Source organism: Aplidium turbinatum, chromosome 13 (assembly GCF_918807975.1).
Source record: "Aplidium turbinatum chromosome 13, kaAplTurb1.1, whole genome shotgun sequence".
Lineage (NCBI taxonomy): Eukaryota > Metazoa > Chordata > Ascidiacea > Aplousobranchia > Polyclinidae > Aplidium > Aplidium turbinatum.
Window position 1 is genome coordinate 14,994,977 of NC_137484.1, and position 144,179 is coordinate 15,139,155.

Genomic DNA, 144,179 nt, shown 5'->3' on the forward strand with positions numbered 1-144,179 from the left:
GAAGTCGGGCCAGTTTACCCCCTAGTAAAAGATTGTAGAGGAAAAACGAGTAGTTTTTTGTTTTTGACTTTTTGAGGGGGGCCCATTTTTAGTACTAAAGTAAAAATGTACCAACTAAATAATCAACAAATTCTTAAATGAAGTGCGTAGTTCCAAGTGTTTCTCAATCATTGTAAATGTCACTCTCGATGCTTCTCATCAAGAACAAATTATTTTCGTGTTGAGATAGGCGATGTTGAACAGCTTCAAGACGTAAAATCTAAAGCTGAAATGATTTCTGTATCACTGAACGGTTTCGATTGTATTGATAGTTTCAACTTGAAAACTGGTGCTGTTTTAGCTAAGCGGAAACTATTTTTGCTTGACACCTGAACCTTAACTTCAAAATCTGCGTTCGCCAGGCATAGGATGTTGTATCCAACATAAGTTATCTGGGAAAGTTAAAGGTATCAGTCCAAGCACGATTAAAGAAAGTAAATCCTGTATATTTTTTGTTTATGGATCATCATCAGTCATCATCTTCGCCTGCAGCAGATTGCGCATCATCATGAGTTATTTGCTTCCAAGAGTGGCGATTTTGAGCCAGCTCTCCCATTGTCGCCAAGCAGTGGCTCCGAGAGGGGGGGAAGTCGGGCCAGTGTCCCCCCTAGCAAAACATTGTAAAGAAAAAACGAGTAGTTTTTTGTTTTTGCACTTGTGAGGGGACCCATTTTTAGTACTAAAGTCTAAATAATCAACAAGTTCTTAAATGAAGTGCGTAGTTCCAAGCATTTCTCAATCATTGTAAATGTCACTCTCGATGCTTCTCATCAAGAACAAATCATTTTCGTGTTAAGGTAGGCGATGTTGAACAGCTTCAAGACATAAAATCTGAAGCTGAAATGATTTCTGTATCACTGAACGGTTTCGATTGTATTGATAGTGTCAACTTGAAAAATGGTGCTGTTTTAGCTAAGCGGAAACTATTTTTGCGTGACAACTGAACCTTAACTTCAAAATCTGCGTTGGCCAGGCTGTTATATCCAACATAAGTTATCTGGGAAAGTTAAAGGCATCAGTCCAAGCACGATCAAAGAAAGTAAATCCTGTATATTTTTTGTTTATGGATCATCATCATCAGTCATCATCTCCGCCTGCTGCAGATTGCGCATCAACATGAGTTATTTGCTTCCAAGAGTGGCGATTTTGAGCCAACTCGCCCAGTGTTGTCAAGTTGAGTCCGGTCCATGATTGGATGTTGTCTGCCATCGTTTTGGTTGTCTGCCACGTTTTCTTTTTCCTTCTATGCACATTTTGGATGAGTTGGTACTTCTGACAGAAAGCCACACAGCAAACTTCAGTTGCAAACCAGAACGAACCACCCCATAATCTCTACACAAGGAATCATTGATTGCAACTTTCGAAATGTTTTTCCAAATAGTTTTGTTATGATTTTTTGTGTGTTCCGGTAGCTACCTCCAACGATTGCGCTTTGAGAACGTGGTTTTAGCAATTACTGAAATTTGTAAAGAATTGTTTGCGCTCCAGTAGGCCTATGACTCAAAACTGATTGAAAAGCCTAATTATACAAGTTGTGCATCAATTCAGACGTCGCAAAATTTTATGATTTGATGCTGTGATCCGTAACTTTGCATTGCAAAAAGTCCAGTAAGGGTTGAATTAAATCAGGGATGTTCAAAGTCCGGCCCGCGGGCCAACTCCGGCCCACGAGACGTTTTTGTATGGCCCGCGCCTGTTGTTGTAGGCCTACAATGTGTTATTTTTGGCCTGCAGACACACAAAAATCATATAAATTTAACATGCAGTCAGAGGCGCCGGAAGCGGGGGGGCAGGGGGGGCGAATGCCCCCCTGCCCTCAATTTTTTTGCAGATGGGGGGGCAGGGGGGGCAATGGTGCCCTTTTAAAGTCATGTAAGCTACTGCACATTCTGCAATATAACAATTTCTGCTATTCGCCTTAAAATTCGTTGTTTTCTCGGCAGCCATCGTGGCCTACCGGGAGTTCCTTCTCGGCGGCCAAATCTGCGTGCTTGGAGGTCAAAATACAAAATAAAAATAACGATAGCACAAGTAAATAGAATTAAACTTGCAACAATGCTAAAATCATCACTTAGCGTTGTTGAAGTCTGGGCCTGGGCGACGTCCTACAATAGAATCGTTGCACCACGCAATAACTGCTTTATCAGGATTGTAATCCAGTACTGATGCGGGACCATCTAACGACACTCGCACGAGTGTCTCCAATGTGGCGGATTTTAAAGAAGTACGCCACTCCTCTAGAATTCTTTTTAGCAACGTTCGACATGTGTTGACGATGACGGCAAGGTAATAAAATAAGTATTTCAATGATGTGAAGAACATTACTAAAAGAAGCATAATTTTTGCAAAATAGGATAATAAAATGTTTTCCCCTCGGATGTCAACTAACCTAGTTTTCCTTTTTAACAACGATTCAATGTCCGACAACATCGAATCGACATAAAAACGACAATATTACCAGTCGATGTAAATTAGCACTTCGGATTAAGACTTTGTTCAAATATACATCGGGAATTACAAACAATACCTACAGCGCTGGTGATCGGCTGATCGCAGATGGATATATTCCAGCAATAACAAATATTCCCGCACAATGCAACAGTGGCGATTATGACGCGCTGACCTAATTTTGCGTCACTCTTTGACACTACATATTTTCGACAGTTAATCCACGATCATTCTATTGCGAAATTAAATAATTGGCTAGAAGAGACTGGCGGCCAAACTTGGCCGATTGAGGAGGTAGCACCAGCGGTCATTCAAGCACTACTTAGCGGCCATGGCCGTAGGCTGCTTTAAGGCTTGACAGTAGGTTACATCATGGCCACCTAAAGATACGGCCTGATTTGTCACATTTTGCAGAAATTTTCAGGTTTTTCTAACTTTGGGCGAACGTTTAAATAAATTTTTCTAAAAATTAGATTTTTACGCTTTCTTTATTCTTTTCCCCAGATGACACAATAGGTTTTAACATCCTCACATGTTGAAAAACAAAGAAAATTAGATTTCGAAGATTTTAGTCAGACTGTTAATTTTCAATAACAGTCTGATTTTGCGTTTTTCAATTTACTTTTTCTCATTTGCTATTGCTTCCCCAAGGCAACAAAAAAGTTTTATGTCATTAGGAAACCGCAAAAAGTAAAAACATCTCAAAAAATGTCAGTCAAGCACTAGCAGTAGCTGTAATCAAAATCTGCAAAATGTGACAAATCAGGCCGCATCTCCAGGTGGCCATGGTTACATCATTATAACATAGGCTTGCCATTTTTAGAAATGCAAATCCGGGACGCATATAAAACTGCAAATAATCTTAATGTAGGCCTAATACAAAATAATTTAATGCAACGAATTATTTAATATGGGAAAATTACCAATATATTTAAGCCTATTTCTCCAACGAAAGCAAAGGAACTTAACAATATTTATGACATATGAGCACATGAATCAGGCCTAATAATATTTTTCAGTGCTAAGTACCTTTTTCAAAACTACAGTGTAAGATTTGTCTTTTCATAAAATTCACTACATGTCAAATCAACATTAATTTTGCAAGTGAGGAGAGCTTAGCATTTGGCCTCTGTCATCAGACCACATATTGTTCATAAATGAAAAAATTTGTTCAACTGGTGCTGATGTCCCAGGCAAACAAAACACAATCTCGACAAGGTTTTGAAAGTTTGGAATGGTTATGTTTTTGTTAAAAGTTTACTTTTGTTCGAGAGATGTCGTTGCATTTTGCCATGATTCTTTCCTCTCACTCTTAGACATCTATTTCTTTACCAAAACGTGCTCATCGAAAAAGAAGTCGATGTTGATCATTTGCTTCTGAAACATTTTGTTGATATTTTCCGCAGACCCACTTGAGAAAGAATTGTTTAAGATGACTAGCTCAAGAATTTTTTTTTGCAAATCTCAAATTAAAAACTCCGGGACAAATTGGTTAACCGGGCGAGATAACGGGACAAGGCCTTAAAATCGAGACTGTCCCGGCTAAACCGGGACGTATGGCAAGCCTATTATAACATAGCATAATGCCCTTCTTTGCATACCGGACACTTGTAGGCTATCATTACTCAACACATAGTGAGCTGATAGATTAGCATTATCGCTATATCTTATCTTAAAACTTGAAAAAAAAATTGGCCTTTCAGTAAACAAAAGTGCCCTTTTTTCGTAATCTTGCCCCCCCAGTCAAAAATCGTTCCGGCGCCCCTGCATGCAGTTTTCAGAAAAATTATTGTGGCTGTTGGCCCGCGAACACGTATTATCAAATCTGGCTCGCGTGGAAAAAAGTTTGGACTCCCCTGAATTAAATGCTTGGTTGAACTATTTTCGTTGCTTGTAGGCTTATTGTGTGTTTACAAAGCTTTCTAGACAAAATAGTTAGCTTCAATGGCATTTTTGCTGCAAGTGTAATCCAGTAATTATTATGATTTTTACATTGAACAAAGTTCTTGTCATGCTGAGGAAAGTAGGCTAATTTCAGCTTAACACGAACATGCAATGCAATATTTGCTAAAAAATATTATGGGGCCCATTTTTCGTATTGTTTCCCAACCAGTGCTGACTTCTCTCGGAGGCCCTGCCTAGGCCTATAGACAAAACTGGCCTGGCATTAAGGTTAATGATGAAACAACATAAAGGAGCGAGAAAGTTCCAATCCGTTGAAGCAAATAGTCTGCTGTGGATGTTTAAATGGGGTTTTAGCCTATTGAGTAGCCTATGTTTTAAAGGGAACCTATAGTTTTGACTTCTGACTTTGATTTAAAATAACCGCGACTCAATAGCTCGAACAGAGTAGGCTACATGAGATGCCTTTCATGAATGAATTTAATCCTAGAAAAGGCGAATTCACAAGCGTATCGTCTCAAAAATTTGTTATTTCTTCAGAGAACTTCTTTCTTGGTTAATTACATCTGATTTATGAGATTTTCAGCTAGACTCAGACATGAGGACAGTAGCCTAATCCGCAAAAATTTAAAGATCGAGGCCTACTATCGATAAGCTATCAATTTTTTTACAAAAAAGTTTTATTTCTGATTTGGCCATCATAAAAACAAACGTTAAATTCAAGTACAGATCTGTAGGCTACCAAGGATCTTTTTGTAGACAGTCATTGGCTCATCTCAAATTTTCAGTGTGCTTTGCAATTTTTGAATGTAGGCTACAGTAAGGCTACCACTGTTTTATCATAAAAATGAACACATTTTGATAATGTTACCCCACGGCTAATCCAAGCCACTTGTCCTGCATTATCTGTAGCAGGAGTCTGCATTTTTTTTCTAACTGCAAGCAAAAACCAAACTTTAGAAGGTCAGGCAGACTTAGGCTACTGTTGCAGATTCGTTATACGCTCTGACCAGGCTTCCTCGAATACGCCAACGTTCCACAACTAGGGAACAGAAAAAAGACCCCATGAAAAAGTGACCACGAATGTGACTTTTATTCACATCTGCTTCACAAATCACAACAATGTAGGCCTTCAAAGTCACATTCTACACCAACATCCATGAGAACATATTGATACAGGAGCATTTGAAATGAAAACGAAATTACTGCCACTCCATCAAGATAATGATAGCCTATACTAAATATAAATTATAGCTTACTCATAAACTAGAAATAAGCAAGTTATGTTCAAATTAAAATAACAAACCACTGGAAACTTCAAAACTTTCTTCACACATGTATCAGTATCAGCTAAACATTCGTGCAAGGAGGCATTCGTATATCACACCCGACGCTCAAGCTCAAATTCGCTTTATAGCCTACCGTAGCCGTAGCTTCTATAGCCTACCGTAGCCTACTCAACAGGCAAATAGGCCTACCTATAACTATTCCCAAAATCTTTAAAATGCATGAGAATCAAGTTATGGGACAATCTACCTCAAAATATGAAAAAACACATGAAAAAAGACTACAAATTGTTCAATAAAACTTGCAAAAAACACTTCTTCAAGAGCTAAGGAAGCGGCATCTACTACCAGACTCTATGTCCAATATCATTATTTTTTTTTGCATTTCTCGCGTCTGTATTTGTTTTTTTTGTTCTTCCTTCTTCTTTATTGTGTCAATTTGCTAGGGTTTGCTTTATCCGGCAATGCTTTTCACACAAAAAGTTATATTGAACAGAAAAATATATTGTTTTTTTAATGCTCTTGCGCGCATTTATTTGTTGTTAGTCAAGGTTTGCGTCGGCGAAAGCTTTATCAATAAATTATTCAAGTTTCCGAACATCACTGAGTTCACTTTTAGTTAAATAATAACTACAATAAATATCAGTAAAAAATATACCGTAGCCTATATTCAAGCGGGTGGTAGCTTGAGTGAAGAGTAACTTGGTTTTCCGTCAACTCAAAACCGCGACTAGGTTCAATGAGAGAGAGTGCAGACTCGACTACCTCCTACGCGTTTTTAGGGCTACGGTCTTTCGCACTCTCTCACTGGATGGACACTTTACGTTTTTGTTTTATATACGTTTTGTTTTGCATCCAAACAAAAATAAAGGACCATCCATCCAAAATCAATGCTCGGAAACGAGCTGGAATCGATAAACCTAGCAACCTTATTTGACTTTTTTGTAACATTAACATTTAAAAAATATTTTGGCAACTCTGAGTGTATAAACAATAGAAGAAAATTTATTAACCCAACTTGTCCAACTCCAAATTCCAACTGAAAAGGGTCAGACTAGCAAGTCAATCTAAGAACTGCTAATGGGCAGCACTACTGAAGAAACGTAAGGTACAAAGAATTTGATAATATGTAACCTAAAAAGTGTATTGAATGGTGCAAGCCGGATAGAAATTGTAGTGAACTATCTTGCTTGTGCAATTAGCTGAGGAATAACATATTTTGAATAATTTCTTGAAGCAGCCTTTGCTAAGAAGAACAAATTTTAGTATTATCAGGTTAGGCAAGATTAGCAGCTAAGAATTGATTGTAGGATTACAGCTGCAGTTTCTCGGTTGCAATCGATAGCTCTAACCTATGCATATTAGGGTGGCCCTTAAAATTGAAATTTTGAAAAGTCATACTCCAATCGTCTAATTCTTTTCCTATGCCTGAAAAAATGATTTTGTGAAAGTTTGAAGTGATTTGAACAAAGTTTAGAACTTGCACATCGACGTTGCAGTTTTAGGGGGGTATCGCAGCATGTCGCGAGGGGGCAAAAACGGTAAATCGGCCATATCGTTTCTTTTACACAGCCTAAAATCATGTTTGACCACTCAAAATTTGTAGAATGATTATGGTTATTCACTGGACTTACATAGAATAGCTTTTAATTTTGTTTAAAACCACAATTTTAGCAGAAAATGAAAAAAAACTAATTTTTTAGCACAGTTTTGCTTAAACGGTTGGATATTTCTGTTCATATGGGATATGATAATTAGGAATTTCTCAGAAGTGAATTACATGTGCTGAGAGCTTTTGAACATCTAATTGCAAACCTACTATAGTTGTTGTAATGTTTTTACTCCTCTTTCAAAACACTCTAAAATGTCTACTGTCTAGCTACAGTTAACTTGTTTCCTGAAAAGATTCACATTTTTTTCTATTTAATTGCGAGGTAAATGTATATAAGGTAAAAATTTACGCCAAACTGATTTATTTCTATACTTCTAACACATTTAATGTACTGATACCAGTAACGACAATACAGCAATACAAAAACAATCTTTAAAAAGACAAATGATTGAAAAAGAATGGCAAATTCAATGTGAGAAAGACGCTATTGCAACTTCCAGCAAAGTAGGATTGAAATTATCTTCTAGTGGCAGCGATACAGACTCACCATGTGATCATGATCAAGCCACAAGCGCTGTGCAAGAGGCAAGCTTTCCGAAACAACGCAGAGCAACCAAGAATGTTTTACCTCCGCAATTAGCTATGGCTCTCGACAGGATAAAAGTAACTGACAGATGTGCTGCTTACGTTTTGACCGAAACAGTTCGTTCAATTGGTCAAGACCCAACAGAATTCAACATTAATCGTACATTTCTATTCAACGATTACGCAAACGTCACCGGAAGTCAATTGCAGGATCTCTGAAAGTTGAATTTCATGCTGATTGTCCTTTAGTGGTTCACTGGGATGGTAAACTGCTTCGAGACTTGACAACCAGAAAGCATGTTGATTGTTGATCGCTTGCCAATTATTGTTACTGGCAATGGTGTGTCTCAACTGCTTGGAGTAGCAAAATTGCCAAATGGTACAGGATTACAACAAGCAAAAGCTGTAGTAAAAGGTCTTGATGATTGGGATCTAACAGATAAAGTTGCTGCTATATCTTTCGATACTACAGCTTCCAACACAGGAAGAAATCAAGGCGCATGTGTCTTGATCGAACAAGAGTTACAAAAAGATCTTCTGCATTTGGCGTGCCGCCACAACATTCTGGATTGCGCAAACAGCCTTCACCACAATTATGGGGAGCACTGCTGCACCTGAAGTGCTACTCTTCAAACGATTTCAGTCTCAGTGGGAATTTTTGGATAAGACATGGTTTACCTCGATAGTGACAGAAAATGAAGGCATAGCTAAAACAGTTATAGATTCGGATCTTATTGCTTGGGCTGAAAAATCATTGAGAGAAAGAAAAGATCTTCGTGACGATTATAGAGAATTTATTGAACTCTCATTAATTTTTATGGGAGTTACTCCACCAAGAGGTTTTCATTTCATGGCTCCTGGTCCAATGCATCATGCTAGGTGGATGTCTAAAGTTTTACACTCATTAAAGGTTTGGATTTTTCATCAACAGTTCAAACTTACAGTGAAAGAATGCAATGGGGTTCTGCAGATGTGCATTTTTGCTGTGAAGATCTATCTTAAAGCATGGATAGAAGCTCCTTTATCAGCTGCAGCCCCAAACAATGATATCAAGCTGTTCAAGTCTATTCAAGCATATGCTAGCCAGTGCTTCCACTTCTGACAATTGATAAATCCTTTTCAATTTCCTTTTTTGTCCTGAAAAATCTCTTTTTCCTCAGTCGGAAATCTTTCAAAATTTCCTTCATAGACGAGGTTATTTTTAACGTTATTTAGGTTAAAAAAGGTGCTAATACAACTTTAAAGTTATTATAATATAATCTCAGTTAAAGCTATTTTAATCTCGATTTTATTCAGTAGCACCGGTATGTCGAAGCAACGTTGTTTTATTAGAACAGTAGGCTGCACAAAAGCAGCCCATATTTTACAATAACATGGTTTACTTCCTTTGTTCACTGTCCAGCCAAAAAACTGCGGTGCTTGTCAGTTAGTCGGTTCTGGGACATTTACCACCTGGAGTCCTGGACATCATTTACCAATTACCACTCTCATCTTTCCTACCCGGACTCCTAACCTATCCCTAACAGCAAAAATGTACAGGTGGTAAATGTCCAGTTTCAACGAATTATCCATCCATTAACAAATTTATTTTTGTGTTTAGTTTCCTTGATGCGCTAATCCGCTAACTTAACACTATTGGCTAGGCTATCTCTTTTTTCTTCTTGTCAGTAACGCCTTCACAATCATTTGAGACTGACGAAAAACTCCAGGATACTAGGCCTATTCATGATACTGACTCAGTCTGACTGTGTACACTATCTATAGCCTACATGTTGTATAGGCTACATAGGCTACTACATATGTAGCCTCTATTATTATGACACCATCAGTTAGCATAGGCAAAAACTACCTTTTCTAAACATATCACTAGCACTAAAGATATCACTAGCCTAAGCTTATCATACCTAACTGTACGTCGAACCTCAGTGAACTTTGTTATTGCTACTCAACTTCAACTGTAAATCAACGGATTACCTAATTTTAACTCAAAGAATTGAGAACTAACTCTCTCACTACCGTCTGCAATCACGTCCAATTCCCAAAGTGGCGATAAAAGAAATCAAGCGATAGAAAGGCGAGGATGGGACAGGGAGTAAGAGGGGTTCCGGATGGCGAGTGACGATGGAAACCAGCTGATCATCGTTATTCCAGTCGTTTTTAGAACTTTTTAAAGAGAATATTAATAAAATTTTCTTCAAAATTGCTAAAAACAACAATTCCCTTTTTAAGACAAAAATTCCTTGTAAAATTATTAAAAATCCCTAAAAAATCCTTTTTTTCTTCAAATCTCTTTTTTATCCTTCGAAGCGTTGAAAAATCCCGATTTCGGGATAAAATCCTTCAAAGTGGAAGCACTGATGCTAGCATAGTGCAGTATCCAAAGCTGTATTGTCCAAGTTTTGTTCCCATCTGTGGCATCTATCCGAAGAACTTGTGGCCCTTGCCTTCTTCGATATATCTGTGCCTGCCAACACCAAGAGTCGAAGAAACTTATGGTTCAAGCTATCAAAGACCACAACGAGACAGAAGATGCCTCAAAACGACGAATGATTAATCCTTCAACAACTACTCCACTCGAGTTACCTCATCTTGTCACCAGAGGATCTTTATCGCTGTTACAAAAGCTTGGCATTTCAACTAAGTTCATGGAAGTTGATCCACAAACTTGGCCACTACGTGATGATTTTCATAAGGCATTACAAACGGTTCACACACTTACTGTCACAAATGATCATGCAGTGCGAGGAGTGGCACTCATTGAAGAGTACAATCGCATCCTCACTTATAGTGAAGAGCAGACGCAATATCTGCTACAGGTGGTTTCTGAACATCGGAAACAATTTCCAAACTGCAAAAAATCTACTCTCACTCAGTAACTAAGAACATGTTTGTGTAAACTCTATTTGTATTTATCTGCGACGGTTTGACAATGTTTTGCCTTGAATTTACAATTCTTAGAGCTCTCTGTTTTGTGATTTTGCTAATTTTCAACTTTAAAACTATCGAAAATATTAAACCAATTAAAATATTCTGCAAAACACTAAATTATGGCAATTTTTTTCACATTCTTATAAGTTAACGGTTTTGAACAAAATTAAAAGCTGTATTTTGTAACTCCAGTGAATAACCATAATCATTCTACAAATTTTGAGTGGTTAAACATGATTTTAGGCTGTGTAGAAGAAAAGATATGGCCGATTTACCGTTTTTGCCCCCTCGCGATATGTTGCGATACCCCCCTAAAATTTCAACGTCGATGTGCAAGTTCTAAACTTTGTTCAAATCACTTCAAACTTTCACAAAATCATTTTTTCAGGCATAGGATTAGAATTGGACAATTGGAGTTAAAAATTTTGCAAAAAAAAAATTTAGGTCCATATTAGGGCCACCCTAATGCATATGTATGCAAATTTTAGTCAAACAAATAATTTGTCAATGAAGGTGAAATGTTAATGACCAAAAAAGATGCTTATGAAATTTTGAAGCTTCCAAACGGTAAATAGTTCTATTATGTTTTGAAATAGCTTACTGGTTTATAGCTAATTTCAATAAATATTTATTGGTTAAGCGCCCAACTTATGAACAATTAAATAGCAAGATCATGCAATGCAGCGGTTTATCTCTTTAGGTATGCGTTTTAAGTAACGCAGTTGAAAAATGGTTCTCCATTCAGTGAGTCCAGGGTTGATCGGTTTAAACCGGGGCGGTTAAAACCGGTTAAAACCTGGTTTAAACCGGGCAGTTTTGACCACCTGTTGCTGGTCAAAACTGGTTAAAACCCCTTTAGTGTATGAATCAGGTTGCTTTTCAATTGAATTAAAAATATTACCCTCCATGTTTAGTAATGATGTTCAACTATATTTTGTTTTGATCAACAATAACCTAAATGCTGAATTTGGAACAAAAAATACTCAGTTTCTTCGCTTATCATATTTTTGATATTTCAATCAGTTGGTTATTGTAATTATTGAGAAAATTCAAATTCTAAAAATAAGTTTCTGATGAACCAAAAAATGCTTAGTAGAACGATGAACAATTTGCACAGCCAAGTGAAGTACAAGAATTTATTCCAACAAATTTAGAGGTTACAGTTACTTTAGAGAGCATTGCATTAAGAATAAATGCAGGACCAAGCAACGGTAAATTACGACCATTCACTACATAAAAATACTTTTCTGGGTTTTGACCGGCTTAAACCTAGTTTTCACCGGTTAAAACCAGGTTTAAATCGCTTAGTGGTCAAAACCAGTTTTGACCACTTAGAGATCAACCCTGTCAGTGACACCACAGAATGAAGTAATTTACAGGCAACACGCTTCAATAGCAAGCTGAAATTTTACTCTGTCTATCTCGGTGACCGCGCCTGTGTCAGTGGTTTAAAGCCTCTACAAGTACCGTAGGCGATGCAAAACTTCAAGATTAAAATTCTAAAGAAGTTTTCTCTATCCAGTGGTAAAGCTTCCCACATATCAATGTTGCATCTTTGATTGATTTTCTTGGAATATGAATTTAGCTAAAGCTGCAGTGTAATAGAACTGCAAAAATTTTTAAATTGTTTAAACAATCTGTAAGATTTATATTGAATGTGTGAATCAATTGTAAGTTTTGATAAGTGGATTATGATCCCAACAGTTTTTGCATGCCCACAGAAAGTGCCAACACCTCAATGTGTATGCTTGATAGATAACCTATATGGTAGCCTTTTAATATTGCCACACAAATTGTAATTAAAACTTAATTAATAAATTAAATTGTTAAATTTCAATTAAAACTAAATTGTCCAGCTCTTGTCAATAAATTTCAGCTCTTTTTGTAATCAAATTATAATTTCATCATTAACTGGATGGATTCATTGAATTCAAAAAGTAATTTTGATTTTATAGAGCCAGTTGGTCACAACGGTAAACCATAATCTCTTCGTGGGAAAATTGTAACATAAGATTCCCGGATCCGTTCGTCTGTATGCAATGACCGAAAGAAACACTCCCCTGAAAACGTCTATTCAAAAAGTGTATTTCTGTAAAAATAGCCCAAGGCTGTCGAAATTGGGGTGCAACGCGATACTAAACTTGTCACTACAATGCAAATTACTTGGATAAAGACGGAAATTTCATCCAGCTGGCAAGCACTAAGCAAAACAGTTAAATATGCGACCAACTCTCAAGTAACAATTTTAAGAATGACGAGAATACATTGCAATATCTCAAACGCACGTAGGCAGCTACTGTGATGTAATAATGATAACCAATGATAAGTTATTCAAGCACCTACGTTCAAGTTTGGCTTACACCTGTTTCAAGTTTGGCTTACACCTGTTCAAGTAATTAAAGATTTAATGATGATGTAATGTTATGCTGCAGCTGCAATGTTTTACAGGTCTTGCAAGCAATAATGCAATCTGCTCTTTTTTTAGGAATATTCCATTATGTAATACGCTAAGATTCAGTAGACCGGAACGCTTGAACGGTTTTACATGACGTTTGATTTGGTGAACAATTGTCTGGAACACCAGTTTAGTTCATAATAAAATTACTCAGCATTTGATTTTAAAGGTACTACTGGTAAAGGTCAAAATAAACTTTTATTTGCAGCATATCTGCATGACTCTTGTAGGAGCAAAAATATTCTTTGAACTGTTATAGGCTATATAATATGTAAACTTGCGCAGACTTGCAGTTGTGTAAACTTGTACAGATACTATTCTCTATTTCTATTTTACTTTAGGTGCTTCAAAAGAAGAAATTAAGCGAGTATACACTACAACTGCACTGAAAATACACCCTGATCAGCAGTCCAGCACACCAGAAACAACCCTTGTAAGTTTAGTCCCAGTTGTTGAAGTCAATCTATTGTGTTTATCATTATGAAATCTCAGTTTGCTCTTCACTTGTGAAGATGGCCAATTTCTCCATGCAGCTAATGTTTCCCTCTTCTATTTTACTCAATCCATTATTGTGAGCAAGTTGTAATAACACAATCTGAATATCGTAAATCCAAATGACGTGAGACCTGAATTAATTGCTTATTTGTATTATTTATAGTTGTGTTCTTAGGATGTAGGGCTGTAGGCCAATCCTGACTTGAGGTTGCTCTATTCATAGGTATCACTTAAATTGTGGGGATAGCAAAATTAAATTTCTAAGTCTTATTAAAATGAAGTGGAAGATGTCATTAACTTATTTTATATTTCTCATTTCTATTTCTATGGACATATATCGGAAGTATAATCTTATTCATAATCAGAACAGTCTGGCATAGGCTACTCCAAGTATAAGTGTGGCTTTTCACAGTAATCTTGCACTCTGCTACTTCATGAATGACACAGGAGTTTAGTGACGCCGTTGTGACATAGCCTAGGGTCATGCGGGGTCAAACGGGACACTTTTTCAGTTTTTTGAATGCCACATAAAACCGATTATGAAATTAAAAAAAAAAATATTTACAACAGAGCATTACACCTTTCAGCAATGAAATAAGACATTTTTCAGAAAAATTAAAAACTTGCAAAAACATAAAAAAATGTTCTAAGCTGGGGTAGGTGTGGCCCATTTGACCCCATCAGCTGTGGGGTCAAATGGGCCACAACTTTTATACGTCTAAATGGTAAGGAAAGAACTTCATTTTTGCTATTTTATCACAGACCTGTTGGGTGGCATGTATTTTGTTCAAGTGATGCTCAACAATTTTAGCAATAAAGGCCTTCTACGCCCTTTTCAGATAAAGGTAGAACACATAATTTGCACTGCTCTTTTTTGCAACTAAAATTGAACGATATGAATAAGGAAACATTTTACAAATGTTCAATTTTAAACTGGCAGTCATAAACAGAGTAGAAGGGGCCAAGTCAAACAGCAGGGTCTATAGTTGACAATTGAAATAGGATACTATACAATAGGGTGATTCATAAATTGGGGAAAACATTAATATTTTGAAATTCAAATCGGGCACCCTCTCGCATCATGTCAATACCTGAAAAATAATCCTGTCAAATTTTTGGGGCAACTGAAAACGTTTTTAAGGTTGCTACGTACTTTGAAAGCTTCACGGAATACACTAATAGCAACACGAGATTACATGATAGGAATATAATGGCAAAATTACTCAAAATTAATTAGTTCAGTGTTGACAGATGTCCAGAATGTTATTAGTTATAGTTATTGCATCAATGTAGACTTATTCCCATCTGGATACAGCTGTCTGAAGTTTTAAACTGTCATGACGAGGAACTACTTTTGCTCTTTGTCATTGGTGTGCAGAAAATTGTATTTGCTCATCACGCACAAATTTGTATTCGCCACACCACATTCAGTTATGTCATTCACAACTCTCATGCCAAGTAGAGTCGATTTTGTAGCGATGTAGGTGTCATTGGGTTCCTAAAGAGGTGGGTCTTGACTCAAAAAGTCAAAATGCAGTTCAGTAATTTTTTTAAATCGTGTGGTGTTTGCTGTGATGAAGTCCTGCAATTCTTTCCTATTGACAGTCATCAAGTCTACAATGGCACGTTTTGAAGGGTTCTCAAATCTTGGACTTTTCAAAGCTTTTACCACTTTCAGTTTTATGCTTTCTATTTTCTTTTTGCTCAAAGAGAAAAGGCATGTCTAGAGCTAATCATGCAACCAACAGCTATGTCTAATAGTAATAATAGGTCTGTTTACCTAAAAAATACCATATAAATTAAATAGAATTAAAAAAGTTATCCAAGTGAGCTAAAACTTGTCAAAAAGCCAATGTGGCCCATTAACCCCATTTTATTTAAACAGAAAAAATACAAAAAGTAAAAAAGTGGGACAATTAATATTTCCAGCATACCAATTCAGCATTCTGGGGTGTATGCTGTTGAGTAAATTTTCATTCCAGCTTAATTAGTTTTTGTGGTATACCAAAGTTTTTTTGGTAAATTTTCAAATTTTAATATTTTCACATTTTTTGGCCACTTTTTGCATCATCTGAAGAGTCCATAGCCGTATGAGCCAGGAGGGCAGGGGGGGCAGCCGCCCCCCCTGTTGTTTCAAAACGTCGCGAATCCGGGCAAAATCTTAAAATTATTAGGGCAAAAATTGCTATATAAAAAGCTACAAAATTGCATGAATTAAGAAAAACTATAAATCAATATCTTTTACCTATCAAACTAAGTACAGCCTCTTATTTGCACAAGAAATGTGCCGCAAAATTTTCATTTGGCACACCCGTACTGATGTATTGTATTGCATGGTGATCAAACTATAGTATGAAGTGCGGGTCATTCCATGTCAAGTGATCCAGAAAAATGGGATTTTGTAACCCACCCTCTCAGATTTTAATGAAAATTTACACACTGATAAAACTTTTCTTCCTGATTTCAAAAAACTAATTTTTTTTTAAATCGGTCAACTAAAACAAAAGTTACGGCCACTTAAAGTTGGCTGCTTTTTGTGATCGCTGAAGCGTAAAATCCATTTCGCTTTCACAAGTTTAACTGTAGGAAGATATTTCTCAGCTCGTAAGAAATTGTACTGATTGATATTTTCAGGTATTGTAGAACATATACTTCTTAAGCCATATCACTCAAAACTAAAGCTCTTGACCATCACCTTTGACCTTTAACCTCATGTTTATGCGTAGCCCCAATTGTGCTCAATCATGCGGAACATAATTTTTGATCATAAATAACTCATGGTGCTCACTAGTTACAATCACATGCAATGCATCATTTTGAAGGTATTTTCAAGGAGAATTGATATCAGAAATAAAATTAATGGCTTATTGAGTATTTCACCTCACAAAATGAAAACCAAAGCTTGTGTCTGAAAATCAGTACTATTTTTAATTGCAAGTGTGCTATGCCAAGTTCCCCTAATGGTGTTTTGTATATTTATAATTTAAAATAGGCTCATTAAATATTTAATTGATGAAGATTGTAGCAAACAATGCAAAACCACCCTATAGACAAATCCCACAAAAGCGACCAAGCTTGTGGCTGTGTGGGGGAGGCCATGGCTTGACCACTAAACAACTTGGAATAGCTCCTCCTCAATGACTTTGAGGGAGAGGAGCCAACAACAAGATTATGCCAAGAATTTATGTTTTTAAACTAATATGGGTCCTGCTACTTAAACATTTTAAGCTATAGATCCATCTGAGCAACAATGATAAATTCTAAATTCCAGAACAACATTTTGTCACTTCGGGTACATACTCTTTCTTGACCTATTTTTCCACAACAAAACTAACACATCAAAAATACCATACAACAATACACTGAATAATAACATAAGAGTTCACAAATGGCTATCTAAGGGTTGGAATCGGGTAATTGGACATTGAAATAACAATTAAATATATATACAGATTAAGAAATATGGAAAGAGACTCAGTCAGAACATCTAGCAATAATGCAGGCATTATATATGAAGACACATACTGCACATATGCATATAAGTTGCATGTGTGCATACTGCATACATACACTACCTGCCATTGATGGTCCGCTATATACGTACATATGATGTAACTGACTTGTTTGCTGAACTATACAGTATTTCGCTCTGATTATATCATTGAGCACTCTGAATCTACCGTATTGGCAATCATACCAGATATATATTATATAATACATACATCACAAAGTGAAACATATCACATTTTTAGATTCATATTTTATTAAGTTCTCTACTGTTGGTTTCACCCTTAGGGGCTCATCAGAAGAAATGCTAAAAAAAGGAGAACTTAATTATATAAATATGAATCTATAATGTGATCGGATCCACTTTGTGATATTATGCTCTGACTCTGGTCGTCGAGCACTCTCATATATTTGTTGAAGCAAGATTCACCATGGTATATATAATTATATAATTATATATATAATTATATATGTACAGCGGTGAATCTTGCTTAATATACACGTATGGATGGATGGATGGTCATTTTATTTTTGTTTGGATGCGAAACGCCGAAACACACATAAAACAAAAACTGACAGTGTGCATCCAATGAGAGAGTGCGAAAGACCGTAGCCCTGAAGGCATAGGAGGTCGTCGAGTCTGCACTCTCTCATTCAAATAGTTACACAAATGAAAGTATTGCGTTGTTAATATTGTTGCAAATTGTTCTGGAATTTAGTATATACTGACATACCACAAAATACCAAAGTACATATACCATAGTCTTATAGTCTACCCCACACATATAAATCAAACAATGAAAATTAACAGATTATTCAGACCTTGAAATATCCGGCGGTCATGACCTTCGGAATGACCTCGAATGTCTGCCGAAGCCGAATTGTTTGTTTTACGCGAACAAATACGGAGCTGAAACAATAATAGTACAGGCAATTGCTTTAAAGATCACATTAGAGTGGCGTGGTTAACGAGCTGATGGCAAAAGTATCCGTTTTTGCATCATTTCAATGCCTTGCAAATTGCAATGTTGCCTTGAAATAAAGTTGTCTGAACTTTTCGGCAGGATATGTATTCTAATTTTAACAATGAGGATTATTGCGTTACATTGATCGTTTGTTAAAAAGAATCGTCACAGAGAAGCAAATCTCAGCTGGGTTCCGCACGTGCTTAGGCGAATGTGGCGACCTCATTTACGCTTAACCTGCTCCAGTATACTTCAGGGTCGGTTAATTAAGCCATCAACCATTGCAGAGCTATTCTGTTGTAGAAATTCTTCTTCTACAAATACTGTAGTACGATTTTGTGCAAAATGTACATGCAAAAAATATGTCCGGTTGAGATATTAAATGTCCGCTGAAAGGGCCAGTCCGGTAGGACATGCTTGACCGCCGGAAAAAAGTACAAATTTCGAGGCCTGCACACTGTACAATGTACAACCGTTCCTCAAGGCACGCACATTGTTTTTTATCAAACAACACATCTTGCCTCAACAAATATATGAGAGTGCTCGATGACCAGAGTCAGAGCATAAGATCACATTATAGATTCATATTTATATAATTAAGTTCTCCTTCTTTTAGCATTTCTTCTGATGAGCCCCTAAGAGCGAAACCAACAGTAGAGAACTTAATAAAATATGAATCTATAATGTGATCTGTTTCACTTTGTGATGTATATATTATATAATATATATCTGGTATGATTGCCAATACGGTAGATTCAGAGTGCTCAATGATATAATCAAAGGAAAATACTGTATAGTTCAGCAAACAAGTCAGTTACATCATATGTATGTACATAGCGGACTATCAATGGCAGGTAGTGTATGTATGCAGTATGCACACATGCAACTTATATGCATATGTGCAGTATGTGTCTTCATATATAATGCCTGCATTATTGCTAGATGTTCTGACTGAGTCTCTTTCCATATTTCTTAATCTGTATATATATTTAATTGTTATTTCAATGTCCAATTACCCGATTCCAACCTTTAGATAGCCATTTGTGAACTCTTATGTTATTATTCAGTGTATTGTTGTATGGTATTTTTGATGTGTTAGTTTTGTTGTGGAAAAATAGGTCAAGAAAGAGTATGTACCCGAAGTGACAAAATGTTGTTCTGGAATTTAGAATTTATCATTGTTGCTCAGATGGATCTATAGCTTAAAATGTTTAAGTAGCAGGACCCATATTAGTTTAAAAACATAAATTTTTGGCACAATCTTGTTGTTGGCTCCTCTCCCTCAAAGTCATTGAGGAGGAGCTATTCCAAGTTGTTTAGTGGTCAAGCCATGGCTTCCCCCACACAGCCACAAGCTTGGTCGCTTTTGTGGGATTTGTCCATAGGGTGGTTGTGTCCAGGGAAGTTGGGAGCTTGGAGCATTCAAATGGGTGTCTTGGAGGTGTGGAGGGTGGTTTTGCATTGTTTGGTACAATCTTCTTTAATTAAATATTTAATGAGCCTATTTTAAATTATAAATATACAAAACATCATCAGGGGAACTTGGCATAGCACACTTGCAATTAAAAATAGTACTGATTTTCAGACACAAGCTTTGGTTTTCACTTTGTGAAGTGAAATACTCAATAAGCCATTAATTTTATTTCTGATATCAATTCTCCTTGAAAATACCTTTAAAATGATGCATTGCATGTGATTGTAACTAGTGAGCACCATGAGTTATTTATGATCAAAAATTATGTTCCGCATGATTGAGCACAATTGGGGCTACGCATAAACATGAGGTTAAAGGTCAAAGGTGATGGTCAAGAGCTTTAGTTTTGAGTGATATGGCTTAAGAAGTATATGTCCTACAATACCTGAAAATATCAATCAGTACAATTTCTTACGAGCTGAGAAATATCTTCCTACAGTTAAACTTTGTGAAAGCGAAATGGATTTTACGCTTCAGCGATCACAAAAAGCAGCCAACTTTAAGTGGCCGTAACTTTTGTTTTAGTTGACCGATTTAAAAAAAAATTAGGTTTTTGAAATCAGAAAGAAAAGTTTTATCAGTGTGTAAATTTTCATTAAAATCTGAGAGGGTGGGTTACATGGTCTGGATCACTTGACATGGAATGACCCACGCATTTAACCAACTGCATCATGCCAATTTGGCCAGCCACCAAAATATGTCTCTAATACTTTTGTGAAACTGCCCAAATCAAAACACAAAATTTGCTATATAGCTAATTTTATTAATTTTCACAAATGCATCGTGTTGATTTGGGCAGCTAAAAACATGAAATTATTTGATGAAACTGATTAGTCTGTCTGTTTATGCAACTGCCCAAATTAGCGTGAGGCAGTTTACCCAAAATGAACAAATTCATTAATTTTTCCCATTTACATAACTGTATCGTTTAGATTAAGGCAACAAAAAATATGAAATTATCTGATCATAGTCTATTTATAAAACTGCCCAAATTGGCATGATGCAGTTGCCTCGCATCAAAATGTACAAAGTCTTTAATTTTTTTTATAATATCCAAAAATGCATCATCTTGATTTGGGCAACTACAAAATATGAATTTATATAAATCTGGTGAATAGCCTACCGGTACTTTTACAAAACAATTCGGGTGGGGAGGTCACAGTACTTTTTCAACCATAAATGGACATAGCTAAGCAACACCACCACAACATTTAACAAAAACATGTTATACCTATTAAAAGTACTGTAATGTTAAGGTGTTGCTTAGCTTTGTTTGGTTACTTTTATAGCCTAAAAAGGTTCTGCTACTATTCGGCGAGTTCCCTATTCAGCCAGAGCCTTTTTCGGCGAGTTTCCTATTCGGCGATTTTTTAAAAATCCAACGACGCCTTCTGCAAATCCGATGATTGAATATTATTCAATATTCAGACATTGAATCAATGTAAATACGACCTGTTAGGCTAATTGGGTTCTTTGAGTCCTACGTCACCGTCTGTATGCAAACTTAGAATATATTAAACTTAGTTATTTTTGTCATCAAATTACCTAGCCTAACTATATTTTTAGAAGTAGTGCTGCCAGACCTTTTTATTTTTGTACTAAAATTTGTATCATCAAAACTACTTTAATTGATTGAACAAAGTTTATTTGAACAGAAGTAGTATGTCTGTGTTTTATCACATTTAATTATAATTTCTCTATTGTTGCAAAGAGCGAGTTTTGCCATTACCAAGCATTCAAATATCTCAGCCAGGAATTAGCAACAAGAAAACATAGAGAATTGTAGCTTTATTTCTGAAAAATACCGAAGAAAACATGATCTTATCCTTTTGCTATGCCACCGGACAGCATCATTTTACAGGAATATTCATAACCACATTTTTGTTGAAAATGCTCTCAGAATGCACCAAATTCAAAGTAATTTTTCAAAATTTTCTGGGGGAGGCCCCCCAGACCCTCCCACTGCTGGGTGTCGTCATAAGCGAAACACGCCCTCAACCCCCGCCCTTTCAAAATTACTGGCTACGCCACTGCTGGTGATCTTGTTATGTTACTTTTTCACTGTTATCATCAGGGATAGTTATCATACACCGCATACATTATATTTGGGCAATTTCTATAAAAGCGTGCACATTTGGGCAAATTTACTTTCTGCCCCCCCAAAATGCTTTGGTATCGTACGGCTATGTCTGAAGTATATTTTCCAAATGTAGATCTGTGTTTGTTTTGCATGATGCAAATCTATGGGAAAGCAGCTTTAAAATGAGCTATTAACTTCCTATTTTAGAAAAGAACAAGTAGGAAAAAACTGTGATAAGTAAACAGAGTAACAGAATGGCCTGTTTGCCCCCGCGTCCCATTTGACCCCGCTTGACCCTATACAACACAAGTGTAGTTTTCTGCAAAAATTCAACATAAAAATTCAAAGGCGTGCATTATGCTTAATTGCAGTAACAATGTATAATATTTCTCTTGTTTGGTTTGCCTGATTTCTGATCATTGAAGTACAAAATGTGCAAGCGGTAAATTTTAAACTTTGATGATATCATGTCGCCAACTAGCATACATTGATACAGTCATTTAAAAATGTTATTTTGTTATACCAGCACTTTATGTGATACCTCTCCGGCCTCTAAGCTGGTTTATTTTTCCGGCGACCAAGCATGACCTACCAGGGCTTATTCTTCGGTGGCTAAATTCTCCCTCCGGCAGCCAAAACACAAAATCCGTTAAAAATTGTGTGTTTAAAAATCCATTAATTGATATCGTGTTTTTGCGTTCAGTCAGATAAGAACGCAAACAAGGACCTGAAACATATTTGCAGTTGTATTTAAATGCACTGCATCTCAAGTACGTGTGGCTGGTCTTCGAGTTTTTATAGGTCGACAGCGATGTTCATATTTTGCCTTGTTTGTGAGAAAAGATTGCAAAAACAAGTGAAGAGAAAAACATTTTGCATATCAACGTAATGGAGAAATGAAGCCGGCGACCAAACATGGCCTATCGGCACATTAGTTTTGGAGGCCATTTAACGACTTCCCAGTGGCCATGGCCACCGGGAGCTTAGAGGCCTGCCTTTGAACAACCAACCCTATTACAAGACACGCGAAATATCCAAGTCTTACGTTATTGCAATCTACAGCATTTAGGTCTCATGTCATATGAGCATTAGGGTGTTTCATAATTTCCCAACTTCATAATCACAACTTGGCTCACCTAAATTCATACGTGGAATGGTATTACTAACTTCCATGCGAAATTTTAGCATCCTACAGCCTCATCTTCCACTCCCCCAGGTCAATATGCTAAAACTACCCTGCAGGGACCCCCTAACGAAGGGCAAAAATGGGGTTTGTAAGCATTAAAAAATTTCTTACATGTCAATTTACCCACTTTTATGCATATGTATTGGTTCTAAAACACTAATATAGGTAGTAGGCTACTGAATACCCCTTTAAACAAATTTCCACCAAAAGCTTGGATTTTTTTCCCTAAAATTTGTCTAAATTTTGCTGTTTTTTTAACAAAAATTCGCCAAAAATTTATGTAAATGGCACAAAAATCAAAAATGTTGTACATGTAAGTAAAATTAACAACAAGAATGCATGCACGATCAGTTGATGGAAGAAAAATTGTTTAAATCTTGCAGATTGATCATGCTTTTGATACGTTTGTCTGCATTTTCATCATGTTTGATTTGTCCTTTCTCTATAACATTCTTTATTTGTCCAACATATCTTTCGCAACTTCGATTACTGTTCATGGTGACATTCCAGAACACTTTGTCTGGAGCATTCTCTGTCAAGCATGGTGCTGTGGCAGCATCAGCTGTTACAAAACTAGAGAGTTTGTACCTTTTTGACCATAACATCTTCTTTCTATGCTTCCCATCATAACATGTTCTTATCCCCTTAATCAATGCTGGATTGCTGGTGTAATCGACTTTCTGTCAGAATATGCACATAATGAGACATTTTCAGGCCCAAGCCAGGATATAAACCATGAGGAATATAAATTTTCTGTAACTGCTTTATGGCTGCACTAGAAAACTTCGGAATGGCCCGTTTCGGTGAGTCCGATTCGGTGAGTCTGATTCGGTGAGTCCGATTCGGTGAGTCCGATCCCTTAACAGGGGATTTTTTCAATTTTTTTTTTAAATTATCGGGTACCGTAGCCTAATTATCATTGCCGTTTTAGGGTTAGGGGTTTGGGGTTGGGGTTAGGGGTTAGAGGTTAGGAACTCACCGAATCAGACTCACCGAATCGGACTCACCGAATCGGATTCACCGAATAGTAGCAGACCCAGAAAACTTGTACATAGCTGCTATGCATCCAACAAGTAATCCCGAATATCCAGCATCAGTTGTGGACCATCTGCTGTTGCTGGATTGCAGTAAGTCTTCAGCCAAGCAGGGGTGTAAACTGTAAACGTGTAAAATTTATATTCCTCATGGTTTATATCCTGGCTTGGGCCTGAAAATGTCTCATTATGTGCATATTCTGACAGAAATTCGATTACACCAGCATTGATTAAGAGCAGAGGCGGGCGACTTCTCCAGTCGGCGGGCCTGATATGGGAAAATGCAGTACTTGGCGGGCCGGATTCATGAATCTCTACATTAATCAGGTATTAATTTACCTGGACAAACCAACAACCAGAGAATAACCAACATTCACTCTTATTTGTATACGTTCCCTATTTAATTATTACACTAACCAGCCAAATTTCACTTAGATTTATTTTCCGGCTTGAAGCTGAAAAAGATTCTTACAAGAGACAAAGAAAAAGTAAAGAAGGGCCCGTTTATGACGGAACATAACATGGTTGTCACTTGACTAAAAACTGAAAACAAAGAACTAAAGAATAGCTAACAGTCATTATTATTTGACGTAATAAGCAAGCAGTGGGGTATTGCAGCAGAGTGTCGCTGCTGGCCACATTATCATGTAAAGACCGGAACCTGTCTGCGGGCCGCTAAAAATTCCGTTGCGGGCCAGCTCCGGCCCGCGGGCCGTATGTTGCCTGCCCCTGATTAAGGGGATAAGAACATGTTATGATGGAGAGCATAGAAAGAAGATGTTATGGTCAAAAAGGTACAAACTCTCTAGTTTTGTAACAGCTGATGCTGCCACAGCACCATGCTTGACAGAGAATGCTCCAGACAAAGTGTTCTGGAATGTCACCATGAACAGTAATCGAAGTTGCGAAAGATATGTTGGACAAATAAAGAATGTTATAGAGAAAGGACAAATCAAACATGATGAAAATGCAGACAAACGTATCAAAAGCATGATCAATCTGCAAGATTTAAACAATTTTTCTTCCATCAACTGATCGTGCATGCATTCTTGTTGTTAATTTTACTTACATGTACAACATTTTTGATTTTTGTGCCATTTTCATAATTTTTTGGCAAATTTTTGTTAAAAAACAGCAAAATTTAGACAAATTTTAGGAAAAAAATCCAAGTTTTTTGGTGGAAATTTGTTTAAAGGGGTATTCAGTAGCCTACTACCTATATCATATTAGTGTTTTAGAACCAATACATATGCATAAAAGTGGGTAAATTGACATGTAAGAAATTTTTTAATGCTTACAAACCCCATTTTTGCCCTTCGTTAGGGGTCCCTGCAGGATAGTTTTAGAATATTGACCTGGGGGAGTGGAAGATGAGGCTGTAGGATGCTAAAATTTTGCATGGAAGTTGGTAATACCATTCCACGTATGAATTTAGGTGAGCCAAGTTGTGATTATGAAGTTGGGAAATTATGAAACACCCTAATGAGCATGGTAGCATATGAATTCTCATTCTTTCTTGTTATTTCTCCATTCACTTTGGACATAATGTGTTACCTCTTTTTAACCACTTTTAAGTACACTACCTTTCTGACAAAATTTTCTTATCACTTGTCCATAGCTTAAGGGCCTGCCATACTATCTTATTTCATTTGCTTGGTCCACGGTCTCCCTCATCTTTTCTCCCTTCTTGTATTTACTCATGCATTGCCTTCACTTTTCGTTAATTTTGACCATTGATTTTCTCATGATTGCTAGTTTACTTTCTTGATACCTATTACCTACCTATATGTTGCCACCATACAGTATTGCAGAATGCAGATCACCCACAATTTCAATAGAATTTTCTTTGACTTTTCATCTGTGATGAAAATTTTCTGCAAACCTATGTTTATAAAATCGATACTTGAAAAATTTTGCATGCATCATGCATGTGCAAATGTTTTTCTGCTGTTCAACTGCAATATGGTATAGAAAATTTTCTTTTTACGTTTACACATTCCTTATTCATTCTTTACAGCGATTTAGAGAAATAAGTATGGCATACAAGCGCTTGCAGCAGAGACCAAATGATGATCGGGTTGAATTATCCAATTTAATGGAACAGTTCTCTTCAATTTTTCGATGTAAGTTATTGCATTGAATGGTATGAGTAGTTAAGTACGGTATATATAATATATTACTAAGGCTGTGGAGTCATCTAAAAAATACACAACTCCAACTCCTCTATTAAATTATTAATCATTAGAATAGGATGTGTGTGTAAGAAATTCAAGGTTGACTACATGCTGTGCTATTCATTGTACGGTACTATACAATACAGAATGTGTTATAATGTAAAGTTAAAAATTATCAAGGACTCGATTTGGTGGAAAACGTTGAAGCTAAGACGTGGATTCATCATTTAAAAATTAACATAAATCAACTCTTACCGATTGTGCTAGAACCGTGGGGCGAGAACCCAACTCCACAACCCTGTATTTTACTACCAAATTTGGAAATAAGTGCCAATCCAGTGTTAGAAAGGACTTCAGCAACTACAATAATCGCCGGTTGCCTGCTTCCAACTCACACTGATTTTCTGCCTGTACTATCAGGCATTACCCCTGCTAGACTCCGTAGGGAAAATCACGTACAAAGGCTGGTTTTACGGGTCTGCTACTATTCGGTGAGTCTGATTCGGTGAGAGCCTTTTTCGGTGAGAGCCCTATTCGGTGATTTTTTTGAATTTTTTTTTTTAAATTATCGGGTACCGTAGCCTAATTAAAACCCCTAACCCGAAACCCCCTAACCTCAAACCCAAAAACCAAAACCCCAAAAACCCAAACCCCCAAAAAACCCCAAAACCCCCAAAAAAACCCAAAACCCCCCAAAAAAACCAAAACCCAAAAATCCCAAAACCCCCAAAAACCCAAAACCCCAAAAACCCCAAAACCCCCAAAAACCCAAACCCCCAAAAACCCAACCCCCCAAAAACACAAAACCCCAAAAACCACAAAACCCCAAAAACCCAAACCCCCTAAAAACCCAAACCCCCAAAAAACCACAAAACCCCAAAAACCCCAAAACCCCAAAAACCCAAACCCCCAAAAACCCAAACCCCCCAAAAACCCAAACCCCCAAAAACCCCCAAACTCCCTAACCCCTATCCCCTAACCCCTATAACGGCAATGATAATTAGGCTACGGCGCGCAATAATTTAAAAAAACAACTCACCGAATAGGGCTCTCACCGAAAAAGGCTCTCACCGAATAGGGAACTCACCGAATCAGACTCACCGAATCGGGCCATTCCGGGTTTTACAAGCTATGACTTACACATTAGGGTGTACGGTTTCTAAACTTTTTTTCAAATTTTTCAACAAAACCAATTTTTTTTTGCCGGGAAATAAGTAGTTATGACCTTATGTGAAATATTTTTTCTCAACTCCATGGTTTCGAGGTCCCAACTGCCACTTTTCTACATTTAAACAAGTGTGTAACAAAAAAATAAACGCATCTCTTGATTTTCATTAACTGATATTTTTTTTGCTTCAGCTTCAAAGGCACCAAACCCAATATGTTAGCAAGTGCAACAATAACTTCTGTCCATTTTTTATTATTACAAGGACATGAGTACTGAGCACACAAAAAGGTAGATGCATTTTTAGTACACACTGTATGAAACCATCAACACTACTACAATGTCCAATGTACTCCTTTGATGCTTGTCTACACCAAAATTTTGAAATATCAGTCGGAAAACAAACATTTTAAGCCATCAAGCATTCAGCCATTAAGCATTCATGCAATAGCTCGGGAGCTGCAAATTTTTAAAAAATTGCTCCAGCGCCGGCTCCATTAAGTATGTTTATTGTTTATGGCATTTACCACAGTAGGACACAACGGTTTAGTAACCCATTCAAATAGCTTTATTTCATGAACCAATCAACATAGTTACAAAAACTAAACTGAAATGGAAAGCTGAGATGTTAACAATTCTGAAAAACAACATGCCTACAATGTAATACTACATCCACAGTAGTAATACAGCAGTTCATAAAACATGCTCCAGATGGCCACCGTTGCGCTGGAGGCATATTTGAGCATGGCGAGCGAAGTTGTCAATGACCCGAACACATTCTTCCTTTGGGATGGCCCTGATCTTTTGGGTGATGGCTTGTTTTAGTTCAGGGATGGTCTGAGGATTATCCTGGTACACATTGTCCTTCAGATAGCCCCATAGGCGCCGACTTTTATTTTTGCACGGGGTGGCGGATAGCACAATATGGCAACCTAAAAACTTTCAAACTGCATGTTTTTGTTTGATTTTTACTAAGCGTGTTTCGTAGATGCAATTGTCTTTTCACACCTGATTTGTAGCTCGATAATTTACAAAGCAACTTTAAAACAAAGCACAGGAGGTGTGTCGTGAATTTTATTGTCACGTTGCTGCTCTGACACTTAACATTTGGCAAAAGTATTTTTGCGAACAGCAGCTCTGTCAATCCAACTGTTAATCAACTGGTCAAGTTGTAACCGTGAAGCTTCAGCTTGATAAACATTTACAATTAGGACGTGGTTCAATCGCTGTTGCGTCATGGTAGATCGCAAGTAGGTTTTTAGGCTCCTGAGTGCACTAAACGATCGCCTCGCAGGTGGTGGAAGGCAACGATAAGTATATTTTCACAATGCAGACCACGTTTGGAAGCATTAATGAAATTGTTTCATTGCTTGCAAATAGATCAAGCAGTTGCGACATAGTTGCAAATCGGACAGAATGCTCTATCTTTGCATGTATCGTATTCTAGCCACGGGAAGTCGCTCTCCCACGATGTTTGATAGCTCCTCCCTTCAACAGCGATTATCCTGCTCGTGCTCGGTTCTTTCACCTCCCTGATAATGCTAACGGCCTTTTGGCAGTGGCACACTTTCGTTTCGTTCAGGCGTTTGGTCACTTTCATGCTGGCTGAAATCCTGACTAGACGGTAGACGCAACAAAAAATGACTCAATGGAGGGCTGCAATTTTGAACGCTTTTTCAGTGGCATCTTTAAGTTGAATAAAACTGGACTGTCGGCGAAAACTTTTACTGGACGACGTTTCGTAATTTTTTCTATGATGTATGAAAGGGATAAAAACAATTGCTGCGCGGAAACAATCGGCCACCCCCACTAGTGGGGAACAAACCGACGATGGATTATGATGATGATGATGTAACAAGCAACTCCTATGTCAGACCAATAAATTCCCGCCTCACAGTTTGTCACGCATTGACACGGTGACGCAATATTACTGCATGAAGTAGATAACAAAGTAGAAATTAAAGCATGAAGTAGATGACAGTACACTCCAATTGAAATCGGAAAATAATTCAAAATGCAAAATGTTGAGTAATTGAAAAAGGTTGCTTTTATTACATTGGAAATTGGCAGGGGGTGTAGCTTTCCTCGAATAGAATCATGTAAACGTGTAAATTTGCAGAACGTTAAAACTGCTACTTTACTAAGTGCACTTTTTAAATAAAACTCAAAAAGTTTCAAAAATTGCATTTTTTTAATGAAATTTGAAAATTGATATTCATTTAGGGGGTGGAGCTATCAATCATCGAGATAATTTTATTTCTAAGTATTTTATAGCTGGCATAATTTATAGCGATATTATGAGCAGTTTAAAAATTTTCAAAAAAGATTTTTGAGGGAGGCAAAGGAAAGATCGCATTTTATTGATTAATAAATCCCATTGTAAGCCTAACAAATGTAACAGTGACTTATGACAAGTAACAAATAAAACGATCGCAACAACAACAAGGAAAGAACTCGTAGCCACGTGTTGCGTAATCTTCACGTAGCCTGCTTGATGTTACGCGAGTATCATGCTTGTGACAAAAACAATCATTTTCTTCGCAATACTGTATTGGTTCACCTCTTGCTTTACGTTGACTTGAAGCGAAAACCAATGATCAAAAAAAGATTTAAACGTCCGTTCAAATTACATTTATTTGCAGTAAGTAATGTAACCAGGGAGTCGAACCGAACCCGAACCGGATTTTTGTAAACCGGTTTTGGTGCGATTTTGTCTGAACCTTAACCGGAACTGAACCGAAAATTTGAGTTAGCTTAAACCCTAACCGAACCCGAACCGGTTGAAAAAAGCGGTTCACTCCAGCATTACGTCATTGTTCGCATTGTGGTAAGTGAAGTTGTACGTAGCATGTTGTTATCTTGGAGGCCACATTGTACGGATGAATATAGCCTATTCTGTAACACACGATCCACTATCATCGATGCTTTGGAGAGGAATTTTTTGAGGTAAACAACTTCTGTTCTGTGACATCATAGACAATATAGTTTGATTGTAACTTACAAGTGCAACAAAGGCAAGTTAATTGAGCAAAGCAGTGTTGAGATCAGTGTTGCCAACCTTGCGGCTTTCACGCTCAATTGGGCTAGTTAGTAGTTGGGCAATAGTAGGCCTAGGCCTAATTTTATCGGACCCGAACCGGAACTTATAAAACCGGTTTTAAGTTTCTTCGAACCTGAACCGGAACTGAACCAAATTTTGAAACAATCTTTGAACCAGAACCGGACCCGAACCGGAAAAATCAAACGGTTCGACTCCCTGAATGTAACCTAAATGGGGTGGCTGCCACCCCGCCACAGCGGTTACGGGGTGGCGTGGCCACCCCGTAACCTCGTAAGTCGGCGCCAGTGGATAGCCCCACGGATAGAAGTCGGGGGTTGAGGTCTGGGGAATGGGGGACCACTCAGGGTCTCTGCGGTGGCTGATTAGGCGGTCTGGGAACTTCTCATCCAACCACGCCAGGGTGACATTAGCAGTGTGGGGGGTGGCACCATCTTGCTGGAACCATTGCTCTGCTCTTAGGAACGGGCTTCTTTCTCTGGCTCTGTTTCTACGCCCCAGAGCGGTCCAGAACTGCTGGAGGACCACAAGGTAACGCTCCTTGTTGACGGTGACTGCGTTCTCATTTTCATCTTCGAACCAGATTGGGCCAATGATGCCATGTTTTGAAATTGCAACCCAGGCAGTGCATCTGACTGAGTGCAGGGGCCTCTGTAGCACTTCAGCAGGAGGAGAGGTGCCCCAGAACACATTGTTTTTACTGTTGACATACCCATACAGGGTGAAATGAGCCTCGTCAGAGAACCAGAGGTTGTCAAGGAAGTCAGGGTCCTCTTGGACGATGTCCATGAACCACTGGCACATGATAACTCGCTTAGCCTTGTCTGCATCAGTAAGTTTATGCTTTATCTGGATCCTGTATGGATAGAGTTTCAAATCTTCCTCCAGAATCCTCTGTACAGAGGACCGGGTCAGACCAAGCATTTGGGCCCGTTTACGGATCGATTTCTTTGGACTTCTCCCAACAGAGTCCCTAACTGCAGCAATGTTCTCTGGAGTCCTAGCTGTCTTTTTTCTCCCATTTTTTGGTGTTGTAGGCATTGTCTGGTTGTTGTGAAGTGATCCAGTAGCTTGAAACTTTTTGACCCAATAAAAAACGAGTGGTTTTGATGGAAATTTGTTGAAGTCATACTTTTGCCTGAATTTTGACTGCACTTTTTTGTACGATTTTGACTCCAAATACAAAGTCACACAGAAAATTTTCTCTTCTTTGGTGTACTTCATCCTTGCAGATCTAAATTTGTTATGGGCTAATTTAGTTAAATCTGAAAAAGAATGAAAAAAGCATTAAAATTGACAAAGTTATGCAAGGTTATACGGGTTAAAAGTTTTGTGAGACACCCTGTATATAAAATTCTGTTTAAAGGGGCAAGCACACTAAAGTAGTAATTTTGCAGCTTCATGTCATCAGTTTATCAGTATGTATTACTACTTGATTTTAAGCTAATCAAGATTAGGCTACCCAACCCTGAAGCTGGAGCAGATAAAATTTTTGTAGCTCCGACTCCACAGACATTTAAAAAAAGGCTCCAGCTCCAGAAAAAATGCTTGGCTCCACAGCCCTGAATGTTGCTGCAATAAATTTCAATCTTGTTGTTCGTTTTTGATGTGATTATGTGCTTTTTGTGTTATGGTAGTGTTTAAAATGTTTGTTTTCTGACTGATATTTCAAAATGTTGGTGTAGACAAGCATCAAAGGAGTACATTGGACATTGTAGTAGTGTTGATGGTTTCATACAGTGTGTACCAAAAATGTATCTACCTTTTTGTGTGCTCAGTACTCATGTCCTTGTAATAATAAAAAATGGACAGAAGTTATTGTTGCACTTGTTAACATATTGGGTTTGGTTCCTTTGAAGCTGAAGCAAAAAAATATATCAGTTAATGAAAATCAAGAGATGCGTTTATTTTTTTGTTACACACTGTAGATAAGGTTTGTTTAAATGTAGAAAAGTGGCAGTTGGGACCTCGAAACCATGGAGTTGAGAAAAAAATTTCACATGTGGTCATAACTACTTATTTCCCGACAAAAAACAATGGTTTCACTATAGGTTGTAAAAAACCGTACACCCTATTACAGTTACACATCCCTTGACTTACACAATTACACATGCTTTAATGTTGAAAGTTTTACAAAGTAATGTATGTTGTCGCGTACATTGCTGGTTGAGGTTGTGCTGTTTAAAAATATGTCGTACATTGGTAAAAGCAAAATCAAATCTCCAACTCTTACAAAAGCATTAAGTTGAAACGGAGATTAATGCGGAATTCCATATCATAGCACTGCGCAACCTCGACAACTGACACAAGAAATAACTAAGTCTCGTGTCATTCAAATTTGCGGTGTTTGAGCCACGTCATAATGTCGTGGATCGCTCTGTGGATGCTGTAATTTGTTTTAATTTTTTTTTTTGGTTTAAATTGCAGAGCAGGAATAGATTGGGTACTTCTCTTCAGCTTTGTGTCATGTAGTACGGTTATTCATACATTTTCTTTTCTTTTTCAGTTCGTGTGAAAACAGATAATGGATATATGTATTTTATGTACAACCCCCTCACCGGCCAGTCTGACTACGAAGAGGAATTTTTTGATGATTCAAGTTACAAAAGATCTGGCAGTTATAATAATAAATGTAATGCATTTTTTTTCTTCATGCTGGTGTCATAACACTTACTTTTCATATCTGACCACAAAATTAACATACAACATACCGGTACCGTATTGTGTCTGTATTTTTGCTTTGCAATACTTTTTGAGAAAAATAACTTCTTACAGATATGTAATTTAATGTTGACTTTGCATTGAACTGATGCTTTTCAACTGAAAGTTGTATACTTTGTTACTTGATACTCGTATACTTTGTTTTCAGTGACTTACGGTAGCAAATGGGATGATGAAGCAAAAGTTGTCGAAATTAATCACAAGGAATTTAAAGAAATGCAAGCAGTAAGCGTTGCAGCTACTTGGATTCATGCGTGTACCACTTACAGTGCAAAACAAATCAAACTGACTTTACTTACTTCTGGCATAGAGTGTCGTCACTTTAATGGCTTAGGCTAAGCCAGAAAATGTTTGCATTTCTTCGTACGTTTGTTTGCATAGCCTGTAGGTTTTATTGTGTAATAACAGCTTTGCCTTAACAACCGTGTTGTGTTTTGAATGAAAAGTAGCAAGAAAACAGCAATGACTGATATACGTCTTGCAGTCATGATTTCCATTTTGCCTCTGATAGTAATGTAAAAAAAATATAGAATGTTTGTTATTGGTGTTCTTTTTGAAAGATAGAGTCTTAAAAATTATACGGATGTTTCTCATTTCGTCATTTTGGAAATGAATAGCTACTTATTTTAACCTGCATTTTGCTGCAACTCATAGTAGACGATCGTTTATGTTGCTTAACATCAATCATACGTGATTTAATAGTTTCAAAACAGGAACATCCACAGTTTTTTTTTCTAAAATCGGTGTTATCTTTGATAGAATGTCATGCTTTTCCTCTCATTTTTACTTTCAGTTCTAGTTCAATGGTAGGCCTGTTTATTTTGTGCCGTATAAAGTATGTGTAACTTTGCAATTAAAGCTGGTGAGATAATCACTTCACTTTTATAACATCATTTGACAATTTTTAAAAAAATGAAAGGAAAAAAGTGGGTAGGCCTAGTAATTTTGTGTAGAGTTTATGCTTGTTAGTCCTTCATTTTAGTTAGGAAGTTATGCAATTTCCTGCTACTCCAAAGTAAATACGATTCGAGTTCACTCAACTTTTCTTCTCAATTGTCCTTACCCAAACAACAAAATTCGTCATTTTTACATTGATTTAACATCTGCTGACGTTGAATTAATGTAAAAATGACGGGTTTTGCTGTCTGGATTGTACAAGAATGCAAACATCAGTTCCTGCTGAGTGCGTTCAATCTGTTACTATTTTTCAGAAGGCGAATAAAAATGCCGAAGAATTGATTAACGAAGAAGATAAAGCTAAAAGAAAAGCCCAAAAGAAAAGAGAGAAACGACTGGTAGGTTGAGGCAGGTCACAGCGGTTTTTTAACGACGATTAGACTTTGTGATAACTCATTAAAAAGAAAATATCGTGAGTGCTGGGACAACTGTCTAAGGTAGTGTTGTCTGCAGTGTGTTTCGGACAAGCTATAAACGCCAACGTCTTTTGCCTAGTTGTAGATGCAAAGCAATGTGAAAATTTTGCACCGTTTGAGCACCTACCAAACCCTCAAATACGTTCATTTTTTATTGGAATTCGTGAAGATCAGTGCTATTCAAATATGAGTATTTTTACATACCAATGCAAAAAGGTTTCACTTTCCAGCCAGCAAAATCCGTCATATTTGTAATGATTCAACGTCTGGGAGATGATCGTATCCGCAGTAAGTCCGACAATCACATTGCCTTTATTTTCAGCGCCAAAGAGAGAAAAAGAAACAAGCAAAGGATATATACGAAAGCGATAATAATTCAAATGAAGCAGATTCGGTCAAGTCGTCCAACCACCAGGAAGAGCTTTTGAAAACTCAATTGCTGTTAGATTCGGAAAATTCTCAAACTGGAAAGGTTGTTAGATTACATGTTTTTTAATTTCAAAGTCATTCATCGTTTTCCTGTGTCTATGTTTCAAATTGCTAAGAGAATAAAACTTTAATTCTGACATTTCATCAATCAAATGTCATTCTCTTTCTCAAATGGATGCTGCAAGGATGTATGGTGTGTAGACGATATAATTTATGAAGTTTTCTCCTTGCGTTAACTGCTTTGTCTAGTTATCATTTGCTTATCCATATATTTGAATATTTTGTATCAGGTATTTAATGTATGGTATTGGTAGTCTGATTTGCAATGAAGAAATTAGCTTCTTTTACAATTTACATGAGAAATTGCATTGTTCAAAATGTAATTCCAGCCGGAAATGTTGTATTCTTTACACTTTTTTTTTAGAAATCTGCAAATGCAAAGAAATTGATCGAAGAAAATAATAAAATAACTAAAGGAAAGTCTTTGAAAACCATGCACAGTGAAACCAACGGGGGTGGCACTCAGGGGGAACGTAATATCGTTCAAGCTCTAAAGAATGGAAATATTAAACAGAAGTCGAAAAAGAAAATCGCACATTCAACAACTAAAGCACCACAGCCTGGATATAATGAGTAAGCGGTTGATTAAGCTTATTTTGTTTTTACTTTAGTGCATGTTTAAGAATGCAACCAGTTAACATTCGATCATGCAGTCTATCAGCTTGAAAACCATTGACAAGCTCGCTTTGAGCACTTTTAAAAAGTTTGAAGACACCAGTAACATAAAATCGTCATAGATTTCTTAAAAAATTACGCAATCAAACACTAAGATGTGCCAACACTAAGATGTGCTATAACTTCAAGTTTAGAGACACAATTGTTGGGGTGTATTGTTCTGTATTGCGCAACTTGAATGGTTGTTGTCGTTTGTGACAACACGGTCACGTGACCTGTAAGCGAAACCCCTTTGCTTTGTGTGGTATCCATAACAAGCGTCTGAATGGATTCCAACAATGCCATATCACGTTGCTTACAAGGTTTTGAAAGTACAACTAAAAATTGCTGCGCAATGTGGTTAGGCTTCTGACGTTGAAATGAAGGGATTTGCGTTTGATTGATTGATTGAATCTTTATCCTCGGACTGGGAAAGCTTCTTGCAGAGCTTAATCCTAGCAGTTACGCATACTTGTAGAATGCAGAGGCTTTGAATCACTGACGCAGGCCTGGTCACCGAGATTGACAGAGTGAAGTTTCCGATTGTTGAAGTCTTATTGCCGGGGAATTATTCCATCCATTAGAAGCCGCTGAATGGAGAGCAGTCCTTAACGTGCGTTGCTCAAGCGCACACCCAGAGAGTCGAACCAGCGCCGCTTGATCTTCAAGCTTCTCTGTTCCAGAAGTCACGCGCTAACCAACTGAGTTAGCGTTTCCCGACCTTCCGCGCATTTTCAACGTCATTATGGTTGATTTCAAATGCTCAAAAAGTGCTTGCGACTTCAACTTAGTGATCAAAATCTGTCTTTGAATCAACGTCAAATAGACATGTTTTGCTAGCAGGGGAACGTTCAGTCTCAGACAGCAAAGCAACCGATTTTTACATTGATTGAATAAAAGTAAAAGGCGGTTGTTTTCCCGTCTGGGGTGCCGGTGTTGTCTTTCATGCAATCGTGTTAATAAAAACTCCTTTTTTTTTAGATCAGGAAAGGATGATGACTCGGATGTGAGTAGACGTTCACGGTTACTATTAAGTATTAATCTATCTTATCTTTTAACATTGTGTACCCAGACTTTGTGATGCTGGTGTTAAAAAATAAAAGACCTCTTGTCAGCTGATGTTTACTCGTTTCAAGAAAACGGCAGTTAGCTTTCGGCTTAAAGTCAACAAACCATCATGGTAATGTTCATTTCCATCTCGGTTTATTTGCTTTAATTATCTTTTAGCAGAAGCGATTGTATGCGCAGTTCAAATATCAGCTGCTATAGCCATCACTAAGTCAATGCTTGGCTTGCTAAATTGTATTGCAGAGGCTTCCGTCCCTTCATTCACAAAGCTACGAAGCTTCAGTTGCTTTCAGGTTGCTTTCTAAATGCAAGGAAGGAATAAATTGAATGAGATTCCTCACCAGGCATTTCGTTTAAAAACATAGTACGCTCTTCTGCGACACCTCGTGATAGTTAATTTCACATCGCATGAACGTAACGTGTTTTGAAGAAAAGAATATTGACCAAAATCAGACGTCCTTTACATTGATTCAACGTCTGCAGACGTTAAATCAATGTAAAAAACGACTGATTTTCTATCTGGAGAAATACGTTCGTGTCAACTTAGAGAAGTATCTTTTTTACGTTGTTTCAACGTCTGGCGACACCAATAGGACAACTTTTGCTAGCGGAGATATCTGGTGCACAGTAGTTTCCACTAAAGTTTTAAAAACTCTTCATTTTTTTACAGGAACCAGGCTGGGATGAGCAAAGTGCCTTCTTCTCCAAAGCGATAAAAAATTCTAAAACGAAAGCCAAGTCTCCGCTTAAAACTACGACGCATCAAAATAATGAATCTTCTTCGTCGAATAGTCATTCTGTAAGGGCTGTCAGTCTTCGGCCAGCAAATTAGTCATAATGTCTGTCAAAAAGTATGAGCACGTTGAATCAATGTAAAAACGGACTGGTTCATTGACTGGGTCTACCCACTTGAACAGCACATCAGTCGTTTTTTTACATTGATTTCACAACAGGCGTTGAAGTTAAATCATCAAGAATCAACGTTAAATTCGACTGATTTGCTGTGTTGGTGTGCCATGATAAGGGCTATCCCTCGTCTTCGAGGATGATGGTCTTCGCAATAAAACGCTAACGATGAGTTCTTATATGGTTCATTTCATGAGTCCAACTCTGGCTTTAAAAGTTTGGTTTCATTTGGGCCATTTAATTTTTTTTGGAAGAATCAATGTAAAAACGACTGGTTTGTTGTTTGGGCATGTTATAGTCTGCTGTTCCATATTCATTGCTGTGACTTACTTAATAGCACAATTGCAATTCAGTACAAGCAATCACAGTGCAAGTACTTTTTGTGTGTGATCACCAACCAGCCAATATAATAAAATCTCTTTACTTGCAGGTAACAGTAACCTCTGAACTGACCAAGACTCCAGACATCATAACGGTGTCTCGTCAATTGGCAGTACAAGGCAATCAGTTGGCTGGACGAGGAGAATATGTTGAGGCAGTGAAACTATTTACAAAAGCAATAGGTCTTTTGAATTCCGATTGCCGATATTTCGGGAATCGTTCATTTTGTTACGACAGATTAGAACAATACGAATGGTAAGTTATGCTGTATTTGATCTTTGTCATCACAGCCACTGCTGATTGTTTGTTTACACTTTGTATTAAAAATAACCTGATAACTTACGTAGTCTTACAATTTACATGTTACTAAATATAACAATATTTTGTCTTATTTCAAAAACCTGATGTTATAGAAGAAATCCGGGCTTAAATTCAAATTTAGCGAAACAAAATTACCCTAAATCAGTTCTCAAGTCCAAGCAGCATGAGAGAAGGCGTATTTTGTTGACATAGGTTTTCAATCATTTTATTCCAAACTGTAACCAAGCAAAAGTTTAAATGTTTGAATTCTTTGTGCAGGGCTTTAGAAGACGCCAACACAGCTATAAATTTGTCATCCGTTTGGGCCAAAGGTTACTTTCGCAAGGGAAGAGCACTGGCCGGTTTAAAGGTGCGTATGAGATGTTTTCTCACAGCCTAGTTCATCCGAGATCATTATTATTATTCATCTTTGTTGACGTTTCACAGTGCAGCTAATCAGATTTGTTGAAAATTTGCAATGTTCCATCTCGCAAATCAGTCCTTTTTTACATTGATTCAATGTCTACAGACGTCAACGTCTACAGAATATAAAAAAGGATTAATTCATGATTTGCTCTTTGGGCCTACACAACGACAGTCGACTTCAACGTTGTTTGTTTGTTTTTCTTTTGCCAAAACTTTTATTTACGTCGATTCTACGTTGCATCACTTTAGCGTATTGTTTGAATACCTGGCTTGTGTTGTTTGCAGCGATACGTAGAAGCTGAAAGTGCGTTTGAAGAAGTGCTGAAGCTTGATAAAAATTGTTTTGACGCCGAGCAAGAACTGCACTATGTTCAGATGAAGCACCTTATGGTAAGGTTCGCAACGTTCAAAGTTGTTAAAATGACGCCATGACGGCAACTTTTGTTAGTTACGTAAGATGTAAGCAACTCGTGGTTCACAAAGCCATTGTATTTTTGCGCTAAAGTGTACCCAGCCTGCGAATTAAACGTTTTTTTACATTGATTTAACGTCTACTCTACAGACGTTTAATCCATGTAACAAACGGTTGATGTGTTAATTATGTGCTTGTTGCTTTATGTTTAATTTAGCGTTACTCTTTGCAGGAATTAAATCAATCATCAAACTGCTTCAAAAATGGCATTTTTTGTTCAGTACCCAGACAGCAAATCACCCATTTTTACATGGAATCAACGTCTGCAGACGTTAACTCAACGTAAAAAAACACAGTTGATTTGCTGTCTGCGTAGTGACGTTTTTCAACCAACTCTTTATCTTTCAGGATATGGGTTTCTCTGAAGAATTGTGCGAAGTGGCGTTACGAAAGCAACAAACAATTCAACTTGCTCTCGATGAGTTATTGTCAGGGGTGCTGGCGCAAACAGAATTAAAGGTACCGACCGTACAATGTTAGTTTTGTAAAAAAAATTGTCCTTGTTTCGTAATAAATTCCAGTTGAAAGTGAATTAAAGGCTTCATTATTGGACGTCGTACGCATCGATATATTGAGGTCCCAGGGTCCGGCATTTCTTTGTAGGGTGGAGCTATTGTCGTTTGCAACGAGCGGAGCTCGCTTCTTCTGTCGCTGATATGTGTTAGTAGTTTTCAATTGTCAACACGGAAGGATATTCGTTTTTTACTCGGCCAGCAATAATTTCCTTGTTTTGTTATTATTGACCTGATCATACATCCACCACTGCTTGCAAATAAGGCTATTTTTATAAGGCTATAATTTAAGCAAATCAGGCTATATTTTATATAAGAAAATGAAATCACTAGAGTCGAAGTAACCTTAACAGCCTGTTTCACCCTTTGTGAGATCATCACAAGGTTTATATTCTCTATTTGTATGTTTAAAAATGTGATGGCATTTCGAATCGTTAAAATATGTTTTTCTTTTACGTGGCGTCCGTAGCTCCTCTTGCGGTCTCTCGGCTCCGCGTTCAAGTGGACGTATGCACACTTTGAACCAATATAAAAAGGACTTACTGGCCGGTTAAGGCAATGAATACAGTTCAGGCCTGACTTTGTGTCTTCTGTGTGTGCTTGTGATCCTTGTTTGATATACTTGCCTTGGTATATAAGCTGTTAAGCATGGTTTTGTTTCAGGATGTTTATGTTTCCGATGAAGAAGATACGAAACTTTTGGAAAAAGAATTAATAAAGAAACAATCGTCTCCTGGAAAAGATGACACGTTTTCAGAAATGTGAGGCCTGTGGTGAAATGATTGACAGTCTCATGTTATGATTTATAACTACCACGTTAGATGTTCATGAGGGTGTATGCAGTAAAAAATTGCCTTTTAAAGCATGCTTAATACTTATGTAACTAAAATACCAACATTTGAATTTTTGAATGGTTAAAGTTTGTATTTTTTATCAGACCTATTTACTTTTCTAGCATTGGCCGCTAATATTTATCCGCAGGACGTTGTCAAAAGTTCTTTGTCTACATTTTCCGGTCAATACTTTGTTCTTACTCCCACTAAATTCTAATGCTCACCATTGGCATTATAATTACCCACACAGCAAAACCCGTCATATTTGTGTTGATTCGACGCTTGTAAACGTTGAATTGATGTAAAAATGACGAATTTTGCTGTCTGGGTACACCTTTTGTGCAACGTTGTTGTGTGCTAGACTAGCTCTGAAAGTCATTTCTATCTTCAGAGACTACAATTCCTTGTGGGTTGGAAATCTTACGCCGTGCGTTACAGAAAAAGCTCTTGATGATTATTTCAGTCAATTCGGTCAGATTAATAGCGTTACTGCGATGTATGTCAGACGCTGTGCGTTTGTCAATTTTGCTACAACGGAAGCAGCAAAGATAGCTCTACTGGCTGGAGATGTAAGTGATTGAACACATTTTATCTGTTTTTACGTAATGTCAATTTACGTTTGCGCCTACACAACGCCTCATATCAGGTTTATGTCTCAACTCCAATGTCTTCGTAAGCAAATGTAGTAGATTCGTTATTGTCTTCGTTCTGATGAAAGAAAGGTAATTGTTGAATTCACTCATTTCCAGGGCTGTGGGGTGGGAGTTGGTGGGGTTTTGGCGTGTCCAGAGTCAGAGTCGTTAAAAAAAAACGGCCGACTCCGGTTTCATAAAAAATGATAAACTATAAAATTTTTGTTTGCAATGCACTTTTTCAAAATATTGTTTCTTATTCTCTGTATTGCGCTCCGAACCTTTACGAAAAAAATAGAAGTGTTGGTTCTTGTCAGTTTTGTGAAAGTCGCCGTTTCAACTTTGATTACAAATTTAATAAACTTAATTTTTTTCTAAATGAAAAAGGATAAAATTTCAGAAAAATTTGACAACCCTCTAAAATCTAGCAACACTGAAGCCGGATTCGGAGTCGGCCTGTTATAAACCGAGGAGTCGGAGTCGTATTCGTATATTTTTCTCCCGACTCCACAACCCTGCTCATTTCACTTGTCTCCACCGATAGTGCAGTCGGTTAGTGCAGGGGTTCTTAACCTTTTTTGTCTCGTTTACCCCTTGCCGAATAAAAAAAGTAAAATTTACCCCCCACCGTTTTGGTGGCCCCTTGTGATGTCATCGTGTCCAGTCAACCATGCGAAGAAATGCAAAACATCTTTTTTTGTCTGGATTTATCTTGACGGGGTCCTGTGAAAAATAATGTCTACTCGAATGACTTTTGTGTTTGCTTTCCACGAACACTTTTGGAGATTCTTGGAACAGTCGTTGAAAGAGCTACTCGCATGTCGTCTTTGGGAACAAAGCGAGATCGATGTTTTGTTTTAATAGTTAACAATGAAGAGAACCCTGCTTCACACAGATAAGTAGTTGGAAAAGGTCTAATAACTTCAAATGCACGATTAGTCAGCGTAGGAAACTCTTCAACTAATCCTCACCAAAACTTGGAAAAGTCCCCATTGCACGATAAGAATTTGAAACAAAGCGTTGTTGAACATTGAAGATCAATCAATTCATCTTTGCAAAGATCATCGTCAGCAATACTTTCTAACTTGGCTTCGAAGGGATGAGTTATCCAAGGAGCAGTAGCCTACTGTTAAAACTTTCACCTTCGAAGTAACCGTCAAACTAAAGTTCTTTTTTAAGGCGGGAAGGTGCTGGCATATTTCGACTTCGAGGTCAGAAATCTCGTTGCGACTTCTACTGACTTTTTAATCATCAAATGTTGGAGAATTTGTGTAAATTCCTTTTTGAACTCTTCTACTCCACAGATCTAATTTTGTCTGAAAGCCCTGAACTTTATCATGTACATCTATAATGGTAACACTTTTTCCTTGCATTTGCATATTGAGCTGGTTCAAACTTGAAAAAATGCCTGTCAAGTAAGCCAATACACCAAGAAATTTGTTGTCGCCAAAGTGCTTACTCAACGGGATTTGCGTTCTCAAAGAAAAACTTCGATTTCACCATATAGTTCGAAAACTTGAGACAAAACAAGACCCCTATAGAGAGCCACCGAACTGCGGTGTGATAAAGAACAGAGTGTTCTGACCCCATCTGATTACAAACCACTTTGAAAAGACGATGATTAAGAGCATGTGCCCAGATAAAATTCACACATTCAACCACATGCTTCAATACTGCTGCTTTCAAATATTCTGGACGGTTTTACTTGCCAGTACATGTCGATGAAGGGCACAGTGAGTAGAAATGATGTTCGGTGCGCGTTCTTTCACCACAGTTGTGAAGCCAGACTTAGCACCGAGCATAGATGGGGCACCGTCTGTGCAAAGTGAACCCACATTATTCAAGGATACATTATTTTGTTGAAAGAAATTATCAATTTTTTTCCAGTTTGCCAGTATCCATTTTTTCCAAAAATGTAGCACACATAAGCTGCTGAAATGAAACTGGTAGTCTACTTGTGTGGAGATAAAAGAAAAAGACGAAAACTTACATTAGCCTAAGCATAAATTTTGAATCAAAATCGAGTGCAACACTACCAGTTTTTTAATAACCAAAAAAATGAAGTTTACTTTAATTTGATTCAGTAAATTTACCCCCTCTGTAGGTGAAATTTACCCCCAGGGGGTAAATTTACCCCCGGTTAAGAACCCCTGGGTTAGTGTATCTGGTGCTCTTTCAACAAAGAAACGACAACATCAAGCAACCGTGGTTCGATCCTCGGCGTGTGTGGCTCAACAGCGCATTTCACAGACGCACTTTTTCCGCTTAACAACACCTAGTGTATGTACCATTGTACCAGTTTACACACAGCAGCAGTTGACTGCAAAAGGAACTTTAAAAATTGTTATCCTTCGTGATTGCGACAGTGGTTCTAAGCAATTGCAAGTTCATTACCAAGGCTTCAAAAGATGCATTTTCTGTTTGAAGATAAATATTCTCCAAGTCAAACATAGATGGATTTTTAGCACTGTGGTTTCTAACCTTTTTTGTAATCGCCGAACATTTTCAAGGATTATATACGTTGAGAACTTTTGAACTTGTGAAAGGTGACTCTGAGTGAAAACTGTGCAAACTACACTTAAAGATATGAATGTTAGGGCTTCAACATAGCGCTTTTTGCTAAAATCAATGCATTTGCCGACACCATTAAAACTGTTCACAGGCCACAAGACGATAACCACTTTCTTAATAGATACCTTAGAACGCTATGTTAACGCCCATCTTGAGAACATTGGATAAAATAATTATTGCCATTGCATGTTTTCACTTGTTTCTGACGAATTCACACAGCATGCAGAAGACAACGTGATTGTCAATTAATTATTGTTCATTGCAGACCGTTGAAATTTCTGACGTTTTGTTGGTGATCCGCTATCCGGATCGAGCGTTTAACCAAGCCGCAGCGCGAACTGCGTATAAGAACAAACGGGAGTGTTTCTATTGGAGGAACCGTGGCTGCCATTTTGGTTCGGCTTGCAGGTATCTGCATGTGGAGGCCAACAAAGGAATTGATCTGCAGACGGTCCAGAGAACGCCTTATCAAAGTGTCGCCAACTTGTGAATGAAAAAACGGATTTCTTTTCTGAAGTTTTGCACGTTGGATTTTAACGCAGCCTTTTCAACAGAAGTAGGCTACTTGGACATTTACTGAAAACCTGATGCTATTAGTTAAAAGCAAGGTTATGAACTTCAAGTCATTTACAAATATCGTAGTCTTTTGCACCCAACTGCTAATATTGGACTGAACTGATGAAATTTCCTAGATTCAGCTCCGAAAATTAATCGAAGATTTGGAAAAGAGTAAAATACATTTTGGATTCTACCACAGTGAAATTGCTGCCAATGTTGACGAGGGTGCTGTTTGCAGTTACCTTCAACTTTCAATGTTGACCAGGAGAGCATAGCATTTTGCTGACAAGAAATAGAAAATCACCATTGAAGTAGCCGCCAACTGAAAATGAAAAACTAACACAGAACCAAAATTAACAACTCAAATTTGCAAAGACTTGAAAACTTGACTGAACTTTTTGCAAAAACTAACCAACTCTGTATCCTCGGTTATAAGTAGCAAACAAGATAGTTTATGTTTATATATGTTGCAAATAAGCGTTTTAACTGCATGCGAGCGATAGCGGGTTAGTTTGTGCAAGCAAAGCGCAAGGAATTTTGTGTCGTTAATCATGAAACAATGTTCTTTTCCTTCTATCTTTAATTGATTTTTATTCAGGTTTTTAGTTGGTCTTTTATTTCAGGTGAAATTTATCATTCGGTTCTACTCCAATCTAAGCATAACTCCTTTTTTCCATGTTTTATCTCAATTACTAAACCAAAGAAGCCTGTTTGAATTTTCCCCAGCAGGTTCACCATACTATTTCTTACGCTTATTATGTTAATGCTTTAAAAGTTTGTATAAAATTCTGAAACTTTGTGCGTGAAGATTTGCATCAGCTTGTTTATCAAAAAAGCAAAACTGAAGTCAGGTGATTGCGTTATAGATAACATATCGCTTCGGTAAGGTAAATGGTTTAAAAAAAGAATTTGTTACAATAGAAGAATTTTTTTGTTAATAAACTATTTTTAAATAGATGTTGTAACTTATTTCATTCGGCCATCCGCTCAGAGTTTAAGAAATTCTTTTCTTGCGTGTGATCCTAAACATAAGTCCCAACCAGCAAAATCTGTCTTTTGTCATTGATTTGATGTCACCAGACGTATCCACTATCCAGGCTTAGATCGAACCAATAGCTCTGTCATTGATAATCTTAATAGCAATATAATTCTATACTTTCTACTGTGCCAAAGATACAAATATTTCTCATTAATATATATATGAAAAAACAATGATGCCTATCGCTTTGCATGAGTTATCGTTTTGCCGACGATGGTTTGCGTAGCTACTTCCCAGACAGCACATCAGTCGTTTTTTACATTTACAACGTCTGCAGACGTTGAATCAATGTGAAAAGCGACTGATTTTCCGTCTCGGTTTCTACCTGATTGCTTGTGTGTCACTGCATCAGCATCCATCTCTAGTGATTAATAAAGGTCGTTTATTTAGCTTCAAAGTTTTTCCTATCCCTCTGAAGTCTTAACCTTGTATAGCAATGGTAAACAAAAGTTGTTTATTTTTTGTCAAAATAATGACTTTTTATTTTCAATGTGTGAATAGCCGAAACCTCTGATGCGTAAACGCTTAACCTTAAACGTATTATCAAAAATGCTGTACCTAGTTTGAAAAAATATATCATTTTTATAAGTTTTAGAGGTATTTATCTGTTTTTTGAAATTCTGTGACCGTTTGTGTTTCCCGTAATCTTCATTGTGTTGCAGTGTCCATTTTAAATTCGAAATATACAAAACCGCGGCGTAATTAACTTACATCATAAGTTGCTGTTGAAATATTGACACCCACGTTATTAAAAAGCAGTCCTGGTAAAATGGTAGCCTACACATAGAAAAAAGGCTGATAAAGATAGAATTTTATTCTCCTATTCTCTACTACGCTTTCAGACAGACGATAGGAAAGCATAAAGCAGTTACTTAAAGTTAACCTCGTATATCAGGCACACTACCTTCAACTAATTTTGCTGCGTCGTCCGCACATAAACTGATCGGATGGAAAGATTTTTGCAGCATAATTTATTTCCATTTTTGTAAAAACTTGTCGGAAACTACGGATCGAGGTTTCTAATAAGCGTTGTGGGTCTCGTTTATTGAGCAAAAAGGATAAGTAGTTTGAACTAGTTTCAGTTATAAAACATTTAGTTTGAAGAACGGCTTCAGAAATGTATTTTTGAAACCATGTTTGTTTGTCAAACGTATGCAATTAAACATAAACTTAGATCGTTTATGAGCTGAAAATTTGGTTATAGCCTACTAAGTTTATTTTGCTATAACCCTTCCCACTTAACAACAAAAATTGTTTAATCAGTTTTAAAACGAGGCCAACAAGTGAATGAAAACACCTCCCGAAAAAAAGTTTCAGCTATAAGTTTACTATGATTTGGCTTTCATTTATCAAAGAAATGTAGGTCAAGAATGGCAGACGTTTTTCAGGTAACTTATCTGCCCCAGTAGCCTACTACCGGTACCTGAAAGAAAGGAAAATAGCTGAAGCAGTCAGAAACTTCCAGCGATTGAGTTCGTGATGGATTTTTTCAAAACTTTAAAGCAAAGAAGTAGTTTAGCACAGGAGGGATCAAGCAAGTCTCCTTAGGGAAGCGATTTCAACAAAACACAATGATAAACTACACTAATCCGACCTTGCAAACAACATGAATAAAGTTTCTTTCCGCTTTATTGCTCCCCTCTCTCTGGATCTTTCGTTGGTTTAGCAACAGTGAATTGTGTCATTGCAGCAGATCCCAAACAACCTAAAGGATCGTTCCTTAAAGTGCCCCTGACAGGTTGGATCCAAGTATAGTAACTTTTTAAAGCATTTCCTAGCGCAGAATTACACTTAGCGAACTTTTTAATCTTAACCTCGTAGCTCGACTGGTTAGGGCGTAATTTAATCAAACGACTGCTCCGCAGCGCCACCACAGGCGAAACTCCATATTTCACTGCTCTGGGACGACTTTGGTGGTATTACGTCATCCTAAGTGGACGTCGTTAGCAACGGATGAAACAAACGCTTCCTAGATGTAATTGGTGGATCACAGTTTGGTCGGAGTTGGTACAAGCGGTTGCTTTTTTCGAAGATTTATTGTTTTTTGCAGTTTAATAAAACTGTACTGGATACGTTCCTACAAAACCTAAAATATACTTGAAGTGAAAAATGAAGAAATCGTAGCCTACGAATCATCATTCATATTTAATTCATCATCACTATTCAAAAATAAATAAATGTTCTCTTTCTCTCATAATGTGCCTTCAGTTGGCCATTGAAATCCTGTGTAACGGCCATCTGGATCTGGAAAATTGTTTCGGATTCGCCAAACAATGCATGACGGCATCACAATCCGATTGTTGCTTCCGAGAGTATCACCTTGTAGTATAGCCTACACTCCAACACATGCCTGTAGGCATTTTTACTTTAGTGGTACCGTATTAACAAAATCATCTTCAGTGAAGTGAACATATACGACTAGTTTTGTATGGCCCATCCCACTTTCGAACACTTGAAGAAAACTTTGATCATTTTCTTCTCAGAACCTTGTTTTGTGGGAAAGTGGAAAAAGAAAGCACACGGTCTTTGTCACTGACAATGTCACATAAACAGCAATTTGTAGGCATTGCCTCAACTATAAATTAAAGGTGCTGTTTGTGAGATACTGTTGTTACACTGCAAATGGCTACCGGTAGGCCTATAGCCAGATTAGGACAAAAAAAAAATATGAAAATTGTAGCCCTATGAAACTGCAATTTTAATTGAATTGAGATGCTGTTTGATAAAAGTAAACTCAACCTATTTGATCGAAACCTGATAGTAATAATAAGTTCACTTTTTCATTTCGGTGATTCTTAATTTGCACATGCTTTAGACCAACAGAGCCCCACACATTCACGTTTTGCAGTAGCCGTACCATACTTTACCAAGTCATCACAGAGAAAGAATGTATCCTTCCCGCTTACTGTGACGTCACAGCGGTGTTGCCGTTTTTATTTTCGCAATTGAATGAGTGCCAGATTCGCCGATGTCAACGAAAGTTTGCAAGCGTGTAACTTAGTAGCCTGTTGATATTTTTTACGATTTGCTGGTCAGGGAAGTTTGTTAGTGTCATCTTTTTGGTATCTTAGGTAAATTTAGCGAATTTATTTTCCTGTCAGAGGCACTTTAAAGATCCTCTCTAAAACGGTTGTTCGAATCGTTTGCAATAAATTATAGGTAGCTTATTATGTAGGCTACCCCACAATCATGTCTAAAACTACAAATCAGTAAGCATGGATCGTACTTATTGCCAACAATGCTTCCTATTTTATCACAAAAATTCCGCCCAACGACTTCTAGCACACTTTAAATTCATCGAGTACGGTAGGCATAGGCTACAACATGTTTAGGACTTGAGACATTTATTTATCGCAGCAAATTTGAGGTCATAAAAACTCCGCTTATCATACGGAAGCACGTGTCATGTACGAGGAACGGAGAAACAGTAAAACAATCAAATAAGCGTTGCACGTGTCTTCACCGGAAAAGTGTAGGTTGCAGAAAAGTGAAGAGCCTATAGATAGACCATTAGGCTAAATGTTTGCACGGGCCCCCCGACTAACGGAGTTACGGTCCTGCTATTTACGTGGCTATTTAGTAGGCTATGCTATCTTTATAATCTAGTGACACTTTTCAAACATTAAACTACAGAACTGAGCCAGTGAATTCTTACCAAACCTCATGTCGCTCAGGCTTACTAATAGTCCAGTCGTTGAAGCGAAAAAAAGGGCCGAACCTTGACTTAATTGGTGTAAAGCTGAAACTTTGCACATTGTTTCTGTTGATTATGTACATTGACCAAAAAAAAATCCCCGTGAAAATCTTTTGGTGAAAAAATGTTATCCGCCTTTTTTGAAAATCCACCATTTTTTTTTCTCAAATTGGCGGATAAACAAAATTTGAATATTTTTCCGAAGTATCGTCATACTACGGCTTCTTTAAAATATGATATTATCATTGTCACAATTAATTAGCAACTAGGTACTCAATAACAACTATATTTGACTTTAAACGAAGTGACATTACCAATATATTATATAATAGCCTACGCTAATGCATAATAGTTCCAAAAACGATAAATTTGTTCACTTATAGTCAGGTCAATATATGGTTTGACCCCAAAAAATTCCTACAAAAAGTTTTCCAACGGTTTTTTCTAGTATTTATCATCAAGAATAATATATTAAAAATGAATCAGAGCACCGGAAAGTTGTCATTTTTAAGATGGCCGCCAAAACAGTATAATGACAATAATTCACTTAATATTCATGCTAGAGCTCTAATTCTGGCGTCTATCCCTAGGTTTAAGGTGGTAAGGAATTCATTAAAACAATTCAAAATGAAATTAACTAATTAGTTTAATGGAAAGACTTATTAAGTTATATGAAACCAAACCAATAGTGAAACACTGGCAGTACAAGAATCGCAGACCACTTATTAAGTTATTTACATTCAGTTGCTTAATAAGTCCTGGTCATCATCCTCATCCAGTAATGACTGATTGTACGTATTGTCACAGGCATCAAGTTGCACTGTCCACATGCTGAGGTACAGGGTAGATTATTCTGCCTACACCTGGCAGTGCTACAGGCAGTTGTGCAGTTGCAGTGGATAATCCATAAGAAGGAATCTGGCTCCGCATTCATGTCCGACTCTGTTGTCACAAACTGACTGCCTTCCAGTTTCCAACCCCACCCGCAAGTTTCCATATCACTCTTCTGTCCTAGCCAGACCATCATTTGGTAGTAAACCCTTAGACAGTGAAATTTTGTTGATGACTCAGTAGGTGGTAGGCGTTCTGGTGTCACAAAAGAATGGGAAGAGACTACTTTTTTTTTTAGTACCCTACTCTGTAGTGCAATGACGAGAGGGAATCCGTCCGCGTGCCCCTAAAAATCACAGCCATCGCTTGACAATCTTTGTTTACAATGGATGCTGCTGTCTGCTTTGGAAGAAGGAAGTAATTGACACAGTCTTTCAGAATAGCATCACCCTTTACCAGCTTGTGAAAGACAGTTTTTCTTACCTACACCAAACATTCTTGATGTTGTGTCATATCCAGTGTAGGCATGTAGAAAAAGTAAATGGGAACATAATTTTTCACCCATCACCATTTTCAGTTCGTTTATATGATACACTTTGTCAGCATTTTCCTTGTCGGAACGGAAATATAGATCTCTGTTTACTTGTTGCGCATAATGAAGAAGCAGGACCAACAGATCTGTGTCTTCTCCAATCAACGTTGTCGAGTGTGACACTGCACTAAGAACAGTAGCCTTCACAATCGGAACATCAGCATCCCCTGGAGCAGTGATCACTTCGCAGCCTTTAGGCTATCCCGAAGTGTTTTACTGATCGAATAGGTCGATCATTTTTTTGTTCATGTTTTTGTACATTAACGTTATCCTCGGCCACAACACCATTCACAATATTCCTAAGGGTTTGATCTTGAGAAAAAGGTACATAACCAGCCAGTGATGTCTTCTACACTTCATTGGCAAAGCGGAGTTGCATGATTTCAATCCTAGTCTTCTCTGTGATGTTGAGTTGTGATATGCTGTGCTTTAGAATCATACGGTTTGCTTTCTGACCCGATGTCAAGGCAGCAATCATTCCCATCCCGTGGAAAGTCCCCTTCCTATCCAGGGTGATGATATTATGATCAACATTGTCAGCTGCAAATAACATTGTGCTTTCGAGTTGGTCTATGTTCTCTAGAACAATGGATTCTGACGCTACATAATCAGCTGCATTCTTTTCAAACCTCAGGACTTCTGCGTAAGAAGAACAGTATCCCATATTGTGTAAACTGTAAAGTATCAACAAGAAATCTCGACCTGTACAAATGATGTCCTTGAACAGCAAGACCAATTTGCAATGGTGCAATCACCGCTCGCGGTCTGACAATCTGGTCGGTCGAGTGGTGAGAACGACAGATTGGCCAATACGTGCAACCTTTTGCTTTGTGTCTTTTCCTACAAATAAAGAACCCAACAGTGTTCGCAAAGTTTCAGGCAAGTGGGCTACATTAGAGCAGGACCGAGATTGAGTGTCGGTTGCGTAGCCAAGTGGTGAGAACGTCTGCGCGACGTTCGAAAGGACGTGGGTTTGACACCACTCCAGAGCACGCGGCTGTGTCTCGGCAAAGACACTTAATGGCAAGCCAAAATAAGGAGAGCAGCTGACTCGAAGACTATAAGTTATGTCACTTCGCTGCTTCCTGTCGTCTGTTGTATCGCATCTGCGATCGCAGTGTCACTGTATGTTATGTATCGCAATGGGCGCACATAAAACACGATTACTATTATTATTGAGTGCGTCAGTGCTTGGATAGTGATCATTAACAGATGGAACATCATTTTTGATGATCCTTGCCGCAGTTATAACTATTTCTCTTTTTTGTGACTCTTCATCATCCTCATGCCTTGTTTCTAGGTAATGAGATCGGAGGAATTCGGATGTCTTTTCTCTCATAGTGACAATGTCATGAAGGCCCTGACCTTCAGTTATATAAATAGATTCATTGATTGGGTCTTCAGATATTTTGATCAATAATAAAGGCAATCATCATTTGCTAAAAACTCCTTCATTTTATATCTGAGGTCTGATATCGTTAACTGTTCTTCATCATTCTGTTCAAGATGTGAACACATCTTTAGAGATGCCTGGTCCTGTTCTTCATCCTTCGGTCGCCCAGATTTTCGACGTTTTGAAAACAAACAATGAGTCTTACTGCCGAAATTGCCATCAAGAATTCGAACACTTCGTTTCCTCGTGACGCAGGACCCACTTTCCTCTCTGTTGTTCTTAAGCTGTATATCGATTGGGTTGGTGTAACGTTTACGACAGTCTATGTGTACTTTTCGACCAGCTATCGCAACAATGTTGTCGCCTCTATTAGTACTGGCAGCATTAATCCCATCAGCACCCTTTTGACGCAGTATACTGGAGGCTTCAGAAGCTTGAATATCCTTGTCACAGATCGTAATTTCCTTGCAGGCATTTTCCCTGAACCCCTTTCTGTGTATCCGTAAACTTCCTCCGACAATCACGGTGGACCAAAACTTTGCCAATGTGAAATAATTGCAGTATGAAATTTACTTTTAAATGAGCACCAACACTAACAATAATTTCATAAAAATTGAATATTTCAGTATTTGTACATCCGCCATTTTGAAAAAAATGGCGGAATTTCGAAAATAGCGGATAACTTTTTTTCACCAAACAATTATCACGGGGATTTTTTTTTGGTCATTGTACACAATGAACAGAACCAATGTGCAAAATTTCAGCTTTACACCAATTAAGTCAAGGTAAAACCCTTCAACGACTGGACTATAACAAAAACTTAATAATTGTGTACTAATGGCTGATTTAATTGTTGTCGCTCTACAACAGGTGCTTCAACCTCTGTTTCAACGGCAATAGTATATTTAAATTTTACATCATATTCACAATTTCATCACATTCATCATCATCAACCAATTTTGAATACAGAACACGAACTAATCCTCATTTTGAAGTGGTGGCCTGTCTGTCGAGAGTTTAGTCTGTCCACACTTCGCAGTGCATGTGCATTGGTTTAGCAGAGTCAAGGGCAGAGTCCATGTTCAGGGTCATAAGATCACGCTTAACGAGCTCCTTCCCAAAAAAACCACATTGATTCCCGACATATCCTCAATGCATTACGCAAGAAAAAACACAATCTGCCCAGTTTTAAAGATCTTTGATATGACCCCTCCTATTTGGCGAAAGTATGCAACAACTGTGTTGACATTGCAGTCACGCACCACTGGAATGTTGAAATCATTGAATCCATTATCCAACCGTGACCATTGGCATACTCTGGGTTCTGCGACTGCAAGCAACCATAACAACCTGACTTGGCAATTGGCATGGACCTGGTTTTGGTTTTCACGTTTAGGACTGCTCTGTACGCGAGGATGGGAGGATTCAGAACTGGTAAAAAGGTGAGTCCCATGGTTGATCCTAGCATCAGATATGAGAAAATAAGGTTCTCACTGTAGGCCTACTAAGCCTTCGGTACTTACGATTAAAATGACACATGTTCCTTTCTCTCAGCTACCTTTCCTTCAGCAACTATAACAACCCAATTTATTACATGCTTGGTAGAGGTGAGCGGTGTTTTTCAACAATCTTAAGCCGAGAGTCAAACCAGTATTGCATGATTGGAAAGCGAGCACCTTAGCCTATCCGCTGTGTCATCCTACATTACCCTATATTTGATTGAATGCAGCAGCGTTCAAATGCTGTGTCTGCAATTGCTCAGATAGATGTTGTGTTGAAGTAAAATTTCTAAAATGTTGATTGCAAAAACTAAAAAGCATTTGTCAGCTATTGCTGGTAATTGTTTTTTTCTGTGGCAAAAAGTGTGTGGTGTAGTTTGTGTGTTCAATTTATTTTTTACTGCTGGCGCAAACATAATGGCACATACAGAACGGCAAAGTAAACATACAATGTGACACCAAAAAAAGGGAAAGATGGCAAAACCCAAAGGTTTAAAATATACATCGATAAAACGGTGTTACCGCTATCTTAAAATTGTACAGCCACCAAACCTAGAAGAGAGATAGAAAAAATAAAACTTTTTTGTGAAAATAGTCCTACAATTAACACAAGGATAATTAAAACTTTATCACACAAAAAATAAATTCAAGACTTTACCACTTTCCTTTTACTTCACTATTTTCCAACCCCAACCTTCAGGGTTAGGTGAAGGTTTCGGTTGGGATTAGAAACTACGGTAGTAAAGCAAAGAGAAGGTGGTCAAGACACAAAACAACTACTTCACCCTATATTCTTAGTCAATTCCAATTTATGACGTATGAACAGAGGTGGGCAGTAGCGCGCTACTTTTTATTTGGAGTAGCGGCTGCAGTAGCGGCGCTATTTTTTTCCAAAGTAGCGGTAGTGGGAGAGACGCTACTTTTTTTCAGTCGCACTCCTGCTACCCGCTACTTTTTAATTTAAAGTGAAAAAACTACTCGTTTTTTTGACAAATCTGGCGTGGTCGAGCAGCTATATAATCGGTTTGGTTGCAAAGTTTCGGTCTTTTGGGAATCTCGTTTTCTAGTGTGGAGCTGCGATCCTGCGATCAAGGTATCCATCCCGTGAAACGTCAGTGCAGAAGGAAACAGCTATTGTGACAGGAGTAAGTCCTTGAGCCTTTCGAATACCGAGTTAAAACATCTGTTCATTAAATACAACACCCCCATTCCTTCCAGTGCTGCGGTGGAGAGACTTTTCTCTGTTGGAAAAGATGTGCTTAAGCCAAAGCGGGAAGAATTTAATGACTCTCATTTTGAAATGCTCGTGTTTTTGAAAGATGCGTAACAATAAATTTCCCTTAGACTTAGAATGTCTTTTCTACAACGATGTTAAAATGACAGTGTAAACGAATGATAACATTCGTTTTCAAGGTCATTTTTGCGTCACTATAGGGACTTGAAGAGTGTTTCCTAGTGTCATTTTAGACAAAAATAGCGGAAGAAGTAGCGGTAGCTCGCGCTACTTTGGTCTGAGCATCGGTAGCAGGTAGCGCGCTACTTTTGTAAATTGGTAGCGGTAGCGCGCGCTATTTTGGTCCAAGTAGCGGGTAGCGCGCTACTTTAAAAGTAGCGGGTGCCCACTTCTGCGTATGAACACTTGCAACAAAAGCGATAACTTAACTGCACAAAAAATAATAGTGACAAGTTTTCAGAACTTTTCACTTTAAACGTATAAACCAGGGGTGGGCAAAGTTGTTCAAAGAAAGAGCTGCTTGTGGATAAACCATAAACACCGGCGAGCCGCAAAATCAGTTGACACAAAATAACAAAACAGCAATAAAATACAATGATTGTTTATCCATATCAGTTTTGTACTTGACTCGTTAATCTCTGAAAATTTGGACGATAAGTTGTTGATGCTGTTCGAATCAATTCTTCCAAGCGTTCGTTTTTCAAGGTTGCAGGATATTTTGATTTTATAAAGTTATAAATTCTTATAAAAATGAATAAATAAATTCTGGTGTTATTTCTAAGCTTCAACAAATCGCTGCTTAGCGACTTTATGAAACTTCCAATTGTTGCAGACTGAACGCAAAATGTGCCAGGAGAGGCACAATGTTGCTTTTGCAACGTCACAATTCCATTGTTTAACAATGGGCTACAGTAACAGAGAGACTTCTTTTTGATCTTTGTATTGTATTGGGTGCAAATTAGATTTTGAGGAAAGTGTTAGTAACAAATTTTAATTTTTACCAACCAATTTTGCTTGCTTAGTTGGCAGCGCGAGATAACATATTTATAAAGTATAATCTTAATTTTTTTGTAATAGGCCTATTACGATTCAATACAAGAGCCACAAAATTTAGGTTGACGAGCCGCATGTGGCTCGTGAGCCGCAGTTTGCCCACCGTTGGTATAAACAATACTATGATGATCGTCTTGGGCTACTGTGTGTTGTGCAGTCTGACCATAGAAAGAGCTCAACACCTGCTCTCCTCGGCCACATCGAAACGGGCATTTGCCTGCGGATGGGTTTCTTTTATGTTCAGTTTTCTTTCTCTATCCTATTATTATTATTATGACTGCTCAATGCTCACCACATAAATATTGGAACTGGCAAATTCAATCCACAACACTTTTCATTAGGCTGTCATTTATTACTACATGTGATGTGTGCTTCTCTCTGTTTTTGTTTTATTTTTTGCTATTTGTTTTTTGGGTTTTGTGGCCGTGCTAAATACTGATATAAAGCCTATTACATGATTTTCCATTCTGGCACGTTTTAAACCTTTCAAGGTTTTGCCACCTTTTCCCGTTCATTAACGTGCTGGTAGGTTTATATCGATTTTTGTAGTTAGTATCTTTTTTGTCCCGAACACGTTAATAACGAAAAATAAAATGATTGATGTCATAAAAAAACAGATTCAGCAAGGTGAAAAGCTCAACAAACTGGCTATTGTGACCACATGAAGACAGGAAAAAGCAACTAAATCAAATGTGAGATACAATTAAATACAATCATTTATTTTACCATTTATTTTAGATAAACTTTGATTTGTCAAGTTCAGTTGAAAATTGTAAAGATTTCACAAAAACAAAACAAAATTTAGCGATTTAAATGCATTTATAATTTCACTTATAAGGTAAACTTAGTGAAAAAAGTTTAAAAAAATTATTTAAAAGCAAACTAAGGTGAAAGATTATATTTGCAACAGTTTTTATGATAAATTAAATCTACAAAAATAAAGCAATTTTCTGATAATACGAATTTTAGTACAAAACGATGTCATATGGTCTGGCAGCACTACTTTTAAAAACAGGTTAGACTATCAGCCAACATTTAATTTTAGTGGCAATTCAACGATAAAATAGCTATAGCTTGAATTAAGGTTGCATTTCAATAATAATTTAATTGTATCTCAGTCGAAAACAGTCTACTTTTGTATACATATGATTTAATTTCCGCTCGTGTAGGCTATGCCTACTTCGTGTCTTCACTTTCTTTTCTTCTCGCCATCATATTTTTTCAAGGTTTCTTTGAGTTGTCTTTTCTCTGAGAGTTCATTATCAATTTTGAAAATTTACGACTGAAGTAACCATGATTAAATTTTCTTCTTGATTTGTCTAAATTTACCTTTTTACCAGGCCTTAAATTTTCTTAAGTCCAATTTTTATATTAGAACATGGAGAGGGAAGGTTTGCTGTTTAATTTTAAAAAGCGCCGGGAAAAATATTGATTGTGTTCATGAAAATAATTTAGAAACCAAAGGTACGTGTAATATCTCCTATCTACCCAACTCCTTAGTTGGTAAAGCTCACACTCACAGCTTTAGAAATAAACCAAAAGGTCAAGAAGTGCTGGTTTTAGATTTAGTGGCATTATAATGTTTCTATTGACAGCTAAAAGCATTTTACATTGGGTTGGTTTTTATTACATTGAAAGTTGCATGAAGATGTAACTATGTTAATAAGTTTTGCTGAAGTTTTTGGTTTGTTAAGTTTAACCTACATAGGCAAGCAGCTAGCTTATTGGTTTGTTCTTTTTACAATTTTGATAACTTTTTTGTGCTATCCTGATACAACTCATGAATTTTTCTGGACAAAATAATAATCTGTATTTTTTTTTGGGAAAAAATACATTATTTTATTAACTTTTTTTATTTTCAACAGTCCATTTAACTTTTCAGCTTCATCAACAGGTTTTTGAGTCATAAATAAAATAATGTTAATGAAAATGTTTTTATCTATCTTTATCACTGCACTTATTTGTAATGCAATTGCCCAAGAGAGCTCACAAGAGATTCCTGAAAATGGATTTTTGAAGCGAGAGTTTAGCTTGAGTAAACCTTATTCAGGTGAGAAAAGACAGCTTAAAACTTTTGTGAAAATTACTTAGATCTAAATACTGGAATTTCAAATATATACCTTTTTTTGACACATGTTTTCATGTTTTATTTAGCTGTATCTTTTTTGCTATTGTCAGCATAGCTCAGTTGGTTGTGCGCTCAACTTTGTGTATGAAAAAACAGAAGATCAAGCAGTACTGGCTTGGCTGTGGGATCTGGGTGTGTGTGCATAAACAAATATTATAATTTTTAGGACCGCTCTCCATTCAGCGGCACCTGGGCGGTAGATTAATTCAGAGCTGTTTTTTTTTCGATCCTTAACCGTTAACCGATTTTTTAGAAAAATGTTCGAAAAAAATATAGTCAATTTGGTCAAAATGTTCGAAAAAAACATTGTTTCTCAGCGAAATTTAATGTTGTAGCTAGTCAGGAAGTGCAAATTTTGGTTTGTATCAGCTACTTTAAAGGAAATATTTTCATAAAAAAAATGACCGAAATAAATAAAAAATGACTGAATTTTTTCAAGTCAATTCGGACAAATGACCGAAAAGTCTCAGCGAAAAAACTCAGATTCAGAGACAACAATCTGAAACGTAGTGAATCTCGATGATTAGGCCTGTATCAGTGGTCCAAAGCTTTTGCAAGTATGCAAAACTGCCAGGATTAAGCTCACAAATAAGCTTTCTCAATCCCGAGGATAAAGGTTTCCACAATCAATTTGGCATGATTGGTTATTAATATACGTATTAACTTAACTCTGTACTGCTTAGGAAATGGGATGACAATGCCATTCTGGGATTTTCGAGACAATGCAATGATAACTAATAATTTTATAAGACTCACGGCGGACATTCAAGCCCAGCGAGGTTCAATTTGGAACAAAGTTGTGAGTTGAATGTTGGTGTGCGGTAGGCTATTGTTTTTGATTCATTTTATCATTGATTTGGCTCATTTTCTAACCAATTTCGATAGTTTAGTAGCACATTTTAAACTAGTGCACCATAAGATTTGCAATATCATGCAAATCCAAATTCAACTTATTGAACCAGGATTATTTTATTCTTTTTTATAAGAAAACAAATTTGGGTTTTAACTTTCCCAACTTTTCCCCAACTTATCATTTGTCATGAAACACCTTTTCTTAATAATTACATGACCAGTTGACTAATTCCGATTCATGGTAGATTTTTGACAAACCCATGAGGTTTGAAGAGTACAGGAATTGTAATCATATGTAGAACATAAAGTCATCAAAATTTTCATCTTTGTAATTTCCTTTGCAATGACCCAATTCTCTAGAAACTTTGCTTTCTGTGTAGACCTACCTACATATTCTCAGCATTGGATTTATTTTGTAGTTGTGTATTTCACAAAAGTTATGCAAATCATCTTTAAGTCTATTACAAATTCGCTTTTAATTAACCTATATTAAAAGTATACTTCTAGTACCGTACTTGTCTGTCTAAAATTACACTCACTCACAGCTGGGTGAATGAACACTGTGTTCATTTTAATGCACAACAGCATCAAACAAACAAATTTTTTTCTCAGCAATGTCATTTGCGGGATTGGGAACTCCAAGTGAACTTTAAAGTTTATGGAAGTGGACGTACCTTAGCGGCAGACGGCATAGCAATATGGTACACACAGGGAAGGATGGTGTCGGGTCCTGTGTTTGGCAGTGAAGACCAATTTCGTGGTCTTGGTGTGTTTCTGGATACCTATAAGAATGGAGATGAAGCAGTATGTTTCTTTTTTTATGTTTTTTTACTTGAAAAGTAGACTTTTAGTTTTGCTTTATATGCTCTTTATAGTAATTTTACTGCCTTTGAAAACTGTTTGAAGTTTTTAAAGCCTGTGCGCTGCTAGTTTGTACAGTATAAAATTAGGCAGCCTAACACCAAAGACAAGAGGTTTAGAAGTATTTTAACACAAAGACAAAAAAATAGATTGAACGTTTTTGGCTCAAGAAATCTAAATAAATTAGCAATTGTTGAAAAATTTGCTGCACTGAAATTGCAAACAGTAGTTTTTATCTGGTTAATGTGCTTTGTTATGACTTATGTTCACTACTTAGTTTTGGAATGAATGCAGCATAGTGAATTACTTCAAAACTTCTTTGCATAGGTAACTTTTCCACAAATCTCTGCAATGATTGGAAATGGTACAGAAAAATATGATCACTTAAGTGACGGCCGATTGCATTCCATTGGGTCCTGCCTAGGTGCCTTCAGGAACAAAGACTACGAAACTCTTCTTCGAATTCGTTATGTGAAGAAGCAATTAACTGTAAGGAAATATAATGTATTTATGCATTAAAGTTTATGTCTTGAATTTCTTTCATTAAAAACGCCACCACTGATGAAATCAGTTTTTTGCTGGTCCTTCGATCAGGAATAGTAACAGAATAGACTCTGGAGCTCAAACAATCAATCAAGTTTATTTCAATGAGCCTCACATTTGGTTTAATGCACAACAGCCGAAGCTATAACATATTAGTTGTCTTCAATCTTCATGTTAAATCTACACCTCAAAGGCACCGAAAAAACATGCGGCTATCCAAGCCAAGGTGCCCCCACAACGGATTTTATTTTTATTTTTTTGAAGATTGAAATGTAATTTTTTGTAGTCATATTTTTAATCTTCGAGTTAATGTTAAACATTATTACAAGGCTTTTTAAACATTATTACAAGGCCGTCAAGGCTTTTTGCTTCTATAGAACACCACTGTATATGCTGTATTTGTATTAAAAAATATCGCTCAAAGATCAATTGAAATGAAGAAAGATCTGTACATCGCATTCATTGATTATAAGAAAGCTTTCGACCGAGTAAAACATACCAAATTACTGGAGATGCTAGATAACATTGGAATTGACGACAAGGATCTACGTATTATTCAAAACCTTTACTTTGATCAAATTGCAGCAATAAAGATAAATCACAACATCAGCGATTGGATATCCATCAAGAGAGGAGTTAGACAGGGATGCGTGCTCTCTCCAAGCCTTTTTTCATTATACAGTGAGATCATCCTCCGATGTCTTGATGATGAAGCTGGCGTAAATGTTGGGGGAAGTAACTTTAATAACCTGAGGTATGCTGATGACACTGTCTTGGTGGCTGATTCGGAAGCAAAACTACAAAATTTGTTGAACAAAGTAAATGAAAGAAGTAAAGAATTTGGAATGGAAATGAATGAAAAGAAAACGGAAACGATGGTAATCACAAAGAAAAAAGAGAGTGAAATTCCAATCTGTCAAATTAAAATGAATGGAACAACTATAAAACAAGTAAAAAGTTTCCGATATCTTGGAACAACAATAAATTGGGACGCCAAAGATGATAAGGAATTCAATATACGTATTGCTCAAGCAAAAGCCTCTTTCCAGCAAATGAAAACAATATTATGCAACAAGAACATATCTTTCACAACCAGATTCAGAGTATTGAAGTGTTACATTTATCCAATTTTTAAATATAATTCAGAAACCTGGACAATTACCAAATCAATTAATAAAAGAATAAGTGGATTTGAAATGTGGGCATTTCGAAAAATGCAGAGGATTTCCTGGACTGACAGAAAAAGCAACCAAACTGTTTTAAATCAAGTCAAACAAACAAACAATCTTCTAAAAAATATCAAAGAAAAACAACTTCAATTTTTAGGACAGGTGCTGCGAAAAGGAAAGTTAGAACATCTCTCTCTCACAGGCAAAATTGAAGGAAAGCGTGCCCAAGGCAGACAACGATTAACTTACTTAAACCAACAAACCGACAAAACTAACACCAACATACACCTAATACACAAAGCAAACAACAGAGAATCCTGGAAACTTTTCATACACGAGGCAGTCAATGCTTGGAATCAAGTGCGACAATAAAGAAGAAGAACACCACTTTAAAATCTAGAATTGCAGCGATTTTAAAATGCCAACATAAAGTGGTTTGATCTGAAAACCTGACATTTCTACAACCAAATACCGTTATAAACATTTACGCAAAAAGCTAACGTAAAGAAGGAAACCTGTTCTTTTTGTTTGTTCAGATAAGTTTGGACGTGGATGGGTTGAACCAGTGGAGGCCATGCATTGATGTGTCTGACGTCATTTTACCAACTGGTTATCATTTTGGAATATCTTCAGCCACAGGAGATTTGGCTGGTAAGTTACACTTGAATTCCAGTCGGTTTTCAAGCGCAGAATGGATTGAAATTGTCCTGTTTTTAGTGAACAGTGCATCTGGAAAACTGTGTTTTACAATGCGCAAATGCGCAATATTTTTTGCAGATAACCATCACGTGATAAGCGTGAAACTGTTTGAACTAGCCGTCGAACGGTCAGAAGCTGAGTTGGATGAAGACTGGTCGTCTGTGAAGCCTGGAGTCAGCTTTTTCAAGCCACCCATAGGTAAAATTTTTAATGATTTGTTGACTGGTAGCTTATTCCAAGTTTTCTAACTGCAAAATTTTTTTTTTACCGTCAAACTTACTACTTTACCTCAGTAAACCGGGTGCTTTATTAATCAGCTACTAATCTGAACCGGATTTTTACGTAACTTACAAGAATGCCACAATGTTCATCTGCCACAATTAATAAAGTTTTTTTGCGGCCTTGACAACGAATGTATTTATTTGGCTTCACCTATAAGGTTTTTCTTTTCGCCAACTACGTTATGAACTGTATGATATCTTGTAAACTAACAAATGCATTGTTTAAGTAATCCACAAGTCAAACATCATTAGAAGACCTCATTAAAAAAATTTGTGTCTTCAAAGTTTCACGTCTTTTGCCCAATCGCGCCATTTTACTGTATTATGTCACTAGAAAACTTTTTCATTGTGAAATAGTTCCTTTAAAACCGTATTTTCCTGTTGTACAGACAACAGAGAATATCATGGAGTTGGATGGTTTCGCAACTCGGCGATGTCTGGCAAGAAAATGTTTTTACTGACAATATGCATTGCTTTCGGCATCGCTGTTTGCGCCATTGTGGGATTTTTAATCTTCAAGAAAGCACAGGAGGAAAAAAGAACACACTTTTATTAAAAACCGACATATTAACATCAGAAAACCCTGCGAAAAAGGGTGCGTTTTCTGCAAAGTCACGTGGTCCATTGTGATATCTGGAAATTTTCGACTTTTGTTTATCATGTGATTGTCGCCAACTCATTCAATTTTATCATAAATTTGTACACACACTTGTAGTATTAGGAGTGTAGTCCAGTTTTTATCCGTTGATGCCAAGTTACCGAGCGTGGCCCGATTCACCTCCAAGGGCCGATTTCACATTTTTTTCGCCTTCACACCCTGCTTATCCATCTGTATAACGCGTCCTCTCTTGTCAAGCCCACCTTGCTGCTTTCCTCCTCAACTTGCATTTTCCACGTTTTCTTGAGTTTACCTTGTTTTCTACGACCCTCCACTCGCAACTCCAGCGCTCTTCTCAAAACATCACCTTCATCCCTTCTCATAGCACACATAACTCCTCACTCCATTTGCCTTCGCCAACTTATCAACTTTCTTATTCAACCCAAGCAAGTTCATACTTTCTTCGGTATTTGTCCATCAGCTTCACTCCACACATTGCCCTCACCATCGCTATCTCAGTTCTTAAAATCGCCAATTCGTTTTCCCGTAAGCGCCATGTCTCACTTCCGTACAGCGTTGCAGATTTCACGCAAATAGTATAAATTCTTCCTCTTATTTTCAACGAAAATCTTCTACCACATAACAACTCTCGTCACTCTCTGAGGGCGTCGGGCTTTTCCGCTCAACCATGCACCAATGGGGAATGGCTTCTTCCTCCTCCTGTGAATGTGGTGCCGAGGAACAGATCGCAGACCACATCATCAATGACTGTACCATCTTCAAGCCACCCAACGGAGTGGAAGGTCTGCGCGTCATGGATGATGAAACTAAAGACTGGCTGCTCTCTAGCAGCCTTCCAGTGTAGTCCGGAAACATCGTGAATCTGGGGTGGTAAAAGGATAGACCCTCGGCCCCAGAAGCTCAGACGACGACGACTCTCTGAGTTTCACCCAACCAAACCATACTCTTGCAGTCACTGCCGCTTCACAACCAACACTGGCATTCAATCTATCTCCTAAAACTAAAACTTTTTGTTATGTGTGTTTTGATTACCTTGCAAGCAATGATTGAAAAACCTTGTCATTTCACAATTTGCATGTCTATTGTCTATGTTTTACAAAAACATTTCTCCTACGCATTTTTTATACAATCCGTGCTGCCACTTGCTGTTAGTAACACTTGCTTGTTGAAAAAGGAAAGCTTTGAAAAAATTTTTTCCAGTTGTGTTAGCTACAGAACAATCTTTTTTACGCAGACATTGCAAGATCAAGCGGCGCTGGTTCAACTCTCGGGAGGGGGGTGTACGTTCGGTCAACGCATTTCAACCAGTCCAACAAAACGTTTTCTTGGGACTGCTCTTCATTCACTGACAACTACACTTCAACAATCGGAAGCTTTACTCTGTCCAATTCAGTAACCGGCCTGCATCACTGGTTCAAAGCTTCAACAAGTATTCGAAACTGCCACAAGCTTTCTCAGTCCGAGGATTGGGATTCAATCAATCAATGATATGTGAAAGAATTCGTAAACAGAAAGGCGACTTGTGTTTGGTGGATTGGATCTGTATCTTCGGACAAGGATTATTCTTGGGCAGTTTTTTGCTGACTTGTAGAGAGGCTTTGAACCTCTAAGGCTAGTGAAGTTTTCCCCCTTGAAGTGTTCTGTGAATTATTCCTTTTAAGTGGAGCTGAATGGAGCAGTTTTTGAATTGCGTTGCTCAAGTGCACACCCCAGGAGTTAAACCAGTGTTACTTGATTTTGCCGTTTCTTCATGTTTCTGCACATTCTTGCAAAGTGCAAAGTCTTGATGGCTAGTGTGGAAGCTACACTGGTATGGTTAGCGAAACACAATGCTCGCTGTTCTATAGTGAGTAGTCAGGTAGTGCTGACGTCAGGAAGATCGCTCCTTTTCAACAGCACATTCAACTAGGCGGACATTTTTGTTTATTTAAATGTTGGTTCACGCCTTAAAAAGTTCGAGTGCATGAAATGCAAGTTTATGTTGTGCAATCTTGCTGTTGCTCTATGACTGACGAAAAATAACCAGTCCAATTTTCGATGAGCTACAGACGTGGTTTGATATTGAAGCGTATTACTTTGTTTTACACTGAGCATATTTCTAAAAGAAACAAAGATAACTTCATTTGCTATTCCTTGTCCTGTTCAATTAGCTGTTTGCTACTTGATGACAAATCTTTGTGATTTCTACCTATGTGAAAGCAGCGATATCGAAATTTTATGTTCTGGTGGCATTTCAACCACCATGTCGTATATTCACGCCGAAAGAAGCGGAAATGTAGTTGGTCACAACGGTAAACCATAATCTCTTCGTGGGAAATTTGTAACATAAATTTCCCGGATCCGTTCGTCTGTATGCAATGACCGAAAGAAACACTCTTCTGAAAAACGTCTATTCAAGAATTGTATTTCTGTAAAAATAGCCTCAAGGCTGTTGAAGAATGGGGGCAACACCGTACCCACTAAAACTACCACCGTCATTCTGGCAGAATAATTCTGCGCGATCCGCCTAAAAAAATGATCCGTAAAAATTTGCGCGATAAACAATGCGATGAAAGTAGCAACACTCGGAAGCTGATAAAATCACTTCTCGTTACCACATCAAAGCAAATCTTATATTTTTTCCATAGCCAAATGAACAGTGAACACAGAAATTTAATAAAAAAACTCGACTTGTCAAAGATAAAGCAACTGCAATTGCGAAAAGTTAGACAAAAAATCGTATCTATTAAGACTGCGGTATGGGATATGGCAAGAAAAGTAAGCATCACAAAAACGACTATAAAAATACTTTCCCGAAATATTTTTCGGAATTTTATTTTTGAATCGTGTTCAGAATTAAATTTCCTTTCCAGGGATGGCAAGCTCGTGGTGGGGCAGACGAAGGAAACGCAAGCAGAATGGTTTAAAAATGGGGTAAATGTCTTACAAATTTAAAAATAAATAGAGATTTTAACGTTTATAGACGCCTTCAATTAGGCGCCTATAAAAATATTTCCCGAAATATTTTTCGGAATTTTATTTTTGAATCGTGTTCAGAATTAAATTTGCTTTCCAGGGATGGCAAGCTCGTGGTGGGGCAGACGAAGGAAACGCGAGCAGAATGGTTTAAAAATGGGGTAAATGTCTTACGTATTTAAAATTAAATAGAGAATTTAACGTTTATAGACGCCTTCAATTAGGCGCCTATAAAAATATTTTCCCGAAATATTTTTCGGAATTTTATTTTTGAATCGTGTTTAGAATTAAATTTCCTTTCCAGGGATGGCAAGCTCGTGGTGGGGCAGACGAAGGAAACGCGAGCAGAATGGTTTAAAAATGGGGTAAATGTCTTACGTATTTAAAAATAAATAGAGATTTTAACGTTTATAGACGCCTTCAATTAGGCGCCTATAAAAATATTTTCCCGAAATATTTTTCGGAATTTTATTTTTGAATCGTGTTCAGAATTAAATTTCCTTTCCAGGGATGGCAAGCTTGTGGTGGGGCAGACGAAGGAAACGCGAGCAGAATGGTTTAAAAATGGGGTAAATGTCTTACGTATTTAAAAATAAATAGAGAATTTAACGTTTATAAACGCCTTCAATTAGGCGCCTATAAAAATATTTTCCCGAAATATTTTTCGGAATTTTATTTTTGAATTGTGTTCAAAATTAAATTTCCTTTCCAGGGATGGCAAGCTCGTGGTGGGGCAGACGAAGGAAACGCGAGCAGAATGGTTTAAAAATGGGGGAAATGTCTTACGTATTTAAAAATAAATAGAGAATTTAACGTTTATAGACGCCTTCAATTAGGCGCCTATAAAAATATTTTCCCGAAATATTTTTCGGAATTTTATTTTTGAATCGTGTTCAGAATTAAATTTCCTTTCCAGGGATGGCAAGCTCGTGGTGGGGCAGACGAAGGAAACGCGAGCAGAATGATTTAAAAATGGGGGAAATGTCTTACGTATTTAAAAATAAATAGAGATTTTAACGTTTATACACGCCTTCAATTAGGCGCCTATAAAAATATTTTCCCGAAATATTTTTCGGAATTTTATTTTTGAATCGTGTTCAGAATTAAATTTCCTTTCCAGGGATGGCAAACTCGTGGTGGGGCAGACGAAGGAAACGCGAGCAGAATGGTTTAAAAATGGGGTAAATGTCTTACGTATTTAAAAATAAATAGAGAATTTAACGTTTATAAACGCCTTCAATTAGGCGCCTATAAAAATATTTTCCCGAAATATTTTTCGGAATTTTATTTTTGAATCGTGTTCAGAATTAAATTTCCTTTCCAGGGATGGCAAGCTCGTGGTGGGGCAGACGAAGGAAACGCGAGCAGAATAGTTTAAAAATGGGGGAAATGTCTTACGTATTTAAAAATAAATAGAGAATTTAACGTTTATAGACGCCTTCAATTAGGCGCCTATAAAAATATTTTCCCGAAATATTTTTCGGAATTTTATTTTTGAATCGTGTTTAGAATTAAATTTCCTTTCCAGGGATGGCAAGCTCGTGGTGGAGCAGACGAAGGAAACGCGAGCAGAATGGTTTAAAAATGGGGTAAATGTCTTACAAATTTAAAAACACATAGAGATTTTAACATTTATAGACGCCTTCAATTAGGCGTCTATAAAAATATTTTCCCGAAATATTTTTCGGAATTTTATTTTTGAATCGTGTTCAGAATTAAATTTTCTTTCCAGGGATGACAAACTCGTGGTGGGGCAGACGAATGAAACGCGAGCAGAATGATTTAAAAATGGGGGAAATGTCTTACGTATTTAAAAATAAATAGAGATTTTAACGCATATAAACGCCTTCAATTAGGCGCCTATAAAAATATTTTCCCGAAATATTTTTCGGAATTTTATTTTTGAATCGTGTTCAGAATTAAATTTCCTTTCCAGGGATGGCAAGCTTGTGGTGGGGCAGACGAAGGAAACGCGAGCAGAATGGTTTAAAAATGGGGGAAATGTCTTACGTATTTAAAAATAAATAGAGATTTTAACGTTTATAGACGCCTTCAATTAGGCGTCTATAAAAATATTTTCCCGAAATATTTTTCGGAATTTTATTTTTGAATCGTGTTCAGAATTAAATTTCTTTTCCAAGGGTGGCAAGCTCGTGGTGAGGCAGACGAAGGAAACGCGAGCAGAATGGTTTAAAAATGGGGTAAATGTCTTACGTATTTAAAAATAAATAGAGATTTTAACGTTTATAGACGCCTTCAATTAGGCGCCTATAAAAATATTTTCCCGAAATATTTTTCGGAATTTTATTTTTGAATCGTGTTCAGAATTAAATTTCCTTTCCAGGGATGGCAAGCTCGTGGTGGGGCAGACGAAGGAAAGGTGAGCAGAATGGTTTAAAAATGGGGTAAATGTCTTACGTATTTAAAATTAAATAGAGATTTTAACGTTTATAGATGCCTTCAATTAGGCGTCTATAAAAATATTTTCCCGAAATATTTTTCGGAATTTTATTTTTGAATCGTGTTCAGAATTAAATTTTCTTTCCAGGGATGGCAAACTCGTGGTGGGGCAGACGAAGGAAACGCGAGCAGAATGGTTTAAAAATGGGGTAAATGTCTTACGTATTTAAAAATAAATAGAGAATTTAACGTATATAAACGCCTTCAATTAGGCGCCTATAAAAATATTTTCCCGAAATATTTTTCGGAATTTTATTTTTGAATCGTGTTCAGAATTAAATTTCCTTTCCAGGGATGGCAAGCTCGTGGTGGGGCAGACGAAGGAAACGCGAGCAGAATGGTTTAAAAATGGGGGAAATGTCTTACGTATTTAAAAATAAACAGAGATTTTACCGTTTATATACGCCTTCAATTAGGCGCCTATAAAAATATTTTCCCGAAATATTTTTCGGAATTTTATTTTTGAATCGTGTTCAGAATTAAATTTCCTTTCCAGGGATGGCAAGCTCGTGGTGGGGCAGACGAAGGAAACGCGAGCAGAATGGTTTAAAAATGGGGGAAATGTCTTACGTATTTAAAAATAAATAGAGATTTTAACGTTTATAGACGCCTTCAATTAGGCGTCTATAAAAATATTTTCCCGAAATATTTTTCGGAATTTTATTTTTGAATCGTGTTCACAATTAAATTTCTTTTCCAAGGGTGGCAAGCTCGTGGTGGGGCAGACGAAGGAAACGCGAGCAGAATGGTTTAAAAATGGGGTAAATGTCTTACGTATTTAAAATTAAATAGAGATTTTAACGTTTATAGATGCCTTCAATTAGGCGTCTATAAAAATATTTTCCCGAAATATTTTTCGGAATTTTATTTTTGAATCGTGTTCAGAATTAAATTTTCTTTCCAGGGATGGCAAGCTCGTGGTGGGGCAGACGAAGGAAAGGTGAGCAGAATGGTTTAAAAATGGGGTAAATGTCTTACGTATTTAAAATTAAATAGAGATTTTAACGTTTATAGATGCCTTCAATTAGGCGTCTATAAAAATATTTTCCCGAAATATTTTTCGGAATTTTATTTTTGAATCGTGTTCAGAATTAAATTTTCTTTCCAGGGATGGCAAACTCGTGGTGGGGCAGACGAAGGAAACGCGAGCAGAATGGTTTAAAAATGGGGGAAATGTCTTACAAATTTAAAAATAAATAGAGAATTTAACGTATATAAACGCCTTCAATTAGGCGCCTATAAAAATATTTTCCCGAAATATTTTTCGGAATTTTATTTTTGAATCGTGTTCAGAATTAAATTTCCTTTCCAGGGATGGCAAACTCGTGGTGGGGCAGACGAAGGAAACGCGAGCAGAATGGTTTAAAAATGGGGGAAATGTCTTACGTATTTAAAAATAAATAGAGATTTTAACGTTTATAGACGCCTTCAATTAGGCGTCTATAAAAATATTTTCCCGAAATATTTTTCGGAATTTTATTTTTGAATCGTGTTCAGAATTAAATTTCTTTTCCAAGGGTGGCAAGCTCGTGGTGGGGCAGACGAAGGAAACGCGAGCAGAATGGTTTAAAAATGGGGTAAATGTCTTACGTATTTAAAAATAAATAGAGATTTTAACGTTTATAGACGCCTTCAATTAGGCGCCTATAAAAATATTTTCCCGAAATATTTTTCGGAATTTTATTTTTGAATCGTGTTCAGAATTAAATTTCCTTTCCAGGGATGGCAAGCTCGTGGTGGGGCAGACGAAGGAAACGCGAGCAGAATGGTTTAAAAATGGGGTAAATGTCTTACGTATTTAAAAATAAATAGAGAATTTAACGTTTATAAACGCCTTCAATTAGGCGCCTATAAAAATATTTTCCCGAAATATTTTTCGGAATTTTATTTTTGAATCGTGTTCAGAATTAAATTTCCTTTCCAGGGATGGCAAGCTCGTGGTGGGGCAGACGAAGGAAACGCGAGCAGAATGGTTTAAAAATTGGGGAAATGTCTTACGTATTTAAAAATAAATAGAGATTTTAACGTTTATAGACGCCTTCAATTAGGCGCCTATAAAAATATTTTCCCGAAATATTTTTCGGAATTTTATTTTTGAATCGTGTTTAGAATTAAATTTCCTTTCCAGGGACGGCAAGCTCGTGGTGGGGCAGACGAAGGAAACGCGAGCAGAATGGTTTAAAAATGGGGAAAATGTCTTACGTATTTACCAGTGGTGCCTGTTCTGGTGCTATGAAGTCTAATACAGGGTCGAGTGGTGCCGGTCTTGTTGTTGTGAGGTCTGCTAAAAGGACGAGTAGTGCCGGTCCTGTTGTTGTGAGGTCTGGTACAGGGTCGAGTGGTGCCTGTTCTGGTGCTGTGATGTCTGCTTCCGGTACGAGTGGTGCCTGCTCTGGTGCTATGAAGTCTAATACAGGCTCGAGTGGTGCCGGTCCTGTTGTTGTGAGTACTGGTACAGGGTCGAGTGGTGCCTGTTCTGGTGCTTTGATGTCTGCTTCCGGTACGAGTGGTGCCTGCTCTGGTGCTTTGAAGTCTAATACAGGGTCGAGTGGTGCCGGTCCTGTTGTTGTGAGGTCTGCTAAATGGACGAGTTGTGCCGGTCCTGTTGTTGTGAGGTCTGGTACAGGGACGAGTGGTGCCTGTTCTGGTGGTATCAAATCTGACACATGTACGAGTGGTGCTGGTCCTGTTGTCGTGAGGTCTGCTAAAAGGACGAGTAGTGCCGGTCCTGTTGTTGTGAGGTTTATGACAGATGTGTTTTTTGTTTCAGAAATCATGATTTGGTAGAACCAGCAGCAGTTGAATCTCTAAGCAGCGGCGATACAAAATTTTACAATGGCCATGCTAACATGTATTGCAAGCACTCGCGTTGTTGTGAATGCTCAGTAAAGGGGACCATTCGTATATTTTCGTACGTTGATAAAGTTGAAATAGTCGTAAGTGTGAAGGGGAAGCGTAGCCATGAATCGCATTGCGTTAAACGAAGGCCGGTCGCAGGAGAACAACGTAAATTACTTATGGAACAATTACAATGTAAACATCCTAGCGAAGTTGGCCAAAAGTTGGTAGATGACTTAACTGAAGATGAACTATTTTACGGAGCGTATAACTTTGCTCCTGCCTCGTCTGTTTTGAGAAATATAAAAAGTGAAGGTAAGCTTTGCAATAGATACTCAAAAAATTGGATGTATAACACCAATCGCCTGAGATACGAGTTTGAAAAGAAAAATCGAACCTTTATAAGACAAATAACTACACATCCACCAGGAGTTATAATGTATTCAAATGCACAAGTGAAACTTTATCGGGATTTATGCCCCATTGATGTAGTTTATTTCGACGCAACTGGAAGTATAGTCAGAAAACAAGAAGGTGAAAAAGACTTTCAAATTTATTCGCTTTTAGTGAGAAGCCTATACACCGGGGGTCCAGCGCTCCCGGTGGCAACAAACATCGCAACAACTCATAATTCTGAGAGTATACGGAGTTTTCTGGGAAAATTTTTAATGGACACTGTAAAAATTTGCGGGAAAGTAAAAAAGCCGGCATTGATGATGATTGACAGTTCCATGGCTATGTGGAATGCTGTATTAAGTGCTATGTGCAATGAGACAAGGTTAGGTTATTACAACAGATGCTGGAGAGTAGTTACAGGCGAGGCAATAAGAAAAAACGTTCGTTCACAATTGCTTGAGTCATGCCATGCGTGCAGCTAAAGTTATGGCAAAAAAACATTACAAACATAAACAACACAGATTGACTGCAATGCATTGGATTTCGTTGTTATTTGCATGTACAACCCTGCGTGAACTGGACGAAATAATGGAAACCATTATTTGGGTAACCAATTGCGAACGAACGTCTTTTCAAGTGGACTATCATTTTAACAGACTGCATCAAGGCGTTAAACCTTACGAAACTAAATCAAAAGTAACAAATGAAATTGAAGAAACCGATGTAAACGACCTGACTGACCATTTTCATACCAGCATGCGTGAGGATCAAAGACAAGAATTGAAATCTCCATTTTACTTACGCTACCATAACCGACTTGTCGCTTTTTTAGATTCTAATAACTTTTCGTATCACCTTAACCATTGCAATTCAAAGCTAAAGCACGAAAATTTTTATATGGACAAAACCTTTTGTTCCCAACTCATTCGAATTGTTTTAAGTCGAATTAGTACAACTTCGCAGCTAATTCTGGGAGACTTATCCCGGCATTCGTCTCATCATCAATGCCCAAATGATGAACTCCACTTTCGGTATTCCTCTTGGTTTAAAAATGTTATTTCTTCCGAATTAAGAAATATTTCTCGGGATAACTTAACTCAAGGAATCATTGAGCAGCATTTTTGGGATTTGAAACAAATTTATTTAAAAGGAAAGCGAGTTGTAAGTATCGATAGTTTTGTGGAACAATATGAAAATGAAATCAGAACTAGTGAAAAAATATACTCTGCACATTATATCCACCAAGGTTACAGAAAACCTCACATTTCTTCCAAAAACAAAAGCGACCAAACATTGAAAGATCAGTCAAACCATTGCACTAGTCTGGTAGTTTCTAAATTTAGAAAACCAAAAAAACGTCGTTCAACTGGGTTTTACACTAACAATGAATCAAAAAAGCATATTCGATACGTCAATGTCATAAGTGACTCCATGTCCACATCGGCTGTTTATAAAAACACTGCTTTTGCAACCTCTATGTGTGATGACAAACGGATAAATGACTTTTGGACTGCTATAAAAAAAGATTTCGAGTACATGAAGGAATTTTCAACAAAGGTGTGGCACGGTTTGGCAATAAATCGTAGCTGTTTATCTGATACCGCTCTCGTAATAGACAAAAACCACGAAGTGTCTTGGCTAGATTTACTTACGGCGTGTAATAACCCCTGTAGGAAAATCAAGAGCGAATTGGAAAAGCACTATACAAATCCATCGGCCGTTGGTTGGCTAAGCAAACGTCTGGTAGAGGCTTACATTTTGCTAAAAGTCAATGAACCGAGCAACATTAACGCCATAGGAGCTTTAGACTGCGATTCCACAAGCAAGCTTCTTCAAGGAACACCCGTAAAGTCAATAAAATTTTTCAAAACGGCCATGATAGAAAACGAGGACAAACTGCGACCCGTCGTTTTTCTGCCTTTCTTGTGCAATGGTCATTTTCGTTTGTTACATTTTTCCATCCAAAAGGAGTTGTTACATTGCTATGATTCATTAAACAATGGCATGTCCAGTGATGTTTCAAAGTTCTTTCGTGACGGCGTAGATTGTTTATTAAATGTCTTGGTTGATTACGGGCTATGTAAGGACGATTGTGCCGTAGACACTAAACACATCTTGATGCAACCAGACAACAATACTTGTGGAGTGGCCGTTTGCATGACAGCGGATATTCTTTGCAACAACAGCAATGAAAAGCTTAACCAAAGAAATTTGGATGTTGATTTTTTCACAACCTATCGACATTGGATGATATATTACATCGTTACAAACGCTATCAAAGCTCATCCCGATTTAATGATTCTATCTGGAACTCCTAATAGCAATCTTCCTCCTGGCTTAGTAAATGTAGGTAACTCCTGTTGGTTGAACGTTGCATTGCAAGCGCTTAAATTTGTAATTATAACATGTGATGTGCCAATATCGTGGCTGGAAAACGACAAAGGTATTGCAAAACTAGACAGAAATTTATTTCTTATAATGCATAATCTTATTGTTAACAGAAACGTAGAAGAAAAACTACTTAAAAACACGTTGAATGATATAAGAAGTAAATTTCCACTGGATTTGCAACATGACCCTGCCGAATTTTTTAGCGAATCGTCATTGCCATTGTTATTAGAGCGGTCTGATATAACATTGGCACTGGAATACGTCACGTATCACCAGTGTATTGAATGCGGTTCAAAAAGTGAGCTTCATAGAAATAACGAAAAAGTATTATTTCTACCAATGTACCACTGGATTTCAGAAAATAATCTTTTATCCTTATATCTAAAGAACTTGCTTGTTGACAACGAAATGTCACCATGTTGTAAATGTACAAGTGTGAACTGCACTACGGGTGAACAAATATTTAGTTTCCCCAAAGTTTTGGTTCTGTCTTTAGGTAGAAATACTGGTGTAATCAAATCCAAAAGATGTGTCACAGCAGATGAAACTTTTACTCTTGAGGATGCAAATGGCGTTGAATGTAATTACAAATTCGTAAGTGCCATTGCACATTTTGGTGAAGGGAAGGAAAACGGCCATTACATTTGTTATTGTCTAGAAGGAGCCAATGTAGTTTGGGAATTTAATGACAAAAAAGTTCGATGTATTTCGTTCTGCGAAATGACAAAGGTAATACAGGATCGCGGATACTTGTTTTTCTACGTAAAAGCTAAAGACTGAATATAGCAAAAGAATCTGCAGCATCCTACTCGATTTGCTGAAAAAATGTTTAGAAGTTTATGTTGTGCTCAGAGAATACAAATTATTCTTCATTAACTGATACCTACTACATAGCCGAGTGGTGAGGTCGGCTGCATAGCCGAGTGGTGAGAACTTGGAAAGGCAATCGAAAGGGCACTGGGTTCGATACCGTTCAAGAGCATGCGGCTGTGTCTTTAGCAGGACACTTAAAGGCATGCCTGAAAGTGGACACAAAGATTGACTTCATTGCCTTCGTGTCCAATAATCCAAATCTTCAACCACCAGGTGTAAGCCTGGATACGACAAACAAACCTAGTGATTTCTAAATCAAATCATTGTAGATGTAGTAATCTATTAAAACTTAAAAAAATACCCATTCGAAATGTATAGCCGATAATCGCTTTCTAGAGAAATTTAAGGTTTCAAATTAGAATCTCTTCAATTTACACTTCATTTTGTCAAATTCTGAAAAGTTTAATATTGATGAAGCATTAACTATTCTGTACAATTTTTTTGCACTACTTAAGATGTGCTGTATAGGCAGGTGTAATATGGCTATACTGGCGACAGGTCCTGCGTTAACAAAAAACCTAACGACCGCATAAGGTTGCCTCAAAGGTGCGGTGGCAAAACCTTACAACAGTACAGAACTTAATCAACAAATGTAACACAAGGAACTTATTTTTGTACAGGTCATTTCCATTATTTTCTGTAATTTCCAATTTTTCAACTATCTTTTATAAACGCTTAATTGAAGGCTTGTCAAAACGTTAAAATCTCTATTTATTTTTAAATTTGTAAGACACTTACCCCATTTTTAAACCATTCTGCTCGCGTTTCCTTTGTCTGCCCCACCACGAAATTGACACCCCTGAAAAACAAATTTAATTCTAAACACGATTCAAAAATAAAATTCCGAAAAATATTTCGGGAAAATATTTTTATAGACACCTAATTGAAGACATCTATAAACGTTAAAATCTCTATTTATTTTTAAATTTGTAAGACATTTACTCCATTTTTAAACCATTCTGCTCGCGTTTCCTTCGTCTGCCCCACCACGAAATTGACACCCCTGGAAAGGAAATTTAATTCTGAACACGATTCAAAAATAAAATTCCGAAAAATATTTCGGGAAAATATTTTTATAGGCGCCTAATTGAAGGCGTCTATAAACGTTAAAATCTCTATTTATTTTTAAATTTGTAAGACATTTCCCCCATTTTTAAACCATTCTGCTCGCGTTTCCTTCGTCTGCCTCACCACGAAATTGCCACCCTTGGAAAGGAAATTTAATTCTGAACACGATTCAAAAATAAAATTCCGAAAAATATTTCGGGAAAATATTTTTATAGGCGCCTAATTGAAGGCGTCTATAAACGTTAAAATCTCTATTTATTTTTAAATACGTAGGACATTTTTTCAATTTTTAAACCATTCTGCTCGCGTTTCCTTCGTCTGCTCAACCACGAGCTTGCCATCCCTGGAAAGGAAATTTAATTCTGAACACGATTCAAAAATAAAATTCCGAAAAATATTTCGGGAAAATATTTTTATAGACGCTTAATTGAAGGCGTCTAAAAACGTTAAATTCTCTATTTATTTTTAAATTCGTAAGACATTTACCCCATTTTTAAACCATTCTGCTTGCGTTTCCTTCGTCTGCCGCACCACGAGCTTGCCATCCCTGGAAAGGAAATTTAATTCTGAACACGATTCAAAAATAAAATTCCGAAAAATATTTTTATAGGCGCCTAATTGAAGGCGTTTATATACGTTAAATTCTCTATTTATTTTTAAATACGTAAGACATTTCCCCCATTTTTAAACCATTCTGCTCGCGTTTCCTTCGTCTGCCCCACCACGAGCTTGCCATCCCTGGAAAGGAAATTTAATTCTAAACACGATTCAAAAATAAAATTTCGAAAAATATTTCGGGAAAATATTTTTATAGACGCTTAATTGAAGGCGTCTAAAAACGTTAAATTCTCTATTTATTTTTAAATTCGTAAGACATTTACCCCATTTTTAAACCATTCTGCTCGCGTTTCATTCGTCTGCCGCACCACGAGCTTGCCATCCCTGGAAAGGAAATTTAATTCTGAACACGATTCAAAAATAAAATTCCGAAAAATATTTCGGGAAAATATTTTTATAGGCGCCTAATTGAAGGCGTTTATAAACGTTAAATTCTCTATTTATTTTTAAATACGTAAGACATTTCCCCCATTTTTAAACCATTTTGCTCGCGTTTCCTTCGTCTGCCCCACCACGAGTTTGCCATCCCTGGAAAGGAAATTTAATTCTGAACACGATTCAAAAATAAAATTCCGAAAAATTTTTCGGGAAAATATTTTTATAGACACCTAATTTAAGGCATCTATAAACGTTAAATTCTCTATTTATTTTTAAATACGTAAGACATTTCCCCCATTTTTAAACCATTCTGCTCGCGTTTCCTTCGTCTGCCCCACCACGAGTTTGCCATCCCTGGAAAACAAATTTAATTCTGAACACGATTCAAAAATAAAATTCCGAAAAATATTTCGGGAAAATATTTTTATAGGCGCCTAATTGAAGGCGTGTATAAACGTTAAAATCTCTATTTATTTTTAAATACGTAAGACATTCCCACCATTTTTAAACCATTCTGCTCGCGTTTCCTTCGTCTGCCCCACCACGAGCTTGCCATCCCTGGAAAGGAAATTTAATTCTGAACACGATTCAAAAATAAAATTCCAAAAAATATTTCGGGAAAATATTTTTATAGCCGCCTAATTGAAGGCGTGTATAAACGTTAAATTCTCTATTTAATTTTAAATACGTAAGACATTCCCACCATTTTTAAACCATTCTGCTCGCGTTTCCTTCGTCTGCCCCACCACGAGCTTGCCATCCCTGGAAAGGAAATTTAATTCTGAACACGATTCAAAAATAAAATTCCGAAAAATATTTCGGGAAAATATTTTTATAGGCGCCTAATTGAAGGCGTTTATAAACGTTAAATTCTCTATTTATTTTTAAATACGTAAGACATTTACCCCATTTTTAAACCATTCTGCTCGCGTTTCATTCGTCTGCCCCACCACGAGCTTGCCATCCCTGGAAAGGAAATTTAATTCTGAACACGATTCAAAAATAAAATTCCGAAAAATATTTCGGGAAAATATTTTTATAGACGCTTAATTGAAGGCGTGTATATACGTTAAAAACTCTATTTATTTTTAAATTTGTAAGACATTTCCCCCATTTTTAAACCATTCTGCTCGCGTTTCCTTCGTCTGCCCCACCACGAGCCTGCCATCCCTGGAAAGGAAATTTAATTCTGAACACGATTCAAAAATAAAATTCCGAAAAATATTTCGGGAAAATATTTTTATAGGCGCCTAATTGAAGGCGTTTATATACGTTAAATTCTCTATTTATTTTTAAATACGTAAGACATTTACACCATTTTTAAACCATTCTGCTCGCGTTTCCTTTGTCTGCCCCACCACGAGCTTGCCATCCCTGGAAAGGAAATTTAATTCTGAACACGATTCAAAAATAAAATTTCGAAAAATATTTCGGGAAAATATTTTTATAGACGCTTAATTGAAGGCGTGTATATACGTTAAAAACTCTATTTATTTTTAAATTTGTAAGACATTTCCCCCATTTTTAAACCATTCTGCTCGCGTTTCCTTCGTCTGCCCCACCACGAGCTTGCCACCCCTGGTAAGGAAATTTAATTCTGAACACGATTCAAAAATAAAATTCCGAAAAATATTTCGGGAAAATATTTTTATAGGCGCCTAATTGAAGGCGTCTATAAACGTTAAATTCTCTATTTATTTTTAAATTTGTAAGACATTTACCCCATTTTTAAACCATTCTGCTCGCGTTTCCTTCGTCTGCCCCACCACGAGCTTGCCATCCCTGAAAAGGAAATTTAATTCTGAACACGATTCAAAAATAAAATTCCGAAAAATATTTCGGGAAAGTATTTTTATAGTCGTTTTTGTGATGCTTACTTTTCTTGCCATATCCCATATCGCAGTCTTAATAGATACGATTTTTTGTCTAACTTTTCGCAATTGCAGTTGCTTTATCTTTGGCAAGTCGAGTTTTTTATTTAAATTTCTGTGTTCACTGTTCTTTTGGCTATGGAAAAAATATAACATTTGCTTTGATGTGGTAAGGAGAAGTGATTTTATCAGCTTCCGAATGTTGCTGCTTTCATCGCATTGTTTACCGCGCAATTTTTTACGGATCATTTTTTTAGGCGGATCGCGCAAAATTATTCTGCCAGAATGACGGTGGTCTAAAACTTGTCACTACAATACAAATTACTGAGATAAAGACGGAAATTTCGTCTAGTTGGTAAAGCACTAAGCAAAACCGTTTTAATATGCGACCAACTTTTCAAGCGAATCAACCAACTTTTCAATCAATTTTAAGAATGAGAGAATAGATTGCAATATTCCAAGCGCACGTAACCATCTTCTGTGACGTAATAATGATAAGCATTATGAAGCTATTCAAGCACCTGTTGAATTTGGCTTACATCATATCTCGTAATTCAAGATTTAACGATGATGTAATGTTTTAACAGGTGTGACAAAGGTGATGCAATCTTTGCTTATTTTTTAGTAATATTCCATACGTCAGACGCCAAGATTCAGTAGACCTGAACGGTTTTATGTGGCGTTTGATTTGTACAGATATTGTCCGTAACAGTAGTTTCAAAGAAACAAAGTTGTTACTTTTGCTAAGTGAACATGATTTTCAATACATGCTTTATTTTCTTTTGATCGCAAGGTGGAACCAAAGAACAAACGTTTCGCTGCAAAGGAACTGTGTCGTGTTGCAACCGTATTTACATTTTTTTCGCCAGGTTGATCGACCGTGCCTTTAAACGAGTAAAAACTAGAATAACAAGTAAAAACTTTTCCGAGGAAAACGTGCAATATGCGCTCTAGCTCTACTGTTGACGACGCACGTCATTTGTAACTTATCATTTACAGGTCGTTTCCAGACAGAGCAGCCGACACGCCCCTGTAACAACATACCGCTAATAAAAAATATTGTAGAAAAATATGCTGCACTTTCTTTCACTTCCTGTGCCCCTGGAACATTTTGGGTTCCAAATTTCAAATTGCGCTCCCACCCTAGACACACAATCAAAGAAACTTTGCTTTTATTTCACGTCAAAATCGCGGCTTTAAAAATAATTTCCAATACATTGGCAAAACGTAGGTCTACTGATCATCTTGTAGGCATTGTTTTTACCACAGCACTTGGATATTTTTGCAAAAAAAAGGCCTTTAAACCAACGTCGCAAGTCTGCCAATCACGTCGAGTGATGCTACGTTAGTCAAAATACCATTCAAAACACATTGACAAGAAATCTCCACCACAGACACATGTGCATCGGATTATACATCGCATAGCTGCACAAGACAATATATACCTCAGCGCAATTGAAATTCTCAGTTTTTGCTTCTAAAGTATAACTTTATAAGTTACTCGAAAAAATTAATGTGGTAAGTTAGCGTAAGGAATTGTCACTGCAGAATTTATGCAGTGCAAAAACTAGATATCGGAAGCAATCGGTCGTTTTTGGTTTTACGGATGTTTGCCATGCAATGCGTCTTGTAGGCTACATCTTTTGTTTTTATTTCTGCATTCCTACTTCTTCACTCTCTGCATTTAAAAGATAAACAGAGGAATTTGAAAGCGACGTTGAAGTAGACGATGGATCGGTGTGACATCAATAGTGGTAAGATAATACACTGAGTCTTCAACTGAACTGCAAACTGTGCACAAGCAGCACTTTTGCAACAAAACGATACAAAATTGAAAAAAACAAAATTTTAGGCTACACGCTTATATTCCAAACACAACCTTCGAAAGTTTTCGCTGAGAGGTCTCTGCTGTTCACTTTAAGCAGATTCGCGTATTTATTAACCAAAAATGTTCCAGTTTATTAATCTGTATGACATGGTTGCTTCACATACTGCTCACTTGTAATGAAACTGCATTTTCAGCATAATTGTCCCGCTGTGGCTCAGAACGCAGTCACTTCAAAAAATGCCCTTGCTTTAGCGGGGCTGTCATTTTGAAAATTTAGTTGTCCTCAGCTCGTATTGATTCCATGGCATTCATTTTTCCTTCTTGAGCATCTGGCTGTTCATGTTCATCAATCGCAGTGGGAGCGTTTGAACCTTCAGGCGAAGGAAGCTTGTGTGTCGTATCTTTATCGCAATCATCCGATACATTCTTTTCTAAATAAGACAACGTTTGTCAAAACGAAACCCAAGAATCAGCAGGAACAGTGGAACACATTGCTCTGCGAACTAAGAAACGCCAAGAAAGGATGGTTCAACACTTAATTTAAGCAACGCACTACTGTTCGAGGACCGGCGCGGGGTAGGCTAGATAAAATAATTTTCCAACTAAAGTTTCTCTTATCTAATGTGTCCTTCCATGCAAGTTTTACCTTTATCCAAGAAGGCATTCACACTTCCGTTTTCTGGACTTTGTTGTTCCTGAGAAGAGTGAAGCGCATTTGTTGCCAAAAAACCGTCGCTGACGTTTTCGGAACTCGGCCTGGATAACAGCCCTGTTGCAAAATAGGATCATTACCAAATGAAACTGTCAAATCAACTTACACAGAAAGCATTTAGTTTGTTGTTAGGAAAAGTGCTATTGGGCTACTTTGTTCGATGAGAAATGTCAGATTACAAAAAGTTCAGACTTCGGAGACTTACGTTGGGCAATGGCCAAACTAAATCACTATACATTTGCTTAACCTTGCCTATGCCTCATGTGCTTACTGTAGAAAGTAGGCTACATCGACATTGTATAATCGCTTTTCTTCGATACAAAGCATCGCAATGTAGTCTAACAGCTTAAGTTACTGCACGCACCTTCAACCCCTTGGTCTCTATCGAAGGTCATGGTGTTGTGTTGCAGTTCCTGTTGCTTCGCGTAAAACGGCGCAAGCATGGCTGATCGACCGAAGTAGCCCGCAGCAGGTGGAGGATACACCGCGGAATTGGTGAGTCCATTGGACTGAGCGTGTCCAGCTAGAAGCCGATTTTGATTTGCAGCCATTGCAACTGCTGCGTAATGCTGTGAAAAGGTTTTTGTTTACTCATCATAAAAGACTGTGTGGATTTTCGAACACACATTACAGCAAGATTTCTTACCAAGATCATAATTGAAAATGGTAAAACAATGGCAAACCAAGAAAACTTTGGTAAACAAATATCTCTAAATAAATGAAATTAAAATATGAAAGTGTGGGACGAAATGATAGTGAACAATGGCGCATTTCCTCCAACCCTCAATGTAAGGAATATGATGCTGTTGACATTAAAAATTTTTTTTGCCCGAACCTCACTTGGACTACCTTTTTTTTGCAAGCTACAACTTCTAACATTAGGACTAGTAATGTTTATCCCAACTAAAAACAAATCATTGATTACGGAAAAATGTTTAAAGAAGTTTTCTGACTAAGAATTCCAACTTACTTGATATAAACTGGCTGCTGCATTTAACCCTTGAACTTTTGCAGCCATGTGCTTAGGCAGAGGATGTTGCAAGTCCACAGATTCGCCGACAGAATTAGTGGGATCACTCAATCGATTTTGAGCAACCAAATTCTCCATTGAACCGAGCTGAACACGTCTGAGGCCTCCAGGTCCACCATTGTGTGTGTTCATATGAACCTAAGGGTTATTGCATGTTAGGTCACATTGCAACTGTACACAATAGAAATGACAACCAGAAGGATGGAAAATGTCGTTTGCTATGAAGAAATTGTAAGCAAAAGAAAAGGACTACCGTACATAAAATATTTGGAGTAACCATTATACCTATTTTCACTCAATGAAAACAACAAAAGGCGATTTTTTATTGCAACTAAGCAAAACATACAATTAAAATATAGCTGTTGGGGGCAGCCTATTCCACAAACCTTTAAATTTCCTCTAGTTGTAAATTTTTTCCCACATATTTCACAATCAAACGGTTTTTCTCCAGTATGAATACGGGTGTGAATCTGTATACAAAACATTTTATCGTTGATGAAATCCTATTTACTGAACTGCAATCACCACAGCTTAGACACCTAATACGTAGCGCTAATGTTAATATAGTCACCTAATACATAACACTAAAAATCAATAATGAATGAACACAGCCATAAACCACAAGGAATAAGTGGACACTGGACACGAGTTGCAGTGGTGAAGTTTTCAGTAATTGCATACATTGGCTCTATCGTTACAGTTGTCTAAAAATTATAAATACATCCTTGCACGCATTAGAAATCTAGTTGTAAATTTATAAAATTTTAAATATCTCAAGACAGCAAAAAATGACCTATCCAATCCAAATAGCCTATTCATTGCTAACCTGCAAAGCGCTGGCAGACGAAAAGTTTTTCTGGCAGATGTCGCACCAGTGCTGTTGAAATGGTCTTTTGACTTGCTGCATTTCACCGTCGTTCTGGTCTTCAAAAGGACGCTAAAATACAGCATTAATTCTCACAAAGACGTTGGTTTATTCTGTTTAGCATTCCGTATTCGTAACACAGTTTTTATGCTTTACTTTTTCTTGCATTCTGTTCAGCTACTTTTTAAAAGTCGACTTTACTTTAATTTAAACAAATTCGATATCTCGATTATCCAACTGTAAATTTTCCCTGACAGGTAGATAAAAGTGGATCCTATACTTAAATAGAAGCATCGGGGATGACAAGATAAGGTTTTCAATATTCTAAGTCTTCGGCACTAACGAGAGTAGGATGGCCAAGTTCCTTTCTGCCGACCGCCTTTTCTTGAGTAACTACGCCCACCCAATCGAATCTAGTAAACCCTGGGCAAAGGTTAGCCTTTCTCAACAAACTGCTTAAGCCGGGAGTCGTACCAGGATTGGAAAGCGAGCGCCTTATCCGCTACGCCATCTCAATCCCAGGATCAGAAGTATTAAACGTAACATAATCTTAAACGTGATTCTTTAAATGCATCATACCTTGAGAGAGCGCGTTTTCTCTTCAGATGCATTGAAGAAAGCTTGAGGAAAGCTTTTGTGGGGTAAAGGTTCTTCTAAGTTATACGGATGTGGAACTTGGCCGAAAAAAGAAATTGGACCAGAATTCTGTCAAATAAGTTAAAAATTGTCAAAACAAAAAAATTTACCAACATACTTTGTGCATCAGATCTTTACGTAAATACGTGTTGTTTATAGATATATTCTAAAATAGCCAAAGACAATTCTATGATAATAGACCTGGATTGCGAGGTGTGACCATTTCGAATTTCAATCTGCTTCCATCATTAGTTGTTTAGAACACGTATATGGAGTGATTACACTTGACGCTTGTAAAATTGCCGGTAAAACTTCAACGAACAAAGCAATCAACTTTCTTAATAGAATAGGCCACGAAAGTGCAAGTTGAGGAAGGACAAATAACCACAAACACTTTTTCTAAATTACGAGCAAGATCTCTTACTTCATTTGAGTTAATTTGACCGTTTTGTCCCAGAAAATTCTGCAAAGCTAGATTGCGTTGTAATCTGAAAAAAAAAATACAAAATTAAAATGCATGGGGAATTACTGGACGTTATCAATGAAGACAAGTGCAAACACTACACGAATTAAAGGTCATACGGGAATTATCCCTCCAAGCTGGGGATACACGGCCGGGCACGCCATCATCTCCGCGGCGAATTGACCAGATCCTGATTGAAAATCGAAAAAGATAGAAAAAAAAGATAATACTACCGCAACTTAGGAGAATGTAAGCTCTGATTTCAATTTCGGATAGACCAACGTGGTATTCGTTATCCCGGCAGAGATAATACGCCAAGGACTAGAAGGCAACTCTGATTGTCAATCAAACCGTTGCCATGATACCAATTTGTTACTCGAATGAATCCGCCTAGAGATCCCTTTGCCATGGTCTTCCTTATGAGAGGCTAACGACAGGACGGGTGTCCAGTTGCATAAATTCTTTTACAAAATCCCCGAAATCAAAATTTAAGTACTGTGCAATCTACTTTGAAGCTACACCACACCAATAACAAAACTAAAGCCACCTTTCCGATTCCTCTGTGTCCATACTGGAGTCATCCCTTTTTCGCGATTCTTCAGTGAAGCTTGGTGTATTTTCATCATTTGAGATGGCTGCGTTTGAAGAGGCTACTTCAGAAAGTCCTTTTGTCAAATCGAGAGCCGTCTCTGCGTTTTCAGGGTCTTTTTTCCACTTGTTGGTGTGACTTGAAAGCGGAGGTTCATCCTTTGCAGCTTTTGGAGAATGTTGTGCAGGATTAATAGACTGGATATTTGCATATTGTGGAACAGGGCTGGAAGCATTTGTCCCATTAATTTGACCTGTAACGAAAAAAATTGAGCGTATTGAGATTTAAAATCAGCACGAGAATCATTGTGTATTCTATTTGAATAAGCTAAAACCCCACAAAATATCGATAAAGGAAACGTCGTATAATAATCGTAGAACATTAAAAATTTTGACCTGTTGAAAAATGCGTCATGTGATATTTTCCCCCTACGTTACGTTAATATATCAATGAGTAAAACTTTAATACTAGTCTACAGCCTACATACCTGGATGGGAGGTCAATTCGTTTGGAATGGCATGTCTTTGATTGGAGATTATGTGTATTTGCATGTGTTGCGCTAGTGCGGCTTGGTTTTCAACTCTGCAGCCACAAAGATTGCATTGTATCCAATTACTTGCTTGGTTCGGCTTGGAAGAAATATTGCGGCGACGTGTGGTAGACGCAGAAGCAGGAGGCAGTTCGAGGTGATGGACGCTGCTGTAATGCGTTCTAAGATTTCCGCGAGTTGTGAAAGCTCTCGAGCATGCATCGCACTGGTACGGTCGCTCTCCTAAGAAAATAGAGTAATAGATAAAAAAAAAACAAGGTAAATTCTGGCTTGCTCAGTATTACGACGGTTTGTCAAATCCACTGCTTATCGAAAGAACTAAGACTTTTGTTATTTAAAACGGCGCTTTGTGTAGCTTCTAACATAATTATTCCTCTTCATACAACAGTTAGTTTCTCTTAAACAAAACTCGTTTCCATGAATTTTGAAACAGAAGTAATTTTTCATGAACTCAGGTTACGGGCTTTTAAGATCTGGTTCCTTGTAAAGTGGAGACAATCAGACTATAACAAAAAAAAGACAACAGAACAGTAGTGCGGAGTTTAAGAATCAGAAAAAATAGCAAACCATATCAACAAAAGAGCAGATTTTTGGCGAAATAAGTCTTCAGAGTTCAAACGTAACATATCACGTACCTGTATGAGTACGATAATGTAACTTGAGAGAACTTTGACAACTCAAAATTTTTCCACAATTCTTGCATTGATTCTTCAAAAGCGGTGGGCCCTCAGCTTCAACAGGTCGATCATGTTTTTTTAAGCCAGCCACATCTTCAAGTGGTTTTTCTGCTGTCATCATATCAGTTGGACGAAATCCATTTTGAAGATGCATGGCTGGAGAGTTGACGCCTCTTTCACCATCACCAGGTCCTCCTGTCGTGTTGGAAAGACGAGCTTGAAGCAAAGCTGTCATTTGGTCCGCTAAAGATGGGCCTCTTGCGCTGCGTTCGTTTTGCGAAGCGGCGTAGTGTTCTCGTAATCGTTGTTGAAATAAAAATGGCGGTGCTTCATTATCGCGATTGTGAGTCTCGACTTTCTTCGGGCAAGATGCAAGCAAAGTTGGCGACAGCTTTCCGCCTCTAATGGGTGGTGAAGGTGCTGACGTAGTTCCGTTAAGACGTCCCTTCCAAGCCATTGCTGACAATGCCGCCAAATTCACTCCCAAAGGCGATGGTATGTCAAGGTAGCTTTCGTTTCCGTTGCTATTCAAAACACACTGCGTTAACAAGTTAACGTGGTGTGTGAGGTAAGCAAGACGTTCATCTTGTTTTCTGCTATTCTGCTGCATCACTTCCAAATCTTTAAGCAAGCTCATAATCTGATTGTTCATTGAAACGCCGTTGCTTTTAGTGTAAGCTCGAAATTCAGAGTCGACAGATATTTCAACTTCATTAGAATCTTTTGCTCCATTGATGACTTGATTGTTATTATTACGTTTGTCATAACATGTGTTCCGAATGAGTTGAACAGAGCTGTCCTGCTCTTTCTTTGCGGTCGTGCTCAGGTCAGAGTTAGAACTCACAAGATCCCCGTTTTTTGAAGCATTGTCAAAATCTTCATGGATATATAGATTTCCATCATCATCCCAGCTGTCGATGCTAGAAGGCCGTGAGTTGTCATTTTCTTCCAGCGACGAAGAACGTGCAGCGCCCTTCGCAAGTGAGCTTGCAGAGGTAGACGAAAGACTTTCGGTGACATCGGTGCGATCTGCGTGAGTTAGATGTAATTTTTAATTTACGAACGCACAACTTGCTGAATTATTTTTACATGTGATAACCTGGTTCTCTTATACTTTGTGTCAACAATACGGCCTTATCAAAAGTAGTTTGTAGCCCCTTATAACGGCCTGATTTTACTGGACATGCCCTATTTTCATTCAAAATCGATTTCAGCAGATTACGTGATAAGAGTATTGTTGAAAATAATATAAACAAAGTTATTAGGGTTACTAAATTTGTTTGAAAATTTGTCTAACATACCTTTTAAGCCATTGTCAAACTCCGAGGTCTTATTGCCTGGATCCACTTTGGCTTCCTTAGATGTACCCTGAAAAATGTGGAACTTTAATTGAGCGCTTGTGTTAAGAAACATTGCACGAAATTAACAACTTGAGCCAGCTTGAGCGAAAAAAATGAGAATTTTTCTGAAGACAGCATTGTCATCAAGTCACTAAGCCATATGGCAACCGTACTTATGAACAGGTAAGGTAGGTCAAAATTAATCTACTTCTACCAACAGGAGGCTACGTGGGAAAGTTAAGCAAATTATAGTTTGGCAGATGAATGTTTCTTGCATCCCGTTTTAATTCAAAGGAAAAAAAATCAAGCGTAGTCTACGTAAAGTTTACCTCCGTGATCATTTCTTCTTTCAGTTGCTCGGAGTATTTATCTTTCTTGTCGTTGACTTCTAAAAACAAAAAGTAGAAATGAAAGACGTAGGCCTACTAGGGTACCACTATTCTTTACAGTTTTTTTTTCAAGTAGAGTTAAAAGTGAGGTTTGGCCTTTCGCGTCGGCTTTATGTTTAGTTCGAAAAGGATTCATCCCTCTAATCCATTCACCCAATTACTGTACTTTCATTAATGTAGAAAACTTTGATTACGATCTTATTTCGGGCGAAGTCCGAAACTAAAATGCCAGCCCTTAACTACACTTGCAAACCCTGAAGCAGATTTTCATACAAAAACGCATTCTAACCGTTTTTGTTTGGGAAGAAGACTTCATTTCACACTTCACACTTAATGCACAAGTTTAAATAACTTTAAAATAGAGAAGTTCTACGTATGTTTATTGGGCACTCTATTCAACAGGTGATGGTGGCGAAACCCCTGGAACATCTCTGTGCCTGTTACTGCATATGATAACACATTATCGCAATGCCCTTTGACGCTGACTGCACGCAAAATGTACGCTGTCAGATGACCACCTTTCGTCTCGCAGTAGGTCAGCTCAGATTACTTCGACTAAGAGAAATATTTTTTTAAGAATATTCAAGCGAGGAAGTTGTTGATGCAATGCATGCGCACTGACGTATTGTTCAGAAATCGCTTCGTCGATTGTGAAAAAAAGCTTAAATATCAAATTACAGATTTAACTTTGGGAACACTGCAGTAAGATATATTCGAGGAAGTTTTCACACGGATATGTTAACACAAATTTGCTTTGAATATTTTGCAAGGTTTCAATTGAAAACATTGACCATTTGAAATCTCAAAGAAAATGCAAACTCAGCGATATCAAAGCTGTTGACTGAAACCCCACAAGTTAGATTGATTTTGAATCCATGCAGAGTTTCCCAAAACAAAAAGCACTTTCGTAAACGTTTTCGAGAAGAACGTTGTTATAGCGCAGTACTTCGGCATTTTATACCTCACTGCTTTTTCCTTGCTATATGTATACAGTATTTGTGTAATCTTATTGTATATTATGTTTGGTTATAAAGAAAGTAGCCAGGGGCGCCGGAAGCAGGGGGGGGGGGGCGGATGCCTTTTAGCCTCAAAATAAAATTCACAGCACAAATTCTGCAACACAGTAGGTTGCATCATTAAAACATAGCATGATGCCCTTCTTTGTATACCGGACACTTGTATCATTACTCGATGATGAGCTGATAGATGAGCATTATCGCTATATCTTATCTTAAAACTTTATAAATAATTGGCCTTTCAGCAACAAAAGTGCCCTTTTTTTATAATCTTGCCTCCTCCCAGTCAAAAATCGTTCCGGCGCCCCTGAAAGTAGCCTACCAGCTAGAATACGCGATATAGGCTTGTTAGCAGGCAAATGAACAGGGAAACTGTAACAAAAATATAAATAGTTTATTTCAAAGATCTGAAGCATGCAAGCACACTTGGTCGGATATGTTTGTAGGCAGAAAACCTCGAGATATATTAACAAAAATATGTAATACCAAACCGATATGCTCTGCTCTTTATGCCAGGTATTTGCGTTCATGGAGCTTTTACAAGAATTCGTTAACTATGCATTTACACAACCACTAAAAGAAAACAATAATGTCAAAATTCGTAGCCTCGTGAACAACTTTATTCAAAAAGAAGCAACAGTAAAAATTTAAAATTACGAAAACTAAATAGTGCATTAGCCGAAAGCAATTCGATCAAGAATATGAAATCGTTTTAACGTTTGAAGGCCCATTTTGGAAACAACGCCACGTGATGATCACGTGATTGGCACGGCTGTTATATTTTATGCGCTGCAAGTATCATAGCCGAAAAAGAATAGTAAGACTGCAGTGACACTCTATTAGCAACTTTTCAAGTGATAAAACACAGTATATGATAAAAGCCGACCCAGCTGTCCACAACAATTATTCAACTACGCTTTTAAAAGCTGTTGAAACGGCTTTAAACAACTGAACATCATGCATCGTTACGCCGCATGACCAATGGTAAATGTCACCAGAGCCGTGTGAGCACCTTATCAGTCGTGCCTCTCCAGCTTTGGGGTACGTAGGGCGGTTAAAACGGCCCTGGATGTCATAGTCGCTTATTTTCGTGGTTGCTCTTAATTGTTGAACTGTATGGTTTGATTGAATAACCATTGACAAAATTCGTGTCCACACAACTCGCAGAAATCGCAGTCTAATGCTTTGGTCTGCTTATGCGCGAATGTTGCAATTAGGCCCACTAAAGGTGAGCAAATTGTGACCTACCAACAAAAATAAAGATGTACGAAAGCTCGACTTTTAAAAAAGTTGAATGGTTATGTCGACAAAACTTCCGAAGCCTACCCAATACTTAATTTCTAAAGGCATAGCTTCCGTTGCGTTAGTCAGTCACCGATGTATTGTGTTTCCATCAAGGTATATCAGTCGTGTTTATAATATTTTTTTCTGACAATTTTGGGCATGAGAACGTCTCTTGCATGTCCGCAATGTAGCAAATAGGAACAGCAAACCAATCACTGTGACTACCCTGTCCTTCTAAGAAAAATTCCACCAATCGGAAAAAATTAGTCCCCAACTGTAGTTTTCATGCGTATTTATCTGTTTGTTTTTACTCTTTTAAACTTAGGACGAAATATAACCAACGTGTCGTATATCATCTTATACGTCTCATCACAACATACGAATCAAAGAAATTGAGAAAGTCGCTCAATTAAATTCACTCGGACACACAATAAACTAGAGCACAAAAACACCGTCGTAGGTAGCGTGACTATTTACTTTGTCAAGACTTTTAAACCGATAAACTTTAGTCTGAACTGAACTGCAATTTTCACGTTTTACGCAGTAAATTTTGAACATTACAGGCCCACTTCACCTTATGTGAATTAGCACGTGAAATACGTGATTTGGTTGTCAACTTATTGTGATCAAGTTAGCAGTACGTTTAGTTCGAAATATTTCTTAACACAGGTACAAATACTTACCCCTTAAATATGTTGTTCATTTAAAACACGCCTGTCCAATGCCATCGGTATATTAATGTGATTCAGCGACGGTAGCAAAAAAAATTGAAAAAAATGTTTTTTACGGTTTTTGGAGATTACATGACCACGTGTCCTTAGATCTGCCACTCCAGCAAGCATAGAATCGTACATGCTGAGCAACTCAATTCGCGTTGAAAACTTAACGAAGTTTTTATCTTCCAGTGCATGTGTGAGGTGCTTAAAAATGTGCACTAGTGCTATTTCACCTAATGAATTACAGTTCAATAATATTTTAAGTACTTGTCCAAATGACTTCCATATTTTGTCGCAATTTACAAATTTGTGCCATTTTTTTTTTGTATTTTAAGGCTTTTTGCGTGGCTTTAGTTTTAACGGTAACGCAGTTTACACTTTTAGGCCTACATTTTAAAGAAAAATGAAAAACATTGACATAAATTTATTGCTGAATTGGTGAAGTTTCATTTATGTAATTAAAAAGGGCCCAACTCAATACTAAATAAAAAACGACTCGTTTTTCATTTACAATATTATGCTAGAAAGTGGGCTACCGAATTCCTCTTTTTCGGAGCCCACGTTTATATGAGACTATGTTTCCATAAAGTAAACAATAAGTAAGGCAAAGCCAATTGGTCCATGGAGACACAAATCGTCTTTTGTTACCATTCGACAGATCTGGACGTTGAATCAACGCATAAAGCGCTGATTTTGCCAGTCAAGATCTTGACAGCCACTAACAAAATCTCATAAATAAACCTTCACTTACCTCTGATATAATGTATTCAACCACAAAATATCTTTGAAAATACTAACAAGACTTGGGTGATGTTCAAATGTCTGTTCTGAGTAAAAGTATACTTCACTATAACTAGGAAAAACTTCAGCTAGAGCAGACGACTTACTGATATGAAACTGAAACTGCAATGAGAAAGCAACTACAAGTTACCAATGCATTTATAAAATTTAATAGCAAATAAAAAATCTAAAAAGTCACATGTGCCTTTTTCGATATTAAGACAGTTTTGTGATGTGGTCATCTTTTTTCTTAATTCGAACAAAAGGCCCTCGCCATGTTCCCGCCAGCAATCAAACCGCAACTAACCATTTCTAGGTCAATAGAGCATTGGTGAAATAATGAACAAAGATTTAACACCTTTGATGAGCGCATAGGTGGCAATTGTAATAATTTGTTGAGAATATTTGAGCAACAAATTACTTCTTCTGAACGCTAGTAGAGCGTCTTATAACGTTAATTCAACGCTCTATTATTATTTCAAAAGAATGTCAAGATTTTAATCCTTTCGACTAAAAGGACTAATTAGTCTAACAACGACTACTCATCTATTTGTTACTTTACTTTACAATAGATTGAGTTTCTTGCAAACTGCGATTAATCTGCAATTTCGCATTGTTCATTAATGGTGAAGCAATATAAAATTCTGTAAATCTTGAAGTCTACCGAGCTAGTGGCGAAAGCCTTCCAACATTGATCAGATAACTCAAAAATTTCGACACACAATGGAGAATCTGGGCCAAGCAAATAAAGCTGACCGAAAAAAGGTGACCAAAAGCCGAGTATCTACAATATGACACCTTTGAGTTCTATTCAACCAGTAAACAAATGATGACACATTTTATGCCTTTTAAATATAAATTTTTTGAAGCTTATCTGTTCAAAACTGTAGAATCCAGACATTTAGACAGTGATGGAAAATAACTCAGCTTGAAAGCTACCAAAATTTATGCAACATGTTGAAAGAATAGCAGTGTTACGTCGGTGAAGACTTCAGTTACTGTTGGACAATGGACATTAGTCATTAATGTAACTCTTATTACTCCGTATGATCTCAATTAGCCTACTGTAAAGTCGTTTTTCGTGCTGTACATGAAAGATTTCTGCAACATTTTTCACCAAACTCTTTTTCCGTAATTTTAGGACAGTTTTAGTCTCAGCTTAGTATGTATATTAATTTGTGATGATTTTGTGACAGGACCTCATTTTGAATATTGTCAGACCCAGCGGTATCGTTACTACAAGTTTTGTTATTGTTGCAAGATTCAATCGCTTTAGACCTGCTTAACGTTGTGCAAAAACGTGAAATAAATTCTGAAAATTCTTACAAACTCCAAAAAGCATCAAAATTTTCCATAAACCATAACACCATGACATTTTTGATACAGGGTATTAAATCCGTCGTTATTTATTTGTATTGTCATTTAAAATACTGTAAGACGTCCAAATTTCTAAAACATGCTTCGACAGCCGCTGCTAAATAGTCAATCAAGTACATCAAAGTATTCCCTTAATTTTAACAACCTAATACCAATACCCATTTCCAGTATCGTGGGTCGTTGTAAAGATGTTACAGCGATTAAGTTACATGTCGGCTATTGACAGAAACTGTCTGCCGTCTTCCACCTGTGGACAGACGTGCGTCAAGCATATAGTTAGCGATCAATTAACCAAATGGAAAGTTAACTTTATTCAACCTTTTATTGTCGTTGACAATATCGAATGGTAGAATAAAAAATGATGTAATATTGTGGAGTGCATCACTGATTCAATCGGATCTCAGGGGTATACTATTTCATACCTGAATAGACGAAAAAGTATTTGATTGCGGGCACCTAATAGACCGTATTAGGCTATATCAATTGCTAGGTTGGCTAAAAAAGTACTAAAACATTGTCTTGTAACCACGTAAGGAAATTAATTATTAGACATTCGCTTTTCACGTTAAGGTTTTCGGCATAGACAAAGATGCTATGTCGTGAACACAATTTTTTTTTTTTTTTTTTCAAAGATGGACTGAAAAAGCTGTCTTGCAGACCGTATAACCTAATTAAAACAAAAACAGTGGTTTACTATTTTTACCATGCGTGAGTGTAGTTTTGTAGTTTTACTTAAACTGCGATGAATTTTGATTAACCTTTTAACTGAGTTTTAATTTGCCGTGAGCACTTCATTGGATGCACATTGCACACAGTACGTTTTCGTTTCGCATCCAAACAAAAATAAAGGATCATCCATCCAACTGGACTTTCCCTAGTTTAGCAGCGCAATGTTTTAATTTAGGTTGTCCAACTCAAACACCTTGCCTACATGCCAATCTAAATTTGAAACTTACTTAGGCTACATGTTTCGATCACAGCAGAAGGAAAGCTACCGCAAGTCAGATATATCAACAACATTTAAGTAATTTATTGGTGATTTTCCATAATAAACAATCACTGTTATCTTACATTAATAGGCTACGGAGCTACACCGACGATAGTCAGATAATTACTCAAAATACTGACATAATTCAAAATGAACGATTCGAGATAAACCATGCACTGCACTAAGACTGCTAAACCTTTTAGTTTAGTGTGAGGACGTCATGTAATTCAATTTTTAGAGCAAATTTTAAGCATCTCAGCCTTGACCAGGGCCGTTGAGAAGAGATTTTAGGCACTTACCCCCTGGCCGTCGTAACAGCATAACAGTAACACACTTCTAAAAGCATACGTCGTGTTTTTTTTTAGATTTTTGGGCTCCCAAGAAAAGTTTCGGGTCGAGTTTCCCCGGGTCCAAAAATACCCCATATTAACACTCCTGAGTCTAACAATAACAGGGATGCCCATTGCCCAATTTTAAAACCAATCATCATGCACTTAAGTAACACAGAAAGTTTGAAATCTGTACTATTCTCAATGTAGCTGGCAGTAATTTTTCTATAATTATCAGCATTATTAATTCGTTTGGCAACTCTAACTTCGGGACCGCTACACGGAAAAAACTAGAACATCACACGGCCAGGGCAAAAGAGAAAATTGAATTGAGTCCTGTCTTTGTCATGAGTTACCAAGGGGGGTGGGGGGACTTATATACCAGTCTCAGGTATAACCTGTCTACCCCCCATGGTAACTCATGACAAAGACAGGACTCAATTCAATTTTCTCTTTCGCCCTGGCCGTGTGATGTTCTAGGCGTTACCTCGCTACACAGCCTCAATTTTTTGTTTATTGCTTTGCCTTCTTCACAATTGGATTTTCCCTAGTTGCAGAATTGATTATTATTGAACTGTTCTGTAGTAGCCTGTCAAAAAAGAATCAACACTCAACAGTGTAGGCTACCAAACTTTAGCTTTTAGTTTGGGGCCAATGGGTATCAAGAGGATGCGTTTCATAAACAAATATTTTGTGCGCCACGTTGGGCGCACATGCTATGCTTTGGACACTCCTGTAGCCAAACACTGAAACCAAAATCAGACAGCAAGGACCTGCAGCTAGAAAAGTTAGCATACTACTTTCTTTTATATTTATCTGCTAAAAAAATTAAGACCTATAAAAGCAGTAGGCTACATGTACAAACAAAACCGTCTGAATAAAGTTAAGACTATCTTTAAACACCCTTGTTTCTAGCTACAACAACTTTCACATTTCCCTGCCTTGTTCAGACAACGTTTTGCATTTAACTGATCATACGGTTCATACCTTCATACCTTGCACGCAACACGAGTTTTACGCATCATGATTTTTCCCTCTGTTTTTGAGTATTAATATGTTGAAATATTTATTGTGATGTAACAATTACATAAAATTTTTACTCATCATCATCATTTTGTTCCTTCCTCGTATGGAGGGTTGGATACAATGCGCCATTGTTCTCGACCATGAGCTGTGCGTACTGCACATTCATAAGTTAATTTTGTCCATTTTGTGATGTTTGTTGTCCAAATCATTCTTGGTCTGCCTTTACTTCTTTTACCGTTTATCTTCCCTTCTATTAATGATCTTTGTAATGAATTTTGCCTTATTGTGTGTCCGAAATACTTCAATTTATCTTCTTTTGACTGTTTTTAAGAGCATTTTGCTTGAATTGAATTTGGAGAGTACTTCATCGTTAGTGATCTTTTGTTTCCATGAAATTTTTAACATTTAATTTAACTCATAATCCAAATTTTTCAACATTGTTGATACGCAGAAGTTGCAATATTGTTTCAACTTCTGCAGAAAGAACCTTGTATTGCAATTTCTTTTAGAAGTAGCATAGTTACCACTGGACAGGACCGTGTTAACCACCCCCCCCGGCCGAGGGAGGTGGGGGCACGGCTGATTAGAGGTCCACTCATTTTAGTCTGTTAAATATTTTTTGACCGTTTAAAAAATCTGCTACAGAAGCTAGATATTCTATAGTTTAATATCATGCAAGGCGTATTTACTGCTTTCCAAACTCCTGACTGGGGCCCATGTCTGTCTAGGGGCCCACTCATATTTCGTTCATACAGCGTTTTCGGCTTGTAATTTTACATGTACCGGTAATATAATACGTAATCTTTTCCACTTTGTAAAATTTTCCCGCTCGCTTAACCACATTTTATTCACCGAGCCGGTAAAATTAGGCATGCATAGTTTCAACAGGATTAAGGGAGTAAAGTTGTTTGTGTCCCACAAAAGCTCACAAAAATAATATGTAATATTCCGAAGTAAGCACTGCGTATTCAAATAGCCTAGTTAATTAACAATTAAGTTGACAAGTTTCATTGTTAATCGAGATAGGTTATGAAGTTAAATGTGTCGTGAAAATGCTATGAGTGAAACGAAAGTCAGGACACCTCAGATAGATTTTCGAAGTTCTCTAGTCTAGACTGCTGAAAGGCTACACCACACTACGCTATAGCCTATAAACTTTCAAGAAAGAAATTATTGAAATCCTTTTGTGATCGTGAATGACTTCTTTTTAAATGGTAGGCTAAGCTAACTTAAATTTTTAACCAAGCCTTTTACTCCAATCTAATTTTATTTGATAAATTTGGCTACATAGCCTATCAAGGGTGTGTCTTGATGAAACATTATTGCTCCTAAAAAGTGACCAAAACAAGATTATATTTGCCAAAATTGCCTGGGGACAAGCCTTCCACATCTCCTTTATTTTTTTTCCAACTTTTTTCTACATTCACTACTGCATTGTCAGCATAATCTATTGGGCCCAACTACTCTTTTTTTAAATCTGAAGAGTTGTTCAGCCCAATCTTACCCAAATCAGCCCAATCAGTCCAAATTTAGCTTACATTCATCGTTTTAGCAGAGTTGTTCAGCCCAATCTTTGCTAAAACGATGAATGTAAATTTTTCCAAACACTGAAAAAGTTTATGACCATAAATTCTTTCTTAATTTAAACTAAAGCAACTGAAAAAATTAAATTTACGTTTAAAAAAGCTTCCTGAGAGACTGCGGAGGTTGGGGAAACATTTTTGAAGGCCGAAAGCTGACAATGCAGGCTCTCTTGTTTAGATTAAATGCGGTGCAAACCGAGACATGTGGATTTGCAACCTTCGAAAATTTTCTTGCAAATCACGATTTTGTCGACCAAACCATCTTTCTAAAGTAGACAAGGTCGTTTTCCACCGTCCGTACAACACCAACACAGTTTTAATATTCGTTTAAAACATAACTTACACTGAGGTCGGGAACCTATGGCTCGCGAGCCATATATGGTTCTTTTGACGACGACATCTGGCTCGCAAAAAAATCCAACCTTCTAAAATGCAAACCGCAAAAGTTTTATCTTAACTTTTCATTACAATTTAGAGCTGAAAATACGTTCAGAATGCACCAAATTAAGTGTCATTTTTCATTTTTGTTTGGTGGGGGAGACCTCTCAAACCCCCCGCTGTTTTTCTCCTCTTGCGAAGGCACGTTTCCACTTTCAAAACACAGGGTAACGTTTGTTAGCCTACCTTTGTAAAGAAAACAATTAGAACATTTTGAATTAATTCTTGAAAAACAAATCAAGATAGGCTATTTGCGTTTAAACATTGTCTTAACTAAAAATATTACCTTCAAAGCAAATAAGTTGATTTGTTTTTGCGATATTGAAAAAAATTCTGGCATATTAATACATAGTGTGGACAGGCTTAAAACTATCTCAAGCTGCCAAAGAGGAATTTATAATCATAAAGGTCACCTGCTACTTCCATGTCCCCCATGAGGATAAATTCTCAAACTTTCTTTTGTTCACAGCAAAAAAAGAATATTTTTATTTCCAACAACAGCTTTTTATACGCTATTATGTGTTGTGTTATGTCAAATTTATACAAAGTAGGCCTATCCATATTTCACTTTCAACATTCAAGTCATGGCAGTGTCTCCGCATATTTTATTGCTCCAACACAGCAGGATATAATAAAAGTGCTCTGACAAGTTTCCATAAAGAAAAATTTCACTGCTATTAATCACTATCACTGATCCACCCAATAGGGTTAATAATGAAAGATTTTGTGACAAAATTGATGCAATCTTCTCATTGACCGTTTGTGCTACTTCGCTGTGAATCACTCAAGCAATCAGCCATTTGACGCATATGACTAAACAGAAGTTGAAGCTCCACTGATGAAATGGGCATCAGCGTTTTTACATTGGCGAAATTTTGCTAAATTTGACAGGGAGTGAAGAGAACGTATTGCTTTTGCTAAAATTTTAGATCATAAATGACTGTCGGACAAGGCAAGTTCTGACCAAACGTCTAAGAAAATTCTGTTTTGTTCACCTACAGACATAGTTAACGTTTGCGTTAAATAGACAAATAAAAATCAGCCAACTGCCATCGTTAGAATCTAAACGTATTTTTAGGACTATATTAACAAAAATAGGCCATGCGAAAACGAAAGCTTGCAAGTTGCAAATCCCAGGTAGCACCCTTTGATTTTATGTGCGTGGTTTTATGCAATGATTTTCAAACAATGAACGATCGTTCGGACAAAGGCTACTAGTGTTAATGCACAAATTCCTAAATATTTTTTGTCTTGTAAAAGCAAAGTTTCTAGATCTTAATTTTGTTTCAAATTCTTTTTACTATGAAAAGCTGCGCTTTGTTACATTTCGAACAAAAATGTATTGAACAACCTTTTGAGTTTTGGAGTAAAATCTGAACAGGCCAGATTTTTAAATCTAGCTTGTCAGGGCATATAGCTTCCTCCTACTGCCTTCACTCAAGTTTGTCCAATACTATTTTCATCAGAAAATAATTGAAAGTTGTTGCTTGTGCTATCAAATCTAGGCTACTTTAAAACTCATTTGCTTTTAATCTTTTAACGAATCCTTTACAAAAATAAAAAAAGCTGTTTGTCATGTTGGGTATTTTGTCTTTCGAGTTAAGCCTCAAAGCAAAAACAAAATATATCTGTGTAGTCTTCCTAAAACATATTTGACAAGATTGCGGTTGACAAAACAAGGAAAACTGGCAGAAACGACGTAATAGGGCTTTTGTTGAGGTGAATAAAATTGCTTGGACAATTTGAAAGTGTTTATGAATATTTTATAATTTGTTTTGTGGTGACCGATATTGCGCAGCATTGGTCCTACCAAAATTATAAATTAGTTTCTTCAAATTTAACAGCTATCGCTCTGCAGAGCACAAAACAATAGAATTTTAAGTCACTGTGGTTTAGTTTTAGACAGTTCAAGTTTCTTTCAAAATTTCCCGAAGGTTTGTATTAACATTTCATGGTTTAACTCTCTAAAAGTAACTAGGACTACTGTTAGATAATTGGGTTATTCAAACAAGATTACAGGAGACATTAGATATAGTTTCACAAACTGTCTCTGGTGTAGTCAATCTTTGCACCCTTTTAGCCAGAATTAAAACATCAATGTAAAAGTCAGGACTTTTGTGGTTGTGAAATCTATTGGCACAAGTGCTCAATTCCGGATTTACCCAACTTGCAAAATGTGTACACATCGAATCAACATAAAAAAGACGAATGTTGCTAACTTGGAAGGGGAGTGAATGCTTCCAGGCAAAAAAAAAACAAATCAAACTTTTCAATCACGTGCGAGCAAGCCAAGGCGCACACACATAATTTTATAAGAAAACCGATCATACCTTTACAAAATTTATCACTTTTTTCGGTCATTAAATGTCATTTTTGCATTGAATTTACGTCTGCAAATGTGAAATAGTTCTTTTTGCATTGACGTTGATCCAATTTAAAAAGGCACAACACAGACACACATAATTGCACAATAATACAGACTCGAGCTACCATCATCAAATTTGTGATCAAGCTTTAACAACAATTGGCGCCCAGCAGAGGAAGGGCTGTCTGTTACATTGTTACTACTATTGTTTTGTTACCAACTTCTATCCAAATTGCTGCAATTCATTTGAGTTTTCACAACTGCAAGAGCTGGCTAAGTTTTGCTTTTCTGTGCTTTGAACCATAGGCATACGAAGCCGAGTAATGTAATCAGATTTAAGAGTTCTAAGTTTATCACAACATTAACAGAAAAACACAAAACCGCATTCAAGCAAATTCCATATCATTTGTTTTTGTACTTCGTAAACACAAACCAACGTCTAAAACTATAACTAAGGTTCACAGCAGAATTATAAAAGATAAAAAAATTAACTTTTGATTAAATTTTCTTACCAGATCGTCTGTCGCTCTTTGATGTCACTTCATCTTTTTTTATAACTCTCGTTTGTTCCAATAAACTTTCAGTATCGACCAAATTTTCTTTGTCGACTCCATTGACCACAACACCAAGAGATTCGGGGAGAAACTTGAAAGTATCATCCACAGGAAGATTGGCCAGAGTCATAGAGCCCCTGACAACAAGGTTGTTGTGATTCTGACTTGAGTCTTGTTTCTGTAGCGCATTTCCCACCTGCATGATTCTATCGTTGAGTTGAAACGCATCGGAGAATTTCTCTACGCTCATGATGCCATTCATTTGTTGAGGCTTTTGCTGCTTTCTGCGTGACATAATTTATCCCAACTACTCAATGACTACAGAACAATTACCGCTCCAGTACACTTAAGTAATCACTTTGCCCTTTTTTCTCACACACGTGCTTTCTGTCTTGTGTTGAAGAACAAAATGCCATTACCATGGCTTTGCCTTTATGGTAAATGGAAGCTCATTTTTTTCCTTGGGGGTGTTTGTCCAGAAGGATTTGCAAAGAATATTGAAATAACACAACTGGTTGCAGGCAACATCAAAGTTATATGAGAAGGTCAGAAATACTTGTTTGGACAAAAAATGCTGCCATTTGGATAAGAATTGCTATGTGTAAACTACGATTTTTCAAAGTTTTTCCTTTACCAAAAAATTCATAAAGTAGCATGCGATTTTCATATTTTTGCAAGGAGTTTTATAAAAGTTTGGGTACGCGTATTGTTTTATTTAAAGTTATTAAAACCAGTTTTGTTAAGTAAATTTGTCCAATACAAGTGTGTGGAATATTCAACATAAAATACGATTTTTCTCGCTACGTTTGTATATTTATCAGGTAAAAAACTGTTGATCTCAATTGACCAAACTTACCAAAAATCATAAAGCAATATTCTCCAACACTTTGTTTACTAATTTTGAAAAACGTTTAATGCACATAAAACTGCATCTCTTAGTTTTTGTAAAATGGTAAAAAGCATGCGTACAACATTAGCAACAGCGTTATCATAGCCTTAATCATAATTTTTGCCTGTACAGAATTTGCTTTGGTAGAGTTTTCAACGTGAATCATGTTCATAATTCTCCCGATTAGAAGCATAATCAGTGAAGCAAAAAATAACTTTAAAGTCAACTGGAACGATCCCTGAAGAGTAAACTTACACGAGTTATGATTCTTCGATAGTCAACGACTAAACAACTCTTTTTTAATTGACTTAATGCAGAACGGCATGATGAAGATGCATCAGGGAAAGTTGAAATTGCCTAGGCCCTAAACAATATCGAAAACTTAGTAAAAACAAAGTTACGGTACTTGCTGTCGTAATATCTAAATGCACTCTACTCGTTTCTCTTAGTCTTGTTGTTGAAGCATCAAAAACTTTGTAGCCTATCATTTGAGACTGGATGGTCACTAAATATGCATTTGAGCATCAAGTGAATATATTTTTGTGTTTATCTGACGTTTTTGTACATAGAAATTACTTTTCTTCATTGCGTTTTTTGAGTAGGCTTACATACGTTTTGTTTGTTCAATAATGTTCTTTGTGATGGTTTGTCTTTTGTATGCTCCATTAAATATCTGAATAGTTTTGACTCTGAATCATACAGCAGCACCCACTAAGACAAGTATTCATTAATGGCGACATCAGGGTATTGCCTACCCAATTGAGTTCCGCGTTTATATTTTTTATAACCTTACACCTTGCAATATTTCCATATAACTGTCCTTTGTTGTGTAATATACTTTTGCTCGAATATTTCACTTACTTTAAATTGTTGTTTTCATGAAAAAGAAAGTTACAAAAATTGATCACCATCAATCATAAATTCAATTTTATGAAAATGTATTCTTTTTAATTCAAAGACATTTGAAAGTATTTTTGAAAGCACTGGAATAAATGAGGCAGTCGAGTGTCACGAAATCAATGAATCCGTTACGAATTATTATGTCGCAAAACTCGAAAAAATCATAATGGAAATATGAATAAAATAATATTTTTTTGAAATATGAGACTACAAAAATAATTTTAATTGCTTTCTAATTACACCTCTCAAACTTGTGACCAATAGAAGAATTCTCTTCCATGTCAATTCAACGGATCCTTTCTTTCAAACAACATAACATTATATAACATATCGGTTTTGAGCCAATCGGTAATATGAAGTATGGTAATCAAGTCAAGGTTACAAATACTAATTAATTTTAATATCGAAATTTTTTTGCACAAGTTTCTGAGTTGCGTATTCGATTCATTTCAACAAAATGATTTCAAAATATAGATTGTATGGCTGTGTTCTTCAGAACTCCTGAATCAAGAGCAGTTAGTCTTGTCACTGTCAGAGATTGCGAGAATAAGAAAATGTCAGCCACAGTCCGCTTCAATAGTTCCATCGACATGTTTGGGCGCGTGAATGTAAAAGCCATAAAATCAAGCATCGATATTTCAACTTTGCAGTGCACTTCACTGAAAGCTCTCCATGAATTGGCACCTAGAGGTTAGTTAGACTAAGTTATTAAAAAAAAAACACTTAAACAACAAAAATATTTTCACAGTGTCAACTACCGTACACAAGCGTGCATTCATTGTTCGAAGTCCATATAAGAGAGTAAAACTGCCAGATTTTTCTTTAAGGACATCAAACACTCATTGCAAAAAATATTGGATTTGTTATTGCATCCAGTGGTGTAGGTAAAGGAGCGATAGAGGGCCGGAACGTAAAAACCGGAAAGATAATTTACTTTTAGCAATAAACTTTTAATGCTAGTTCAATCAAATGAGATTAGCTTTGCAATTTTTATAACATTTTGGTTGGAGACGTTTAGTAGGCTATTATAAGTTGTGATGCTTTCCTTTAGCATCATATCGCGCCCAAAGGTACAGCTTACTTTTAAAGCTTTACATATGTCCGATTTCTGTGATTGATGGCTGCAAGACAACTATAACACGTATGCAATTGAATTAGATGACTGTCCATGCGTACAGCAATTAATATCCGAAAGGAAGTGAAATTGAAACCTGCTGCTTGAATTTACTTTTGACTGGTGTCTTATTGAGTAAGTCAATATGGTGAAATAAGTGACCGTAGAACCTGGCAATGCTAGCATACACAAAGTTAACGACGATTCATCGTCTGTGGACAGAAAAGATTTGCTGTAACTTTTTCGACTAAAGCACACAGGTGTGATAATTTATACAAAGCACCAAAGCTAGGTCGTATTTACAATCGAACGGGTGCAACAGAAAAAGCGTTTAAACAAATTTTATCTTCATAATTGTCTGTCACAAGTTTTTGTTATACAGCTTCTGAGGAAAAACCGTTTACAAATTTTCTTAGAAACGCAACGCTGATGAAGTTAATGCTAAAAAAGCATATACAAAGCTTTAAACTCGAACAACTATAGCTTATATATTTTTGGTCGAATTGCACTCGTTGAATAAGAATCTTTGAATCTCAGCCAACGTCTCTAGACTTTGAACCTTTTTTTACGAAAGGCAACTTGTGTTGCTTGGAATCTGACATGTTGACATACTAATAAAAAAAAGTTCAGTGTATTAAATCTGAGGAAAAGATAAAACACCGCACTAAACTTCTCGTGATTCATTTTGTCATACACTAATTTTATAGCAATATATTCTGAAAGAATTCAAACAAAGCTTGAAAATTTTGACAATTGAATGGACGTGTTTTTACAGTAGATTCGATTGTCCAAGCATGTCAAAATTTTTTCGAATCTGGCAGAAAAACAAAAATCTGGCATTCTTACTCAGTAAACTGTTTTATGCATGGCAACCGATTGTTGAGAGCTGCAGCAGGATTGTTGATTCGCTGTTTGAAAGCGATAATACTCAGCCTACATGTATTTATTGTGGAGGCTTTATGAATTTGGTTGCAGATCTAAATTTTGTGCTGTTTTATGTCTGGCTTTCAAAAAGTTTGGTAATATAGTGATGCCAGCTAAAGAATGTTGTCTCCAAGTTGGAAAAATTTCAAGCTTGTTGAGGAAAAACATTTGGAATTGTAAAAAGTTTAGGATTCTTAAACCGAGGAGAGGAAGGTAATGTCTCCTCTGGAAACTCGCCAAAAACAGACTGAGTTTTTTAAAGATTATGCATCCCTGAGATTATGTAGCAAATGGTGAAAACAGCGTTTCGAAATGCCTGAAGGTGATTCCCATACTTGAATCCAAGCGTCGAGAGATGAGAAGATAAGGTTCTCATTGTACTAAGCCTTCGGCACTAACGAGAGTAGGGTGACCAGTTCCTTTCTCTCGGCCGCCTTTACTTCAGCAACTACGCCCACCCAATTTATTACACCCTGGGTAGAGGTGAGCGGTGTTTGTCAACAACCAGCATGAGCCGGGGCCCCGGGGTCAAACCAAGATTGCATAATTGGAAAGCGAGCGCCTTACCCGCTGCGCCATCCCACCGCCAAATGCCTGAAGCAGCTCACAAATTTGAAGACATAGCACTCCAACAAGACAGACAGGTCAGCAAAAGATTGAAGATATGGCAAAGACATCGAACAACAGATAGGTACAGAAATCATCCTATTTTGCTATTCAACTTGACGAATCAATTGATAAGACTATGAGCGATTTGCCGGTAGCCTATTCTTTTTCGTGATACCGCTGTAGCTTACCAAGAAGAAAAAAAACATATTTTAAAGAAGAACTTTTTTTGTTACATTTGCTTACCAATACGTAACACTGGATCAGAAATGTTTAAGATTCTGAAGACATAGGCTAGCTTACTTTAGTAAGAAAGAAGTAAACTGAGAAAATTGCGTAGGAGTGTGTAGCCTACTGATAGAATGCGAAAATGGCTGGATATTAGCAGTTGCACACAAACAGATATTATTTAGCCTACTCACTGAATCATCCATCCAGAGCATTTGGTTTTTACACAGCTTTGTCCTGATCAGGGCCTCCGAGAGAAGTCAGCACTGGTCGGGAAACAACACGAAAAATGGGCCCATAATATTTTTTAGCAAATATTGCATTGCATGTTCGTGTTAAGCTGAAATTAGCCTACTTTCCTCAGCATGAAAAGAACTTCGTTCAATGTAAAAATCATCAATATATAATCACTGGATTACACTTGCAGCAAAAATGCTATTGAGGCAAACGATTTTGTCTAGAAAGCTTTGTAAACACACAATAGGCCAACAGTCAACGAAAATAGTTCAACCAAGCATTTAATTCAGGAGTGTCCAAACTTTTTCCCACGCGAGCCAGATTTGATAATACGTGTTCGCGGGCCAACAGCCACAATAATTTTTCTGAAAACTGCAAGTTGAATTTATCTGATTTTTGTGTGTCTGCAGGCCAAACATAACACATTTTACTTGTACAACAACAGGCACGGACCATACAAAAATGTCTCGTGAGCCGGAGTTTGCCCGCGGGCCGGACTTTGGACATCCCTGATTTAATTCAACCCTTTCTGGACTTTTTGCAATGCAAAGCTACGGATTACAGCATCAAATGATAAAATTTTGCGACGTCTGAATTGATGCACAACATGTATAGTTAGGCTTTTCAATCGGTTTTTAGTCATAGGCCTACTGGAGCGCAAACAATTCTTTACAAATTTCAGTAATTGCTAAAACCACGTTCTCAAAGCACAACCGTTGCAGGTAGCTACCGGAACACAAAAAAAAATCATAACAAAACTATTTGGAAAAACATTTCGAAAGTTGCAATCAATGATTCCTTGTGTAGAGATTATGGGGTGGTTCGTTCTGGTTTGCAGCTGAAGTTTGCTGTGTGGCATTCTGTCAAAAGTACTAACTCATCCAAAATATCTTGAAAAATGTCATTGTTGTAGCCTACAAATGGTTTAAATTTGTCCCACATGTCCGCAACTGCACAACAGACATACGATGAAATTTTCATGGAACTTCAAACTCATCGACAATATGTTTGAGTTTGTAGATACATTTGTCAATTCCAACAACTATCGAATCCTTTTCAATGTACAGTAGAATACATTTCCTTCGAATGATTCAGCTCGTTAAGTGGAGTTATAAAAGCGTTCTGTCCTCAGGAAAAGAAAATCATTTTCTTTTAAACTTATAATTGCCACTGCAACTTTAGCTTGCGAGTAGTAGCCTACTCTTCTCAGCTTTCTCTTACTTAGATTTCATCTTCCTTTAATTTCATTAAATTCATCAGTGAATCTTGTATAGGACCGTAATCCACATAATGCAAAACAGTCACAAATTTAAAACTGCTAGTTGTAGGCTACTTTAGCATTGACTCAGCTTCCGATCAAGCTCTTGTTGGTTCCAACTTGATGCATTTAAGAAACGTCTTTAGAGCTCCAATTGCAAAAGGGTAATGTACAGTAAAGCATTGGGTTTGACTGCACCACGCCTTGATTACATTCTCGAAGTCAATTTTCTTTGCAAGATGATATGACAGCTTTCTTTAGATTTTTCAGAATTTTTCCTCTGACTGGGCTATAACTTTAAAGATGCCACAAGCTTACAGATAAATAATAATAAATTACTCCAAAAATGATAAGACATTTGAACAACGCCGTCTGTAGGCAACATTATGAATTCCAACTAGATTTAAACAACCACATCCAAAAACAAAAAATTCAAATAAAGAAAAAACTCACTACCTTCCAAAATCACATCATGAGAAGCATGACCAACAAAAGGCTACTTGACCACACGAAAACAGAAGATCTTTTAACTATGACAAAATTACATCCAATTACAGCAAATAACATCCAATTAATAAAATCAAAAGTTTTAAAACTGTTCGGCCACACTAAAAGATCACAATTCGGAATCAGCAAAGTCTGCACAGAAGGAAAAAGAAAACGTGGCAGACAACCAAAACGATGGCAAGACAACATCCAATCATGGACCGGACTCAACTTGGCGAGCTGGCTCAAAATCGCCACTCTTGAAAGCAAATAACTCATGTTGATGTGCAATCTGCTGCAGGCGGAAATAATGACTGATGATGATGATGATCCATAAACAAAAAATATACAGGATTTACTTTTTTTAATCGTGCTTGGACTGATACCTTTAACTTTCCCAGATAACTTATGTTGGATACAACATCCTATGCCTGGCCAACGCTGATTTTGAAGTTAAGGTTCAGTTGTCAAGCAAAAATAGTTCCCGCTTAGCTAAAACAGCGCCAGTTTTCAAGTTAAAACTATCTATACAATCAAAACCGTTCAGTGATACAGAAATCATTTCAGCTTTAGATTTTACGTCTTGAAGCTGTTCAACATCGCCTACCTTAACACGAAAATGATTTCTTCTTGATGAGAAGCATCGAGAGTGACATTTACAATGATTGAGACATAGGCTACTTGGAACTACGCACTCCATTTAAAAATTTGTTGATTATTTAGTTGGTACATTTTTACTTTAGTACTAAAAATGGGCCTCCCTCAAAAGTGCAAAAACAAAAAACTACTCGTTTTTCCTTTACAATGTTTTGCTAGGGGGGAAACTGGCCCGACTTCCCCCCCCCTCTCGGAGCCACTGGTCCTGATTAAAAAAATGTAGCCTACCGAGTAACGCCGTGAAAATTGTTAATGCAATTAGAAATGAATCTTTAAACTCCCAATTCGACTTGATACTGAAAGCTTGTAGGTTGGTGTGAATTATCTTCCGCCCGTTAGCTCAGTGGTTACGCGCCCGGCTCAAGTTCACGTGGCGCTGGTTCGACTCTCGGGGTGTGTGCTTGACTTGAGCAACCCATTTCAGGACTGCTCTCCATTCAGCGGCACCTAGTGAATGGAATAATTCTCCTGCAACAACACTTCAACAATCGGAAAACTTCACTCCGCCAATCTCGGTACCCGCTAACCGGTCCTGCGTCAAGAGCCTCTACAAGTTATAGAACTACAAGTTTGCGAAACTACCAGGAATAGCCTATCAAGGCTTTGTCAGTCCAAGGATAAAGATTCTAAACCAGACCAAACCTTTTTCCTCAAACTGACAAAGTTTTTGATAAGTTATTCCTGGGAAGTTTGCATACCGGTACTTGTAGATGTAGGCTAGAGGCTTTTGACACAGGGCCGGTTACCAAGATTTACAGAGTGAAGTTTCCTCTTGTTGTTGAAGTGTTGTTGTTTGTGAATTCATCCATCCATCCACTGGGTTCCACTGAATAGAGAGCAGTCCTGAAATAAGTTGCTCAAGTGCACACTCCGAGAGCCGAATCAGCGCTGATTAATCTTGAGATTTCTTCATGTACAAACTCAGGCGCATACAAAATATGCATTTATAGCAAAACCACCTTCTTTACCACTCAAAAGTAAAATGGATGTCATAAAGACGAGTTCTTTCTCGCGTATTAGAAATCCATAAGGAAACAAAACGCCATTTAAGAGAAATGAACTCCATCAGTGGAATTTTGTTAGATGAGTTGTGATTGTGTCTGCTTGCGTAGCCTACTTGGCAGATATTTGGCCGTTTGGACAAGCTGAACACTTCTCTGGAAGGCTTTTGTACAACTATCTTTGTAGCCTAATGAGTAATGAGAAACAGGACAGATGCTTGCAAACATAAGTGGCATTTCGAGATGGTCTTGCGTAGAAAGAAGACACTTACCTGGTGGTCACAGCGGTAAACCATAATCTCTTCGTGGGAAAATTGTAACATAAAGTTCCCGGATCCGTTCGTCTGCATGTAATGACCGAAAAAGAAACACTTCTCGAAACGTCTATTCAAAAAGTGTATTCCTGTAAAATTAGCCCGCGGCTATCGAAAATGGGACGCAACACCGTACGCCTCTAAAACTGTCACTACAGAACAGATTACTTGGATAAAAGACGGAAAATTTGTCCAGCTAGCAAGCACCAAGCAAACAGTTAAACTTGCGACTGACTTCCAACAAACAATTTTACGAATGACTAGAATAATTTGCGATATCTCAAATGCACGTAGACAGTAACTGTGACGCAACAATGAAAGACAATTATGAAGTCATTCAAACAGGTGTTCAAGCGGCTAATGCAATATTTCATCAGGTCTTATGACCGATGGTGCAATATTTGGACATTTTCTAGCAATTTCCATGACGTAAGATGCCAGCTAGGTTAAGTAGACCATAACGGTTTTATATGACGTTTGATTTGGTGAATAATTGTCGGGAACACCTGGTTTTGCGTAAGTTTTTTTTCCGATTAATCGAAAAAGTTTTTGAACGTATAATTAGATTTATTGTTATGGGGTGATGGTAGCTAACTAGATGACTGCTTGTGGTCTTTCGTTACCATCCTGAAAAAAATAACTAAAACATAATTTGCCGATGCTTGACATTTGTCACATTAAGAGCAGGGAAACACCTGACTCGATGACTGATATAGTCTTTTGCTGCTTTCTGTCTGTTGTGGTATCTAAATTGTTATGGTGCTATTTTATTCAATTTGTGTGTAAGAGAGAGAGAAACGTTTTATTTTGTCTGCTGCAAAAAATAGTAGGCTATACGGTACAAGTATAAATTGGTACAAATATATTCAACAACAAACAGGAAGCAGCGAAAGACTATTAGTCATCGAGTCAGCTGATTCCCTTGTTTTATTGTTGTGTAATTGTAACCGTGTGTAATTGTACCGTGCTATTCTCACAACAGACGAAACAAAAGTTTTTTCTCTCCTAATCGCGCCATAACTTAACTTCTAATTTATAGTTAGGCTATAGACAATGTTATTCACTCTGCTTGTTCGTTATTTAGCGCTATTAGATACATAGTTGTTTTTGGCCGCTGCGAAAAAGATGTACAATAAATCAAAACACAATGTACACTAAAACTGTTAAAAAGATTACAATAAAAAAACCAATAAAAATGATGATAGCATCACACCAGCGGGAGGCTGCGAAGTGACCGTTCAAGGTCTTCAAGTCAAGCAGCCACCCTTAACTCATCAGTGATAATTATACAGTAGAATTCGCCTATGACGGCACCTCTAGGGGATTGCAAAAACTGACGTTATAGCCGAATTGACGTTATAGACGAACTACCGAAAACTATTCCAAAACTGTCTTTTGATTAAAGAAAGAGATGTATAATCCAGTCAGGTTTACTGTGTACCACCAAACTGACAAAAGTCACGCAGAAAATACAGTAAACAAAGAAATTGTTTAAAAAAAATTAACCTAAAGCGAAAGGTTCAGGAAATTTGCGCAACACAGCTCGTTACATACAGTAGTAGAGAAGTTCATTGTTTATTAGCAAAAAAGGTATTGATCTTCAGCTGTTTCGGTTTTGACACGGACATAGTTTTTCACGCGGGAAAAAAGTTAATTCAGCTATTTAAAGTCCCTGCTGCGAACGACGTAGCAAAATAAAGGGAAGACATTTTGCAAGCAGCAGCCCTAACTGGATTAAAGGACTGACGTTTCGTGGTAAAGGTGATGGCTTAAAGTGATGTTATAAACGAACAAAAGACGTCTGGGGACCAATAAAGGGTGCTGTTACATGCGAATTGACGTTATAGGCGATGCTGTTGTAGCCGAACTACAATGTACGTAAAAGATAGAAATTCTGCCGGGACCGAGCGAAATGTGACGTAATAGGCGAATTGACGTTATAAACGAAGCCGTTATAGGCGAATTCTACTGTAATTGGAAATAACGGTGAAGCTGTCCAAGATAATAAGAAATTATAAAAAAAAAAACAGTTTAGCTATGTCAACCTAGCCTATGTTACAATTGCAAGTCTGATTAGTACGGTAGGTTAATTTAGCATTTGCCTAATATGAGTCAATAATTTTCTTTTTGAACATTCTTTTAAAAGTTGTGAAGGAGGATTTGCGGATTTCAACTGATATATTATTTCAAAATTTTGCACCAGAGTATTTTATAGAGCGTTGTAGTTTAGTGGTTGTGTATCGATAATAATAGTAATCTAGGTTGGTCGAGTTCCGAGTAGTAAAGTTGTGAATTTCGTAGCATTTTTTAAAGTATTTTTGAAAAGTGCCTGGTAATAAATTAAAACTAAACTGGTAGGCCTACATAAAGTTAGCAATTTCAAAGTTGTACAGATCTTTTAACTTTAGGATATTGAGTTGTTTATAAAAGGGTGTGACATGGTCAGCCCATTTGCCTTTCGCAACAGCATTGACTGCTTTGTTTTGCAAAACACCAAGCTTTCCAATATGTGTTTTGTATGACGACCCCCAAATAGTCAGTCCGTATATTAGGTAAAGATGCACCAGAGAATAGTACAGCTGAAGCATAGCTTTGGTTGATAAGCAATGTTTCCATTTAGAGAGTATGCCAACAGATTTGAAGGGTTTGGAAGATAGAGCACCAATATGAGGAAGAAAAGAGAGATTTTTGTCAATGAAGATACCAAGGTTTTTAGCCGTGTCAATTCAATTCAATTCAATTTATTTTTCTTTGTCAGAATGCAAAAAGAAATGATATTGTGAAAAAGAAATACAGTAACAAAACTAACAAAAGGAAAAGGTGGCAAAACCTTAATGGTTTAAGACGTGCATGAAAGGATCTAATATTGCGGTATATGCATCAATAAATATAGTTAAGCACGGCCACCAAACCTGATATTTTAAAATAAGTTGATGAATTAGTTAAGAATCAGTCGCCTCCTCGTTCCTGGAACAACTGGAGCGCCAATTCTTAAAGCAATGAGAACACGACTGAACCCAACATCACAAAAACAAACTAATATACACAGTTACACACACATATTGAAATTACGTAACGGACTATCAAAACAAGGACTATTTACAGATTTCATACAGAAATAAAGTGTTCGCAGCAACGATATTAAGTAGCCTATATATTGCAGAACAAATACATAATATGGCAGCTCATTATCAAGATAAAATAGTTAAAAAAGCTTTGTTTTTTAAATTAATTTCCTGCGCATGTAAGAGCATAAGAAGCATGATGATATAGCAGCGTGTTTTTGGTATTTCTAATAAGAGTTAAATCATCTTTTATAGCGTCAATGAGGGATGGTCAGTGAGGGATTTTTGGTATCGCATTGGTATCGTCAATAAATCGCATTGGTATCGTCAATGAGGGATTTTTGGTATCGCTAATGAGAGGTGGAGATTCTTTGGTAGTGCCGATGAAGGATGTAGTGTCTGAGTTGTTTCAAGCAACTTTTTCAAACCAACCTAAATAATAATCTTACGAAAAGTCAAGCGATCCTCTGAACGAACATAATAGCTTATAATAATCAGGGAGTAGTTAGATGCAAGCTGGTAGTAACTTAGTGATATATTCTTATCTGGCAAATATTAAATTATACAAAATGATATAGTAGCTTATTCATGGAAGAGTAAAGATAGTACTCATCATCCTTATCCGGTCGGGTGTAATATATAAGATATATGTATAGTAAGATATGTTAATGTATAATATAGTAATATATGATATGTAGGATAAATTTACAAAAGTGGCATTTGGAAAGGCATGCTATACCAGGATATGGTGCAACAATCAATAATACAGTCAGATAATTAAAGAGTTACAGCATAGGTTGTTAGAGCAGAGCATATAGTGACTCTGGTTAGAGGTTAATTTTCAAAACGCAAGTGCTTTTTCAAGTTACTGCAAAATATTGAAAAGTTTTTTTTTCAACGTTTTTTGTTGGGTATCGACGTAAAATATTTCTACATTAGTAGATATTTGGTTGGTCTTGGGTGCAATTATTAAAAAGTTAGACTTAGAAGCATGGTGAGTGAATTGGCAGTGATCCAACATTGGATTCCTTTCAGTTCAAGATTAATTAAACTTTGAAGACTTAATAAATTATCGGCTTTAATGACAATACAAGTGTCATCAGTAAATAATCTAGAAACACAAAAAACACAGTTAGATAGATCATTTATGTAGGCTATAGTAAAAAGTGAAGTGGTCCTAATATGGACCCTTGAGGGACACCAAATTTTATTTCTTTTAATGTAGAATTTTCTTGTCCTATAGACACAAATTGTTTAGGTTTTTCAAGTAGGAAGTAAGTAAAGCATTGGAAACTCCTCGAATGCCATAATGATCGAGTTTATGCAAGACTTTCTCATGATGAACTGTGTCAAAGGCTTTTTTAAGATCTAGTAAAACAAGTTCAGTCAATTCATTATTGTTCTGCATTTGCTCATATGAAGAGGTAATAATGTCCAGAGTAGCATGACTCGTTGAATGGTTGGCACGAAAGCCATATTGATTAGGCGTTAAGCTCGAATGCTTATTTATAAACGATGTCAATCGTTTGAACATTAACTTTTCTAGAATCTTTGAAAAGCACGAGAGTAGAGAAATTGATCTACTGTATAATATTAGTTTCCAGTTTGCTTCCAGATTTATAAATTAAAATGACTTTAGCAATTTTGAGAACATCTGGAAATATGCCGTTTGAAAATGCGTGGTCGAAAAGGATGGATAGAGGCAAAGCTATGATACTCGAAGAGATTCGAAAGAAATAAGGCGAGATACCATCACTCCCTGCTGATTTATTTAATTTTAGATGGTGGATTTCTTCTATTATTTCGTACACGTCTGGTAGTTCAAGGAAAAGCTATTGAAAATGAGCTAGGCCTATTGAAATATTGGAGATTCCAATAGTTGTTGAAGTGTTGTTACCGAAGAATTATTCCATCCACTTGGTGTTGCTGAATGGAGAGCAGTCTTTGCTGTATGCGAATGCGTTGCTTCAGCGCACACACGGAAAGCTGAACCAGCGCCGCCTGTTCTTGACTGGGGTCCGTAATCACTGAGCTAAGGGGGGACGCCACTGTCTGCTTTTGGAATGAGCTGAAGAGCAACGCATTCTGCGATGGATAAACTACAGCGCTATATAAATACAAGCATTACTATTTGATTTGACAAAAGCCTTTACAAGTATGCGAAACTACCAGGAATAGGCTACCTACCAAGGCTTTGTCACTTCGCGGATAAAGATTCAAAACCAAACCAATCTGTCAACACTGACTTGAAGCTTGGTAAAGGTTAGCAGTTTAGCACATGATCATAGATTCAGTGGCGTAGCCAAGGGGGGGGGGGGGGTTTGGGAATTACAACCCCCCCTTGGCACGCGTGTGACGTCACGATATTGAGAATGATGCTTTCAGTCTAAAAAAAAAATTGCCTAATTTTAAACAAAATTGCATTAAAAGAGCGAGTTTTGCCAATACCAAACATTCAAACATCTCAGCCAGGAATTAGCAACAAGAAAACACAGAGACTTAGCTTTTTTTTCCGAAAAATGCCGAAGAAAACATGATCTTATCCTTTTGCTATGGTACCGGACAGCACCATTTTACAAGAATATTCGTACCCACATTTTTGTTGAAAATGCTCTCAGAATGCACCAAATTCAAAGTAATTTTTCAAAATTTTCTGGGGGAGGCCCCCCAGACCCCCCGCCGTTGGGTGGTCAAAACCCCCCCTTTCAAAATTCCTGGCTACGCTACTGCAAAGATTTAACAAAGAAGAAAAATTGGAAAAAATCAGTGTGTTTTTTTCTTGCTGCTTATTCTTCTCTTTGTAAAATGTTAGTCTCTCATTTTATTTTCACGTAATCACGTTTTTAAAAACCAAAGTACAAACTCTTTGTTTTCTTCAGCTGACACTTCTTTTTCTTTGCTAAATCGATGATCATGTCCTAATCTTAACCCTGCTCTTGAGATAGCAGTAGCCTACTCCCAGTTCAGTTCAGTTTATTTTTTGTTTTGTTGGCGAAAAAGAAAGACACAAAAAGCAAAAACACAATAAACACAAATAATTCGCACAACAAGGATGGCAGCGAAAGACCAAAAGGTCACCAAAGTCAGCTACCACCCAAACATTTAAACAGAAGACACAAAATTAAGAACATTAACACATATATAATATATATAATATATAGCACAATACCAGCACTTTACATAATACATTAACAATGGAATAACACAGGGCAACATAAAAAAAAACTGTGTGGAGAAATAAGCGGATGATACGTTTCAGGAGTGATCATTGTACAAATTTTTTAATAAACATTTATATTTAAGATAAAAGAATTCCGGTAATTTGTGGAAATTTGTTATAAAAATACCACTGTTGATTCCAAACAGTAACATTTTAATAGACACTTAGACGTTTTAGAAAATGATGCAATTTTTCACCACCTGAAAAAAGTGGATATCCTAATCTTACTGTATGGTACGGGACCTTTTTTGTGATGTGTGCAGTTTGATTTGCAAAAATGTTATCCTTCACCACTCCCAAGATCTGAAATCTTTTTGTTGTTGGAGACATCTTTACCCTTAGTCGAAGTGTGATTGGATTTTAAACCAAAGATTTGGCCTAGCTTATGAGTTTGAGAAAGTTTTCAATACATTGAGAAATGTTGAAGTGATTTCATGAAAAAAAAAAACACTTGTTGGTGGATATCCGGCAACTCTGTACGGTACCTTTGTTTTGCTGTTGTCATTTGTCAAGTCAAGTCAGTTTTAATTTTAGGTTTCTTTGTACCTGACTAAACTGACATAAGCTTCTTTCAATGTAGGCCCAGACATAGTGATCAACTGTATTTATGGTCACGCTTCACATTCCTCTGTAGGCTAGGTTTGATTTTTTTTTGAATGACATGATATACGTTCTTCTAGTGCAGACCAATCTGAACTGTCACATGATGTATAAGTTGATAATCTGTTTTTATTCTAATGTTTTGTTTCTAATGTTTTGTCAGACTTGACTAATGTCTTCAGGGGGCTAGATCAGGTAGTGACTACCTGTCTAGCATGGCAAAACACAGGACCATGTTGCTGTAAACCAACGGTACCAACCAAACATGCAAAATAAAATTCAACTTCTACGGTATGCAATTCAGCTCAGTTTGCATTAAGAAGACCGTATATCATGTTATTTAACTAAATCCCTGGTGAACAGCCTCATTCATTTCTTGGTCTGCATCATGTTGTGGTTTTATTGCAATATGCGATAATTTGTAAGAAATGTATAGGCTTAGTTGTATACAGTAAGGTACAATGAGTAGTCCTACATACAAGGTAAAAGTTCACATGACGATTTAATTAAACAAAGTGACTATGTTTCTGACAGTGTTGGTTGCTATCAGAAGCATTGTTGTATGACAGGTGTTGCGAGGGTTAGGGCTTTGCTCTCTGCCAAACCATTATGATGCTGATGGTCATTTACAGTAATATTCCTTTTGGCAAGGCGGTTATTACCCTTAGATCCAGGGTAGATTTGAGACCATAAAAGCAATCTACCATTACCACCAACCACCATTATGAATAAAAGTATTTTTACTTGCAGACAACGTTTATATTTATGAATTTTGTTATCCCAAGTGTATGGTTGTTTGATAAAAAATGGGTGGACAAACAGGAAAGTATTTAAAAAAAGGAATGGATTATGTGACAGGAACCTCCTCTGATGATCCTGTTTCATCAAATGCTTTAAGTTCCAACTCAGTCATTGGTTTTAAAGGGTCACCATTTGTCCTAACTCGAAGCAGGTGTGAGCAAAATTATTAACAAATAAAAAAGTTATCCACTTCAACTACACTAAATTAAATTATTGTGCTGTAAATGGTAAGGCAGTGGCTATTTGACCGGCTCCGGTCTTTGAATCTGAACCCCTATTTGACCGGTCATGCTTACAACAAGTAACTTTTTACAGCCACTAAACTAACTTGTTGAGAGCAAAAATGTAATGCGTTGTTCGGCAAACACGGTCACATCCTCTTACGACAAACGGAAACTTACCCAGAGAAATTCTCAAAATCCAGCAAATTAAAAATACTCTAACTTTATTACTTATATTTGAAAAGACGTAAAAAAGCTACTCGAATTAAAAATTGACCACAAAAATGCAGCAGCCTAATGATTGAGTTCAATTTGGATCAAAATTTAATTAAAAAAAAAGCGCTTCGGGATAGTATCGGACTCACACCCTTGCGAACACCAGCCTGAGAAAAATCGCACTCGCCACGGACTCAATTGAATAAAATTGTTGAATTTAGAACTTATATACCACTTTTTTCTTCTCCTCTCGTCTTTTGCTTTCAGAGAGAAAAGGAAAAAAGAATACGTCATGACCGGTCAAATAGTGTTTCAGATTCAAAGACTGGAGCCGGTCAAATAGCCACTGCCAAATGTTAATGCAAATTCACAAGTTTTTGAATCGAGTATTTTAATTTTATGTAGTTCTCAATATTTTGACGAAGATGGACATTTAGCGCATGAGTTTTATCGTGAAACAAGCGACAAATCCTCTGGAAAATTTAAATTAAAGAAAATAACAAAAGGATTGCACAAACAGGTATTATTGGTCAATCGATGGTTTGTTAACTTTGTTTATTTTTATATTTTGCATTAACTAGCTAAAGTTATAATATACGGTAGCAATAGCTTCTGAGGCTATGATCACCTCGTCACTCAAGCATGAGCTCACTTTTTTCCTTTGTCGATTCTTCAACAAGAATAAAAGCTAATTTGCTAGTTTAGTTAGTTGTTCATTTCTCTGTCAAGTCACATGGCTCGTCTGAAACGTCTGTGTGCATAGTTTCATAGGACCTTGGTTTAAAAGGCCATGCAAGTCCAAATTGTACTTTGCGATTTTTTTGTTTGTATGTGCTCTAGGCGTTTATAATAAAGGGTTGTCGTTGAAATTTTCCCAAAATTTGATTGCGTTTCCTTTGTAGGGCCGTTTTTGTTTGCTCTATAGTTGTTGGCGGCACGCGCGCGCACTGAACCGTGCGATAATCACGTGTGACGTCATGAGAGTACAAGCTGATTTGTGTTCGCGCAAGATGCAGTGTAAGCGGTTGTTTGTAGTGACGTTTCCAACAAATAGAATAAACTATTTATGTCGATTGTAAGCGGCTCAGTAGTTGATAAAATGAACACTGAAAGCAACTACCTTTTGACGAGTACCATATTAGTTTGTAAAGAACTAGGAAGATTCTCTCAAGACCTCTAGTATAGCTTACTGTACATGTACAATATTCACTTTCTCTTTCTGTGCACATGGAAAAGCTTTTCTCAAAGCAGACTTTGTATTGTGACTTTATTTCTAATCAGGACACTTATACTCAACGTATTTGTTTTTGTCCTTGGAAACTTCGATCTAATGGCCGAAACGACGCATGACGTCAGAGGCACACGGATTGATCTTCCAAGATAACCCCAGATCCTCCGAACAAACTATCTGTGGGAAATGTGCTTATAGCATCTGTAAAAACAACTTTTGGTTATATTTACTCTTGTATCTCCAAAATCCTAATAAAATAAAACCCATCAGTCAGCTACCAGTATTGCATAAAGTAGCAGTCACATTCATTGTGACAATATTCTAACTGTACCTTTCGCAACATGCCAGACATCAAACACATGTTCAACTTCTGGCTTGTGATCCCGCATATATGCAATGATTTGTGGATGGCGGAGTTTCACCCGCACATCAAAGCCACATCTCTCAACGAAATCCATACATTTAACTAGCCCAGCCTTTTCCATCGCATTGCTGCAACCACATACATTGCTCTGCAACAACATTAAACATATCAATTTTGCACAATCTGTTTTATCTACTCTTAGCGGCAAACGCTATGGCCGCGAGTGTTGTATGTGCCGATTCGATGGGAGATGGCCGCAAATTTTTCTTGACTTGGCAATGGAAAGCATGTACATTGTACAGCCAAATACAACTTGTATCGTTTCAGTGAATTTCCTATAGGTTCTGCTATCTTTCAGAAATTCAGGTAATACGAAACCAAGGAAGATTCCAGAAATATTTTATAAAACTACGATACAACATTTTACAGGCAGAGAAAACTTTTTCTCGAACCGTTGAAATCTTTCAGAAATAGCTTAGCATCAATAAATCATCATTACGTTGCTGCTTTCTGGTCGAAGTTGGCCTGTTTACGAGCAGTTTTGAGAAAAGTATGTTCACACTGAAACGACCATTTATTAGGTTTAAATGAACTAAGAAACGAAGTACATCTGCAAAACACAAGCCAATAATATAAAACGAACAAAGTAAGTCAGTCTCACAGGATCAGAACTTTAAGTACGGTAACAAAAAGTCCCTTTAACTGAACACTGCAAGAAAATCTCTTATTTTTACATTGATTCAACGTCTGCAGACGTTGAATCAATGTAAAAACGAGAGATTTTGTTGTCTGGGTATAACGTACAAACATACGTAAAATAAACGTAAATTTGTTACAAGACATACTGGTTTTTCAATGAGTCATGTAAATAGAAGCTGGATTTGCTAGCTAAAGTATAAAATGTAAATACATGCTGGGTTTTTTTTTTCGGTCATTTATCGGTCATTGACTGATTTTTTAGCAAAATGTCCGAAAAAAATATAGTCAATTCGGTCAAAATGTCAGAAAAAATATGTACACGCTCAAATCGATTTCAGTAATTGCAAAGAAGCTTCTTGCGCCACTGTACGATTTTTTGTCAATCGGAAATACAAGACGTAGACTTGGTGTTTAAACGTTGATCCAATGTCTTATTATATGTGATAACGCAAATACAGAAGTCATTCTTCGAAATTAGCGTGGGCAATCGGCACTTGCCGACGCAGATGCATGAATGGCGCATTAGCGTTGGCAATGAAAATGCTGAGGCCACAGGAGCGCTTGTAAGGACCAAAAGATTACAAAAAAAAAGTAATTTTCTTGGACTACACCAGACTCTTACTATTGCTGGACTCTTACTATGTTTTATTTGAGTTACTTCCTACTTTGCCGGCGCTTAGACACGTGCCCAGCTGGGAGAATTGAATCTTTTATAAAAATATCACCCTATTTGCATTGATTCAACGATAGTAGACGTCAAATTAGTCTAAGCATCTACTCCTTATCGCGTCTCGCGACTTTGTGTTGCTCGCAGTATCCCAATTGTGCCGAAATTATGTTAGTGTAAACGTAAATCGAGGCAATCTTTTCGCGGGGAGCTATTAATTTGTTACCAGTACCTGGTTGAGCAATTAACGTTATTTTATGATAATTCAACGTCACTAGATGTCGAATTAATGTAAAACAAACGTAAATTTCTTATTGGGTACTGTTGTTACGCAATATAACCCGCCGGGAAAATTAAATCGATTTGTGTTGCCTCGAACATTGAATCAACCCAAAATTAACTTACTTTTCCCCCGTGAGTTATATAACTTGAATTACTGTAAGTTCAGCGTGCGTATCGCGTTGCTCGCTTTATCGGTAGTTTTGGTATTATTACATCACAAGAAATCTAACAGTGCGGTCGTGATAGACTACTCTAGTATATTTTTCGCTTCTCGCTTTACATGTTTTGGTACAATTTTTTCGTAATAAACGTTCACATGCAATTGCCGAGGCAATTTCAACTTTTGCCATTTGGCCTCGACAATGTTTTTGCAAAAGTAAAAATATGCTAATTTCGAAGACTGGAAGTAACGTTTGTCTGTTCTAACTTTTCTCAGATAAAACACGACAACGTTTCTCAGCGAAACTTAATGTTGTAGCTAGTCAGGAAGTGCAAATTTTCGTTTGTATCAGCTACTTCAAAGGAAATATTTTCATCAGAAAAAATGACCGAAATAAATAAAAAATGACCGAATTTTTTCAAGTCATTTTGGACAAATGACCGAAAAGTCTCAGCGAAAAAAAAAACCCAGAATACATGTAATAATAATAATAACAATATTTATATAGCGCCACATCCACAGTCAAACTATGCTCCAGCGACTGATCGATGTACTGGCTGAAGTCCATACCTGAAGAAGTTGCAAATCCACTATTTTATTCAATCTTGTGTCACGGTGTGTCAGGTCACACCTACAGATTGTGTTGATACCAGGGCATTCGCCTGAGTTGCTGCAATAAACATACAGTATTTCAAATCAAGCAAAGCAACTTTTACAGTATTATTTGGCATCACTTCTCTTTCCAAAGCTTTTAAAATGTACACTACTGTTATTTCATAATATGTCATATTATAGAGTTAAAGTTTCTTACCTTTCGCCGCACTCCTTGGCTTCAAGGCAGCTTGGCATCCTTTTGATGAACAAACACGGAAATCTAACACGTCATATTGTGTTGCAGCATCACAAGTAACCATTTCTGTTTGGCATGACACATTAGAATACCAGGACAACTATAAACAGAAGAACGCACAATAGCACATTACAACAACAGTAACAAATACTGTAAAACCCACATTTATACACTAAACATTACCATTGCATCTTCCTGCAATTCAGTGTGTTCAGCTTTTTCATTGTCAACACTAGTGCTAGCCAGTGGGTGCAACCTAATTTATACCCTGAACAATTTGTACCTTGAAAAGATTGAGAGAAAAAATTAAAAAAGCCGAAGTCGCTGATTGGAGTTTCCACAAACAAACGGAAAAGATCGAGAGAAAAAACAGAACAAAGCCGAAGTCGCTGATTGCAGTTTCCATTTTTCCGCAAACATTTTAAAATTTCCGTTAATGATCCTAAGAGTTTGCCGAAGTTGCTGATTGCAGTTTCCGCAAACATTTTAAAAGGGTTAGGGTTGATCGGGGTTTCTGCAAACATTTTAAAATTTCCGGTAATGATCCTAAGAGTTTTTGTTTGTTTGTGGAAACTCCGATCAGCAACTTCGGCTTTTTTTAATTTTTTTCTCTGGATCTTTTCAGGGTACGAATTGTTCAGGTTACGAATTTGGGTGGATCCCTAGCCAGTAACTGAAAAAGAAAACAACAATGTATATACGAAGGACTTTTTTTGTTACTGCACTTGGTGAATTATACATGGGACGTTTTAAAACTGCATGTAGCTGGGAATCACTATATCAGCAGGCAGCATACATATTGTAAACTGTATGGAAAACAATTTCTCAAGGATGCTACTTCTCTACTTATGTACGGTACTTCATAACAAACATGTAGAAATATAATTGTTAGCTTAAAATTACCTCCAGAACTTGACGCTTCCTAGCAGCCGGTCGCATGGATAAAATGGAATTTTGTTGTGGAGTTGTCTCTCCACTGGACTTTGAATCAAACGGTTGCAAAGTTGTTGAAATGTTTTTGTTTGGAAAAATTGAAGGGCATGCATTAAGGTTTAAATTGAGACGTGTGGCATGACCCATGTTAAATTGAAAAAGATTTTGAAAATCTGTTTCCTTGAAATGGAGTCGACATATTGTACTGGACTTTGTTGATCCTGGCCACACTCTTGTGGTGTTTACAAACTTGTTCCATTTCTTTTTTATGGTACGATTTTTTGGAAAATGGAACAAAGAAATTTTATCAGTAGAAGAACCGCCAGATGAACAGTAGGGTGTGGCTGGTCTCCTTATGTTATTCAAATCAGCTCTTCTTTTAGCATACTCTGTGGATGGGTGATACAAACTCACCTGCAAAATTTTAGCTGATTTCGACAACATTTAGGTGTAGCACACGGGATTTAAAGATTGCGCAATCACGCGGCACCGAAAATAGTCAAAAATTGCTTGTTTTTTAACATTTTTCAATAATACCAGCATATTTTCAACTATAAAAGGCATTATTGGCCTATGTCAAAGTAAGTATTGTTTGTATTAAAAACAGAGAGAGACTGTTCACCAGGCATTTGGTAATAAAATTAGTTTGCGTTCTTCTGGTGACTATATACTAGGTTACCTCGTGATGTTAAAGATGATAACTAGCTTTAGTATTTCCGACGTTTCGTCAGTCAGCACGACTGACTTTATCAAGTCTCTATTGACAGTGGCCCAATAGATAGATAAATTTACGCTGTTGGAAAGTAGCCTACTGGTTTTAGGCATTCACTGCTTTTAGTTTAACCTCTAGGTATCGTTGCGTGTTTTAATTCTGATTCTTGCTGCTTTACTTTACTCATTTTATCAGTATGTTTTTGTGTTGTGCCATCGTTGCTGAACAGGTTGTGTTAACCTGTTTTAGCCACCTTGATAAAGTCAGTCGTGCTGACTGACGAAACGTCGGAAATACTAAAGCTAGTTATCATCTTTAACATCACGAGGTAACCTAGTATATAGTCACCAGAAGAACGCAAACTAATTTTATTGTTTGTATTATAATATTTGGGTGTTACTGTGATAATTTATTTGTTTTTTTCTCAATTTTTATAGATTTTTTGTCGTCAAAGTAAGTTCCAGCTGTTCAATTTTTCAAGTTAATTAAAAAAACATGATTTTTAAGTTTTTCAATACAATGTCCCAGCTAATAGCTCATTACATGGAACTTTACAAGCATGTTTTGGTAAATTTCCATTAAGGTATATGTCATAATAGCCAATTGTTATCTATTCTAGCTTGATTGTGCACAGCTAAATCTTCCAATGTGCAGTCATGCACTGCATAGGTCTATGTACTTTTTACAGCAGTCAAATTCAGTATGATTCAGAAAGGTAATTAATGTACTGTGTGCAATTAATTAAAGTCAATCAGACAATCACTGATATAGTCTGTTCCTGTTAAGTAGTAGGTAGTGTTATTAGGCCTGTTTAGACTAAGTAGGCTAGTGCAGTATGAATATAGCGTAGAGTGATATAATGACAGTTTCCATTCTAACGTGTTTTATTGATTTTATTCGAGTTGTACTGATACTGATGTGTAGTATATTAGTTATGCTACACTGCAGCATCCATACAGTGAAAAGTGTTCAATATTGTTCAATCTATTTACGGGTCAGTTTAGAAAAGTAATATAATGATACTCTAAATGTAATACACCATTCATCAAGCATCAAAAATGAGCATAAAAACCAGAAACCAGGATCAACGTTTTTTTATCTTTAATTCGTTACCTCATGATGATGACAGAATTATTCACGGAGCTCGTCTTCCAACTCACAAACAAATATTAAAGTCAGTAATTGCTTGGAAGGAATTTTTTCGTAATAATGATTTTTCAAAGCAGCAAGACACCATCAGACCAGCTGCCAAAAAGGTTGCAGATGAAGTTTTAAAATTCTATGAGAAAACAACTATCATATACCATGTATTGCAAAAAATAACATAACAAAAAGGATTGAATTGTTATTTAATGAGTATAAGTCAATAATGAAACTCAGCTTGGAAAGAAGAGAGGGCGAGAATCCAAAGCTGACAAAATTTAAGCAGAAGATGAATGAGACTATGCCATTCTGGATAAAAAACCCTATTGCTAATATGACCAAATCTAAAGTAGGTAAAAAGGCTGAAGAAAATGTCCAAATTCAGGAAGACATAGCATTTCTAATGGATATGATGTCAAACCGAAAAGCAACAATAGCCGGAATAAATAAAGTCCAAACAAAAATTGAAAAGAAGCGAGAATTGAGACAAACTGAATCAAAACAAAAATTCTTTGAAGCTACGAACCAAGAACCATCGACATCAACACTATGTAATATACTTACAGAATCAGAAGCTGAGGATAATGATTGGGATATTCATGACATGGCTGTTAGTTTAGAACCCAAAAAGTCTCACGATAGAACAGTGAAAACTGGAACTAACATATTTGTTCCCCATGATGTTTTAAAGTCACCAGTAATAAATTCTACTGCTATTCGCAACAATATCTCTCCAACTGCTTTATCTGCGCTGCTTGAGTCATTTATTGTTGCCTGCTCTGGTAATCCCAAAAAAGTGAATCTACACTGTTCTCAGTCGTATCGTTATAGGATTACATCAAGTAAGAAAATTGCAGAATGCATTCGGGAAACATGGAAGTCACCAGAAGTTGGATTAATACATTGGGACGGGAAGCTAATGGATACACTGAACAACAAGGACAAAACAATTGAAAGGATCCCAATTTTAATTAGTGGTAATGGAAATTCCAAACTTCTTGGCGTGCCGGCAATGCACACACACCAAGTTGCAGGCCAAACCGGGCCTTCTATTGCAGAAGTTACCTGTTCACTCCTTAAGACATGGAGTGTGAGTGAAACTTCAATTGCAGGAATGGTTTTTGATACAACTGCATCGAACACTGGGCACAAAAGTGGAGCTTGTATATATATTCAGGATAAGTTGAATAAAGGTTTACTGTGGTTTGCTTGCAGACACCATGTTGGTGAAATCATATTAACTCATGTATATGACAAACTCAAAATTGAAGCATCCAGAGGACCAAATTACACTTTATTTAATCGCTTTAAAACAAACTGGGACAGTATTACAAATCAAGATTTTGCGGAATTAAATGTTTTCAATTGGAAAGATGTTAATAATGCAGAGTTTTTATACGACTGTAAAGCACAACTAATTGAAACAGCTACCTCTATGATGGCTGCGAATACGAGATTTCGGTGCAGGGATGACTACAGAGAGATGTTGCAACTTTCATTGATATACGCTGGCTCAAACTTAGTGGAACTTGATAATTACACGATGTTATTGTTAAAGCCTGGTGCACTCCATCAGGCACGGTGGATGGCACGAGTTTTGTATGCAATTAAGATTGTTCTTTTTGAAAACAAGATTAAAACTGAATTGAAAAAAAATGTAATTTTGTCATCATCACAATTTTTAAAGTTGAAACGATTTGTAAATTTCATAGTGTTTGTGTATGTGCCATGGTGGTTTACTTGCCAAATTGCAGTTGATGCACCTTACAATGACCTGGAACTAATAAGTAATTTTTTCGCATATAAAGATGTTGATGAGGAAATTTCCACTATCGCAATCGCGTCATTTGCAAAGCATCACTGGTACCTTACAAAAGATTTGATACCATTTTCCCTGTTTAGTTCTAAGGTTAACTTGTCTTCAAAGGAAAAAATTGCAACAAAATTTAAGAGCTTTGATAAAGGTACAAAATTCATCAACCGAATTGGTTTCTCTGCTGAAAAAGGTTATGGAAAACCACAGTTTCTCAAGGAGGTATCATCGTCATCTTCTTTAGATCAATTTGTCGGCGCTGATTCATGGATGTTTTTTGATTTGTTTAAAATTAATACAGCATTCCTTGAACTACCAGTTGAAAGTTGGGAGTCTGATGCTTCTTATCAACAAAGTATAAAGCTATTATCAACAGTGAACGTTTCAAATGATACTACTGAAAGAGGGGTGAAGCTTGCTTCTGATTTCTTACATCACTCCAAAACTGAAGAAAAGTATCAGAACATTCTCCAAGTTGTTGAGAATGATCGAAAGGTTCTTCCTAACCAGCGTAAACGTTCCTCTGGAGATAGTTCAAAAACCTGGTTTCTGTATACGGTACATTATAAACATTGTTGCTATGCTAATGTGTATTATATTTAATATTGGTTTTAACTGTGTTTGTGTAGTACTGTGTCTGTATGAAATGACAAATTTTCAAACATCGAAGTTTTTTGTTGCTTCGACGAAAAAAAATCTCAAAAATTTATGGAAATTAGGAGAAAAAGCAAATAAACTATCACAATAATACCCAAATATTATAATGCAAACAATACTTAGGCCTACTTTGACATAGGCCAATAATACATTTTTTAGTTGAAAATATGCTTGTATTATTGAAAAATGTTAAAAAACAAGCAATTTTTGACTATTTTCGGTGCTGCGTGATTGCGCAATCTTTAAATCCCGTGTGCTACACCTAAATGTTGTCGAAATCAGCTAAAATTTTGCAGGTGAGTTTGTATCACCCATCCACAGAGTATGCCAAAAGAAGAGCTGATTTAGTAAAGTATTTAATTTTTGGTCGGGACCAGCCACACCCTAATGAACAGCCATAGACAACACACCGATTTGGCATGATGAGTACCGAATTGTTACAGGTTTAGCTTAGTTTACTCACACAGCACTGGGGAAGAATGCACATTGAAATAGGCCTGCTGTACTTGTCTAGCCAATACACAATCACAATTTGACATACATGAGTAAATACTGAGACTGGTAGGTAGGCCTATCGTGCACACAGCACTGACTAATCATGAAGTAAAAAATAAATGCAAATCTCTGCAACCCTTGACTGTCTGAACCTCTTGCTGTTAAATACCATCAAAACTATGCAAACACTGCAAGGTCTAGTCCAAAATGTTTAGGTTAAACGTCCAATAAAAAGTTTAGTGTAGTCTGTAAAATGATGTAAGCTAGCACCAAGGCTACAATAAACTAAATCTGAACTTTAATTGTAACTTGGAATAATCTTATTCACTGCTGTAAACGCATCTCACACCTCGAACAAGCAAAATATTTGCCCAGCAGTTGTACTCTCATGACGTCACGTGAGAATTTTTTTTATTTCGACAACAGTTCATGTGGTGTGTGTTCGAATTACAAAACCAGAACTTTGTTTTAAGATTGCGTGAGAACAAATGAGTATTTTTTCATAAAAACAAGTGCAACGTGTTTTTGAATATCCCCTCTATGTGTTTCAACTCTCAATTTGCATTTGAAAATGGACTTGTCTGCCCCTTTAACACTGCTTAGATTGTTAGAAGTGCATTTTTAGTTTTGGTAAAGTTGATTCAATTTATTTTTTTATTTTTGATAAATCAAAGCGATTAATTAACAACACATGCTGAATGAAGCAAAAGTCCACAGAAAGGTAGAATTTGAAGCAGCTCATGTGAGGATTGTGTTTTTTTGCTACTTTCAGAGTCTATAATCTTTTGCATCACATTTTCATTGCACTTTATGTTGTCACATTGAGCATAAACTAAAATCCTTTTGCTTCTTTTAACATTTTTTTTGAATTGATTTTTAAACAAAGCATTTTCTCACTGACAAATAGTTATTGAAAAGCATTTTTCAATGTTTATTATTATTTTTAATTTCAATGATTTTGCCTTTTTTATTGGTGTTTGTAATGTAATGCGCGACCAAGCCGACCATATGTTTCAAAAGACACACTGGAGCGCATGACATCATGTATCACTGATGTAGGGTAACTACAGCCTTTGCCATAATTGTTACTGCTTAATATTTTTTCTTTTATGGTTAATATCACGGCAACATATAGCCAATGGTATGGAGAATGCTGTCATACTTTCTTTGAATGTTTCATCTTTAAATCGATAGAGAAATTGGCATTTAATAGTTTATACATGCTATCAATTTAAATGGATTATGCTTTAAGAAGCAACGCGTGGTTATCATTTGGAAACCAAAACTAGACTTTTCAAATCTTTCTTTAGTAACACTTTTGCCAGCATCTTTTAATCTTATGTATATACTAAATAGTCTTCTAAATTTTTGATTTTAATCATCTAATCTTCAATATTTGATCTTGTGAAACAGGGAAAGATTGCGCTGAAAGTTCCAAGGTTGCATGTTGATTTTCCTGTTGTAATCTATGAGGGATAGATAAGTAACTGGATTTACTGCAAGAAGTCACCACAAGAGGAAGTAGAAAGCATCGTGGAACGTTACGGGTGTTCTTCATTGTCGTTTTTTTTCACTGTGAAATTCTTTGACCTCTCTTGTGTTTGTATGCTTAGTCATAGACGGATCCACAGGGGACTCAAGCTTCTTTCCTTCCTTCCAGCGTTTCAACCGGTTCAATATTCCCTAGTGTACTAGATAGTACTAGAGTGCACCAAAATTAAGTTTTAATAGTCTTTATTTTATGACAAGCGTCCAAAATATTAGACTATATGTGGTAAAATGGTGCTTTTGATCGCAAAAATGTTAAAACAAAATTAATAAACGGTAATTATTGTTCATGTTATGACACTTTATACAGTGGTGAATGCAAAAACTTGGCTACGTTGACTTCTTGCTCATTTCAATTTTGCCTCCACAGCGAAAGTGCCCAATCAGGCACACTAAAGTACTTCAATAGAAAGACTTTTCTTGGCACAACTGCTGACCCCTATACGAACATGTCAAAGATATCTTTCCTAAGTAGCCAATTAATTCATAAAGTTTACTATGTAATCCTTCCTAAATGAATCTGGATCCGCCCATGCATGTTTTTTGGTAATTTTGAAGGTAGCTTGCTTTGTTTTCAGAAGCTGCAAATAATGCATTTGATTTCTGCGAATATTAGTGTTGTCGACGAGACTTAAGTGTTGTTTGAAAATTGAAATACTGAATTTCATAATCAAACAGGAATGTCGACTTTTAAAGCGCGTTTATTTTAACGTGTTTCTATGAATTCTGATCTTGAGTGTGGACTCTAGCATTCTTTATGTGTTTAGTTTTTCTAACAAACAATCAAGAAATTAATTTGTTGACTTCGATAGGTTTCATAGACCTACTGTGACGAAAGAACTTTGCAAGGGGCAAGTTTTGTGTAGTTATGCATATTATCACGTCTTATTGCAGCTGCATGCTACTACAGTATTTAACACTTTGGGAGGACTTCATCCTCAGCAAATAGGTCCTAGGTAGGTTGTACGTGTGTGTGCAACGATCAATTTACATGTTTATCACTGCAAGAAAGTAAACTCTGTCTAAGTTATTGCAGGCGATTTATCCTCTCGAAAAAAAAGCGGCAAGTCTTAATAACTCTGTAAACTGAATAAATTTGCCTCATTGTTGGACTGAAAATGTTTTTCCTACTTTTATTATAATATGAGTAGAATACGTTCGCGGTTCGATGTGTAGGCTACCTAACTGTAGAAGAATCTTGACTCAAAAGTTGACTAAGCGATTTAAATGTGTGTCAACTGTCGAATCTACTGAAAACCCGTCAGCATTTTGTGGTGCGTGTCACAACGTTTGTGCAATTTTGCATGTTGGTATTTTTTCATCGCCATTACAAAGTTTATGCTCTGGCTGTTGATAAGATGTGGTTTTTAAAACAATCTTTTTATTCGTTCACGCTGGTTTCAATATTCTGTTATCGATTAATAGGAATCTTGATCCTTGGACTAAGAAAGCTTCTTTTGAAGCAGTTTCGCAGCTCTATCCTATCCTGGCAGTTTCGCATATTTACAAGCTTTGGATCATTGACGCAGGCGTAGTTACCAAGGTTGACTAAGTGAACTTTCCACTGTGTTGATGCCTGTATTAGCATTCGTTGTGTCTGATTATTCAATCCACTGAATGAAGAGCCGCTTTTCAAACCAGTTGTTCCAGTGCACATCTCTGGAGTCGAACCAGCGTTGCTTGATCTTGCTGTTCCTTCATTCATGAACTTATCCAACTGAACCATTTTCCTTTTTGGCGAAGAAAATTGTTAAAAAGCCAAGTTTTGCAAATTTGGCGAGTGGCTCTAGCTCTGGTACGATGTTCGAAAGAATGCTGGTCCTGTAGCACTCAAAAACATGCGTCTGTGGCAAGACGCTCAACGGCATGATTAAAGATGGATACGAAGATTCCCAGACAGAAAAATTCGTCATTTTTACGTTGATTCAACGTCTGCTGACGTTAATGTAAAAGTGGCGGATTTTGCTGCATGGGTTGGCTTCCTTGTCTTCCCACCCACTTAATCTTCAAGCATCAGGTGAAGGAATGGATACGACAAAAAACTGAACTTGTAAAACAGCTCATTGAGGTCGAGAGGTTCATCACATGACTGCCAGACGCTAAAAGTATAAATTAGCTTTTATTTACAACTTCTTAAAATGACATGATACAAAACATAATATAAGAAAATAAGTATGCGTCAAAAACTTCTAAAATCGCAATCGAGAGATTTTGCAAGAAAACGACAATGAATCAACAGGCAGTAACACCAGATAGGCTGCGTCAGTCTATCTACCGAAATATATTCTTGCACAAGAGAAGTGCAATTTAGCACTTGAAACCAGTTTAATTGCCAAACACACCCCAGACAGTAAAATCCGTCGTTTTTACTGTGTGGGATATCTGCACATGTGGCTGAAAACACACGCAGTCATAACCGAGATAAAACATGCTGCATATGACCGTGAATCTGTCCACAAATAGTTAACATTCTGACAGGTTTTGTTGAAGACTTGCTTCATTTGAAACATCAGAAAAGTTTTAAAGTATGACTTTAAATCGACTTCAAATCTTAACGATCCCAATTGTCAGACTGAGTGTACATATGGAGTGCAACAATCACTGCCGTGAGAACCTTTCCGTTCGTTCTTACCAGAGTGGTTCCTGGCAAGAAATCGACTGAGGGTCTGGTGAAATTTTATCACACGACAGTTCATCACCCGTACAAGTGTGACACGTCAAAGTATTCTTCTAAAACGTTTTATTGACATTTACACGAAGTTCCGTGTCACAATACGAGTCCCTTTTGTCGTTTGGAGAACCTATTACGGCTTCCATGAGACTGCATATAATCACCCGTCGCGTGATAAAATACCCAGCAAGCAAAACGGTTCTTTTTTCAAATCGTCTGATCCGTGAAAAAAACAATCGATTTGCTGGCTGGGTAGCCGTGTAGCAGAAGAACCTCAAAAGTTCCCAAAATCACTTTTGAACTGCCATGTCATGAGAACACAATCATTGTACAACAAGGTATAATGAGGATTTTAACACTGGGTTGATGAACTACGCTGGATACAGTCACTAGTTAAAAACCATGTTACCGCGCACAGCAGTAAGACAGAACGCTACCTCCTTCCAGTGCAGACGTACACCATACTCGTGAAAACACTGTAAAAGTAATGTTAAAAACACGCTGAGAACGCGTTTTGATCAAAATTTATGAACTGATAAATGACTTAGGCTAAGTGAAAACAGCAAGTGAACCAATATGGTCGTTACGTCTGTGTGCCGTATTCAGTTAAAGTTTGGCACAAAGAGAGGCAAACAGTCGGATGGGAGACATAAAACAACATTGGATAATGGATATGTAGTACCATGGGTAGCCACAATGAAAACAAGGTAGTTTGGTACCAAGTAAGTTACACCTACTTTGAAGTGGCTCAAGTGTGGATTTGGATATCCGCCTATCCATTGTGGAGTCACTTTAAGTGATAATTTGACTAAAACGGAAAAGTACGAGGCAACACGTGTAAAAAAAAGATGAAGAAACTGCATAAAAGAATCAACTGTACACTGGATGGAAGCGTTTCGCTCAAGCCAACGGTTTACAATGCGACTTAGTGTTAAGTCTTACGTTAAAGTAACCATAAGTCGTCATAAAATGCTGTCGCCGTACTTGAAAGTAAAAATTTGATTATTTCATTTTATGCATTGCACCAACAAAAAAGATCAGCTGTGTGCAGGGACAAGGAAGCTCACACCACACAAAAGTGTTGCGCTTACGTCGTCGGGCACATGCAACGCATATTAGCAACAATTGGTGGACATTTTGAACAGGAATGTGGAGTCGGGGGGATTCGGAGTCGGCCGGTTATAAACGTCGGTGTCGTATATTTTTCGCCGGACTTCACAGCCCTGATTTTAAACTACAATTTTGTTAAACCATTACAATGTTTTTAAAGTTGTCCTTGGTTATTAGTAAGATAGTTTTCAACTGGGGGTAAAATGTCCAATTCTGGATAAAGACTATCTGACAATCGCATAAATTTGATGAGAATAATAGATATAATAAAAGCATCATTTCTGACATCTCGTGAAAAAACATCACTAGCTAAAAGGAAGTTGATGTCATTCACCTTCAACATTCAATCGCTTTGCGGTGAATGGACAAAACGACGCCCAAAGCCAAAAACGACCACTTCGTTGAGGGGTGCCTACTGGTCATTAACAGCATCGGTTCGCATTTAGTAATGCTTGAAAATTGCATTCTTATACGTATGCATTGTTCAACAAAGTCAAAAACAACAAGCTGCACTTTTGGACGAGAATCAACCAGCACAGGAAGGACCTTGTCAAGTGTAGTGAGAGAATTAGTGACGTTCCAAACCCAGCTAAAAGTTGCCATTTCTACATCGTTTCGAAATCCCTGGACGTTGAAACGATATAAAAACAGCAACTTTTGCTAACCGGGGATAACAATTTGTAGAAAATTGAATGTTTGAAGAAAATGTTCTGAAAAACGCTACCAGGTTTCACAATCCTCCACGAGCTTTAAAAAAATAACTATCTCTAGACAAATTTTTTTGATATTAACTATATAAATACTGAAAATATTCTAGCACATCTTAATGTATAAAAATGGTTTACTGGAAACGTGATCGCTCTCCATTTTACTTCAAAGAAGCCTGGTGTTTATCCCAAAATATCAGGGTCGACCATTGATGTGGCCACCCCATTTTGAATTGGGAAGCAATGTTATTTCTTACAGTACGTGCCAAATCCTGTTTAAACTGCTTAAGAATATCAACTTAATCATAAAACGCACTTTAAGTTGCAATTAACGAGTCGGTAGCCTAATATAATTTCATGGCAAGCTGTTTGATACACGAGATATGTCAGGAGCAACTCGCATATACATCGACATACTTGAGAAAAAGGGATCGCTTTTTTGCAAAAATACGATGCCTTATAGTACCCTTAGTTAAAGAGTATAAATTAACTTATTTCTTTAGGAAATCGTGTAATCTTATCAACGTTTTGCTCCAGTGTGTGTTACATTTGCAACTGCATAGGAAGCATCGCATGAGGGCAACTGCGAATATCAACACAACCTCACAGAATAAGTGAATAAAAAAACTTTCGTAACTAATAATTGCGCGTGATGACTTCTCAGACAGCAAAATCCGTTATTTTTATATTGATTCAACGTCTGCAGACGTTGAATCAATGTAAAAATAACGGATTTTGCTGTTTGGGTTCTAACACTCGTGCACTGAAACGTGGCGTTGCTAAGTTTCAAGACACACCAAGGCAACTTGCGCAAGTCGATTTGCATAAAAATTGGATTTCTAGGATCATCACGTATTGGGTTTCAACCCAGCGAGCAAATCAGTCGTTTTTTACATTGATGCAACGTCCGTAGACGTTGAGTCAATGTAAAAAACGACTGATTCGCTGGCTGAGAGGACATGTGCGTGCCTCTAATCCACAGGAACGGGACATTTTTTTGTAAAGGACAAGTTTTCATGTACGACTGTTTGACGCAAAACACATCTATTGTAGTTGCATGGTAAAGGCATGAAACGGTGGAAGCAATGTCGTACAAAGATTGAAGCCGCTTCGCTACCGCAAAGTCCAAGATACAACTGAATGTTTTTATATGAAACATTGCAAATATTTTCTTCTAAGGTCCACGATGACAAAAGTGTTTCAGTTTGTTATGATTTAAAAATGCGGTTAAAATTTCGAAGACGATTTCAAGTAAAAAGACAAACGCGACCTGCATTTTCCTAAATGTTTGTGACAGCAATTAAGGCACAACTTTAAACGACAGCCCGCAATACAAGCTGTTTGAAACGTGCAATTAAAATTTGTTCAAATGGACCGTCAATTCAATTTGTTCATCCCCAGACAGCAAAATCCGTCATTTCTACAACGATTCAACGTCTGCAGACGTTGAATCAATGTAAAAATGACGGATTTTGCTGTCTGGATCGGCGTTACTTCTCCGAAGTACCACTCCAACCTTCAAATTCATGATGTATGAACTGTACAAAATATGCAATTTCAAACCGGCACAGCACAATCTAGCTGAAAATGAGCATAACTAAAGGTTTACGAATTCATGTGTATATGATTTGCTTCACGAGTTTACTTATTTTCATTAATGAGTACGCACAACAACGCCTGAGAAACCGGCACCTACAATCATTCGCAAACAGTCGATGGGCTAGGCTGCTTGGAAACAGCAAAAAACAAAAAGTGAAGAAGTTGCGATAAATTTTCTATCATATAAATATCTTGCTGTGAATGAAAGCACAGATCTAACAATTGATACTGTCTAGATTTTGAATGTAGCGTCTTTTGCAAAAATGATCAATGGTCTAAAAATAAGTGTGAATTCGTCAGCTTCTGCAAGCTAACATCCTAAATCTTGGAACAGGTTTGAGAAAGTGACAGGAAGATCAGTTGATGCCTATACTGGGTGCATTAAGCTCAGAGGATTTAGTGACAATATGCGACAACATTACGTAACGCGTCAACGTCAAGGAACGTCAATTCCTGAAACATTGCGTAACGCGTCAACGTCAAGGAACGTTAATTCATGAAACAAGAATTAAAAACATGCATAAAAGTAATAGCAACTTGCAATACAAAATAAGACTCTTAACTTTGTGCTGTTAGCCAGGCCAACGTAAAAATTTCTTTTGCCCTTTACTTCAAATTGAATGTTCCTTTCCTCTACATTTATTAACCCTGGAAGTATACGGAGATGGGGAATCCAGCTTTTACGAGGATCGCCATCTTTACTGATGGGTTGGAAAAAACGGGAGCTTGGGAGATTGATGCGTTGCTCCCTAGATGATGTCAAACGGTTGAGACAGATCCTCTTGCGGATGTTGCCCATGAGAACTTGTCGCTCTCCATAAAGAGGTTATATGAAATCGGCAGCCATCTCGCCATTAAGTTCCTCTGCAGTAGAAATGTAAGCGCGCACACTTCCCTGCGGCACTGCATTGTGGGCGGTTACGTCACCAGTGTTATGTTGAAGCTGTTTCGTGAAATCGTCTGAACGTGCAGAGAAAGACGTTGAAGAAAAAAAAAAGTCAAATAAAGCTTTATTCAAAGAACATTCCTACAAACTTATCATGCCATAAAACATGGCTTCCCAAGTCGCGATCCCAAACGGGGCCACAACTTGTAACTTTGGAGTCGAAAAACATATTAAAAATAGGCCTACAGTAGGCTAAGTAGTTTGCACTGGAAACTGCACACTGAGGAGACGCATAGAAAATTATCTTCTGAAATGGGTCACACAATAAAAAGTTTGAGAAGCCTTGCCAAGAAAATTTAACTGTTTATCATTACACTGCGTTTAGCACAATAGCACTAGTGCAAACTTGTGGCTACAAACTTTCACACGAGTTACAATGAACATTAGCGTTAAAAGTCAGTCCACACCTGGGTAGAGATACTGCTGGCCAAGATCCACATTTTTGACTGATGAGACTGCCGCGTTGTTCACCACAGTAGTAGGCTGCATCAAGGCACCTATTGTACCAGTCAACGTAACACTTTGAGGTATAGCATAGCGGGAGACAGCGTGGCTTGTTAAACCATTGATCAAAGGTGCTTCTAGTTTGGTTGCATCCTGGGAAATTAAAATATTTATAAAAATTGTATCTTTGTTTAAAATAAATGTATGACAAAGTCCAATTTGAAATTCTTGTGTTGAATTGGGCTTCTCTCTTGCACCAGCTTGACTGGGCGTGTAGTTGTTCTCTAATACGATAAATTGCCCACCCCATTTTTTTGCATTTTAACTGTATCTTTCCCTATAATTGGCACCCGGCTCCGTAAAAACAAGATCAAGAAATGATCAAGTGGCAACGGTTCACTTCTCGGTCTATGTCTCTGAGCAGGACACTCAAAGAAAACCTCTCTCATCAGTCATCGACCTCCTCCATCCAGTTGAGTCCGAACCTTGGCTCCTTACTTTCATCTTTTCTCACATCTCTTGCAAATCTTTTCAATGGAAAAACTTCGCACCTAGAATCATTCACAGGCAACACCACTTTAACTGAGCAAAATTTCAAACTGTCATCCTGTAAGTAGCATGAAGGATGGTAGAGAGAAAGTCTCAGAAACGTTTTCTCCATTTTACGGTATAAATCTTTGCACATAAAATCAGGATGATGAGTGATGACGAATCTGAGCAGTGACATCAAAATGGAACGAATGTCCAAACCAAAATTCGCTTTGGAGAGTGGTTAATAAATTATGAAATGTTGCTTAACATCCCAGCAAGCAAAACTTGCTGTTTTTATATCATTACGTTGAAACAATGTTAAAAAAGCGCTTTCGCCAAAAATCCTGGAAGACGCCGATAATTATAAAAAAGACTGCTTTAAACCACGTTTGTTCCTTTTTCTATAATGAAATATCATTCAGGATAGTCAGAAAATGGCCACACAATTGCACATATTCCGCAGAATAATTTTGCAATATTTATTCAATGCATACGAGTCAAAAATGCTTAGATTGTTTGCTGTGAATTATATTTCAAGCGAAGCTGTTGTATTTGTTGTGTTGTATAATTTATAACAATAAATCGCGGCGTTTGAAGCTTTGAGAAACAAGTTACAAATTTATTTAAGAACACTACAACCACGGGGATTGAACAAATGTTGCAAGCACATTATGTAAAGACTTACGGAAAAGGGTGTAGCCACAGTGCTGCAGTTCTCTCGAACAATGTTTGGACGTGACGTTGCATAAGCTTGGTATTTCTGAAGTAAAATCACAAAGTAAGACTAAGAGTTGAAGCCGCCAAGGGCGCTGTTCATGAAATGTGAGCTTGTTAATGAATTAACAATGCTTCAGCCGACTAGACGACTACATTTCCCTGCGCTGCTTCCAGCTGTCTTGCATCTTCAGGTCGCAGTGTACTGTACGTTGCCGAAATGGGCACAACATAAAACATATTCATTGTTGAAAAACAACAGTTTCGATTTTCAAGTGTGTTTCGATTGTCATCAACATGGTCACTTACAGTGGTGCTGTGCGGAGACGGGCTTGCATCTTCGGAATAATGGCGATGTACAATGTGATTATTGAAATTGACGGTTTGGTTTACGGTAGTAGGCTGGAAAGCAATGCACATGTTAGCAGTGAGTCCGAGTTTTTACCAAAGACAAAAACAATATAAACCGAAACACTAAGGTTAGAAACACAAGAAAATTTTTTTTTTAACAAAATTGCTTAACAAAAAAGTGCCACAACAATCCACAAATCAAAGCTTGGAAGATTTCGTTTTGTCTGTTATGTAGAATTGAAAAACCTGATCTGTGAGATGCTTAAGTTCGTTAAATTACAAAAAAAGTTCGTGCTTACCAGTGAGTTCTTTCTTTCTTTTGGCATTCTCTTCACTTTATAAAATTTGGTTTGCAAAGAAATGTTAGGACGTTGACTTGGTACTGATGCAATGAAATTTGTCGAGTTACGTTCGTTTACCAATGACTCAGCATTTTGCTGAGACACGAGACAGGAACCGAGATCAAAATTCGTCGCGTTCAAGGAGGTAGGAATTTGTGAACGCGCAGCTGTCAACTGGACGAATTTGCCATGCAAAGGGTTCGTTGGACGTTCTTCAACTGTTATCCTATGGTCCAACGGCATGGAGCCTCTCGGAGACTTTGCTGAAGACCCGGAAATTGAATCTGCTGTGCGTTGCTGGCTTCGCTGCAGTCTAGTATGGTTTGTGAAGGCGGGTCTCTTCAAAATAATGTCGCCTTCAACTCTGAATGGCTTTGATAGAAGTTTATGACTTTGATTGTGTCGTTGTTGTGAAGGTACCTCGGCGAGCGGCGGTGTTGCATAGCTTTTAGGTAAATTGTTCACCAAAAAACCCGTACCATATTCAAGTTTATCCGAGCGGTGTTGAGTTTGCTGCTTCGAGGCGTCCTTCGCGTTTTTTAAACAAGTTAAAATGCTGTGCGACACGGCAGGGATCGGGTTGAAATTGCAACTTGCTTGAGAAATGGTGCTGCCAGACGCCGCGGAACTTGGTTTTTGCACCTTCTTCGAACTGCTTCCCTTGAGCATCGGCAGCACATTCCTCCATTGAAAGTCGGTTGCTCGGCCATGGGTGAAGCGACAGTTCCCAGTCGTCTGGAGGGCAAACCTGTGAACCTGAATAAAAAAAATGCATTTCAAAGTTCTCTGAAAAAGATTTAGATTTAGCACACGCTTAGTTTAATCAAACGATTTGTTGTAATAATTCAGATGTGGACAATGCAACCGAAATTGATAAGAATGGATTTGCAGCAATGGTTTGAGCTAAAATAAGCTGTAAACCAGTTGTTCACCTCGTTTGCTAGTGATTGTTACAGCAAGTAGAAAGATAGCTGCAGATCATTGTTGCATCATAAACAACGATGTGCAACAACACAGCCATTCATTGGTGAGGAAACTACCTTTGTCCAAATCTACATTTAATGTTTTCAAAGTGAGCTAAAGAATGGAATTAGCATTCTCATCTGAATAAGTGTATGTGGGTTCGATACTCAGCCAGGCCGTGTCGAACAATTACAAATTGGCACTGGATTTTCGTTTCAGCGAGGCATCAAAGTATGAGATGCGACGTTGTGGGCTGTGCTACTTCAAATTAGAAATTTGTAACCAGGCTAATGTAATTGCAAGAACATCATTGCAAGTTCCTACTGAAAGCAAGCAAATTTGCCAGCTGACAAGCACCACAAACCTACAACTGTAAAACACCCAGATAGCAACACCCGTCACAACGTCTGCAGACTGATTTTGCTGTCTGGGAAGCATGCCACGAACAATCGTGAATATGTCAATTATGTAATTTGAAAAAATGCGATAAAACATGTTAGGAAACCAAATTTGTACCAATCGACGGAGCAATTCTTTTTTTTACGAATCAACAAAACTTCGAATGTACAATCGCAATACTTCTTGTGCATATTACTTACAGACATTGGACAAGGATGCCTGCCCAAGAAGGATGGTCCTGGGTCAGTGGCTTCTTTAGACTCGTTATGAAAATCATCTGGCCAGCAATCAATGTGACGAGGGGCTTTTGATCTGAAGGAGTTCTTTAATTAGTCTCTGATTTTAATTAGTCTCTGATTTTTTTTCATGAAATGCTTTCAAAGCAATAGAAGTAACTTTGATTTTTGAGTGTGTTTTTTCAACAGTTTGAAGGAAACAGTTAAAAAAATACTGAAATCCTTAATATTAACATAAATTCTTATGCACGTATGTCTTGAAACCGTATAAAGCTGTTATGAGATACGTAAGATAAGAGGAAGTATCACACATTGAAGATTTTGCATATACAATCACACCTAAACAAGTCAATTCTTTTTCGAACAAGTTTCCGTACCAATATACGGATGTCCGTGAATGTTGAAGCAATGTCAAAATAAATGATTTTGTTAGCTGGTAAGTACAATTTAAAAATTACAAGGTACACATTTTCACATTGCTTCAACATCGCTGAACGTTGAAACGAAATAAAAGTGGTAACTTTTGGTGGCGCGAGAGATGCAAACTTTGCACAAATTTGTTCTGTCCATAGGAGTCAGTTAAATTAGCTGCCTAAAAAAGGCTGCATAGCCGAGTGGTGAGAGCCTTGGGACAGCAATCGAAAGGGCGCCGGTTCGACACTGCTCAACGGCATGTGGCTGTGTCTTTGGCAGGACATTATTTAAATGCAGCAAAAGCTATGATGACTTAAATGCATGCCTGCTAAAGGTGGACATGAAGATTGGCTTCCTTGCCTTCCCGTCCACTTAATCTAAATCTTCAACCACTGGGTGTAAGCCTGGATACGACAAAAAAAAGTTAAATTAAAAACAAAATACCGAGGAAAAAGAAGGATTGAACTTTTCGATTTTGAAGTTGGCTGAGAGGCGGTTTTGGTGCTGGCAGAAGACGATGTTTTGCCTGAAGGTGTCGCTGTTGAAGATTTTGATTTTATTTGCAAAGGGGGAGCAGAAGTAGTAACATCAGTTCTGTTGGATGTGGTCGATGAGGCGTCTAAACAAAATGCAGTCATAAGTTTTACATAGTTATATGCACATTTATGATTGGTGTTTAGCTCCACTTTATAAGGACAAGCTCACAAGAATTTTTATTTGTTCTACCATTGGTAAACATACTTAAAAAATCACTTTTTTGAAAAATTGCAATTTTGAATAACCTATGTTTTCAAAAGTAGAACTGGGAGCAGAAAGCCAGTGTTTTCAGAAACATTCAAACCTGGAAGCTTGTATTTCAAAGAAAATCCTTTCATCAATGGTGCCTCCTTCATCTTCTTCTTTGCTTCAGCATGGTCCACCACAAGCTCGTCGTAGGGTTTCGCGCGCCCTGCAGATGCATTTGTTAAATTACGACGCTAGGAAATAAAGATCTAATGACTTTACTCCAAGGCACAAATGGTTTATAAGCATGATTATTGCATAATCCTTTGCAGTTATTTTTTAATTTTGTCAATCAAACGTTTCTTTGAGGAACCATAATCCAATGAAGATTAGTCGTGCCCAGCAATATTGTAATGTTCTGCATCTTTACCTGATGTAGTTGTTCCTTGTGGAAGCCAGTCACGTGTGAACGACGAAACGTCAGAACAAATGCAGATTATGACTTACAGCTCTTTTGTGATAATTTAGCATATTTACAAATGATGCATTTGAATTAGACATTTGGTGACAGCTGTTCAATTCTTTAACGAAATGCTTTCTAGAGATGATACCTTCTGTGTACTGTGTAGGTATGAAATATGAGCAACCGTAGAAAAGTCTCGATAGGTGCTTTCAAGAAACTAGCAACAACGAATCCAGCCTACCAGAAACTTTTCGTTTGTAGCTTCTTGCATGAGTCTTGCAGGTCAACGAGCGGGTGCATGGCGTACCGGCAGACACCAGAACTCCACAGTGTTTGTTTGGGTCGTACTCTCGGGCTGAAATTTAAAAGAAAAAAAACACTTTTCACTTAGCTTTTTCACATGATGATTGAATTGAGTTTTAATTACGATTTAAGTTGAAATCTTATGCAAGACAATATTCAAGAGTGCTTACCTTTTGATGGTAAAATCTTCTTTGGCTTTGTAGAAATTTTGACATTTACAGTGTCAGAAATATTTTTAGGATGAATCAATCTTTGGTGAGTGTCTTCTCCTCTATCTGATGACTTTACAATATCTATTTGTGGATTGTGATGATGCTTGTACTGACGAAACGGAGATGAAGATAACGTCAATTTAATGTTCTTCTCAAGAGCGGATGTGTTTCCCTTTTCTGGCTCTCGTGGATGAGGAGATTTTAAAGGTTTTTTATCAACTATTGCTGACTTTTTGAGGACCACAACTAACCCATCTTTGGAGTTAGAGGAGTTTTGTTCAATTAAACCATCTTGTTTCTTAGCATGCTTAATTGGCTTGGGAAGATCTACGTCTGAAGGAAGTCGACTTCTTTTTATTCCCTTAACGAAATTATGGTGACTGTGAGAGCCATGTTTGCTGCTATGGTGATGAGGCATACTTGGATCACTGGGCTTACTTAAGTCTTCAGATTTCACTTTTTGATGTTTCGGTTGCAATGTGGAATTATACTTAGAAACCTTAGACTGTTTTGGTGAAACTTGATGATGCGAAGAAGATTTATTATTCTTGGTTGTCGCATCTTCTTGAAAAGGATACTTCGCACTGGGGGAACTCTTATGACTCCCGCTGCTCCCGGAGGACATACTGGATGGAGATTGCTTCCTCTTTGCTGTACTCCATTTGAATTTATTCAAGCCTAAATTACTTTTTGCTGGAGAGGTATTGTGGGATGGAGATGAACCTGTCGGACTGTCGACTTTATGAAAAGCTTTTTGTATTGCGCGAGAAAGCGAAAGTTGGTTGGGTTTATTTGAAACAAAATTCCGGATGGAACCGGTTGAATTGTTGCTGGTTTCACTCGGGGTTGGTGATTTAACAAAATACTGATCCACGTTCCCAGATTTGGAGGTGGAACTTTCATGCTGAGTTGTTTTGGTCTGAGCTTTAGCTTTATGATGTTTTTCTAAAAGACAAAAGATAAAACTGTACCAAAATAGACAAAAACTCAAAAGTAAAACGTTAATTTTGACTGTAAATAATTAAAATTTCTTTTTATTTATATGGCAGTATATACGGAATACCTTAAAATAAACACCTGCTTTATGGTGCACATTTCATCCTAAGGAAGCTTGTACACTTCACATTTCATTCTATCTACACTTCAAATGTATTCTTCTGTTATAAAGTGTGACAATTTAGAAAGAAATCTTGAAAATTTCATTATTACTAAAGTGAGAAAACTTAGGTTAATACAGAAGAGATTGCCAATAACTGGTTCACACTATAAAGGACTAAATTATTGTGATATTTTATCTTTTATAGACATACAGTAGATCAAAATAACTGAAATACCTTATAATATCAGATAAGATAAAAGACTAAAAATTAAAACTTACCCATATGATAATGAAAAGCTTGTGGTTTGAAAGGAAGACGACAGTGCTCACACACGACAACAAAAAAGTTATCTTTGGCTGGACAGTAGCCAAACAGACCAAAATCTGCAAGTTAAAAGTTTAATTTGAATAACAATTTCTCAAAAAGTTTACTGGTTGTTACTCATATCCTTTAGAGTCAATAAAAAAAAATTGAAAAACTTTCCTTTTATCAATGACAGAGGCTAAGAAAACCAAAGAATGTTTTTGTGAGGCAGTTGCTCAGTGCTCACATGCATTTGATAGCACAAGCAAAGTTGAGTGATTTTAACTGCTGGGTTGTTCACAGCAGTTATTTAGGTAGAAACTTAATTTGCGTTACCTTGCTTCTTCAGTCTTGCCACTTCTTTATCATGTTTTGAGCATTTGGATTCACGATCAGAAGCAACATCCCCTATTAGAAATATAGTATAATTAATAAACAAGTGTTTTGCAGTTTCTAGTTCATTCGAATCAGCTTCACATTACTAGTCTCATATTAAATTTAAAAAAAATTAACACATACCAAGTGATAATGCAAACCTTGGAGATGTAAAAATAGTGCACATACACAAAATGGTCAAGAACAATACACAGATAATGTGTTTTCATCTAAAATAAGAGTGAATTTTGATACTGTATTTAGTGATTATGAAGTAGTGTAGACTGTAGAACACTAAGCAACACAATTGTACATCATGTTACTTATACTCTAAGTAGCTTCAAAGCTCATGAGAAAGTATAGCATTTCAAATAAAGCGTTTGAGTACAATGACATAAACCACTGTTGTGTGCAAACTTAAACTTTGTTAACGTCATATGGTACTCATACTGATCTACGTCTGAAGGTTACGTAATATTTAGATAATAAACAATGTCAGCTTTCAGTTTTTGCTCTTCGTCTGTCGACTAATGATCAACTCACCACTAGTATCTGATGCCACGGCATGGTGCCAGTCAGACCATGCATGTCCAGCATACAAGTCCAAATCTGGTCCCGTCACTTCGTTAAAAGCAGCCATTTGGACTGTCAGTTTGTTTCATGTAGAGACACAAGCAAATTTAAAGCCAAGTATTTCACTGGCCATGAGAAATGTCACTGTTTTCTACATGGTATGTCAATGTTTTCTTTTAACAAAATACCTTAAAAAATCATTTTCACAGAAAATTAGTTTATTGACATGATTATTCTTTTACTATAAATAT

General features: G+C 37.1%; 4 protein-coding genes across 9 annotated transcripts; 3 read left to right on the top strand and 1 right to left on the bottom strand.

The window, feature by feature from the left end:
• The first annotated feature begins 6,677 nt into the window (after positions 1 to 6,677).
• LOC145782297 (uncharacterized) lies at positions 6,678 to 46,038 on the top strand. 2 transcript variants are annotated; one of them, XM_082594085.1, is made up of 17 exons: positions 6,678 to 6,783; positions 13,597 to 13,688; positions 26,014 to 26,119; positions 32,900 to 33,025; positions 33,263 to 33,339; positions 34,326 to 34,409; positions 34,810 to 34,959; positions 35,341 to 35,549; positions 36,612 to 36,636; positions 37,369 to 37,497; positions 38,035 to 38,240; positions 38,565 to 38,655; positions 38,997 to 39,101; positions 39,532 to 39,642; positions 40,359 to 40,456; positions 40,920 to 41,097; positions 43,997 to 46,038. In XM_082594085.1, the coding sequence occupies exons 3-17, from the start codon at positions 26,032 to 26,034 to the stop codon at positions 44,219 to 44,221; spliced, it is 1,902 nt and encodes a 633-aa protein (XP_082450211.1). In that variant the 5' UTR covers positions 6,678 to 6,783; positions 13,597 to 13,688; positions 26,014 to 26,031; the 3' UTR covers positions 44,222 to 46,038. The 2 variants fall into 2 exon arrangements, with proteins under 2 accessions (XP_082450211.1, XP_082450210.1); XM_082594084.1 differs by lacking the exon at positions 6,678 to 6,783 and adding an exon at positions 11,261 to 11,367.
• Positions 46,039 to 53,262: 7,224 nt separating this feature from the next.
• Positions 53,263 to 65,134, top strand: LOC145781856 (vesicular integral-membrane protein VIP36-like). The gene is made up of 8 exons (XM_082593538.1): positions 53,263 to 53,280; positions 57,507 to 57,674; positions 58,436 to 58,551; positions 59,217 to 59,408; positions 59,793 to 59,954; positions 61,714 to 61,828; positions 61,955 to 62,074; positions 62,547 to 65,134. Exons 2-8 carry the CDS (start codon positions 57,542 to 57,544, stop codon positions 62,711 to 62,713), a joined length of 1,005 nt encoding a protein of 334 aa, XP_082449664.1. The 5' UTR covers positions 53,263 to 53,280; positions 57,507 to 57,541; the 3' UTR covers positions 62,714 to 65,134.
• Positions 59,841 to 100,452, bottom strand: LOC145781854 (uncharacterized). 5 transcript variants are annotated; one of them, XR_014290795.1, is made up of 15 exons: positions 100,118 to 100,452; positions 87,644 to 87,702; positions 87,276 to 87,342; positions 85,933 to 87,003; positions 85,235 to 85,519; positions 84,706 to 85,000; positions 84,120 to 84,183; positions 83,639 to 83,764; positions 83,021 to 83,131; positions 82,581 to 82,664; positions 82,135 to 82,332; positions 81,529 to 81,733; positions 81,099 to 81,221; positions 80,624 to 80,883; positions 59,841 to 59,952 (listed from the first exon to the last, which is right to left on the bottom strand). XR_014290795.1 is itself a non-coding variant. In XM_082593534.1 (14 exons), the coding sequence occupies exons 1-14, from the start codon at positions 100,419 to 100,421 to the stop codon at positions 80,726 to 80,728; spliced, it is 3,150 nt and encodes a 1,049-aa protein (XP_082449660.1). In that variant the 5' UTR covers positions 100,422 to 100,452; the 3' UTR covers positions 79,780 to 80,725. The 5 variants fall into 5 exon arrangements, 4 of the variants coding, with proteins under 4 accessions (XP_082449660.1, XP_082449661.1, XP_082449663.1 ...); XM_082593534.1 differs by lacking the exon at positions 59,841 to 59,952 and having other exon boundaries at positions 79,780 to 80,883; XM_082593535.1 differs by lacking the exons at positions 59,841 to 59,952; positions 100,118 to 100,452 and adding an exon at positions 94,681 to 94,784 and having other exon boundaries at positions 79,780 to 80,883.
• A 15,963-nt stretch (positions 100,453 to 116,415) lies between these two features.
• Positions 116,416 to 129,801, top strand: LOC145782138 (tumor suppressor candidate 2-like). Its single transcript, XM_082593894.1, has 3 exons — positions 116,416 to 116,610; positions 117,302 to 117,416; positions 128,316 to 129,801. Exons 1-3 carry the CDS (start codon positions 116,465 to 116,467, stop codon positions 128,379 to 128,381), a joined length of 327 nt encoding a protein of 108 aa, XP_082450020.1. The 5' UTR covers positions 116,416 to 116,464; the 3' UTR covers positions 128,382 to 129,801.
• Positions 129,802 to 144,179: the final 14,378 nt, after the last annotated feature.

Coding starts and splice junctions, on each gene's coding strand:
- LOC145782297 (XM_082594084.1), top strand. CDS start 11,319: ATGTTAATGACCAAAAAAGATGCTTATGAAATTTTGAAGCTTCCAAAC. Junction 35,550..36,611: donor CCACAGCCTGGATATAATGA/GTAAGCGGTTGA, acceptor CTTTTTTTTTAG/ATCAGGAAAGGATGATGACT. Junction 41,098..43,996: donor TAGCTCTACTGGCTGGAGAT/GTAAGTGATTGA, acceptor TGTTCATTGCAG/ACCGTTGAAATTTCTGACGT.
- LOC145781856 (XM_082593538.1), top strand. CDS start 57,542: ATGTTAATGAAAATGTTTTTATCTATCTTTATCACTGCACTTATTTGT. Junction 58,552..59,216: donor GTTCAATTTGGAACAAAGTT/GTGAGTTGAATG, acceptor TTTTTTTCTCAG/CAATGTCATTTGCGGGATTG. Junction 62,075..62,546: donor CTTTTTCAAGCCACCCATAG/GTAAAATTTTTA, acceptor CCTGTTGTACAG/ACAACAGAGAATATCATGGA.
- LOC145781854 (XM_082593534.1), bottom strand. CDS start 100,421: ATGAATGGCATCATGAGCGTAGAGAAATTCTCCGATGCGTTTCAACTC. Junction 87,004..87,275: donor GTTTGACAATGGCTTAAAAG/GTATGTTAGACA, acceptor TAACTCACGCAG/ATCGCACCGATGTCACCGAA. Junction 80,884..81,098: donor GAATGCCTTCTTGGATAAAG/GTAAAACTTGCA, acceptor TGTCTTATTTAG/AAAAGAATGTATCGGATGAT.
- LOC145782138 (XM_082593894.1), top strand. CDS start 116,465: ATGGGTGGACAAACAGGAAAGTATTTAAAAAAAGGAATGGATTATGTG. Junction 116,611..117,301: donor TTTGTCCTAACTCGAAGCAG/GTGTGAGCAAAA, acceptor AATTTTATGTAG/TTCTCAATATTTTGACGAAG. Junction 117,417..128,315: donor CAAAAGGATTGCACAAACAG/GTATTATTGGTC, acceptor CTTGTGAAACAG/GGAAAGATTGCGCTGAAAGT.